This window comes from Nelumbo nucifera, chromosome 7 (assembly GCF_055504915.1).
Source record: "Nelumbo nucifera cultivar China Antique chromosome 7, China Antique-T2T, whole genome shotgun sequence".
In the NCBI taxonomy this organism is placed as follows: Eukaryota; Viridiplantae; Streptophyta; class Magnoliopsida; order Proteales; family Nelumbonaceae; genus Nelumbo; species Nelumbo nucifera.
In genome coordinates, this window is record NC_142655.1 from 24,228,490 (window position 1) to 24,350,385 (window position 121,896).

Consider the following 121,896-nt stretch of genomic DNA (forward strand, 5'->3'; position numbering starts at 1 on the left):
GTTTGGGGAGTGTTCCGAGTTGCCATGGGCCAGCTCGGGTCACGGCCTTTTGAGGCATAGGGCCTGAGAGTTCGGGCTCCTTGCAGGGAGCTCGAGTTCTTAGTAGGGAGCTCGGGCTCCTAGTAGGGAGCTCGAGCTTCCAGTAGTGACCTCGGGCTCTTAGTAGGGAGCTCGGACTCCTAGTAGTGACCTCGGGCTTCCAGTAGTGACCTCGGGCTCTTAGTAGGGAGCTCGGGCTTCCAGTAGTGACCTCGGGCTCTTAGTAGGGAGCTCGGGCTCCCAGTACTGACCTCGGGCTTCCAGTAGTGACCTCGGGCTCTTAGTAGGGAGCTCGGGCTCCTAGTAGTGACCTCGGGTTTCCAATAGTGACTTCGGGCTCTTAGTAGGGAGCTCAGGCTCCTAGTAGTGCCCCGAGCTGCTTGCTTTTGCCATGTGTCGAGCGATTGTGAGGTCGGGCCGAATTTCCCTTCATCATAGTCCATTCTAACAAAAAAAAAAGGCCAAAATCATTGAACATTCAAATGGTTCGGCTACCTAAATCAATGGTTTACTGACTAAATCAACGATTTTTTGCAAATTAATGATTTTAGGGTAAAACTGAACTGATCACCTGACCGTTTTTTCCAGTCCGACCGTCCCATCTGATCTGGTTTTGAAAACCATGATGTCATCTATGCGTACTTAATAATACCAGCGATAAACATTGAGATTATAGGAATCTAGACATTTTGATCCGGGAATAAAAGGTGCCTAGAAAGCTTTAAGGGCACGGTTGGGATGAGAAGGATAAATTTTAGAATTACCTTCACCATCATCGTCACCTTACTGTTTGAAAGGACACCCAGGGCTAAAGTTGCTGTCCAATCTGCCAAAGTGCCAATAAATAGCTCAACCAAAGAGTGAGAGCAACTACTTTAGCGACTGTACTCTTTCTGCTGCTTCCGAAGAATATGAGGAAGATTTGAATGGCGAGGCTGAGAAGAACCAATGCCCTCGGCTCCCATTCGTTCCATAATCACATTAATGGTTCTGGAAATACTTTCATTAATTGCCCCTCTTTGCCCTTCTTTGACCTGCAAACAGTAGCACCAATTGTATATAAGTGAAATCACACAAATCAGAAAATATACAGATAAATCTAAATAAATCAATTCGCTCAAATAGGTGAGCATAAATAAAGAGCTGGGTGCAAATGTATCGAAATGATTAAACGGGTGCAAATGGAATCATCCAAATCAAGCAAAGATATCAAAGGGAGTAAGAGTGACACTTAGGCCCCGTTTGGTTAGCAGGAATTAGGGTCTGGAATTGGAATTGGAATGGGCTATTTCGATTTCAATTCTTTGGTTGGATGGAATCGGAATCCCAATCCTATTTTTGCGGGAATGGCATTCCCTCATTTGAGGGAATGGCCATTCCCTACTCCTCCCTTAAGAATGAAATCCTATTCCTGCTGATTCTAATTCCCATTCCCATTCCTGTTTGAACCAAACAAACTATGGGAACGGGTCATTTTAGTTCCGATTCCAACTACGAAACAAATGGACCCTTAAAAGTAATTAAAGAAATGGAACATAGAAAATAAGTGTAGCTTAGAAATGATACTTACAGAAATAGCCAACTAGATGAAGATGCAAATAGAAGACATGCAAGCAGTAGGTGTAATTATATAAGAGGATTCACAAGCAGATTACAAGCAAAGCCAAAGATAAAAGAATATAATTATACAAATGGAAGGAAAAAAAAAATCTAAGGATCCGTTTGATTTGCAGGAAGAAAGTCCAACCATTTGGTTGGGTGGAACTGGAATCCCATTCCTATTCCTGGTGGAATGGTTATTCCCTCCCCTCTCTTGGGAATAAGAATCCATTCCAGCTGATTCTCGTTTGATTCTAATTCTTTTCCGAACCAAACAGGTGGAGGGAATGGACCATTTCAGTTCGGATTCCAACTGTGAATCAAACAGACCCTATGATAACAAAAATGCAACTGAACCAAGCCAAAAGGAACTATAATATATTAATACAAAGTCTAAAACAGAAATGAGATGATAATGAAATTAAAATGATGTGGGATTGATCTGCTTGAGAAATCACTCTACTGTAACAGCAGGCTAGAAATCAGAATGTTGCAAGCAAGTATAGCCAGATATGACATGAACTCACTAACAATCTAAAATATCAGCAATCTGAATAGTATGTAGAAAGTAGTAAAACAGATTTTGCATTCTACAGATCACGCTTCTGAATTTTTATATATTCTGCAATAATGGTGATGATGCGCAATTCGGACACTCCTAACTAGAAGTGACTTTGCTCCTAACCGGCAACGGGTGAGAAAGACCTACGTGAAGAGAGTTGAGGAATCCGGGGTTGTTCACCTGGCGAGGGCACTCCGATGCTTAAGTTAGTACTTGGTTGCGAGCTGGAAGATAAGGTTGCAAGGAAATGAGAGAGCTAGGAAGTGGAGATCACGCAATACCCTGGCCCCTAGGGGGGTTGGTGTCTTTATATACTGGCGCCCTAACAGGTTTGGTGGGGTTGATCCCAAATCCCTGCTGTGACAGGATCCGTTGTTAGGTAACGTCTCAGAGTGACTGACTGTTATCATCAGGACTGGGGAGCAGGTGGGCTAATGCGATCGTTGTAAGGTACGGTCCCGCCAGGCAGGGGACAACCTTCAGGGTTGGTAGTTACTGCGCCGCCAGGCGAGGGACATGAGTGTAGTCTTCAGGGTTGGTAGGTATGGTTCTGTCAGGCAGGAAGCTTTCTGCAAGACACCAGGCTACCTGATAACGAGCTGCCTTGTAGCGAGCTAATTGACGGCGAACTGCCTGGTGGCGAGCTACCTGTGATGAGCTGCTGGTGTAGTGCTGAGGTGATTTTGCCAGAGGCAGGTCGTCTTCGAGGTGGTCCATTTGCTTGGGTTCGGACTGGCGTGGACTTGGTGCTGTTGTCCAGTTTGCGAACTGGGATGATCTTAGCCCGAAGTAACTTCAACTCGGGATACCAGTGTACTCGAGCTCGCTCTATAGCAAGCTGATGCTTGCTGAGTTGTCACCTGTGTTAAGTAATGTCCACGTGCCGATCTGTTCATGTCAAGGTGTCATTTATATCAAGTCATGTACACGTGTCTCCCTATTATGAGGTCGGGCCAAATCACCCTTCATCAAATGGAAAAAGAGAAAATATTTGAGTTACTTTTCTAATTGTATATTCTGATGGCCAAAGAGCTATAGAACCAGAGTTAAGAATCCACGAAAACCTTGCAATGAAGACATTCAACTAAGTTTAAAAATCTAGTTAACAAGTGTCATCAGCAAACATCAAAGAAAGAAAAGGGTTTGAAGCTTTCTCTTGTCTGAAGATGAGTCCCAATCTTGATGTTTGATGGGAAAAGTCGAGAGAGATAAATATGGAAGGGGGAAGGGAGAAAAGGAAAACAACGAGAGAAAAAGGAAAAGAGAGGTGGGGTCGCAGGAGAAGTAGTAAACAGGAAAATAGAAAAATTAAATTTGAATTTTTGCATTTTGAAATGGGAACCACGCAATATAAGCACAGATTTGTTTTAGCCCATCTGGTCCCATGTTTGTATGCTGTTTGAATTATTGAATAAACTTTGTGAAAAGAAAAAGAAAGATGAGAAGGGACTTATCAAAGAAAAAGAAAGGTGGAAAGTGAATCATAAGCTGTACATATGTATTTTGTTTGGGGCCATCATTTTGGGCTTTTCATTTACTTTTGCTCCGTTTGGAAGGAGTACAAATACAAATATGTAAAGTATAAAACTTTATATTTTGTATATATTTATATTTTATTATTTGCTGGATAAGGTTTTGCTTTTGCTGGAAAGAGTATAAATACAAATACTTTTGCTCCGTTTGGAAGGCCATCATTTACTTTTGCTGGATAAGGTTTTGCTTTTGAGCGTTGGAATGTAGCCGGTAAGGCTGACAATGGACCAGATATTAATTGAATGTGATCCAATCCAATAGGATGAATAATTTGGATATTTCTGGACTGATCCAGTTCCATGTCTGAACCGTCCAAATTAGATTTGACCAATCCAATTCAATATATCTTATTGGTTCATGTAATTCGTTCATATTGATTTTGATTTGGCTAGGGTCCAACCTAAGCTTAGTCCCATTGATACCTAGGGTTGTAATTAGATTGGACTCAGATCGGATGCAGAACTGATCCCACTACTGATAGCATACATCAGAATCTGATCCAAATACCGATCGGATTTAAAGACTTGAACTTGAATCCGAATTCGAATCTTAACAGACTTGGATCGGATTCGGATTTAATCTGATTCTGCTATAAATTTTCTAAAATACCAGAAAAATTAAAAAAATATTTATTTTTTAACCTTTATATATAATAAATTAATATAAATATAAAACACTAAATTTATTATATATATAAAATTCACCTGTAATATAATATATAGAATATATTTTTATAATTTTAAATATAATTATATAAAACTATATATTAAAATTAATAAATATTATATTATAATCAGATTTGGATTTTAATTAGATCAGATGAGGTCAAATCCAAATCTGATCTGATTACATAAATACACTATCCAAATCTGAAATAATCGTATCGGATTTCGGATCAAGCCTTGGGTTTTCAGATAGACTATTGACACCCCTAACTGTAGGAAAAAAAATTGACAATAAGTGTTTTCAGCATTTGGTTAGAGATGTTGTCAAAAAACATACTAATCCAAAGCCAAAACTTTCAATGAAAAGAAATCTAAAGCTAAAACACTTTTAAATTCTAAGAGCTACACTTTCAAAGTAGTGTCGATCTATCAGGACACTTTCAAAGTTGTCCTCTATCCCTGATTTCCAATGAAGACGGGTTATATATATATATATAGATACGAGTGTGACTTGGGATGGACTGATCAACGAAAAATATATCAAATGCTCTATATTATTGGCTGTAAAACAACTTTTCTTAATTTATTAGGGGTTTATAGTTATTTTTGTCACTAAAAAAGGTTATGTTTCATCTAGAGTTGTCAATTGGTTTGTAATTGGGTTCCGATATATAGTATAAATTTTATTTTATATTAATGTATACTATAGATTTTAAATATATTACATTAAGTGATGAAAACCTGGCTGTTCTAGGCAATAATCCTTATCATAGGTGCTGGTATACAGTTCTAAACTTGATTATCTGGAAAAAAAAAAAGGTTTCAGAGAGTATTCAGACTGAATATCTAAGCATCAGCAATTGCTTATCAGTTATCACTAGGAGATTTATGGGTTTCATGGCATGAGAAAACAGGGGAGAGCATTCAGAGATTAGAGGATTTGTTGAATTTTTCGAAATGTTTGGTTGCATCTACCCATCCAGAGTTTTATCAATTTCTAAATTGAGATTTCCTACAGAACAGGAACAGCAAACAACCATAACGAAAAAAGATCTTACTACAGAGTTTTATCAATAAGCTTGCATCAGAACAACAAAACCAAAGATGAAATTAAACAGAAAAAAAAAAGGCAACTTCAAAACCATTCCAACTTGAGCTTGCGTTGTCTCACTGTTTTCTAGGACATGGTACGATTTTATAAAAAATCGGAGAATGAGAATTTGCATTAGTATTGCTTGTGCTGGCTTGGTCCAGTCCAATCCCATCTCCGGTTCCATTTTCTGCAAATGATTCGTCTATGTGACGACAGTTGAAAATCTCAACATATTTCAGGTGTGGATGGGAAATTCTCTCCAGGTCAGGCTTCACCATACTGAATTTCTGTAGAAATCTTAGACGGATTACCTCCACTTTGGACACCGCCTTACCTTCTATTCCATGTAGGCTGCTCAAGCTCCCACCCCTGAAGTAGAGTTTCTTCAAGCAATCCTCCGAAGCCGTTCCGTCCTCGACCCTACGCAGTTTTGGTGCATCAGGTTTTGGATAGCATCGGAGATCCAGCTTTGTAAGACTGGGAGGAAGGGATATCTCAAATGATGATATCGCTGTAGATTGTTTGGATGTCGTAGACTTCCTTGTTCTGGTGGACGTGGAACACTTCTGGTTCTGGTATTGTCCGTCATTCTTTTCCACCGGGGAGGAAGCTGCTCCCCAGGTTATTGTGAGAGATTTGAGGGGTTTAATATTTCCTAGAGCTTTCAGTTCTTCTTCTGAAGTCGTATATGCGGCTAAGCTTAGGCTAAGCTTCCGAAGTTTCACTAGTCTCGACAGATCGCTGAGTTTGCAGGCTTCTTTCCCTCTTAAACTGCTCACTACAAATCCACCCAGGAACTGAAGATCTGAAAGGGATCCGAGACCTTTGGGCATGTATTCCAGCAGGTAGCAGTACGACACATCAAAGTGGGTCAGCTTCTTTAGGGAGGCGATCCCCGCCGGCAGTTCCTCCAGATTATGACATGCTCTGAGATCCAAGACCATCAATTCCGTCAACTCTTGGATTGAGTCCGGCAGCTTTGTGATTCTTGAAATCCCTTGTAGCCCGAGAAATCTCAGGTTTTTGAGAAGACCCAAGTGATCCAAGAAGCTGGTGTTCATCACTTCAATATGATATTTGGGCTTGTCTTTCCACCGCCCCAGTTGCAGTGTCGTTAAGTTGGTCAGCTTCTTGAAATCTTCTTCTTTACATTCCAGGAAATGTACGTCTATGTTGAACAGAGACCGGAGTTCGCTTCCCTCCTGACCGAGATCAACCTTCTCCGGTCGTCTCTCCTTGGTCGTCGCTACACAGGCGCGTCGGGGGCATTGGCAAGGAGAGCCCGAGCTCGGTTTTCCATCAGAGTCGAAGTCGAAGAACATGGTTTCCTTGGCAATGTCAATTGCCATCCACCGAATCCATGGATGCAGCTTGCAGCCGTGAGGAAATCTACTGTGGCCACCGTAGATGGGTTCGAGCAGACCGCTCTCGCATAGCTTCTTGAAACATTCCTCGCCAATCTCCTCAACCTCTTTCCCACCTGAAGCCACCACGAAGTCTTCTCCTATCCACCAATAGACCAAAGATCTCTTCCTTATGATCTCATTCTCGGGGAATATGGACAAGCAAAGAAAGCAGAGTTTCAATTGCAGGTCAAGAAGTTCATACATGGCCCGAGCATCAGAAACAGCTGGATATTTCATTATCTCCTCTTTCTCGAGCCTTTGCCACTTGTTGGTTCGATCTGTTTTCTCGTCGATTTCAGGACGAGATAGAGTGGGCAGCCTCTGTAAGGGCTGCCCACCAAACTTGATTTTTCCAACCTCCCGAGCGATGCTTTTGATTTGTTTGGTGACGGGATTGTTCTGGGACTCGGCGATACTGCCGGCGGAAATGAGCAGCGTTTCTTCTTGAAGACGGTCGATGAAGTTGCCTATTGTGTTGTTGAGAGATTTGAACACTTCGTCCACAGAATTTCCCCATTTGTTAACTAACTCGAGTGATCTCTGTATATCTTTGAGATCATTGTCAATTCTCTTAATCTGTTCTTTCACCGTAGCGGAATGCTTTTCGCTCCCATTGATGGCTTCGGCCGCCTTTGACCATCGATCGTGGAAACGAATGAAGCCTTCCCGCCCAGATGCTTCACTCGACATCTCCTTTCAAGAAGAACAGTGATGACTCTGAGACTGAGGGTCTGGTTCCTGAAGAGACGCCGATACTGAGGAGTGAGGAGGACGACGACGACGACTTGAGAAGTCAAGTCAATGCGATACAACACGAATTCTTTATCATAGCTAAGTCCCTCAGGCCCCACCGAAATAAACAAAAGGAGTTCTTGACTGGGCTCTTCGTTGGCCACCTCGGATGGGAAGAAATCCGGCCAGAAGGAATCAAAGCAATTAATGTAAGTTTCATGGGGGCGTTGGACATGATACTGCTGACCAGTGTGGATTAAGTTTCTGTTGTTGCCGAAACTACCTCTAAGTTTGATAATTTCAGTCAGTCTCCCATAGACCCTCTCTATAGTTATGTAGTTATCTTTAACAAAAATGCTTATTTTCCAAGTTTTCTCTTCATATGAATCAGTTCCTCAAATTCTTCAAATATTTTTTTATGAAATTGATTTATTTTTAAATTTGTCCTTTCTTACAATTTTAAATTCTCTTTGATTTTTGTTGTTTATAAAGTTTATATTATTTTTTTCTGTAAGTATTTTGGCCATTTCATGTCTTAAGATACACCAAAGGGGGTTTACTTGCAAATTGCAACTGTATATAAAAGTTCAAGGGAGGTGATTGTAATTATTAAACTTCAAGCAGCAATAATCACCCGATGGGGAGATGGTGGAATATAGATGGAATGGATGGAGTCACCACCTAAACTTTTAAGAAATGGGAATTTAAGAAAACTTGGAAACTTTCACAAATGGAATAGAGATTCTTAGAGTTGGGGGACCAAGGTACGGTGTGAAAAGTTATTAGGCACCCTACAATCCCAGTTAAACTAGACCCTACTTCACCAATAAAAACAAGTTTTGGTAAAAATTTTAATGCTAAAACATGCCATCGTGTAGGTAAGGATGAACGTGACAATCGGATGAAACAATGCTGATGGCAATTATAATTCTTAAATGCAACAACTATTTTTGTTGTTTCCTTTTTATTTTTTATTATTTTTTAGCATCATTTCCGGGTTCTTGCCTCTCCTTGGCTGATTTCTTCACACATTGGTGAAAATCCCCTGTTATTGTCATTGACCTTTGTTGCATCAAGAGACTCTTCTAATGAAAGCAGTTTTTGTTGCTAACTCTCATCGGTATAGTATTGATTTCTTTTACATTTGGCAGCTTGCTTTCTTTGTCATCCAACACTGATTGGATTTTGATTCCCATTGACCAAAAAACCTAGTCTCTTCTTCTTGAGTTGGGTTAAAAGCACGGAATGTATTTGCACCGTCACCATATTCGAATAAAATATTTTCTATGGTAGCACCATGAATAGCGGCGCATAGAAGAGTAGCACCCAATACGCCTGTTAAGATAATTGTTTTCTACACGTTTATGTTTCTAGTTGTAGTCTCAGTTAATGAGTCATAGTCTTTAGGAGATTAGTTACGGTACTTGAATAATGAATTTGTTCAGAGTCCATAGTTAATTGTGCAGATAGAACGTGGGTTTGTTTGGAGTCCTATTTACATGCATTTTCTGTTATGAATTTGTCTATTTATTAGGTTCAAGACTTTTGAATAAATTAGTGAGAAAAATGCATTTCTCTCATCCTGGGTTCTCTGTTGTTTCAATTGCTTTTGTTAACAGTCTGCTCCTTTAATTTCTTTCATTAATAGGGCCTGGGTTTTCTGTGAAAAAGCTTTTGTTAACAGTTTGCTAATTTAATTTCAACCCCCAAGACTCATGTACACGCGATTATTTGTTCACTATCACTCTAGCATTCAAGTATTTAGCTCACATCCATAATACAATACTGACTTAAGCATTGGAGTGACATTGTCGGGTTAGCCACCCCGGGTTCTCTAATCCTCTATCTTACAGCTTGGTCCAGCTCACCACACGACTAGGGTCTAGGTCATCTTCCAACTAGGAGCTTCCAGATCACGCACTATCAGTTGGCATCGTTTGTGGGAAACCAACAAAAAGTCTAGTTTCTCTACCTTTATCTATTCTACACTTTTCAATGGCATCTTCTACCAACATTGGTAAGAACATTGAGATGAATGTCACTAGGGGGCAAGACCACTCGACGTCGCTCCCTCAAGGCCTCTCAGTGACTATTGGGTAGTTTACTATTCCCTTGATTGCTTCAGGGATCCCCACTCTGTTAGTACCTCAAACAACTTAGTGGATTAATGTCCCTTTTCCCCAAGCGGGCACCACCTTTTCAGAGCCTTTGGTGATCCCTCTTGGGGTCGGACATTCTCAGTTTGATGACCTCGTTTAGAGTGTCAAAGCAATGCAACTCCAAATGCAGCAGATGCATCAGTTTTCGCAATTCTAGCAGTATTACTTCTACCAACAACACTAGTAGCAGTTTCCACCATTACAACCAAACCAGCCAACAAGTCAGTATCAAGGACAGACCTAGAACCAGAATCAGCACTGGGATCATTAGAACGCCTGTCAATCTTCCCCTTGGGGGTGAGAGAACCTTGCAGGTACTGGTCCCTTTCAGGGATTGGACCCCACCTTGGGGCAGAGTAGATGAATACCACACTCCCCAAGTTTCTCAAAGGGGGAACTCAAAAGACAGGCCCGAGATCATCCAGCCTAGGAGGAACAGTCGACAACTTTTGCAACATGAGAACTATGATTGTTAGATCGAGGCCCGAGGTGCGGGCTCAAGACGAGACCCCTCGGTACCTCACGACAGCCAACACCGGTCTCACGACGAAGAAGAATTGAGAAGAAGGACCCTTGATTCACCTCGCCTCAACATTCAGAGCAAAATAGAAATACCTGACAACACCAAAGTCGGTAGCACACATGCAGACTTGTCATTCCTCAACCAAACATAGCTAGCCACAGGATCAGAGCAAGGGAAGGGAGGAGGTGAGCTCAGTGGCTACTCGACCGACTCCGGCACTATTGGTCCGATCTTCCCCTATCACCCAATGCCAAAAGACTTCAAAGTACCTCGACTAGACAAGTACGACGGATCCTACGACCCCAACGGCCATGTAGACGCGTTCCAATCATAAATGCATCTCGTCGGGGCAGATGAAGCATGCATGTGTGTGGCTTTCTCCACCACTTTCAAAGGATTAGCCTGGGCTTGGTACAGGAACCTCGTGCGAGGTTCCATCAGAAGTTGGACATAGTTTGTGGACATGTTCATGACCCACTTCATCACAAGTAAGAGGTGCCCAAAGTCACAAGACAACCTTCTGAATGTAGTGCAGAGGGAGGGCGAGTCGATCCCGAGCTACATCAAACGTTTCAATGAAACATGCTTACAGATACCAAAGCTCATCCCAATGGTATGCCTCACAACAGCTCGAAAAGGAGTCATGCACAAGGAGTTCAGGTGGTACATCGGAGTGAATAGGTCGAAGAACATTACAGAGTTTCTCACGTTGGCCGAAAGATTCATCAACACCGAAGAAGGACCCAGTCAGAAACCAGAGAACCAGCAAGGAGAGAAGAAGAAGGCACGGATAGCAACAAGTAGAAAAGGAAGAAGAGCAAGTCACCAAAGAGAAGAAGCAAGTCACCTCGCTTGAGGATTAAGTCCTCCTCCTGGAGCTACAAGTCGGGTTGGCAATCCAGGACCCCTTCTATAGAAAGAACCAATTACACCTCCCTCAACGCAAAGCAAGGTGAGATCCTGATGGCAATTAAGGACTCCTCCTTCGTCAAATGGCCACCCAGGCTTTAGGGAGATCCAACCACTAGGAACCTGAATGTATACTGTCACTTTCATCGGAACCATGGCCACAATACAGAGAATTGTCAGAATCTCCATGATGAAATTGAAGAGCACAATCGCCACAGATTCCTGAAGAACTACATTTTGTGTTAAGAGAAAGAATAGGGAGATCGGTAGGCAGATCGGAGGAGAGATGCTCAAGAGTTGAGAAGACAGAACGGGTAGCCAGCTCAATAGCTACTTGAAGAAAGACCGACTTGCGGGGTGACCTATATGACCACTAGTAGATCTATTGTAGTGAGGTGCACTACGTTGGTGAGGAAGACATTGGTCAGAGAGCTCGAGCATGAAGTAGAAAACCCACCGTAGCGACCTCGGGTGGAGGAGACGATATACTTCACTAAGAATGATGCGTGTGGGATATAGTACCCTCACGACGATTCTCTTGTAGTGAAGCTCATCTTAAATAACTTCGAGGTAAAGCAGATCTTAGTGGATTTAGGCAGCTTGGCAGACATCTTGTTCAAGAGAGCTTTCGACAAGTTGTAGATCAAGCAAAGGGACTTGAAGCCAACAAACACTCCCCTGGTGGGGTTCAATGACGAGGAAGTTATATCCCTTGGTCAGGTCATAATACTAGTGGAGGCAGGAACGTGGCCGTGCGATTCGAGCATACTTTCGTAGTGGTCGCGATTTCGTCCCCCTACAACACGATCATAGGTTTACCCATCCAGTGCGTCTTACGTGCAATAGTATTGACATACTATCTAGCGATGAAGTTTCCGAAAAATTATGGAGTAGGGGTTGTATGAGGTGATCAGCTCGAGTCTTGGAAGTGCTACGTCGCTACACTTAAAGGAAAAGGCAAAACTAACAAAAGATGTTGAGCTAGAGCAACCAACAGACTACATCGAAGAGCGAGCTGCCTCGATGGAGGAGATAGTTCACATACTTGGTTTCTGAGTCCGATCCGATGAAAACTCTCTAGATCGGTGCACTGATAAGAGAACCACTCCGAACAGAACCAAAATTTTACTAAGTCTACAAGGCCACCGAGCTGGTCGAAAGGATGTTGAATTGGAGAGAGGACTATAAGTCACTCCCAGATCCTAAGGGCTATGGTGTCGAGTTGAAAAAATACCTCGACACAATATAAGTCTCAGTTGCCTCTTCGACATGGGCAGATGAGTCCTAGTCACCTCCTCGGCATAGGTGTGCTAAGGCACAGTCGCCTCTTTGGCATGGGCAAACTAAGACGTAGTCGCTTCGGCATAGGCACACAAAAGCAGAATGGATCCCAACATCACAGACCGAAGATTTTGGGAACGTTTCAAGAGGCCTACGACATCTCAGCTATATAGGGGCATCAACCCCCAAGACTCTGGTATGCGCGATTAGTTGGTCACTAGCACTCAAGCATTCAGCTCGCGTCCATAATACAATATTGACTTAAGCATCGGAGTGACTTCGCCGAGTTAGCCTCCCCAGGTTCTTTGATCCTCTATCTTGCTGCTTGGTCCAGCTCACCGCATGACTAGGGTCCATCATCTTCTAGCTAGGAGCTTCTAGATCGCACACTATCACTGTCCTTTGAAATAACTAGAAAAGGTAATTTTTTTAATAGATAAATATCAAAGATTAGCTTACTTCAGCAAAACTCTGGCCGCAACCTTCAAAATCAAGTATGGACCCTAATCTTGAGGGTTCTTCCTTCTGACTCTTCCTGATTGCTGGTCATCCTCTGATGCTTCACCAACAATCTCCAAGATTCAGCCGATGATCCCTTTTGTAGGAAATTTTTGAACCCTAGGAAATTCTGGGACAATCGGCCATGTCAGATTATCATAAGATTTCCTAGGTTGGATCTAATACCATGTAGTCGTATGAGGCTACTAACAGCCCAAGCTATGGTGTATAATCAACATGAAATTAAGAAGATGAGAAGAGAGAATGAGAGGACAAAGAGAGAAGAAGAGAAGAAGAATTTGAAGGAAGTGTTTTAGAAAAGAAGAGGATGCTTAATCTTCCGCCCCCCTCTTTCTATTTATATTAATTTTGAAGTAAGGATAAGACTGCTTACATGGCAAAAATAAAATCCTAATAAAAGACTAATAACTAATTGTGGACTGACTTAAATAACTAATAGTTGTACATGAGTATAATAGAAAGAGGTGGGGACTACATCAGTGGTTTCTACATGGTCCATTGATAGAAGATAAGAATGTAGGTGTTAATGGACAAGGATTGGGTTGGAACCAATCTAAATTAAAACAAACATGAACAAATTGGGCAATCCAAACATTGAATTAGTCCACTCCAAAATGGTCCAAAGTATTCAAGGGATTGGATTGGACCAGGTCCATTTGTAATGGACTCATATTGGACCATATCAAATTAGACCAAATCTTTTCCAATTGCCCCCTAAATAAATCAATTATCATTGATTGAAATGTTTATTAATTTAGCATCAATTAAGTGTTCTATTATTGTATTAGAAATCTTACTTAGGGGGAGTTCTTTATTTGGATTTGGAGAAGGGGAAAAGTTGGTCAATGGGATTTTGGTTCCGAGTGACCAAGAATCCCATGTTTTTTTTCAACTTTATGTAGGGACCAGGGAAAGTTTATTTTCCTAGATATCAGTTATACAAGAAAGTGATACCCATCTGCTTTGTGGGTAAATAACTTTCCCACATAGGGGGAAAGTTTCCAACACTTGAACCGGAAAACTGTATTAAGAAGCATTGTCGTTTGGTGCTTAAAAGTGTTTTGACTCTTAGATTGTTATGTGTTTGACTATGATTCCGGAAAACATTGGAAAAAAAAAATTATAATCAAATCTTTCCTGTATCATTCCTTTAGGCTCAGTTTGGAAGGAGTATAAAAATACATAATCCTTGTATTTTATATTATTCTATATGTATTTGTACTATACATATTTGCATTGCATTTGTACTCCTTCCATACTGTGCCTCAGGCATTTCAAAATGCAAAAAATGTTTTGGGAAACATAATGGGATGCTTCTGTCTATACGATTGGTGGTACATGTCTTCACATTTCTGCACACAACACAAAGAGTTGAGTGTAGTCTCAAGTTCTGAATTGTTGCTCCTGTTAATTTACAGGTCCAAAGAAGAGCAAAGAGGGGCAATTAATAATGGAATTGTTTCCAGAACCGTTAAGGAGATTATGGAACAAATGGGAGCTGAGGACATTGGTTCTTCTCAGCCTCTCCATTCAAATCCTCCTCATACGCTTCGGAAGCAGCAGAAAGCGTACAGTGGCTAAATTTGTTGCTGTCAGTCTTTGGTTGGCCTATTTAATGGCGGATTGGACTGCAACATTAGCCCTGGGTGTCCTAGCTAACAGTCAAGGTGATGATTGTGATGGCAATTCATCCAAAGATCACCCTTCTGATCTAAACCGTGCCCTTGTAGCTTTTTGGGCACCTTTCCTTCTTCTACATCTGGGTGGACCTGACGCCATAACTGCCTTCTCTCTAGAGGATAATGAACTCTGGTTAAGACATTTGCTTGGACTTCTCTTCCAAGCTATAGTTGCAGGTTATGTCTTCATCAGATCATTCCCAGATAAAAAAGTGTGGATTCCTGCAATTCCAATGTTTATTGCTGGAATCATCAAGTACGTGGAGAGAATATGGGCTCTTATGCTTGCAAGCCGAGAAAATTTCAGAGAGTCCATGGTTACTGAACCAGATCCAGGGCCCAACTATGCCAAATTCATGGAGGAATTCACATCCAAGAAAAATGCAGGACTAAATGCAGAGATAATCTGGGAGAGAGAACCCGATATCCAGCTGCTTAATTTTCAAGATGATAATAGCCATGGTAATGGTAACAAGAAGGATGTTGAGGTTGATGTGGAGCTTCTGTCTGATGCCTATCGTTTCTTCAATACGTTCAAGCGTCTTATTGTAGATCTCATCCTGACATTTCATGATAGGAACGAGAGCCAATCCTACTTCCTGAAGCAAACTTGGTCCAGAGCTTACAAAGTTATTGAGGTTGAGCTTGGTTATGTGTACGATGTGCTCTACACCAAGGCAGCTGTGATCCATACTCTCCTAGGCTGCATTCTCCGCATGTTTAGTCTTTCATCCATCCTTTCTGCCTTCTTCATCTTCTCCTTCATGGAGAAACACTGGTTCTCGAAGATCGACATAGCCATCACCTACGTGTTGCTGGTAGGGGCAATTGCTCTAGAGATCTGGTCGCTCATTCGATTGCTTTTGTCAGATTGGACCATCGTTTGGATGAAGCAGCACTCCAAATCACTATCCGACTTTCTTCTCAACGCTTCTTCCATTTACAGAAAGCCTGATAGATCAAGATGGTCTAATTCAATGGCGCAGTACAACCTTATCAACTATTCCCTCAGAGAAGAAAAGCACCCAATTTTGAAAACAATCTTGAAATTCATCAAAATTGAAGACATGGTTGACAAGTATTGGTATAGAACCTACACAGAAGTCACCGATGGCCTTAAAAGGTTCATCTTTGATGACCTCAATAGGAAGTTGCATTCCATTTCTTCCACATCATACAAGCATTTTAATACTTGCAGAGGTGAATCGGCACTCGAAGAAGTAAATCAACTACCCAACTATGATAGGGTGTTTGCCAAGGAACTCAATAGGAGTATTGAGGTGGAATTCGACGAAAGCATTCTTCGTTGGCACATTGCCACTGATATTTGCTTTTACTTGGATGAGGAAAGTAGAAACAGCCATGAAGAAACTAATTCACCTTCAGCTAAAATTATCGGCAACAAGAAGAAAATGTGTAGGGAAGTATCGAATTATATGTTATATCTTTTGATATCACGTCCATTCATGTTGACTGCAGGAATTGGGCAGATCAAATTTGGGGACACGTGCTGAGGCCAAGAAATTTCTCCACAGACATGAGAAAGTAACCAAAGAAGCTACTGCATGCAAGAAGTTGGAGGCCGTGCCCATGGAAACTAGTGTTTCGCCCATGGACGTAAAAGGCGATAGAAGCAAATCTGCGTTGTTTGATGGATGTAGGCTTGCAAAGGCATTGCAGAAGTTGGGTGAAGAGCAGAGGTGGAAGACCGTGAGTCTGGTGTGGATGGAGATGTTGTATTATGCAGCAAGCCATTGTAGAGGATATTACCACGCCCAGAGACTTAGTGCAGGTGGAGAGCTTCTCACTGTCGTGTGGCTTTTGATGGCTCATCTCGGTATAGGAGAGCATTACCGAGTAGAAGCAGGCCATGCTCGAGCTAAGTTGATTGTTAAATTGTAATTATATATATTCCCATAAATTCCTATGGCTCTATAATGGCTGGCAAAGCTCGAGCTAAGTTGATTGTTGAACTATATCCCCCCCACCCCCAGTTGTGTAGCCCCATGGAGAAACATTTTTAAGCCTTCATTCCCTATATTTTAACCTAGGAAAGAGCATGGGTCGGTTTGGTTCGGTTTCATGGAAAAACCTGGAACTTATCATGTGAAGGTTTGTTCCAAGGTCTGTTCTGGCTTTGGCAGTTCTGGGGTCAATTCTAAGGTCTACCCATAGAACCTATTTTTTCTTTAGTCTCCCCCTTAAAAAAATGAAACATGTCCTTTGAAAAATTGATTTTCAATAATGAAATATATAGTTTAAATCTTATATTATCTTTGTTGATTAAATTGAGTAATTTAATGTACAGGTTATTATAATATTAAAATGAAAACATATTATTAAATCATTTAAGTAACTAAATTGTCAAGTGAGACCATGGCTTTTGTAATCACGAGTGCTTGGGTTCAAATATCCACATCCTTAAAAATATTTTGATGTTTATTTCAAAGCAAGTTTGGTTCCACCAAGTTCAACCAAGGCCAGTTCATTAGGTCGGTTCGAGTAAGGTAAACCCCTAGACCCTAGAACCAACTTGGGTGGGGGTCGGTTCCAAGAATTTGGAAACAAATCCTACCCTGTAACAGATTGGGTAAGGTCAGTCCAACGCTGATTCAAGATTGGTTCCGGGCAGAATTTACCCATTTGCTCACCCCTATTTTAACCTCTCCCAAAAAAAGAAAAATTCCTAATATCTTTCAAATTACTTGAGTTTTCCATGCATCGGGCGGGGCCCTACTAGTACTATATATATAAAGCAAGGTTGTTCATTCACCATGCCTCTCCTTGCTCCCAATAAGGAAATTGCCCATTAAGCCTATAAGGAAACAACATAGGCTAAATTATCTCTAATAATTCCTATTTATCTTTTAAATCATCTCTAATTCCTATTTATTATCTCCCCCACTTTTTATCTATAACTATCTAAAGAAAGTTTAAATTTAAAAATTTAATAATTATTTAAATATTATAATAAAATTATATAATAACTTTAAAATATTTATTAAAAACACAAAAAAATCAGTCAATCACCCTAGATTTAATAATATTCATACTATTAATATTATATTTTTATAAAATTAATCACGAAATTATGTACTAACAATATAATTTATAATTTTATAGATTATTCAATTTAAATGTTATTCAAATAATAAAAACATTAAAAAATAAAAAAGGAATACAAACATGGAATATTAATGGGGAGAGAGAGAGAGAGAAATGTTTAAGAATGGTTTTATTAGAGAGTAAATATGGATTTTATGAGAGACAATAAAGTCCCATTTGGGCTTTAATTTTGACTTTTATATTTGTAATGATTTATTTTAAAGAAAATATCCACATGTGTGAAAAAAAGAAAAGGAATAGGCAAGTGTGAAGTCTGTGGTGAGAGTACTGCTTACCTTCCCTCTTTCCTATATATTGCATTCTTCAATTCAGCGGTCTACTAGGCTCCAGTAAGACTAATCTCAACCGGTCTGGATATTTTTAACACGGTTCATTGATTGTTTAGTGTAGATATATCAACACTATATATCTTGTTAATGAATTTAGTAATCAACAAAATTAACAGAAAATATAAAATTAATAGTACATACTGTTAGTTTTCAACTATAAAGTTTAATTATCAGTAAATTATTAACAGAAAAATTAACAAATCAAAGTTATTTAAATTTATTAAATAATAACTTATTAACAGTAAATAAATTTAAATTTAATAAAATAAATTTTTTGATATTAAACAATAAATCTCAAATAATTAACAATAACTTTGATATTTAAATTTATTTACATTTATTAAGTTATCTTGATATTAATTAGCACTTTATCTTTTGCTAATTAATTTAGTATTACTACTATTTTACTTCAATAATTTTGTTTTAGGAAAGAAAACACTCTGATTCTCTTGTCATGAGTACGACCCAATAATACAATAAACTTCTTTTTTAATCACTTGCACCTTGAAAATAAAACCCCACACAATGGCCTTGAGGCCCAATCTTGCAAAAAACAGAACACTTGATCTGAAATATTTCATCAAAAGAGAAAAATACAAATACACTCACTGTAACTTGCAGCCATTAGTGGCCACTTAAGGGTGTGAGAGATGTATTTTTTATCATAAAAGGGGCGTTAGTTGCAACAGTTTGAGGGCTTCCAATTTTGATCTTAGTACAGCCGTCCCTTCCTTTTCAATTCCTTTGAGAAGCTGAAGGGGGGGAGTCTTTTTCTTATTCTCTCCTCTATTTATAAAGGATCATCCTTAGGTGATCCGCCTAGAAGATTTAAATTTAAATCAGAGGAGATTTGCTCGGCCAGCCATTTATTCCTTATATTTAAGTATACTGATCATTGACATGGAGTTTGATGTAGCGCGGTTTGGTCATTCCTATCTGGCAGGGGCTTCGATCCTATCTGGCAACGAACAGCACCTGAGAAGGAGAAGAAAATGGGGGATTCCTGGGGTGCTCACTCGGTGGGAACACTGCGATGCGTAAGTTAGAAATCTCAAGGAACTGTAGAAAATGCAGAGAGAGCTAAGAGTGCAGATAGCGCAAGATCAGTTCAAAATTATTACCCTTACTCCTTGGAAATCGGGGCATTTAAATACTGATGTCCTGTCAAATCGGGCGTAACCGCCTCTGGCCTTCTATCGTAGCCGTTATTCGCCAGGGCTGTGCAGGTAACCGTTGCAGGGTACTGCCCAATCAGATGAAAGACACAACCCGGAAAGGACAGGCACGCCACCATTTGTCGAGAGACATGGGCGCAGGCCGCTGGGCTGGCAGGGACAGTGCCGTTAGTCAGGAGACGTGGGTGCAGTCTGTCGGGTACAGTCTTGTCAGGTAAGAAACATCCTGAAAACACTGCATCGCTTAATAGCGAGCTGCCTTGTAGCGAACTATCCCATAGCGAGTTACTAGAGGCGTCCCGAGGTGATCCCGCCTGAGGTCTTCGAGTCGGCCCTCTTGCCTAAGGATCGGAGCGAGCTGATTGTCCTATCTTGCGAGCTGGGATAGACTTAGCTTGGAGTGTTCCCTTTCAGCATACCGGCGTGCTCGAGCTCGCGCTGTAGCGAGCTTGTTCCGCGGCGAGCTGTCATGTAGCGAGCTGACCCGCGAGGGCTTCAGCAAGCTCGTTGCACCGAGTAGCCAGGCTGTCACGCTGTGCTGTCACTTATGTTGAGTCATGTCCACGTGTCGCTTGCTCAAGAGGTTGGGTCAAATCACCCTCCATCAATTGCCCCCCACTCCTCGGGCTAAAGGCCTTACTCTTAGCGCGGGGAGTTCATGAAGTGACGGGAGGATTTGACCCGTAATTCAAACTAGGTTGACTGACCGCATTAAATACATACGCGGATGTCAGGCGATTTCTGGACTTTTTGGGTGCCAAAAAGCGCGCCAAGCGGCTTTTAGTTTCGGAAGATGTGCAGCCGACATTACTTCAGTCTTGGAAGACGTGCAGCCGGCATTACTTCAGTCCTGGAAGACGTGCAGCCAGATTGATTGTGAGTCGTCGGATTCGCCTTAATTGGAGTCGTTGGCTCTCGGGCACTATGTCTATAAATAGCCGGCATTACTTAAGCTTCTTGCAGTCAACAAAATGTGATGAGGCATTTCGAAGACGATTGTTAAGGCACCAAAATATGTTAGCTAACCAAAGATCTTATCCCTAGCATGTAGCCATGGGAAAACCCATGAAGGGACATAGCTAGCACATGTTATGCGAGAATCCTTGGAGAAAAGGAAACCTTGTTCTTAAAGGATTTCACTAGACACATGGTGAAACCCCAATGTAGTTTATCCGATGACAGATAAGAGAGTTAAGATTCCCTTATGGGAAAAAAGTCCTCTTTTGGATGATACTACTTATAGCCTCGAGATCTCCTCTATATAATGGACAAGAGACAAGTCGTAGGAGCCATTAGAACCCCAAGATCTTGTAGTCAGAATTCTTTAGTTTTGCTCTTGAAGAACCAAATCCATCCCAAACACCTTAACCACAACCCTAAGTCTATACAATCTCCGTTCATTAAGGAAACCATCCTTTATGGCCTCACCACCACACTTACACCTCCAACAACTAGAAAATGGTCATTTGTTCTTAAATCCTTTATAAATAGAGGATTTCAGCTTAATTCAAAATAAGAAGCAAAAGAAAGAAATCAAGTAAGAGAAACAACTTGTGCTTCCATTATATATTGTATAGTTGTTTTTCAAAGGGATCAAACTAGCAAGAGCTATTTTTGTTGAAGAGATTATTGAGCTTCAATAGTTTTGGAAGTGAGAAAAGATTAGAAGCCTTTGATCTTGTATACTCTCACCCCTATTGTAGATCTCTTGATCAAGTTGAACATCTTGACTAGAACTTTTGCGACTGAGATAGTTTGAGTTTTGTATTGTTATATCTACCTAACTAGTGGTCTCTTGTTGTAATATCATTGTGCTATATTTGTAATACCTTGAGTGCATGAAACTGTTCTAACTAAAACATCATTTAGGTCTTGCAGACACCCATAAGTCCTACTAGTTAGTAAAGGCTTTGTTGGTGATGAAGGGTGATTTGGCATGACCTAGCAAGAATGGGACACGTAGGTGCGATCTGATCAAGGGATGACAACTCAGCCCAGCGAACCCAGTTCACAACATTCGGAGCTTGGGCATTCAGCCACCTCGGCTCAAAAAACCACCTTGGTGTAGAGGCACCTTGACACCCAATCCAGTTCGGTACTAAAGAATTGAAGTGGCAGTTCGGGGCTAGAGAGTCGAAACGTCACATGTTTGACTCAAAAGACCTCCCCAATGGGCCCCGAATTTCTCGGGATCACGATAAGACTCGTTCTATCTCCGCCTGAATCGAAGGTAAAACGATAAACCTTATCAACATACTGCTCTCCTTCAAGAACGGAACAAACCTTATCTGCCTAGCTTGGAGATCTCGGAAATCTTTCGTAAGGCTCACGACTACTCCAATATATAAAGACATGAAACCTCAAGGAAAAAGTACACGTGATTATTCTACTCACTAGCAATAAAGCTCTCAAGCATTCAGTTTGCATTCATAGCATAAGTACTGACTTAAGCATCGGAGCGACCTTGCCGGGTTATCTACCCCGGGTTCTCTGATCCATCGTTTTGTAGATCAGTCCAGCTTGCTACCCAATTGGAGTTCGGATCGCCTTCCAGATAGGAGTAGTCAGATCGCACACCATTAGTTGTTATCCGAAAAGTCCAACTAGATAGTGAAAATCTTCAAGGGTGGCCTAGGGTAGAGGACATAGGTAGGGGTTTTTGCCAAACCTCTATAAATCTTTTGTTCCTTGTGTATTTGTGCTTTATTTTTTTTTTATTTTGGTTCAAGTTTTTTCAAGTTGTTTTGCTACTAACTTTACTAGTTTATTTAGTGACTACAAAAGTTTGAAGATATGTGCATCTTACAAATGTTGCATTTTATATTGTTGTTTATCTCTTGATATGCAAGCTACAACTTATTAGTATAGTTCTTGTGGTACTAACCTTACTAACTTTACTAACTGCACTAACTTGGGCTTTATTGCTTGCTAGCATTTTCCAACTGCTAGTTATTTATTCTAACTTCCTTGCATTTACATTTACATATATAGTTGTTTACTTTTATTTTTCATTTATTATTTAATTTTTATTGTTCATTTGTAGTTGGGCTTTATTGTTCATTTACATTTACATTTAGCCCCTGCTTCTATGTTTATGTATATGACAAGGATGTTACATGTTAGTAGAGAGAACCCTTTTAGATACATTTAGAGAGTAACATTTCACAAACACTTAAAGAGAAAATGCATTACTTTAGATCTCCCATGTATGATAAGAAAATGGTGAGATCAATCTTTCTCATTCCACTAGTTTTGGCCATTTTCACCAATTTAGAGGGTGTTATGTAGTGTAAATAAGAAATTAGGTGGTGTGTTTTCATCATTAATAAAATTAATTATTATTTATCTCACTTATTTTTGTTTAATATGATGATTATATGATTAGATATGTGCCCAAATTTTTATATATTTTTGTATTTTTATTTATTTTTAAAATTTTATTATTTAATTATGGCATAATGAATTAATCCATTTGACCTAATAGTTTAACCATTGTCTCACCACCCAAATGGGAAAAAGATTTTGCTTTTTCTCTAAATTTAAATTTTGTATTCCATTTCTAGTACTTCTTATTTGTCATATTTATATTTGTTCAATATGTTGAATATATGACAATAGAGATGTTTTTAGATGTTTCTTTTCATTTTTTTTTTACCTATAGTTTGTGTATTACTATCTATTTTTAACTTTTATTTAAGGGATATTATCTAAAATTCACCTTGACTTTTTCTCATTTATCTTAAACACACCCTGAGCTTTCAAAACCTCTAAAGAGCCCCCTGTCAATGAGCTTTTATTGTCCAAAACTGATCTTTCATCATATCACTATTAATGATCACTAATAGAAGTTGTTTGCCTAAGCACTTAAATAGTTCACATGACCAAATTAAACTATCCCTATAAATAATTATTTAAAAACGAAAACATGTAAATAATTGTTTAAAAATGTCTCAAAATATTGGTTGACGAGTCTAGAGCTCACTAGTTACAATTAGTTGTGGGTTTGCATCACAAACTTCAACAGTTCTACTCCCAACAAAAGTTGTGTCGGCCTTGGCGTTTATTTGTGTTTCAATGTAGATTTTAGGCCTTTTCTTCGCCCTTGAATATGGTAATAACTTGCATTCTTTGTATAATGTGTTTTTATATTTTCTTTGAGTAAGACTAATTTCTCCCTTTTTCTTGGGCAAATTGCATTTCAAAGATTACTAGGAGAAATGCCTATCTATCTATACTATATATAAATGTGTGGATGTAATGAAAACCTTTTCTAGACTAAAATTAGCCTCTATTTTTTTGTAGAGAAAGGGTATAAAAATCATTTTACTATAGCTTTAAAGCCTTTAATGACTACTAAAATGACCATATTTGTGTATTTAATCCATCTCTAATTGTAAGGGTTGAAAATGTAACTTCAATTATTTACTTTCCACCTCATTTAATCCCCTCTCATTGAATCATATTCTCAAAGTATTAAATCCCATTTTCTCTTATTAAATCCTATACCTTTAAATTATTTTTCACCAATAAATACTATTAATTAGATCAATGTCAATATCAATAACAATATAAACCCATATATTTTAAAACTGGCTCAAAAACAAAATCATTATTTACCCAAGTGGTGGCTAAGCAATTTGACTATCTGAATCAAATTGATCAATCTAAGAAGTTAAAGTTATGTAATAAAATTTTTAAAATAGAAATCAATATAGAAAATTAAAAAAAAATGTAGAAAAAAATTAGACACATATATGATATTTTTAATAATCAAATTGAAGAATAAGTGTAATAAACAAGAATTATTATTTTTTATAAAAAATGAAATATAAAAATTAATAATAAATAGTTCAAATTTTGGGGGTTAAATGTGTTGACCTTTAATGTCATAAATAAATAATAAAATTTAAAAATATAAGAATGAAAAAAATACATAAATTTAGAAAAAAAAAGCATTTAGACACATGTATAATATCATATATTTTTCATATTAAACAAAAAGTATGAATACTTCTATATTTACACTACTATTAAAAATATGAATGACATTGTGGAACTTTCTTTTGACTAAAATCAGGGTTTTAAAAACCAACCCGAAAATATAACCTCGTCTCGGCTTCTAGCTTTTGGGTCAGTGGTTCAACCATCCAGTTTGAGCGAGTCAAATTGGTAAAAGTCCACTATATATACATTATTATGAGAGGAGAGTGTAATATTTTGAGAATGAGGTAACTAGTTAAAGCTGAGAAGTGAGAAAGAAGAAGAAGAAGAAGAAGGAATCACTGGCGGTGGCTATCTCTCTCATCTCTTTAAATCTATCCTAGATCGTAGATCATTTGGTTCATTGGTGTACCTCAAATTTCTAATCTAAGATCGATGTTAAATCTCTCGTTTCTTGTATCGATTTTTCAATTTCTTCATTGGAGTTTCAATTTTTTTGTTGTTATAACTTAAAAAATCACAAAAATTATCAAAAAGCTCAAAATCAAAATGGAAAAAATTATAAAACCCTAACTAATTTTGGCCATTGAGAATAGTCGAATAAGATTATGAGATATGTAAGCTTCTCTTCTCAATTTTTTATTTTCTAATTTCTATTTTAAAATAAATAAAAAAATTGAAATCATTTTGAAAGCAACTCGAAAACCATAACCAGGTAAAAAATTTTAATGGTTAAACCATCCGAGTTAGTGGTTCTCTGTTCATTTCAATGGTTTTTTGAAAAATAGAAATTCATGACTAGATTGGAATCGATGACCTAACCAATTCCTAGGCTATAAAATTTCGATTGGTCTGGTTCGATTTTTAAAATAGTGACTAAAATACTCATTTTTGAATTCTCTATTTAATTGTAAATTGTAAATTGAATTACTACTTTTCACCTCATTCAATTTCCTCTATTTAAATCTTACATTTGTTTGATAAATGAACAAAAGAAAATAAATACACCAAAAAGATAATACACTACAAAAAAAAGAGTGTACACAAGTAGGTAGGCCTATCAATGATACTTGAAACTTCACAATTCGATTTGATTATCACATATATGGATGATGCGTTTATGTAATTAGATTTTGATTTTGCAATATGCATCTGATTAATAATAAAAAACAAAAAATAAAAAATACATAAAGTTTATAGAAAGTTTTGGATATATTATTACTATAATTATTATCATCTAGAATTACCATGTGCAAAGCATATCCACATTTACTAGTGTCAACGAAAGAAGAGCAATTCTGCACAAAAGAAGAGCAATTCCGCCCTCAAGGGGGCAGCCATAGACCATGAAATATGTCTTGACCCACATATTGTTTAAAGACTTGAAATTATGTATTAGGTGTTGAATTTAAGAATATTTTGAATTTTATGTGAAGAATAATTGATAGTTTATATGGTTTTTTTTTTCTAACAAAGATAGTTTATATGTTTTTTAAATGCTTTAATCAAATAATTGGAAATTTTGATGTTTAGTCATGTTACTTGTTTATTGCTTATATTTAATAGAAAATAATAGAAAATTAAGTGCATTTTCATGCATAGGGAGGGTTTGAATTTTAACCTGCTATGGAGTTTGGAGAGGGTACTGGTGGGAGGGTTTGAATTTTAACCTGCTATGGAGTTTTGAGAGGGTATGGGTTAGGAGGCCTAGAGAGGCAGATAGGGTCTGGAATTTACAAAACCGTCCCCAAACCCGTTCCATTGCCATACCTACTAAGTAGGGGCGCAAATGGATCGGATCATGATCCGATTTGATCCTATTTGGTCGAATTCAAATCACCCCCTATTTGGATCGATTGGATCGAATAATATGATCCAATCAGAAATCGGTTCGGATTTGGATCACCCCCTATCCAATCTGATGTATATTATATATTTATAAATATAAATATATATAATACATATATATGTTATTTATTTATTTATAAATATATGTATATATATTTTTATAAATTTGTTATAATATTTATTTTTTATAAAAAACATATATATATGATGAAAATAATTAAAAAATACTTGTATTTTTGCTTTTAATTTTTTTTATTTAAATTAGTATATTTTATTTTTCTTTTAATAATTTATTATTTAAAAAAAAAACAAGTCAGATCAAATCAGATCCAAAGATCCGAATTACTTTTATAATTTGAATTCAAATTTAGTCTTATCAGATCCGATCAGATCTTCAGATCTGATCGAATCCGACATGAACAATGTTGGATCGATTTCAAATATGTCCCGATTTAAATCCAATCTCATTTATTTAAATCCCTACAACTGATACGTCAACAAAAGTGGAGCTTACACCCCTAGGGGCAGTCACAGCCCATGAAATTTGTCTTCCCAAAGAGTGGTTGTATCATTAAAACTTATCATCATTAATTGTTAGGTCAATTCTGTATGTTATTGGTATCACACACACTGTCTCAGAAACAAGAACTGCACCTATTTTAGAGCTGCTAGGACTCCTCAAGGTCCTGGGAACAAAATTTGAACGCAGGGAGCATTTGCTCATTTCCGTGTCCTGTGACAGTAGGGAAGAGGCAAGAGGGAAAGAGGGAGAAAAAGGGGAAAGGAGACCCCTCAAGGTCCTGGGTTAAAATCATGGTGAGTTTTATGACATCGTGGATTGACCACAGTGGTATTTTAATGAAGAAAATGTCCCAAAATATGAGACCCCATTTGTATTTCTAATAGTAATATAGATATAAATAAAATAAAATTGTGCATTGGCATTTGGCAAACAATAAACTATATCGTCTGTAAAAGAAATCAGCAGCCTCTAATTGTAGAAATATAAATGACAACAAACATCAATCCCTCACAATATGCGGTACAACTCTAGATTAAGGAGGAGGAAAAAAGAAGAGAAAAGAAAACAACTGAACTGAACTTCAATTCCATCAAGTCTACGACTGAATTTGTTTTTCTCCCTATGAATTAGGCCTTCCACACTTATGAATCGGATGCCTGCTAGATCGACTTGATCATCACTTCTTTCCTTGCCCTGTTCTTCAATGCTCAAAACCATGCACAATACGGTTCTTATAATTCTCTCAGTACGAAAGTTTAAAACTTTGCCATTGATGAGCTCAACAGATGAATCAGTCCCATTATAATCCCAAATGGAGCTTGGTTTGCCTTCAAGTTATAAATCCACGCCTGGAATCAAATTTTCTCACATTTCTCATGCAGGAAAAAGTAAAAACTCAAAGAAATTCATTAATTAAGGATCTGCGAGAAAAATGGATCCAACACAAGTAAACATTGGAACAATGTTTTAAAATGTGGAGGCGTGAGGTGAGGTATTCCACTAAGGCACTACCTAGAGGCATTAGGCGTAGTTCAGAACATAAGAGGCGTAGTCTCCCCAACACAAGGAGGCAAAAGAGGAAGAAGAAAGAAGTGGGAGAACTTTTATTTTTATTTTTAATAAAATCTTTTATATTAAGAAAAATGGCGATGCATAGGTCCGGGGGCTTTCTTTCCCCTTTCCTTTCCTTTTTTTCCTTTTTCTTTTTCTTTTTTTCTCTCTTTTTCTGTCTTTTTACATGATGTGTGCATGAGTCATATACCTCTAGCATACCTCATGAAAAAAGCAAATGAGACTTATGTTTCAAGCACTGAAGTGTACGAGGTGTCAGTGCCTCGGGCATATGCCTCAGGGCGTTTTAGGGGTGTCTCGTCTGGAGGGGCGCCTTCCAGACATACCCCTCCCACGGCTTTCAAAACACTGCATTGGAATAAGGTATAGCCTCTTGTGCCTCTTGTTTCATTTAAATGCAAATGACAAAAAAGAGTGGAATTTAAACAGAAAATTGGTAAATATATTAATAGAAAACTGTACCTTGGGGGAGCCAATTTAGTTATAGTGTTGGATCTTTACATGGTCGATTTCAATATCAGCTATATGGGATAATGTCGACCTATCAATTTCCATTAGAAGTGGACAGCCAACGATACAGAGTCGATGAATCGTCATCTGATTTAGCTCTTCAGGCAATGATCTTAACTTGGGACAAAAGTGAATATCAAGTGAATTGAGTGCTTTGAGCTTGCACAAGCCCTCCGGGAAGCTCCTGAGGTCAGATGATAATGTAATTTTCAGTGATTTGAGCTCCGGAATGTTGGGCAAAGAACGCTGCTTATCATTCACCATGTAATCATTGTATTTCAGAACAAGGTGCTCCACTGATGGTAGAGGTGGATTAAGAGAAAGTGACTCGCAATTATAAATCTCTAGTTTATTCAGTTTTTTGTGGAACCTTGGAAGAGATATCAAGCTAGGACAGTCTCGGAGTATGAGTTCCTCAAATTTAGGCATATCTCCCACCTCCCTTGTGACTTCCCACCTCTCCAATTTACGCATTCTCTCAAAAACCAGGCTCAACAACTCTGGAAAGCATTCTGTGCTGTTACCCTCATCACAGAATTCATTGCCTATGCTTTTCACTTCATCCATTTCACATATGAGAAGGAATTTAAGCCTCTGCAGTTTACCAAGTTGTGGTAAATGCTCCGCCTTCAAGCACTTGACGAGCTTCAAAGAGGTAAGATTTGTGAGTGATGATGCATCTTTCATCCAAAAGGGGAATTCAGATCCGATGTAGTTCCATATTTCTAACTTTTTCAAATTGGAATGAGGTTTGATGCCTTCAAACACATCACGCATCCTTGTCATCTTCTCAATTTCATTGGATGAATTCAATTGGGTGTCCTCGTTATGGATATGGTCTAGCATAAGAGAAGCCAAATGCGTGCTGCGACCCAGTTTCCGCAAGCTGAAGTGTTTCTTAGCATCCAACACCAACCAATCTATTTGATCCTTGTTAGCAAGGTCTGCTTTTTGGGTGTCTTCAATGCTTTTAAGTCTACTCAAGTAACTAATGATTAGCTTTCCCTGGAGGAATCTTAGAGGTCGAAGTTCACAAAGCATACACCTACTTTCACCATCACTTACAATGAACTCACTCAACTTTTGGATTCTAGTTAACCTTTCTATCCCAACAGGCAAATAGTTTATAAGAGTACCTTCAATTTCCAGGTGCTTCAAGTTTACCAGCTTCCCTGTTTCTTTCGGCAATTCACCAAGTAATGTATATGAAAGCTTCAATGTCTGAAGAAACCAAAGGTCGCAAATTGATTCTGGCAGCCCTTTCACACTTGTATAAGACAAATTGAGGTATCTCAAGAGTTTCAATTTGTTAATGGAATGTGACAGTTCTTTAATGTTAGTCGAACTCAAATCTAATGCTCGAAGCAGATTCAAACGTGAGAAGAGACGATTTGGCAACTTACCATTTTTTGGATTTCCAAAACATAGCAGTGTGTGCAAATTACTGTTGGTGTTACCCAAAATCATTGTTGTATTCCCATTTTGATTTCCTGGATCTCCAAAACATAACAGTGTTTGCAAATTGCTGGCGCTAAGAGGTTTTGTACCACTCACAGTTGTAGCATCACCATCTCGCTTCTTCAGACCTCCAAAACACGAGAGTGTGGGAAAACAAAGATTTCTTCGATTCCTTGTTGAATCCACATCCCAATGCAATGACAAATGACGAGTCCTCCCAAGATGATTGAATCCTTCTTTTGCATCCTTAATTAATGTATATTCATCTCTTGAAAGTTCACGCACAAAATCATGGAATGGCTCATGGATCTTGCATCTAAAAATTTTCCCATCTTCATCTTTTTCAACATCCCTAAAGAAACAAGTTTGTGACACCAACTTTTCAAAGTAATCAATGCTGGTATCTTCCAACTCCCAACCTTTATCCTCACTTTGGGTGATACCCTCAGCCATCCATAACTGTATTAAGACATCCTTCTCAATCCAACAACCTTTGGGGAATAGCGAGCAGTACTTTAAGCACCTCTTTAGATCTCTGGGCAACCTAACATAACCCGATTTAAGTGATTGTAAAACATTTTTCCAGACATTCAACTGCGGATAAAGTTGCCACTGGCCAATCTTAGCAGCCTCCCATATCTCATTCTCAGAGAAACGCTGCCACTCTTTTTTTGTATCCCCCATAAGGAGAATGCTTCCCCACGCCTTAACAAATAGAGGAAATCCTCCACCTTTTTTAAAAATCTTCTTCCCGATATCTTCCAACGGCGAGCAATCAGGTTTTCTTCTTTCCCAGAAAGCTATACTCTCAAATAGTGACAAAGAGGCTTTATCTCCCAATGGCTGTAAATAGTACTGAAGGTGGGTCATGCTCATGCCCATTGACCGTGCAACTGCAACCTCGCTTCGAGTGGTGACCAAAACTCGGCTACCCCTTGCCCCGTTCTGTAGGAAACCCCACAGTTTTGACCAGATATCGATCCACATATCATCCAACACAATCAAAAAACGCTTCCTTCGCAAACGTTCTTTAAGTTGTTGCAAAGAATCGTGGGTGTTGTCCATATGTACCGAACTTCCAATTAATTATCGATTCTGCAATCTTACTTACATCTGAACTAAGATCATAATCACCCATAGGTACCCAACGCATGATCTCAAAGTGGGACTTCACCTTGTCATCGTCATAGACAATTTTAGCAAGGGCCGTTTTCCCAAGACCCCCGGCACCAATAATCGAAATCAAAATCACAGAATCGCGGTATTGTTCATCTTTCTCTAGCAATAGCTCGATTATTTCTTTCTTTTCGGATTCCCTGCCAAAGATCTCTACTTCCTCGGCGGATTGTTGTGGATCTATATCATCAGAACTAAAACCAGACGAAATAGAATCGCCAGATGACTGTCGACTTATATCACCAGATCTCCTAGTAGATTCACTAGAAGAAGAATTGGAATTTGTTCTTAAATCCTCAAGCCGCTTCTCAAATGAACTTATTTTTTGGCGAAGTAGGTGATTTAGGAAGAACTTGCGTACCTTGTTATGAATTCTTGGAGATCTCCCCCTCCTATGTTGAAGTTGGGAGTTGGGAGTTCCGATGTTAACTGTAGCAGCTCCATCTCTATCATTTTCCTTCCGTAATGCGAGAACTTTGGCGCTTTGCCTGTCCAAGAAGTCTTCTATGTCATAAAGCAAGGCTCTGGCATCCAAAAACCATTCAAGCATCCCCTTGGAGCCATCAGATGGGGTTACAATGAAATTGAGAGACTCCGCCTCAGCTTCCTGAACATCCGCTTGGATTCTTTGGAGTCTGATAGACAATTCCCTGAGAGCTTCATCACTACCTCTGAGCAGCTGCTCTCCTTCTTATGTAATAAATGTTTTTATAGACTTTAGTAGCTCTTTCAGTTCATCTAAAACCTTCTTCTGCATATCCATCTCCTTTCCCTCCATGGTGTGGTATGTATTAGCAGGTTGAAAGAACGAGTCTACAACCGAGCTCAAGCTGTGACAGAAAAAAGAATTGGAAGGGATTTTAGGAGAGCAATTTCTCAGACCACCCAGATCATCAACTGTGTCCTGTAAAATCTTCCCCTGCTGCTTGTGAATTAGAGCTAGCTGCGACCAAAAAAAGTCTACAAGGGAAGGGGGCTTTGACCTTCAAGTGGCGGAGATGGTTATGTTAATTTGGTGATAATTAATGCCCCCGCACCAACCATAAATCAAAGTGAGAAATTAGGTGGTTATGAGCCATATATATGCAATTTATGGGAGTGTTATTATCGGTTCCACAGACAATAACATAGCCATAAAGTTCAATTAAATGAATTAATCCATCTTTTAGAGAAGAGTAGATTGTTTGAACTTGATGGCTGTGCTTTATGTTATGTAGGGGTGTTTACGGTTTGGTTAACAGACCCGTTTTTCTTTAAATTGAATCAGTTCTATCGGTTTTTTCATACTCTCAAACTGAAATCGAACCGATACCATTACTTGATCGGTTTAATTCTTTGGTTTTTTTTTTGGCATCTTATGTTTATAACAATCTTATAAATAAATATATGATAAATAGTAATTGTAAATAATATATATATATATATATATATATATATATTATGCATTTAAGTACGTATATTGGCCGATTTGGATTACCGCCAGTTTTTTCTAGATTAACAAAAAACCAAACCAATTGATTTGATTAATCACATTTTTCGGTTTGGTTTGCTCGATTCAGTTCGATATTTTAGTTTTTCAATTTTTTATGAACACCCCTAATGCTATGGGCCGTACTGATAATAATGCATTAATGCCCCAATGCCATGTGGCATTATCATTGATCCCCACAGTTGTCATCAAATTTAACTAATTTAATTAATTGTCATCAAATCTGTTGATAAGGTCCCATACTTGGGTCCGTTTTACACACACGAAAAAAAAAAAAACTTGGCATTTCTCCTTAGAGAATGCTCCTCATGCCGAGCTTACCGTCACATCCCACCATTAATTTGGAACATCTCCCCATGATAATAAATACATGCACAAAAGATGTTCCTGATGTGCTGCCAAGACACACTATGAGATCAGTGTGAAAAGTACTTTGTGAGAACATCTCCCTTATCATTCATGGAAAATGTTCTTGATGTATAGTTTCGGTAACAGGTTGAGGTGTTGTTGGAACCATGTGTTGGCACTAGCTAGTCATGTGCCTGTATGTAAAAATGGAAAATCTTTTATAAAAGATAAAGAAAATTACAAAATTAAAAAGAACAAAAGAAATAATGACATGTCAAGATATATGCACTAAACTTCTAAGAATTTGTAAATATCTGGTACCATGTCTTTTCCGGCATCATAGGTTTTCCATATAATAAGATGCCATCCAAGATCCCAACTACTAACATTTTAGAAGATTCTACTAGAGTGGGTCTACTTGCAATTATATCAAAAAATTTAGAGGAGATGATTGCAGTTACCAAATTTCAAGGGACGTTTCAGCAATTTATCTTATAAAAAACTACTACTATTATCCCATATTTACATCATATCCAAGCCAACTACTCTTTTGTCTTCTTGTGAATTAAAAAGCTTAGCAATATGTTACTAAGACTTATCCCAACTACCAATATATAAAAAAAACTACTATAATGCATATCCAACGCCAAACTCTTTTGTCTTTTTCTTGCATAAATATTATTGGAAAGTTTTTCAACTATTAATATATATATATATGTGTGTGTGTTTGTGCGCGTAAATTTCTAAAACTTTGGGAAAGTTTTGGACCATTATTGAAATCTCTTTGAAGTTCCGTAATTGTAATCACCTCCCCTGAACCTTATTACATGGTTGTAAGTAGATCCCCTCCATTAGAATCATCTAACAAAAGATATGAAAAATGTCCAAAATACCCATACAATTATTACTGAGGCTCATTTTTTATGGAAAAAACAATACAAAATTTATAATCAACCAGAAAAAATAAAATTTAATGTGGTAGTTTTGCCTTTGAGTGATTGATATGAAGGGCAAATTTGAAAAATAAAATTAAATTCAGAAAAGAGATTGGAAGGGCTTGGGCTAGAAATTCATATGAAAAGAAAATTTGGAAAATAAACATTTTGGTCAAAAGTAGTTGCAAGAGTATTTTGGACATTTTATGCCTCGTTTTAGAGGATTCTAACAGAAGGGGTCTACTTTGCTGCTATGCCAAAAAGTTCAAGGAAGATAATTACAAAATACCAAACTTTAGTGGAGGTCACAACAATTTATCCTAAATAAAACAACTACTAATACTACTATTCAAGTTTGTTGTGTATGTCAATTCCTCTTTTGTCTTTTCCTTATGCATAATTATTAAATAAGGTGGCTTGAAAATTTTATCAATGCTTTTCCAAGACCACTCCCCTTTGCTTTGGATGGCATAGGGGATTACAACAGCCGGTTCCCATAAGGGAGTATTTTGTAACGTGGATGAGAAATTGGTAGGTGTGAATTGGTCTACATCACACTGTTGTGGCAAAGACCAATCCATATTACATCATAGTCCATAGTTGTTCTAAGTTGTGGGTAGATTATATGGAGTTATGGACTAATTCAATCTACGCACACACCTTTTGATTCCATGTATCTCATATATAATTTATGAATTGATCTACATAGTCGATCACAAGTGTTTAACTTGTATACTTTATATGACAAAATAGATTGAAATAGGCATCCATAAATTAATATTAACCAAAGTAATATTTATTTTAACAAAATGGTAATCAAATGATTTAAAAAATAAAAATATTATTTTATTGATAAAAACATTGAAAATTTAATATTAACATGAAAAAAATTATTATTATTTTATTAAAGAAGGAGCTTCCAACAATAAATGTAAGGAGGCAATGTACAATATCAAGTAGAAAGTAAAAAATCACCATGGACCAATTATTACCATGATATATATGTGTGTGTATGTGTGTTGAGGAGATTTTGAGGTGTGGACGGGGCCGGTCCATGATATATTGTAGACTAGTCTCATCCATACCAAATTGAATGTCATGGTCATCCTATGGCATGGACCGAAACAGGCCATCTACGAGATGACCATGGTTTTGAACACCACCTAAAATTTCTCATGGGTGAGCTAATAGCAAGCAAGATAAGAACACTAAATTTTTCCAAGGAAATCTCTTGGGCCATCTACGAGTGAGGGTTGTAGAAACTCAAAGGATTTGCTTGCAAACATAGATAGAAGCACTACCCATGCATGCTTAAGTTGTAGCTCTTGAAAGGTCGGTTTGTGAAGAAGAAATTATTATTGCTTTCAAGCAAATGACCCCCTCAAAAGCTTTGAGGCCCGATGGACTTCCAAAATTATTTTTTTTCAAAAATATAAGAATAGTGTTGGTCCTACGGTGGTAAAGTCATAAAGGAGTTTTTCTAAACAAGGGAGTTAAATGAAAAAATAAAGGGTTTCTAGCAGATAAGGGCAACTTTTTGCCCTTTATATCAATAAAAAATAATATTTTTATATAATAACTAAAATATGATAGCTTTTTTGGAAAAATATTAAGAAAGGGCACGGTTGCTCATTTTCCTCCTTTGCCTCTATATTCGTGGTAGGTTAAGTTTGTCGGTGACAACTATGACCGAAGTCCTCATGAGAAACCATGTTAGGTAAAATCATAAGTGGCATAGTGGAATGTCTTCTTGCTTTTTTAGTCAAAGTGACATCAACAACCTCAGGATCCCAGTCAACCTCAAACCAGAACTCTCTCTCTCTCTCTCTCTCTCTCTCTGAAACTTATTTCTACAACTATAATGGCTCCAATTGCTCCAGTGGAGACTGCAACGAAGCAAAAGGAATTCATTTACAGGTCAAGTGATCATGCTTCTACTGCCCAACTCGCTCGAATTCGTCTTCGTTTTCCTCGGTGCGTCTTACCATGGTGCCACCAACACAACAGCGAATCCCTTCTACACCTTGGCGAAGATTGCCAAACAAGCCAGAGACTTGAATGCGGCTGCCGATTTGCTTTATGGGATGTGAAGAGCATTTTTTGTTATAACTCAACCGGAATCTTATGATCCATTCGCATGAATACAGAGGAAGAGGAGGAAGACAAGCATTGGTGCCCTTTCTTGATATTTATCCAAAAAAGTTACATCCATTCGCATGAATACAGAGGAAGAGGAGGAAGACGAGCAACAATGCCCTTTCTTGATATTTTTCCAAAAAAGTTACTCTTTTTTAGTTATTATATAAAAATATTATTTTTTATTGATATTAAGGAAAAAAATTGCCCTTATCTGCTAAAACCCTAAAAATATATAGCACATTTATAATGTTAAATCCCAAGGTACCCAATCCTGAAAGTGTGGCCCAATTCAAACCCATCAACTTCAGTAACACCACTTATAAACTGATCACAAAAGTGTTAGTGAACCGAATAAAGTAGGTAATGGACCAACTGATCAGTCCTTTTCAAAGTGCTTCATGGCTGGTAGATTAATCTCTGATAATATTCTTGTAGCTAATGAGAACATGCACTTTATGAAAAGAAAGAGAAAATCCATATGGCTTTGAAGCTAGACATGATGAAAGCGTATGATAGAGTAATAGAATGGCATTTTCTAAAAAAATGATGCTAAAGATGGGTTTTGAATCCAAGTGGACGAGTTGGATAGTGGAATGTGTATCAACGGTGTTGTATAGGATTTTGATCAATGAGTCCCTTAGTCAACCTATTAAGCCAACGAGAGGTCTAAGACTGGGAGACCCCCTCTCCCCTTTCCTCTTCCTTGTTGTTTTAGAGGCCTTCTCAGCCAGTCTAAGTGCAGGAGAGAGAAATAAAAAATTCTGGGTATTAGAGGCTGTAGAAGAGCTCCATCTGTGAATAATCTACTCTTTCTAGAAAATAAAAATCTTCCTTACTATGCAAGTAAATCAGAGCAATCTGGTTTGGCTCTCCCCTTGGGCTTCGCTTGGATTCTAACTCCCCTAATCAACTTCGGGATTGGTTTCAATCTACGACTCTTGACCCAACCTCTGATAAACAGCTTAGAGCTCACTCTTGCTCTAATTTCATTGTTTTTCGTGGGTGCACTTGGATTAGAAGAAATACAAAGGTTTTCAAAGATTTACTGACAAATCCTGGCTTAACTATATCGTGCTCTCAAAATTATTCAGGAATTCTCTGCACCCAATCAAGGATCCAGTGGCAGTCTCTGAAGCCACAAAACAACACTCCTCAAACAAGTTTTGACCACATATGGACAGACAGCAGCTTTTGATCAAGGATAGCAGAGGATCTTTTTTGGCAGCTCAATCAGATTTAGGTCCCCCAAGATCAGCATTATTCTCATAATCCTTTGCCATCGTCATGGCAAGAAAATTGGTCTCACTTCGATTGCAGTTCATAGTGCCAGTCTGCTTTTGATTCAGGCACTCAAATCAAACTCAAGTTCGACCCATTCAGATATTTGGTTTATGTTTGATGACATTCTACAATTAGCTTCATCTTTTGTCTCAGTAAAATGGTGTTTTATTAAAAGGGATTTGAATGTAATAGCCCACTCTTTCTCTAGCACCAACTGTCCTAAAGGTTGTTGGGTTCACAACCCTCTTAATGTCTTTGAGTCGGAGGCAATGGCTGGTCCCAATGTCTTGTATTTGGATCTTGTTTCTTTCAATGAATGAATCTATCTTTTAACAAAAAAAAAAAAAAATTCTGGTCACATCCATAAATGTTTAGTGTTACTTTCTCTCTTAAAAGCTCAAATCATAATAAATTACTGTAATAAGTTGAAACCAACAATTTCCAATAGAAATTGCCACCACTCTCTACTTTTTCTAAAAAAAACTTTTCTACTTTTCATTTTTTATTTTATTTTATTATTATAGATAACTTGGTTGATTGTACATCGCAACTTGCCAAATAAAAAGGAGGATAATATTATTACAAACCCTTTCTTGTTATAATCAACTATCCTTATACTTTTTTTTAATTTACTCTTTAATCTAAACCTGGCAATTGGGTTGGGCGGGTCGGGTTCAAGTTGGGTCAAGAAACTTTGGGTTGGGTTGCCAAATGGTAGACCCTCACCCTAAATGTTCGGGTTAGGGTTGACCCATGGGTCAATTTGAGTTATCCAAAAAATAATTAAAATTTAAAAAATGAAGAATAAATATATGAAAATTGCCAAAATTAAAGGAAATAACCTTAAAAATTCAAATATAAAATGAAAAAACTTGAACATTTAACAATTCAAATAATAAAGACTAACTACTAAAAATTAAAGAGTGGAAACTTCTAACAATGCATAAATAGTCCCAATTAGACCTAGCAATCGGGTCAACGGCTTGACCATGACCCAACCCAGTTTTTTCCGGGTTGGGTTGGGTCATTCTCAAATTTAGGTAGTTCAATATGAGAACCTAAATTTAGATAGTTCAAAAGTAGCCGAGTTTCTTGGACAAAATCAAATTCACAAAATCTTGTTACCCGAAATCCCAGACTACACCTAGATCTTTCGACCGAGCAAAGCGATGCCAAGCACACCATCTATAAGGATGAGGGTTTGACTCAGACTTGACCCATCAAAAATTTTCACTGTCATTGCAGTTCGCAGCAGAAATCTGAAATTACAGCCCCCATAATCTATTAGCAATCCCTTCTATAAACCGCATCCTCCCCGTTTCAATTTCCAAACTAATTTTATTTACTTATCAATTTCCAAACTAATTTTATGGGATACTGAATAATAATCATCGAATGAATAGGAATGGGCTGCAACACAGCTTGGATTAAACACTTATTTGGGGATTATTCAACCAAAAACCAAATAAGTGCTTCCTGGTGTGGTTCTTAGCCTAGGTCAATTACAGGGGAGGTTTTTATTAAATATCAAAAGAGAGGTTTATATGATTGTCGGAAAATTTAAGGGTGATTTTTATATTCTACCCAGAACTCACAAAGCCGTTTGTCGTCCATTTAATATTGAAAAGTCTTGGCGTTGCCCAATGACGGTTTAGTCTAAAGCCCATTACTCAAACCTTTATTCTTCCATGGAAGTATAGAACCAGATTTCAACATCCTCTCTTTCGCTCAAAATCTTTGTCCATCGATCAATCTATCATGGCCTGTTTGGAAAATCCATCTGCTCTTTTACCCCCTTGCTTATTTCCAAGAAAGAAGACACTCGTACCCACTTCGGAATCTGGTGATGATCATGAGAAATTGCTGCCACCGGATTACCAGGAAATTCTCAAAAGGTCGGGTTCTCAGGTCAATTCTTGGACGAAGAAGGAGATCTACAGAAATCTATGCGATGGTATACTCATCGATGGCGATAGGAAGGTAAACCATTAACCCCCCCCCCCCTCTGCTTATTCGTTTTTTTTTTTTTTTCTTTGAAAGTTTCTCTTGAAAAATCAAATAATTTCATGTAATTCTTCATTCTCTGAAGAAGGAAAAGGGATTTTTTTCTTGATGATGCTCTTCGTTAAAGAAACTGCATCATACACTTGCAAAAAAACTTCGTAGAAAGCAATTTGATGTGGTTCCCACTTTATATGTAAAAGAATAGAGGTAGGAAGATTTTATTGTTAAGATAGGAGGAAGATGCTGCAATTTGTGCAATTTTTGCACCAATATCCAGTTGTAAATTGGATGATGCAATTAAGACAGGATTATTGGGGATGGATCATAGGATGGATATGTAGAGGAGTTGAGGGATGATATGGTCTGTTATTGCCTTTTCTCTAAGCACAACTATATCATTTAACTTGTACACTAGATCATTTTTGATATCTCTGTAATTATTCTTTTATGAGAAGACAGAATGGTTCTTTCATTCTTTTCTAGTATAAATACTGATTTTCCGGGTGATGTCTTCATTGCAGACACACTCATACAGATTCTCTTGTTTCTCTCTTCCACTTGCTTTAGGCTGCTAATTTTCTGGTTTTATTTTCTGTACGAAGAATCCTTTTCTTCTCTGTTTGCGGAGTGGTACTAGGGCTATTTTGATCAGCCCTAATCTGCTGATTTCTTGAAGCTGCGCAACCGGATTTTAGTTTTCCTGTTTCCTCTATCAATAGCAGTTAGTTCAAGTGAAAACTTGAATTTTAGATTGCCTGGACCCATTATTCATTCAGCTGTTATCCATTGCTGATTTGGATCTCGATCTGATTTGAGAGAGTTTTGATCTCTCTTTTGGGTTGCAACCTGTTACAGTTTCCATATATGGACAGGTTATGGATTCTTTCTTTGAAATCGTGGTCCCTTCATAGATATTCTAATTTGATTTACTGAGAGTTTTGGGGTTTGTTATACTTGTTTCTACAAGTCATTGCAGGAGTTAGTCATTTCTATTTTGGATATTTTTTTTCTAATTTCCTCATTGGACTGCCGACCCAAAATACCACCTCCAGCCACCACAAACCACAAACTGACGTCCATTAGGCTATGTTTGGTTTGAAGGAAAAAGTAGGGAAAAAAAGGGAAAGGTAGCAGTGCTTTAAAAATTGACCCAGAATCGGAACCGCTTTGGCCACCGGTTTCCAGTCAGCGGTTCGATTGTCTGGTCTGAACAGATGACCTATTCAAATTTTAATAAATAAAAAATATTAAAATAAAAACCGTTGTTTGGGTCTAACAAGTTGACGGTTTGACCATCCAGGTCAGCAGGTTGCTGATCAAGATAGCAGTTTTTAGCAAGATTTTTATTCAAGGGTGAAACGGAACTGGTTGACTAACAGTTTCTTGGCCAAGTGGTCTGATTGTCTGGGTCAATGATGGTTGGAAAACCATGATATGACCCAACTGAATTTTTTCTAACCTTAACCCTACCCATCACAGAAAATTCTGAAACCAACATCCAAGCACCTCACCTGATTGTATACATGGATTGGATCAACACATCATAGTTATATTCTTCCGCTGTTTAACATAATAAACATATCCCCTTACTCTTAGAGATTATTACGCCCTTATTAAACAAAACCTTTTAGTGTCCAAAAACCCCCTATGAAATCGCAATAGAAGCAATGTAAATCTATGTGGAATCTTAATGGAATGAATGGCTTTCAGCTGGATATCATGGCATAATCTTCCATATGGACATGGTTTTTCTACAAAGACATACAGCCAATTTATAGACTGTTTAGGACTAAAAATATATAATGGGGAGGTTGCTCTAACCTCCCTTCCCCATAACTGTCTCCCTCTATATAAGGGGGAGAGAAGAAAATTGGTGGTCGGCAGATTGGAAGATAGAGAAAAGAGAGGAGATAGAGAAAAGCGAGAAAAGAAAGAGAGAAAGGAAAGAATAGAAAAAAAATAGAGGAGGGGATTTGTTGATTGAAGAGGATAAATATACACAGGTGCAGATTTTATTTATTTACTTGTGTTATTTTATCTCTTATCTTCTATCCTTAAACTTTATCTACTCTCAATCCTTCTCTCTCTCTCTTTCTAGAGTTTTATTGAACTCCAACTCTTATCTCTCTTATCTCAATCGTTTTCTTATATATCCGGTGGATTCTATTCACCACAAAATGATGTATAAAATAAAAAAAAAAGGGATTAGTATTGGGGAGCCTATGATATCTCGATGGATCCTATCCATCCCGAACTAAAAATGGGACAGGTGTGCTGATCTGTAACAGTACTTTGCCACCTATTGCACATTACTGTCTTCCTAAAAATAGAACAGGTGTGCTGGTTTAGCAATTTGCCACCTGTTGCAAACCTGAAAAGGGGGACACATGTTACTGTGGCAACTTATATTGCCACTTGTAAATGGCAAGATACTGGGTCCCACTGTTAGTGGATCTTATCCACTTAAAAGGGGGACACAGCATGTGTTGTAGACCTGAGAAGGAGGACAAATGTACCGGTTTGCTATAGCTAATATTGCCATTTGTAAATGATAGACCCTTAGGACCCCACTGTTTCAGTTTGTTGCCTACTGTTATAAAGGGATCCACTGTCATATGAGGTGGATCTTATCCATTTTAAAAAGATGAATTACAATACCCCCTGAACTAGTTAAGATTCAATCACTGGTTCTTATCCACCTCAGTTATAAAAAATATATATCTAAATAGATAACTAAAATATAATATGAATTCCCTCTATATAAGGGGGAGAAAAGAAAATTGGTGGTCGACAGATTGGAAGATAGAGAAATGAGAGAAAAGAAAGAGAGAAAGGAAAGAACAGAAAAAATAGAGGAGGGGATTTGTTGATTGAAGAGGATAAATATACACAGGTACATATTTTATTTATTTATTTTTATTATTTTATCTCTTATCTTCTATCCTTAAACTTTATTTACTCTAATCCTTCTCTCTCTCTCTAGAGTTTTGTTGAATTCCAACTCTTATCTCTCTTATCTCAATTGTTTTCTTATATATCCGGTGGATTCTATTCACTATTCACCACAAAAGGATGTATAAAATAAAAAAAAAAAAGGATTAGTACTGGGGAGCCTCTGATATATTGGTGGATCCTATCCACCCCAAAGTATTTCAGTAGGTTAACACAGTGTTGTCAATACACATACAGTGGGACAGGTGTGCTGATCTGTAACAGCACATTGCCACCTGTTGCACACTACTATCTACCTAAAAATAGAACAGGTGTGCTGGTTTAGCACTTTGCCACCTGTTGCAGACCTAAAAAGGGGGACATATGTTACTGTGGCAGCCTATATTGCCACTTGTAAATGGCAGGCTGCTGGGTCCCACTGTCAATGGATCTTATCCACTTAAAAAGAGGGACACCACATGTGTTCCAGACCTGAGAAGGAGGATAGATATATTGGTTTGCTGCAGCCAATATTTCCATTTGTAAATGACAGACCCCTAGGATCCCACTGTTTCAGTTTGTCTCCAACTATTACAGAGGGACCCACTGTCATATGAGGTGGATCTTATCCACTTTAAGAAGATGAATTACATTACCCCATGAACTAGTTAAGATTCAACCGGTGGATCTTATCCACCTCGGTTATATAAAAATATATATCTAAATAGATAACTAAAATATAATTTGAATTCCCATTATCAAATCAAACTAGTGGGTCACACCTGTCAGCGGGACCCACTATCTATTTAAGTTTTAAATCTTAAAGTGGGTCATGCCAACTATCAAATTAAACTAGTGGGTCTCACTTGTCAGTGGGGCCCACTATCAAAATATTTAAGTTTAAAACCTTAAAGTGGGTCATGCCTACTATCAAATCAAACTAGTGGGTCCCACTTGTTAGCGGGGCCCATTGTCAAAATATTTAAGTTTAAAACCTTAAAGTGGATCGTGCCCACTATCAAATTAAACTAGTGGATCCCACCTGTTAGCAGGGCCCATTGTCAAAATATTTAAGTTTAAAAACTTAAAGTGAGTCATGCCCACTATCAAATCAAACTAGTGGGTCCCACTACCAAAATATTTAAGTTTAAAACCTTAAAGTGGGTCTGCCCACTATCAAATTAAACCTTTGGGTCCCACTTGTTAGTGGGGCCCATTGTCAAAATATTTAAGTTTAAAACCTTAATGCCCATTATCAAATCAAACAAGTGGGTCCCATTTGTCAGCGGGGCCCATTGCCAAAATATTTAATTTTAGAACCTTAAAGTGAGTCATGCCTACTATCAAGTCAAACTAGTGGGTCTCACTTGTTAGCGGGGCCCACTGTCAAAATATTTAAGCTTAAAATCTTAAAGTGGGTCATGCCCACTATCAAATCAAACTAGTGGGTCTCATCTGTCAGTAGGGCCCACTATCAAAATATTTAAGTTCAAATGGGTCATGTCCATCATCAAATCAAACTAGTGGGTCTCACCTGTCAATGGGGCCCATTGCCAAAATATTTAAATTTAAAATATTAAAGTGGGTCATGCCCATCACTAAATCAATATAGTGGGTCCCACTTTTTACTGATTAACGGGACTCACTGTTAAGATGTATAAGTTTAAATACATAAATACCCAATGGTATATGAGTCCCATGATTTATCTACCAATTGTGGGGGCCCATTCATTGCTATAACCCACTAAGAGTCCAAGTTGATGGGACTGCTTATACCTGTTATTAGGTTTAACCCTTACAAAGTAGCTCTTTGACATAAAATCAAAATCAAAGGGTATTCCCTTTAAGGAATATAATTAAGGGGTTTTAGCAGACATAGTGCATACTTACACACCTGAATAGGAAAACCCTAATTCTACTCAAGTTTTTTTTTTTATGAATTATGATCAAAAGATAGACATACTTTGATTGCTTTTAATGTTGGTCCATTACCTATGTCTCAGTTTGGAAAGACTACAAATACAAATTTATATATACATGCAAAATAATACAAAATAAAAGGTTTTACTCTCTACAAATTTGTATTTTATTCCTTCCAAACTGAGCCTAAGAAGTTTATGGTCAGCTAATACATGATTAATGGATTGGATTGGATTTGGATGTTACAGATTGGGCTGTTGTTGCTTTCAGATTGAATTTAACCAAATCCTGTCCATTTTGAAGGTTACAGGCAACATCCAAGATATGAGTTTGGCACAACTGTTCATTGTTGATTGCATGTATAGCAACATCTATAGCATCCCAATACATAGGTCATTATCATCATCCAAGCCTTGTCCCAATCGTATGGGGTTGGCTATATGAATTCTCTTTCGACATTCCGTTCTGTTCATTGTCATATTAATTGTTAAACTATTGATGCTTAAATCATTTCTTGCTTACTCGTAGCCCTTTTAACCCCTTTAACTTGCAATAAATCACAGAGGATAGAATACGTAAGTCTTAAAAAGAGAAAAATGAATAAATATTTGCTTCTATGGGAACAAGTTCATAAAAGAAAGCCAATTAAATACATTTTTCTTTTCTAATGGCAGTTCTTTTCACTGGAAAAATCAACCGGTAAGAAATGCTGCCTGCTGAGTGCAAGAGAGCTTGAGATTATATGGGAAAATGACAACAGGTATTGGGATTGGATACCATCAACAGAATCAAGGTTAGTTTTTCTTTCCAATCCTCTGAAAAATGAGAAATGTTTTTTTATCCATCCATCTTCCTTTCCAAGGTAAAACGGTCCAGATCTGTTGTACTTACACTTTGCTAGTCGTACACTGACCAATGGGAATTCATCAAAATTCACAGTGGTGGATCCATTGGTCAAATTCTAGTATCATACCTTTCTTTCATATTTGAGAATTTGAGCAATCAAAACTACCCCATGAATTTTGATGAATTCCAATTAGTTAATTACAACTTATCATAAAAGTGTAAGCTTAAGTGTAAGAGATTTGGACTGAACAAAAGGGTGCATTGTGTTTCCATGCAATGTTTATCAAAGAATAGGACTGTAAACAGGTTGGGCTGTGATTAAACTGACTTGGATTCAAATCTGATTCCATTGTCTGAACCCCTAATCTGTGATTGAGCAAGAGTCCAATTGAATCTTACAACAAGTAAATCTGAATTCTATCCAACCATGTAGATTCAATTCAACTAAGTTTCGTTTCACGGACTAGAGAATTAGTTTTGTCACTTTGTGAATAGCCCTCACTAACGAAAGGGCTATTCACAGGTCAGATTAGGTTAGAATCGTGGCCCCATAAGATTGACTCAGGTTTGATAATCGTATTCTATTTCGTCATGTTGGGTCATTTTCAATTAGACCTGTTTGATCGCGGGAATAGGGATCTGGAATCGGAATCAGAATGGGCTATTCCAATTCCATTTGATTGGCTGGACGGGATTGGAGTCCCATTCCCATTCCCATTCCTTCTGAAATAACACTCCCCCATTTGAAGGACTGGCCCTTCCCTGCCCTCCCTCTCCCTTGGGAATAAAATTTCATTCCTGCTGATTTTCATTCCCATTCCCATTCCTGTCAGAACCAAGTAGACCATGGGAATAGAACATTCCAATCTGGTTCTGAAGGATTTCGATTCCGATTGTAAACCAAACGGGCCCTTAATGTCTTGGGCCAAACCAAAGCTATTGACAAACCTATGTTGATGGGCCAAACAAAAGAACTATAATTAAACATAATTACCAGTGTTCTCTTTAACTCTGTCAGCGTGCACTTGTGTTGCACCACCCATCCCAAGCCTGGGTTAAGGAGGGTTATGTTAGGTTAGCAATCAGGCACTATAACTATTTTCCATACTCATGATCAAGGATCCAATTCATGGTTCAAAGTATTCATACATCTTTGTATTTTGACACAGGTGTATTGGTACTTTAAACCATGTTATTTTATTTTTTTTAGTTTTTTTTTCAAGTTTCGATTTTAAACATGTATAAATAGGTGTATCGGGGACCAAAAGATATGATATGATACGTTTGATACGGGGCATATCATATTGATACTTTGAACCTTAGATGAAATGGCTGAAGTACTAAACACATTCAAGAGGAGGTCCTATGGTGTATTGGCTGATTGTTTTAATTGGTGAAGCAAATGAATCATTAAAGGAGAAAGGATGGAACACTTCCATAGACTTTAATCAGTGTATTGCTTTATTCATGATGCAACCCTTCAAGGCCCGGATGCTCCTTTCCTTCTCGTGGAATATTCTATTATTCCTTACTTTCCAAGCTGTCCAAATCAAAACTGCTCTTGCACACCTCCACATACTTCTTCCTCTTTTCTGGGGCCAAGATAAGGTAGACGGGTTGAACAGCAAGTTTATTTCTGATGGTGTCTCTCACATGCACCAAAATAAGGAGAAAAGCCAAACCCAAAGCTCTACAGTGACATCACAAGAAAGAAATAAATGATAACAGTCCTCACTATGAGATTTGCAAAGAGTGCACTAGTTTGGAGAGATATAGAGAAAGGGTCTTCTCTTTTATAAGTTATCCAAGGTATTAACTTTCCCATGGCACACATCCAAACAAAAAACCATTACCTTAGGGGGGAACCGGCCTAAACTAGACTTCTTTAGCAGGGAAGGCCTGTTGAGAGGAGGTGTTGCAAAGTGACTTTGAAAAGGAACCATAAGAAAAGAACCCTTTGGGGTAAGGGGTCCAGATTCTTTAATATGACAACGAGGGATCCAATCACACTTTATCAAGGAGGCAAAGCAAGTTAGACATACAATTAAAATTTCCACCCCTTTACCCTCTATGAAAACCGAAGTCCCAAGACAAAGCCAACAGGTTTAAAGGAGAAGGAAGGAATTTTGAGATCACCTCACTTTTATACAATGAAATAGGAAACAATGAGAGAAAAAAAATCTTAAAGCCAGCTCAAATGTCTTACCAAAAACGAACAGAAGTACTAAAACAAATATCATACCTGACACAATTGAGGAATTATGGTAGGATTCTGTTGATTACCTTCCAAGGTGTTGCCGAGTTAGCTCTCCTTGATGCACTAGTATCATTTCCATTTTTTGAGCAACTATGAATACTTTTCACTACTTCATGCCAAAGTCTTTTTCACTCCAAGGCGACTCCCACAACCACTTCCCTAGCATAGCCACATTCTTTTTTATCACATTCCTTAATCCTAAACCTCCTTCCTCTTTTCTTCTACCAACAATCTCCTATCTAACCAAATGATGTTTTTTTTTCATTTTCCCAGTTCCCAAAGAAAGTCTCTCATCAACTTCTCTAGCTTCTTCACTTCCCTAGGCAGTATCCTAAAGACAAAGAAGTAGTAAGTAGGTAAGTTTCTATGATTGGAGTCCAGAACCTATTCTCCCTAGGATTTGCTCCTAAGGAAAGCCCTAAGTAGGATATAGGCCAAGAAGAAGTAGAGCAAACAAGACAAAGTGCAATAGCCTTAATGTGTTTGTCCATAAACTTCTGCAGACTTTGAAGAATTTTATACACTTTATACACTACAACTACTTCTACATCAATCAACAATAGGAACAGGATGCACCCCAACCTCCAAAAACGTCATCTAACAAACCCACGATCACCCATGCAGTCATAGCTAATTCCCCCTTCAATGAATCATTCGAATTCTCAATCCTATTACGTTCAACTCATTCATGATTCAACTACAAATTTATTTATTTATTTTGGGTAATGATTCAACCACTGACATAGAAAACCTCTACATTGCCACAAAATGAAGCACTTAGATTAAGTATGTGTTTGGAACGGTGGGCGTTTATTCACTAAACGTTTGCACTTGATTTGTTTACAAAACCGAGAAAAGCACTAATGAACCTGTTTATTGACACTTAGGTGCCACTATGCACCATTATGCACCACATCAGTAAAACAATGAATAAATGCCTACCCGCCCCAACGGTAGGCATGCACATAAATCAATGCCTACTTTTACAAGTCTCTATGTGTATGGATCCGCATAATGGGGGAAATGTTGAAGTGGCACCTATGTGGCAGTGTTTATTCAGTAAATGCCCACAGTTCAAAACACGCTAAGAAATTGGTGCAAGCAACCTCCAAAATAGTGTTCTGTAGCCATTCTACCAACAAGCCGAATGCAACCATGTCTGGCCAATAGCCAAGGCTCAACCCAGATGAGCAAAGTGGCAATACCTTGTGGTTGGTGTTGTTGGTGAGAGGTAGTTTGTGGATTGTAGATGCTAGTGGTTGTTAGTGGTTGGGTGGTACGTGGAGTGCAAACCTCTATCACGTTTTTTGAGTATGCGGCACATTAACACATTGAGAACTGAGCAATGGACAATAATGGACAGAATTGGATTTTGGGCTCAGTTTGGAATGAGTACAAATACAAATATGTAAAATGCAAATACATACAAAATAATACAACATGTAAGGTTTTACACTCTACGTCAAGGTTTTTAAAACCCAACCGGTGATTGAACAGGTCAAGGGTTCGGTTACTGGTTTGAACAGTCCGATCATTCGGCCTGTTTTGATAAAAAAATAAAAAATAAATAAAATTTTGAAAAACGGTCAAAACTGTTCGAATAGTTAATCGGTCGGTTTAACGGTTTTCTTACCAAAATCAACGGTTTTGGGGAAAAACAAAACGATCATGTGATCGGTGACCGGTTTTCTAGTCTGACCATCCGGTCCGATTTTGAAAACAGTGCTCTACGTATTTGTATTTGTATTTTTTTCAAACTGAGACTTAGGCTGCGTTTGTTTCCAATGCAAACGCAAATATGTACCTTGCATATTTGCCTTCATCTTGGTTCATGAATGCAATGTTGGTTCATAGCTTAGTCTGTTTTTTGTACTCTTCTCATTTGTTTGGAATTGAGGTAAATGTGCATACAAATTTGCTAGCGTTTGGTTGACATCGATGCAATCTATGAAAGCAAACATAAATGCTCTAACTACCTATTCTCCATTGTGTTGAACTTTTGGTCAAATAACCATCAGACCAGCTTCGATCAAATTTGGACCGTCCATTCTAACCAAGATCACATCATAAGAGGATCGTGTGCTCCTTTTCGAAACTCCTCTTCTTCTCTCTTTCTTCTTTCTTCTTCTTATTCTTCTTCCTTCCTCTCTGATCAATCAATTCGGTGCTCTCTCTCTCTCTCTCTCTCTCTCTTTGAATGTTAAATAAATGGAAGCTGGGAGCTTGGGACTCTAGTGTTATTCCAACCTAGGACCTGCAAAACACTACATTTCTTTATTCAATGACTTGATCTGGCTTATATTTAATCGGTGCCTACCGTTTTCATTGTTGTTGCTGATGGCATTTGATCAGAGCTCCACCTAAAAAGACCTCCGACAGTTAGATGTCACTCGAACGACTATTTTTGTTCGGTCGAACAACACCACAAATATATACTCTATTTACATCGTTAGTCAAAGAGAGTAAGTTTGCATCTAAAAAATCGATGCAGTAATGCACTCTTCCAAACAAACACTCACAAACGTAAAAATACCTCGATTCAGCGTTTGTATCGCAAAGAAAAGAAAGGCAGCCTTAAAAAAAGAAAAAAAAAAAAAACTCCCAAAACTCCCATATAATGTCAAATGCTAATGGATTTGGACGAAATGCAGGCGTTTGGTTGATGTCTTTTTTTGTCTTGTCTCTCCATCTCACTTAAGAGACCATCCTAAAAGCGTCAATTTCACACACATTTATCAAGAATTAAAGTTTCGTTAGTTCGTTACGGGCATGGATGTTTGACGCGTGTCGAGTTGTTATTCGTGGAATAGATTCGCTTTACCCCATGCTCGCAAGCTCCCACTATTGTCACTCTGTCATTTGTAATCATTGTTGCAGTTGCTTGTTTTTCAAGTTTTATCTTTTGTGAACATTATCCACGGTTTCACCTTTTAGTGAATTTGTGAGCGTACAGCAAGGTTTTTAAAATCGGATTGAATATGGAACTATTCTGGGTCCGGTTCCCATTCGAATGGTCCGACCATCCAGTCTGAATGGATAATTTGCTCAAATAAAAAATAAATTAAAATTTTAAAAACAAAAAAATGGCCAAAAACTGTTTTTGGGTTAAACAGTTTGATGATTCGACCACCTAAGTCAGTAGTTTACTAATCAAATCAATGGTTTTTTAGCTAAAAAACAATTTTGGGGTTAAACAGATGTAACCAGTTGTTGATTTTTTGATCTGACCATCTAATCCGGTCCAATTTTGAAAGCATTGAAGCACAGGTATAGTAGTGCTCAATACAGTAGCGCTTATGGACTGATCATTCCAATAATTTGTAATAAAAAGATTAGCCCTTCGGGGTATCAATTTAGGATCCCACAATTGATTTTGGAATACAATAGCATTGCACGCAAGCCATAAGTACAATAGGACAACAAAGAATTTGGTGATGGCCATAGCTGCCTAGAGACTGCAATCCAATGGTATGGATTGCAAAGTGGATTATTTCCAGCACAGCCCAGAAGCCCAACCTGTTATTTCCAGCACAGCCCTGAGCCCGTATAGCTCAAGGTTCGTCAGGCCGGGCTGGGGCCGTGCCAAAAAGAACATGAATTAGCATTGAAGAAGTAAGCTTTTCAGCTAATAACAAAGATTTCATAGATGAAAATCAGTGTTTGTCTATACTTGGTGCAGCAAGCATTTTATGGTATCAAGTAATCCCCAGATAAGAGAGTACTTTGAAATGTGGTTGTGCATTTCTACTTAAGGGAGTGTTTTTTTTTCGGATTTTGAGAGGGGGGAAAGTTAGTCAATGAGTTTTTGGTTTCTATTGATCAAAAATCTCATGTTCTTTTTTCAGATTTATGTGGGGATCTGAAAAGTTTATTTTCTTGGATACTATTTATTCGGATAATTGATATCCATCTCCTAGGTAGGTAATTAATTTTCCCACTAGGGGAAAAGTTGCCGGCACTTGAATGGGACAAAAATGCCTTTTTCAATAAATGGATTTTTATGGCCATTGCCTTATTTACATGAAAAATAAAAGAATATGGTACTCAGATAACTTACCGAAACGAATGTGCCTAAGTCAAATAGGTTATTTTGAGTAAAAATGTAGAATCCCCAAAATAACAATTTTGATGTATCGTACAGGTTCAAAGAGGTGGTTCACCTAAAAGAGGTATGGTGGATGGATATCACTGCAGCGATTCCTTCTCGCATGTTATCCCCGGAAACAAATTATGTTGCTTGTCTCGTCGTGAATTTTGATAGAGGAGCGTATGGGCTAGATAGAGAACCGTGGGAGATCAAAGTTTCTTACAGAGGAAAGATATTATCTCAGTCTCGTCAGAATATAGCTTGTAATGTGAAGGAAGGTGTCGATCCCAGAGTGGCTCTTCAAATAAAGCGCCTCCATTTTCTGCACCGTATAAAGATGTTGCCTAATCCGCCGTCTGAACCTGATATCAAGTATCCGTGCAGAAGAGATGGTAGTCAGTGGTTGGAGATCGAGTTGGGGGAATTTACTACCGAGGGAGATGATGGGGAGGTGGTGATAAATGTGAAGGAAACAAGTAACTATAATCGCAAAACAGGGATTACCATTGAAGGAGTTGAGTTTAGACCACAGCATGGACACACACATTGAACCGTGAGTATCTCTGGTTTGTAGTTATTTTTATCATGTTTATTCTCTGCAGATTGGTTGACTTGAGCTGCACCCAACTGGGCAAAATCCTTCCATGATCAATGAAAAACATTTTATTTACATTTTTCATTATTTTAAAAAGTTTAATTCAATTTTGCTTGTTTGTCATGCCTTTAGTTATAATCTCTTTGCAAGTAATCACAGTGGTGAATCTATTTAATTATAAAAGGCATGGTATTTAAAAATGGACAGAGTAATGTTAGGAAATGGTCATCTTCATATATAAGCATATTTGATCTGAGCACCCATTAACTTCTATTTTTATCATGTTGGGTCGTTTTCAGTTAGGGGCTCCTCAGTTCAGGTCAAGGTTCAAGTTGAGCCAAACCCAGATCAGTGACAAACCTACATCTGATTAAAATAATCTTGAATTTGATCTAAATCCAATCCATTTACAGCCTTAGGTGGACCGTAGTCCATGTCAGTGATGGTTTGCTGTTCATGAATGGCGTTTGCAGCTATGGGAGAAGAACTTTCAATTTTGGATTGACGTTTGTTAATGGCGGATTTCTTCTTCCTAAATCTAGCCCCTCTCCCTTATTCTCTGATCTCAATCAAGGTTCTAAATATGGATATGGGGCATATTGGACAGTACCGGTCTTTTTTTTATTTTTTTCAAAATCAGTTCAGGGGGGCCAGTTTAAGGCTCTTTTACTCTCTGAATTGGTCAAAACCTCGATACACCCTCTGTAGGGGCATATCGGAGTACTTCCGATACGGTACATATCGACCGATACAGGTCAATACGTGTTGTTACTTTGAACCTTAATGTCAATTGGATAGACCCCCTTATTCTCTCTCTCTAATGTCATTTGACATGGAGGTATTTGGAAGATAAAACGTCTCCTAACGAAAGTTGTATATTCTTTGAGAAAAATGAAAATAAAATATAAAAAAAAATGGAAAAGGATTTTGAAGGAGGTAGAGAGGATGAAGAGAGCTTCTGACATCAATGACATTGCTTCATTATATCACTGTTTCCAAAATCGGACCGGATTGGACGGACGGACAGGAAAAGCCAGGAACCAGTCATTTGACCGGTCCCATTTTCCTTCAAAACTGCTTTTTCCCCCAAAACCATTGATTTTGGTCAGCAAGCTGCTGAATCGGTTGATTAACCGTTCGAACGGTTTGACTGTTTTGCAATTTTTTAATTTTTTTTATTTTTTTATCAAAACAGGCCAGCCGTTCGAATCAGTAACCGGACCCCTGACCTGTTCAATCACTGATTCGTTTTTAAAAACCATGCATTATATAGATATATAAACGTTTTTTGAAGCAACTCTTACTATATTATCAAAATACTTTTTGACTCGATTTTGTTTTTCACTGCCCAAAGTAGCAAAGCTCGAGAGCAAAAGCTTATGCAAACATAAATTCTCTTGCTAAATAAGCATAGTAATATACATATATGCATACCTACATCTTTTAATTAAGACCCATCTATTGACCATTGGTGCCAGAATCAAAAGAAAAATAGCAATAATCAAAGGGTAAAATGTGCAAGCTCAAAGCCTTCTCCTTAAAAGATCTTATCGCGTTGGTTTGTCAATGAAATGATTATATAAAATAGGATTAGAAGTTAAGATCTCCCTCTCACCATATGGGAGTCTCCCTCTCGCCGTATGTGTGAGTTCCACCTCCCCCCTCAATCTTTACTATCTTCTACAATCAATTACCACAGTTATCCATTTGGTTCAGAATGGTTAGATAACACTTCTGGTATTGTTCTCATAAATTGGATTGAAGAACATCGGGTCCATTTGGTTAACAGTCAAAATTGAAATTGGAATCGAAATCAAAATCCATCAGAATCAAGTCGAATGATTTATTCCCCATAATCTATTTAGTTAAGACATGAATCAAAATGGGAAATGGAATCAGTTGGGGGGGAGGGAGAGGAAATGGCTATTCTCTTAAATGGAGGAATGTCATTTCATCAAGAATGAGAATGGGAATAAAATTTCGATTCCACCAAACCAAACAGTTGGAATTGGAAAGAATGATCCATTCTAATTCCAATTCCATACTCTTATTCCTATGAACCAAACAGGTCCTAAGTTCCCAACCAATATGCTCTGCAACTAAGGAAAGAGATACAGCCGATATTCAAGATTGTGACAGGATTCTCATCTTTTGGATTCTCTCTGATGAGCCTTATTGCCTGAAAGTGGTGAGAGAAGCCTTGTTGAAAAGCCGGGGTCTAAGAGATGAGAATGAATTCAGATCTCCTGCCTACGAGAATGCTACCCATATGACACTACAATTGTACATTAGGAACATGGATGTCTCCATAAATGGTAACATTCGAATACAGGAGATATTCTTAATGTACAGCTATAATGAGGCATGGGTAGGTGTGGGTAAGAGACCTGAACTGGATAAGAATGTAGTCTCTAATTGATTTTTATGATGATTTCTACCATGTTAAATTTCCTAGTAAAACAAAACGAGATGATGTGTACATAAGACGCCCGCTGATCTTCAATGATGATTATGTCATTGTGAAGAGGGCTAAACTAAAATAAACAGCCTCATTATTCTTACAAGCTTGATAGGATTGACCTTTGGATCCACATCCTTGGTCTCTGATCAGTGAGCCATGTGAAGCGACCAACAAGGAAGTTGAAGGATGGAGCGAATTTATCAGCTGACTCGAGATTAATTTCTGTACAGAGATTCGATTTTTAGTGAAGGACGTAAAGTACACCGTTGAACAACTAGGTGATTATGATCAATTTTCAATATGACTATGAATACTTAGCATGTTTTCGATGAGTCCGGATTTCTTGTCCACGTTTATCACAGTCATACATGGAGAACATCTCATCCTCTGCATAATATTATACAGGGAGAGATGTTTCCAATTCACGGGGAATAGTGTGTTGTGAATAGACGTGGGCAGGAGATCTAGACTCGTTTTCGATAGGGGAAACTTGGAGGAATTGATGCCGATACAAAAGGGGGCTAGTGATGCTTAGGTGGGATGTTGGAAGTTTTGAATTGTTGTAGGCGCATGGTGGAAGTTTTCCCTTTTTATTATTTATGTGGGGGATTGGTCCATGTTTACGAGATGTGTTCGATCAAAGAACTAGAACAATCAATCCGAGAATCACAAAATGATGAAGAGAAGTAGAAAGCTCTGACGCCTAATATAAACAAGGACTCTGTCCGGAAAGGAAAGACATCGTCATCTTTATCACTAGTTATCAGTGGTGGCCATAATGGCATTTCAACGGAGCCAATGGTTCAATGGGCCAGCAATAAGTGATCAGCAGATCCTAACTCATCCCAACATCGGTAGCCAATGGGCCCATACCTGAGGATTCCCAGCCCATGGACTTCTATGAACAAATACTAGTTTCAAAGAGGAGAAAAGCTTACACTTGATGTGGACGAACATATGGGCCTATCTGCGCATGATGATATCCAGATTACTACACATCTATCTGGTTATTCTAATTTCAAGAGTTAGAAATTTAGAATGTTAGATCTCCTGCCAACAAAACACGTTCCAACACCCTACCAACCTAATAAGACACCTCACATTTTATATAAGACTGGGACCCACCATAAAAGTGGGGCATATATCATGTATGAGTTGTGTGGTGTCGGATCATGTATGTTGGTAGGGTATTGGAACGTATTTTCTAGGCAGATGATCCAGATTCAAAGAAAAGAGCATCTCCAAGTAACAAAGCTTAATGAACGTAAATCTACTAAAATCGTTTGTCAATTTTTCTCAGTATGATTTTGATATTGTTAGCTCTAATGGACGAATAGATTGGCTGGCTGTGGCTCCCTCATCTAATTGTGTGGTCTCTTACCAATGATCCGGGTGCAGGGTCTTCTATATTCTCTAGTTCTAATAAAAATGGTGGGAGAACTTAAAAAGATCGTACTGGATCTAATTTGAGAACTCTTGGATATGGCCCTCTGTACTCCTGATCTTGGTTTTTTAATCATTATTGTCCCAGAAAGACAGACCGTTCAGCCCCAAAACCGTCCAAGAAACCGGTCTCGTTTCACCCCTGAATTGCTCCTTTACCAAAAAAATATTGGCTTGATTAACTACATGCTCACCAAATCTATTGAACGGTCAATCCATTCAACCTGCACAACGATTTTTGGATTTTTATTTTTATTATTTTAAATTGAAATGTACCATTCATTTGGATTAGATGATTTTTAAAGCATTGCTCAATATGTTAACTCGAAAGCCGTTGCTCGGCTGCGCTACCGTGCAACAGCTTTTGCACATCAACGCTCAATCCGTTGCTTGTTGCATCCAACTTTCTTGCTGCTTCGGCTTTGCAGTGCTTGCGGCGCCCGCTGCCGAAGCAACCTTGAGCGTTGACGCACGGCACATCAGCACAGTCATTTTCTTGCTTAAATCTTTTGAAGCTTCAAGGCGCTCTCGAAAATAGAAACAGTTAGTTTCTTCTGGATTAACAGATCGTCCAACTGGAATAGAGTGTCAAATGAACATTGGAGACCATATCCATCACTCGATAGAGCAGCGGCAGTAGGTGTTGATTCCGATGGAATTCCAGCAGAACAATTCAATCCAATTGCAGATTCTATGTCTCTTAGGAGCTGGCCAGCCCTAGCCCTTCGATAGATATATTCATTTCCAAAGCATATTCATATCCATATCCGGCTTGCCCAATACAATACCCGATATCAATACTTTGATCATTATTATAAACAACTGCATGTTCTTTTCCGACAATTCTCTAGATTTCTACCCTCACCGGTAAAGAGCTTTTCGTTGGACTCGTTTCTACTTCTTTACAGGGATTAGAGTGAGCAACAGTGATACTCAGGTCCAAGACTATCCAACTTCTTATCAACGCTGTTTTGGTTGTTTTCAGTTTTTCAATTTTGATAATTTAAAAATGAGCATTTTGGTAACTTTACCATATACCATAGTGTGAATTAACAAAAATAGACCCAAATGTCTATTTTTGATAAGTCTGAGAGTTCAAGGTACTCAAGTGTAAATTGAAAGTTCAAGGTACCTATCAATACCCCCAAACTACAAGGTACCAATATGTAATTTACCCAAAAACACTCGTTTTAACACGTTCAATCATCACAACAGATTTTCCAAAAAAGCACCTTGCATGAATTTTAAGTACATTTGTGCTCCTCTTCGGTATGTAACTTATTTCCACTGTAACCTGTTATCCAACAAAACAAAGACGAGGGAAATTAGATTGAACCATGAAAGGTTTACTCAAGTCAGAATAGAGGTAAGATGCTCGAATTGAAAAACATCAAGAGAATGAAATGGCCAAAATCTTAAATTTTTTTTTTGTTTATTTATTTATAGAGATTCCATTGGGTCTAGTATACATGATTCATTATTGCAGCCTGACACAATGTGTTGGATATACAGATCACGCAAGTATCGATATAATATGCGGTGTATGATATCAGCTTCAAAGGCCACCGGCACACAAAATACGGAGAGTTTGGGGTTTTGAATACTTCAGATGATGAAAGTCCTCATCAGCCTATCTTTCAATTATCAGGCTGAAAAACTTGAAAAAAAAAGTATATTATCCAATCGATACGCACGGTACCCAATTTTTTGGTGTCATACATGTCGGTATTTTGAACCTTGAGATCTGAACCTACCATTGAATAGGCCCCATCTAATAACAGATTAACAGGTCCGCCACCAAAAATTGGCACTGTTGAGATTTCAAGCATCTGTTTATGCTATTTTATCCATCAAAATAAATAAAAAAGAGCCTCTGTTTATGCATTATTTCCCAGGCATCATCAACTCCACCAAACATAATGAGCAGAAGACTTGTAAGCTAATTTTCACCCTGTTACACTTCAGCACAAATTTGGGGGGAGAATGGTTTGGGTTTAGGTGCTTGTAACATGGCAAAAAAAAATGGTATGCCATGAATGGGAATTCACAATGCACATGTCAAGAAAAGAGAAGACAAAAATAAACAAGCTGTCAATGCAAATTTACCAAGATATGTGAACATATGACCAAGACCCAGAAATTGAACACATATATATATGCTGAAGGAATGAATATAATTAGAATGTAATTGAAACAAACCTTGAAAACTTGTCACATTGAAAGACTTCAAAGACAACCATGACTACCCCCAGTTATATTACCACAAAGATTTCAAATCTAAAAACAAATTGAATCAGGAACTTCAGCTAATGAGATCTTCGATAAAAGTAATAGATTTTTGAAAGGTAAAAGATATAATTGTATTGATAATGGGAGAAGCTCCTGCTAGGTGCAAAAAACCCCTCAAGAGAGAAAGATGATCAACAGGTAGGAGATGGTCAAGCAATATATGCTATACAGTAGGAGATGGTCAAAAAGATATAATTATCTTCTTGAAAGCTAAAAGATAATGAAGTACGAGATGGTCAAGCAATATATGCTATACAGTAAAGATGATCAATATGATCAATATAGATCATATACAAGAAGTTCTCAAAACAGAGGAAGCCCAACTATTTGTCTCCAATGATCACAAACAAGAGAATAAGAGAGGCCTTGGAACTATTTGATGGACATCACTTGCATCAGTCCTTCCACTCTATCAATCACTGCTTCCACATGAGGCCTTCCCCCTGAAAATCTGACTGCCCCCCACCCCCCAAGTTTCCAACAGGTACAGGCCAAGCAGAAAACAAGGATTGGATATCATTAGGAATGACCTATTCCTTGCTCATACGCTGCAGAAAAACCACACGGCAAGGGAGAAGGGGGCAATGAAGTAGGAGATGGTTAACAGGTTCTCAACTAGCCTTGCAAAGGCAGAAACGATTGACCAAGTCCTCTGGCTATCAGATAAGCAATAGTTTGTATCTTATTCAAGATAGCAGGCCAAACAAACATTGGAAGGGACACCCGTTTCCCAAAATCCACTTCCAGGAAATTTCAGGAATTTGATGAGATGAAAGTGAGAAAGATTTTACCGTGAAGACCCCAGCAGTATTTCCAAGTCATGATCTTCTGTCACTCTCATTTGGATTTGGAGAAATAGAAGTGAGTTGCTGAAAGAATAAGCTCAACTCCTCAAGCTCCCAATCCCGAACATTTCTTCCAAGGCTTGGACTCCAAACCACCTGACCACCCAAAAACTCGTAGCATCTCAAAAACTGTGGCATCTTAATCACTGACCAGCTGATAAATGTGTGGGGAAACAGAAGCCAAGGGTGAGGGACCACACCAAACATCTTTCCATAAATGGATCTTATCACCAATGCCAACTTTAAAAGAACACCACTGAGAAAAAGACTCAAGACTTTGTCCTTCCAGCAACTTGTCCCATAGGGGTTCAGAGACGGGATTTGTAATCCGATTCAGTTCTTCCTTCCCATATTTACTTTGTATAACTGCATCCACAAAGCTCCCCTTTCCAAGCCAAAACGCCATATCCACTTGGCCAACAATGCAAAATTCATGTAATAGGGGAGAGGCTTAAACCAATACACCCCTTTAGATTTGGGAAGACATGCTTTGTAGTTGGTCCCATGCTACAAAATGTAGCTAAAACCTCCGCCGGAGGACAAAAGGAGAAGAAATAGTAAATTGGGAGGTTTGATAAGGCATTATGAATCAAAATAAGCTTACTGCCTTTGGAGAGGAGATGGCCCTTCCATAACCAGCCAAGCTTCCTGTTCATATGTTCTAAATGGGGGTCCAGATGTCCTTGGAGCTGTAGTTTGCATTCAATGGCAACTCGAGAGATTTGGTTGGAAGAGACCATGTTCTACAACTAAAGTGGCTGCCAATTCTGAAATATTTGGAACCTCACAAATCGGCAACAACTCAAACTTCTATAAATCTATTTTAAAATAGCCTCAAAACAGATGAGAGACCGTAAAAACAGCAGATCTCTGTGATTTGGCTTAAGAGAAGAGAATCATCTGCAAACTGGAGCAACATAATGGACTATGATAATAAATAAGGGAGACGGGATCTCGCTAGCAAAGACCCCTCCAAGCTTCAAAGAGACCCTTCGAAGAGCGATTTATAAGTATCAAAAAGAAGAGGTTAAGTATGCACTCCTTCATCCAACTATGCCATTTCACTCATTCGCTTGGAACCAGAGAGTTCTTGACCATTGTCCCCAAGTGATCTCTTCCATGTAAGCCAGTGGCCATATTTGTCTCTAACTATTTCCTTCTGTTGTTTCTCCTCAAATGAAAAAGCTAATTCTTCCTCTTTTGCATCAAGGTCTCTAATCGTTTTTGCAAAGATCCAAATTCCTCCTTACTCCAAAGTTCAATATGATATTTAGATGCTTCAGTTTCCGGTAGAATTTTTGGAACGGGTCTCCTTGTGAACTGAAAGATTGCCAACATTCTTCTAGCTTCTCAGAAAGCCCCTCACCTCAAAATACATCATGTCTAACCTAAATAGCACAGCCTTTGCTTGTAATTCTCCCACCTTCAACAGCAGAGGTTTGTGAGAAGAAACAAATCAAACAATAACTGATACAAATGAGGAAAAGAATGGGGGAAGATAAGTCCACAGCAAGAGAAGAAAGGAAGTAGAAGAGGGAGATGGAGAAGGGAGTTAATCAATCCTCTCCAGTCCCCTAATTATCTTTTATTAGTTCTAATCTCAATTAGAGGGATAATTACAAAGATACCCTTCATAGAGCAACTAACTCAAAACATAAAGAATAAATAATAGTTTGCCCATATCAGTGAGGCCCACTAAGCTAGAAATGGATCTGATAAAAAGAAAGAAAACAAAGGCCCATTCAACCTAATATCTCTACACTCCCTCTCAAGCTAAGTATAGATGCCAATTCTACCCAGCTTGCTTACATAGTGTTGTTGATTGCCTTTGGAACACCATTAGTTATGATATCTGCTAATTGTTCTTTTGATGCAGGAGCTGAAGAGTCAAAATTGGAATTTTATGCAACTTTGTGTATTTCTGTATTTTTGGACAGTAGGGTTATTTTTGTCACTTTGAAATTTTCTATGGGGTCCAATGATAAGGTTTAATTTGTCTAGTTATAGTTTATTTATGTTTAAAATTTCAGAGTCATTGCATAAGTGGGATTAGAGTTATCGAGTCTTCTTTGAATTGAAATAGGATATGACAGCTTAGTTTGAATCCTACTAGAAATATTGAGTCTAACAATTTGACTCCTAAGACTATTATGAGTCTAACAGTTTGACTCATAGGATTATTATGAGTTTAGAGTCTATAAATATGTATGAACGTTTTACACAAAGGCAATGAAGTTTATTTAATTTTCATCAGCTAATGCTAACTATGGTGGTGATTCCCAAGCCCTAGAGTGATTCTACACACCCTGTGAATAATTCTAGGTATTTTCTCTCTTCTCTCTCCCTATTATCTCTCTTATTCCTTCAACATGCCATTACAGCCACCAAAGAGCCATAAAATTCTGATCAAAGAACACCATTCAACATTCTCTAAGGACTAGAACTGCGCTGGTCCTACTTCAGTTTGGTATCAGAGTTAATTTTTATTCACTATGTTCTAACAAAGTGACCGATTCTTTGGTTGACTTATTTGAGAAGATGGTGGGAAGAAAACAGATTTAATAGTGTTAGCTACAGGAGTAATGTTTCCAAACATGTTAGAAGAGAAAGGGAAATACCAGATTTCAAAGGAGATGAATGATCCACAAGCATTCTTTGATTGGGTTGCTGAACTAGAAGAATATTTTGATTGGCATGATATGTTTGACAAATAAAGGATTATATTTGTGTGCATGAAGATGACAGGTCATGCTAAAAGTTTGTGGAGAACTCTTGAGCAAGGACTAGAAAATAGAGGCAATGATCCAATTAGTACATGGGCTGAGATGAAGAGGTGTTTGCAAGAAAAGTACATCCCACTAGATTTCCATGATACATATATGGAGTTAACTAATTTCAAGCAAAAGAAGAAATAGCAAGTTACAACAAAGAACTTGAAGTCAATGGGAAGAAGATACAGAGTTGAAAAGAAAGTAGATGGTTCCGTGAATGTTGATGCCTATCCTAGAGATAAAGTTGTGGATGAAGAGAAGTAAGAAGAATATCAAGCTATAGAAGTTGTAGATATTAAAAATCAAGAGGATGCAGGTCAAAAACAAACAGAAACTGCTAAAGTTTCCAACACCCATGATCAGCTTGAGGTTAATGATCAAGAAGAAATAGAAGTGGAGCAAGTTAAAAAAATTCAGGTGCAAGATACAAATGTGCTGATTGTAGCAGATCCTAGTAAGGAAGGAAGTGACTTTACCTTACAAGTTCAACTAGAACTAATTCAAGAATTACAACCAGCAATAGCACAAGTTCTAACAACATCAACAATGGAAGGAGTCCAAGAGTTTGTTGAAGAACCAAGGATAGAAGAACACATAGAGATGGTGATTCCTAATCTAGAGGTTGAAGGAAAAGTTCCAAATGTTGCAGTTGAGCGTTTGGATAAGCAAGGGGAAGATTCATCACAATGGCTGGTTGATGAATTAAATGTTCAAGAAACTAATGTTATTGATTATTTAACAAAGATGGTTATGGAAAGCAGTGTTTCAAAAATACATTTCTTTCAAAATCCTTTTTAGTTCTGTGTGGCTTCTACTCTATAGTCCAAGCATGTAGTTGTGGGAAGTCCTACTCCTTTTGCAATTGAGGAAATATCAACTTTTCATCCTCAAGTTCTTCAAAACTCGAGGACGATTTTTTTAACCATGGGAGAATGTATTTCTATATTTTTGGACAGTAGGGGTATTTTTGTCATTTTGCATTTTTCTATGGGGTGACAGCTTAATTTAAGTCCTACTAGGATTATTGAATCTAACAGTTTGACCCCTAAGACTATGAGTCTAACAGTTTGACTCGTAGGATTATTATGAGTTTAGAGTGTATAAATATGTATGGACGTTTTACACAAAGACAATGAAGTTTATTGAGTTTTCTTCAGCTAATGCTAACTAAGGTGAGTAATTCTCATGCCCTAGAGTGATTCTAGGCACCCTGTGAGTGATTCCAGGTATTTTCTCTCTTCTTTCTCTCCCTATATCTCTCTTATTTCTTCAAGAAGCCATTACAGCCACCAAACAGCCATAAAATTCTGATCAAAGAAAACCATTCAACATTCTCTAAGGACTAGAACTGAGTTGGTTCTATACGATAAAGCCACTCTTTATCGTATAGAATGTCTATCCACCTCAATGTGCTTTATCCTATCATGTTGAACTTGATTATGAGTAATGTTGATGGCCGCTTGATTATCACAATCATGGTTCAAAGTATCGATACGATACGCGCTACGCCCGGGTGTATCGTATCGTATCTTTTGAAAAAGATACGGTGTGAAATGCTTGTTCCCAAGTGTTTCGAACCCCCAACTTTTTTTGATAATAAAAAACATCTAATAAGCTTCCCAAAAATACAAACTTAAAAAAAAGTGTGTATCGGCCGTTTCTAAGTACCGATATGATACGGCCTAAATGCGTATCATATCGATACTTTGAACCTTGATCACAATTTAACACCAAGGGCTTATTATAAGTCACACCCAACTCCTCAAGAAGAGATCTAAGCCACAACTTTAAAATGCTATGGGCCATAGCCCTGAAATCTACCTCTACTAAAGATCTAACTATTATTGATTGTTTCTTACTTCTCCAAGTAGCAATATTCCCAACACCATAGCATAGTAACATGATGTAGAGAACACCCTTCCTAGGTGTTCCCTTTAAGTAACATAACACCATTTATGTTGCAGGCTTGCAGCCATATGTGCCTCTAGGAGCATGCATAAACTGATTACACTTGCAGCATAGGAGATGTCGGGTTGTGCCATACAAAAGTATAATAGCTTCCCAAGTCTGGAACACTCCCTTGCCATCAACTAATTCACCAACACTAGTTGAGACTTTGTGGTTCAAGCCTATAGGAGTAGAATTCGGTTTGAGCACAAGTTTTCCAATTACAATGACAAGATCAAGGACATACTTGCTCCAGGAAATGAAGTTAACTTCTTTTGATCTAACCACTTCAATGCCCAAAAAAATATCTCAACTCTCCAAAGCCCTTAATCTAGGCTATGAACTTCTTGTGGAGCACTACCAATAACCACAATATCACCAACATACATAACAAGGAATAGCCAAAGAACTTCTCCTCTTAAAACAAAGAGGGTGTGATCAGATTGAGTCTGTGTAACCAAAACCCAAGAGCACAGAATCTCTCAACCCATGCTCTAAGGGACTGTTTGATTTTGTAAAGGGAGTTCATCAATTTGCATACTCAGCCTTGCATTTCCTTACCAAGGGGAAGAGACATATACACTTCTTCATTCAGGTCTCCATTTAGGAATGCATTCTTGACATTAAGCTATTAAAGAGCCAATCAAAATGTCACCAAGGACAAATGAACCCTAACCAAAATCATTTTAGCCATGGGATGTACTGTTTTTATGTCTCAATTCTCATTGCACCTCTCCACTCTATTTAGATAAAGCTTCTAATATAGATTTGGGGATGGGTTGTGAGGAATGGAGGACAAAAAGGAGTAATAGGATGGGGAAATAAGGCTATAGGACAGGTGTTTGGAAATGTAATGAGCAATGCATTTCCTCTTACCTTTCCTTGCAGTAATAGATAGATTAAGGTTTGGGAAGGTGGGTGTAGGAACACGGATTTGATGAGATATTGTCAATCAGTAAAAAACAGAGATGAGTATGAGTAGGAAGAGATACTGTAGAAGATCATGGTAGGGTTGGCAAGAGTTTAGGTCTATTTTTCCAGGGTGAAAGGGAGTTTACTAGAAGAGTTTTTGAAGCTTTTGAAATGAGTAGAAAGATAGACTGTAGAAGATGGTAGGGGAAGGAAGAGGCATTGGATGAAGAAGGAAACAAGCAAGAAGTGTTTAAGGAGATGACTAACGATGCTATCAAGCAAGGGAGGCTTCATTTGTTTTTTTCTTTATGAATCAAAACATAGAAACTGTATAAAGCATAAGATTTATGAATCAAATCATAGGATCTAAACAAAAATTGTAGGACTTTTGTAGAAAAGGATTCAAGCATAAGATTTGAGCCCAAACCCTTGGGATTCATGATTCAAATCATGAATTGTATAGTAAATCATAAGATTTTAACAACATAGAATCAAACCTACTAATCTACATTCTACATTTAAACCAAGATTATATATTCATATTTTAATTTACATTTAATAACAAGATCAGCTGTAGTTTGGACCATTTGGGAAGAAAGAAATCAAAAAAAAAAATCACTGAGAAGAGTAGATCTAAGGAGGGATCTGCACACTGGGTAAAAACAGTAGATATCTTCAAAAATATTTCAACAAATGACATAATAAGAAAATGGAAGAAAGTGGCACAAATGAAAATGCATAAAGAAATTACCAAGATGGATTGGAAACCTCTAAAGCCAAATAAATTGAAGCTGAACTTCGATGGTAGCTCCTTTGGGAACCCAAGGAAGGCTAGAATAGGGAGAGTTTTCAGAAATCATCATGAAGAAATTGTAGTGTTGTTCTCAGGACCAATTGGGTATGGAGACTCGGTTCATGCAGAGATAATGGCATTCCTACAAGGCTTGAAATTAGCAGTGCAATTAGAAGCTAGAGAGTTGGAAGTGGAAGGGGACTCACTATTGGTCATCTCTTGGGCTAAGCAAGTAAAGTCAGCACCATGGAAGTATAGATTTGCATTCAGGGAGATTGACTTACTGGCTAAGAGCTTTGTTTTAATAAAGTCGAAGTACACTCAAAGAAACAAAGAAACCAACACAAAGAACTAACTAGACAACAAAGCCCACCTAAACTATTCTGGAGGTTACCCCCCCACTAGCATCAGCTAAACAAATTGAAGAGAAAGAGAAAGGAAGGTTCATCTTCATATGCAATGCTTGATCTTTACGATAACCTGCAGCAGCCATCAGCAGCTTGATTTGCTTTTCGATACACATGGTTGTATTGACCATTCAGCCTCCATTCTTCACAAATGTTGTAGCACTCTTCAATTATTGTTTTTACATTCCATGGGATAAGCGTCCTACCTTTGAGGCAGTCAATGACTAACTTTGAGTCTCCTTCGATTACAATGTTTTGATTACTAAAGGATTTTGCAATTCTGTGCACTTCTAAGGCTGCCATGCTTCTGCAACGTTAATTGTGCTCTGGCCCAGTTGCTTACTTCAAAAATTGAGAATTTCTCCCTTGTTATTTCGCGCTGCACACCCTATTGCAGTTAGCCCGTCACTTTTCCTAGAGGCATCGAAATTTGTTTTAATGATTGCTTCATTTAGGCTGAACCATTTGACCCATATACTCTTCTTTTCCTTTGTTTGTTCCTCCATTGTGGTAAGGATCTTGAGTTCCTCTTTATCATCCACTGCCTTACTAAAAAGAATAGCAGGAGGTATAATGTTATTTTGAAAGATCTTCTCGTTCCTATTCTTCCAGATTCTCCATAGTAGAAACACTAGGAATTCCTGGAATTCTATTTTCATGGCTTTCGATGTTCTAATGTTCTACCACCAACATCTTACACTCTCTCTTGTGTGGTCCAGCCTTGCTTCTTCCCAGTGGAGAAGATTCCATACCTGTTTGGAATAATCACAGTCGAAAAATATGTGGGGGTTATCCTCTACTTCCCCACAAATACTGGCATTCTTCTTCTACACTGATTCCTCTTTTTCTCAATAAGCTCTTAGAGGGTATCCTATTTTTTAGTAGGAGGTACATGAAGTATTTCAGTTTTGGTGGGCATTTCAAATGCCAGATTCTCGCTCCATTTTGGTTGTTATTCTCAATGTCTCCAGTCAACATGTTGTAAGTTGATTTGACTGTGAACTTCCCTCTTGGGTTCAGATACCATATCATGTAGCCTTCCTTCTCTCTGGAGGGGATAATTATCGTTTTGAACTTTTGATTCTATTCCACAGTGTTGGTCCAAGGAGGTCACAGATCTTTTTCTCATCCCAGTGTTTCCCCGATTCATCCATGAGGTCCCTTACTATCCTATAATTGTTTGACTCTTCATTGCCATCCTCTTGATTCAGGCTTGGGTGACCCACTATTCAATTATCCGTCCATATATTAATCATTCTCCCATTACCTACTATCCAATAAATTCCTTGTTTTGGTATGTCTCGGTTGCTTAGTATCCCTTTCCAAGCCCATGAGCTTCCTTTCACCTTGACTTCCCAAAAATCTTTTCTTTTTAGATATTTGGCTCTTATTAATTGAACCCATAGATTTGTGTGTTCTGTTAAGATTTTCCACTCTAGCTTGGTTTGACATGCAGCATTCATCCATGAGGCTTTCTTAATACCCCAACCACCACAGGTTTTTAGCTTACAAATTGTCTTCCATACCACTAAATGAATTGGTTGTTTACCACCTTTTCCCCATATGAATTTTCGTTGGGCCTTATCTACATTTGGGTGGACTAAAAGGATAGCAAATGGATTGGTAGACACGCTAGAAAAACAGGGAGTTGATAGACCTTCTCTATTTTGGGCAAAACTATAGCTGGCTGTGTTAAAACAGAGGGTTGATGGGGTGGGGGGGGGGGGAGTATGGTAAAGAGGAACTGCATTAATCGTTAAATTAAAAAACACACACTTGGAGCAGAAGCAATTTAGACAGAGAAAGAGAGAGTAAATAAAAGAAGGAAAAGGGAAAAAACAAATTAATTTAGCAGAAAAATTAGTACAATAAAATCAAATCAAAATGTCAGTAGAGGGAAATATGTCCGAGACTGAGAGATGTAGTACCTAGCGTCCGAAGTAAGGCGGCAAGGAACCTACAGACCCAAGACCAGATTGAGACCTCGTTGCCGCTGCAGAGGATTGGCCTAAATGTGCACTTTGGTAAGCACCCAGCCCCTGCAAAGCTGCCTGAGAGCCATAACTACCAATTACACTAGGGCTTATGCTATTTATCCCTGCTTGCCCACCATACGCTGAACTTAATCCCAACGGAGGAGTCGCCCCACTCCGGTTCACAGAAGGTGATAATCCACCAGCAACGGAAGGTGACAACCCCGTCTGAGTCAGGGACGTTCCCACGGCCGGATTCAAAATCCCAATTCCTGGATTTTGAGCCACCAGTAGATTCGGATTGACCATCCCTGGATTCAATCCCATTGCATAAGTGAGAGCAAGATCGTTTGGGGGCAAAGCAGCACCTGTCCCAGCAACAACTCCCACCTGATTTTTAATACTATTAGCCCGTAGACCTTCCACTGCCCTCTGACACTGCAATTTGCAACCCTCAAATACCTTCACTGGTTCTTCCAAAGCTTTCTTACATCCCTCCGTTGTCTTATAAACAAATATGGCAAAACCCTTAAGCTTCCCAGTAACACGGTCATACCCCAATGGCCCTTCCTCAATCTCCCCAAACTTCGAAAAGAAAGCACGCAGCTTCTCCGGATTCACATGAGGTCCAACATTTGCGATGAATATCTTCCGTCCCGTCGCATCAGGAGCCGGGTGGCTCGGGATCGGCCCAAACGAAGCAAGCTGGCAGGCCGTCATACGGTTCCCAATCTTCTTCTGTGGCTGCTGAAGGGCTTTGCGGGCACCAGCACGGGTCTTGAAGAGGACGAACCCATAGCCCTTGGACTTCCCGGTGAGTTTGTCGGTGACAACGTTGCATTCCTCGATCTGACCGTACTGCTTAAAAACGGAAACTAGGGTTTCGGTGGTGGCGTCCCAGCCGAGGCCGTGGACGAAGATTTTGCGGTGGACGGGGCCGGACTCGGCGGCCTGGGTGATACGAGAGATAATGGACCGGTCCCTGAGAGCAGCTTCCTTGAGGATTTCGATTAGCTGGTCTTTCCCGAAGGGCTCAAGAAGCGTCCGCACAGATTCTCTTTTTGAGCCCTCATCTTCTTCGTCCTCTTCTTCTTCGCTGTCATCTTCTTTTTTTTCCTCCTCCTCCTCTTCTTCTTCTTCAGATGAAGAATTGGCGCCTTCTACTTTTTCATCACCATCTCCTCCTCCTTCTTCCTCCTCTTCCTCTTCTTCATCTTCTTCCTGTGAAGGTTCATTTTCTTCTACATTCATCTGTTCTTCATCTTCGGATGAGACTTGCTCTTCTACCGCAACGGGCTTTCTCTTCGCCATTGGAGAAGAAACAGTGGAAAACTAAAACGGTACAAAAATATCTCGCCGCAGGATTTTAGGGTTTTGAGAAGGCTTGGTTAAAGTTGTAGTATATTTGCCAAGTTGGGCGAGTTCACATCGTTCGGCACACAGCCACCGCTTATAATTTGGAAAGCATTTAATCTTTCATGGTGAATCACAATGTCGATCCTAATCTTTATTTAAATAAATTTAATTAAAAAATAAAAATAAAAATATTATTTTTGCCCCTAATAAAAAATGGGCAACCATTTTATTAGTGATATTTTATCAATTTTATTTTTTGTATAAAAAAATTTAAGAGTATTTCTTGAATAAAAATCATGGGTATAATGACAAAACAAACACTATTTAGTAAAAGGTTGATTAAGTAAATAAATTAAAAAACCTTTTATAGTTTCATGGATTTACTAAAATCTACCATATAGTTCAAATTTTACTAAAACACCACTTATAATTTGCAATAGATTTAATCAATCTTCCATTAGATGACATTGAAAAATGACAGTGTTGACCCTAATGTTCATTTAAATAAATTTAATTAAAAGAATATAAAATTAAAAATGTCATTTTTGCCCTTTATAAGACACGGGCAACCACTTTATTGGCTATATTCGGTTAATTTTGTTTGTTGTAAAAAAAAGTGTTAATGGTATTTTTGGAATAAAAAAATCATGGCCTAATGGCAAAACAAACACTACTTAATGAAAAGTTGATTAAGTAAATAAATTGTAAAATATATGGATGTTTTAATAAAATGAAAACTATAAAGTAGGTTTAAGTAAATATGTAAAACTATAAGATTTGTTATAATAAATGACCCTAATAGAATCAAATAAGAGTATACAATTGTTTTATATTTTCAACTTTTAAAATAATTAATAATTATTCATATTTTATATACTACTTTTAATAATTTTTTTATATTACAAAAATAACAATAATTAATTTCAGTTAGGTTTATTCATCAAACTAATGAAGCTCGGTTTTCTAGTATTTTAGGTTAGCTTTGGTTCAAATTTTTCTTAATTTGACCAAGTTGGATCAATTTCACTTTGACCATTTGTAAACCAACCAAAATTGAACAACCGAACCATGGATATATATTAATATTTTATATTTTAAATATAATTTTTAATTTGGAAAAGTGGAAAATTTCCTATATTTCTTAGTCTAAAATGTTTTATATAATAATTTTTAAAACCAGCATGTTCAATGGTTTTGAGGGACATCTTTTTCTTGACAATTCTAGAAGAAATAAGGCCCGAACATATTCCTCTTTTTAGAATGAAAATCAATTCCAGTCAATTCCAATTCTGGTCCGAACCAAATAGACAGGAGGAATAGACTTATTTCAATAACGATCCTGGTTCCAATGTAAAATTTAACTCCTCTAGAGAAAACTGATCAAAGAAATCTCGCCAGTGAAAGGCCTTGCTTATGGCTATTATATTAATAATCTTCCTAGCTTTCACCACTTATCTTGAACTACTCTTTCCAACAATATCATAATGAGCAGAAAAGAAAATTACCAAATGGGACCATAGATAAGTATCCTTTGCATAAAAAAGTTAGAGTTCTCCATAGGATTGTAAGGAGGATTTCTACATTCCAAACAATGAATTCTCTACTCTCAAACATTGAATCACAAGGACTAAGGAGCTTTAAATATAAAATAGCTTATTCTCCTTTAGTGAAAGCATTTCATTTTATCCTGAATAATGTCAAGACTACCACTTTGGAGAAGATATATGGTATATGTTTGGCATCGATGCTGCAGATGCAAAGAAAATGGTGCTACTAATGTGTGGGTTGGAAGTACCACTTTCTCAAAAAATGGTGCATTTTTTTTGTTTGGAATCGTTGCTTCCAGGTAGGACGTTTCCTGGAGCAACAACTTTTTTTGTTTGATACCAAACAGATGACTGTTTCCTGGAACACCATTTTTTCCTACATAACGCTGATGTGGTGCTATTTTCTGGAGCAACAACAACGATGCTAAACAGATGCAAGATATAAGAAGCACATATATAACATACTAAAACAACTTCTCTACCAATGGTTGCTAATTCGGAGCAACCACAATGTAGGCAATGGAACTCAAGTTGGGTCGTGCAAAAGCTCCAACATGGAACAAATTAACTAGTTCGAGGAGTTGAGATCTTTTGCCAACAAAATGCCTTCCAACCCTCTACCAACATCATCTAATACTGCACACCTCACCATGGGACTGAGACCCTCTATGTACGAGATGTGCGGTGTGAGATCATGTTGGTAGAGGGTTGGAATGTTCGAACCTATATAGTTGGGTTCACTTGTCAAAACAGAGCTTGTATAACTAGGACCGATTAAAGCGAGTGGGTAATATCTAACGATATGGCTGCAATTTTATCCATTAGATTAAGATAGATGGGTTTTGTCAAAAGAATTTGAGGCAAAATGAGGTAGGTGTGTAGCTTGGATGGGCCCGCCCAACTTGAGCCAGCTCTAGATTAACCAAAGCTTTTGCGTAAGTTGGGTTTGTGTTTTTGTATTTCAAGTTGGGCTTAGGCCAAAAAATTCAAACCTAACTTAAACTCAGGTTATGCTTGGGTTGAGGCTCCTATATATATGTATATACACACACACACGCGTACATTCTGCTTAGAAATTAGGCTATAAAGCTCAACACGCCCAAGCCCAACCCAAGATGTTGGGTTAAGCTTGGGTTGGCAAACTCGAACTTAATCTTGGATTGGTAAACTTGGGACTGGGTTAGTTAATTATTTGTAATTATTGTCATCCTATTTTTATTATTTATTAGTAAATTATTAGTAATTATTAAAAATTACTAGTAATTTTCCTCTTACCAACCTAGGCCCAACCTGGCATAATTTTATGCTATTTATGTTATTTGTGTTTTTGAATATTTTCTACTATTTTATGATAATTTGTGCTAATTTCTATAAATTTATACTATACTATGGTGATTTTTTATAATTATTGGTAATTTGTGATAAATAATGGTATAATTTATTTTGGTTATGTTGTTTGATAATTTCAAGTCATTTCTGGTAATTTAAGATAATTTATCAATAATTAGTGGTAATTTTATGCTAGGTCTTGGTAGTTTATTAATAATTTCAAGACATATCTACTATTTTGGGGTAACTACTGTTATTAATTACAATAACTACTGTTATTAATTACTGTTATAAATTACTGTAATCACTGCTATTTAAATTACTATTATTATTATAATAGTTATTAATTACTGTTATTAATTACTATTATAAGTAACAGTAATTACTGATTAATACAATAATTAATTACTGTAATTTAATAATTACTTATTGTTACAGTAATTTTATAAATATATAATTAGTGATTATAATTAATAATTGCTATTATTATAAATATTGTTAATAGCTAGATATTTACTTTAATTTTATTTTAAATTAAAATTATAAATACTGTTCATAAATTTAGTAATTATTGTTATATTCAAAATAATTAAAAATGTTATTAAAAGTATTGTTATTGATTATTTAATAAAATATTATAATTACTATTACTAATAAATACTATTAATTTAATTTAATTTTGGTAATTATTAATTGAATGAGTATTGTTAATAAATCCTATTCATAAATTTAATATTTACTTTTATATGAAAAAATAACTAAATTATATTATTAAAACTATCATTAATGATTATTTAATTAAATAATATAATTACTTACTATTATTGATAAATGTTGTTATAACATTCTGACAACCGACGGTTCAACCGTCCAATTTGAACGGATGGTCCGTTCTCACAACAAAAATTACAAGAAAAAAAATTATAGAACCATTAAGGCCACCAATTTTTGGGTTGACGATTCGATCATCCGGTTCGAATGGATGGTCCGTTCTGACAACAAAAATTATAGGCAAAAAATTGAGTTTGTGAGGTCCATTAAATAGTATCATATGTGTTATGTCATTCGAGTGTGTGACTCATACGACCCGAAAACGGAACCGTTCTGGCCACTGGTTTTTGGGTCGACGGTTCGACTGTTTGGTTCGAACAGGCGGCCCGTTCTGACAACAAAAAATTACATAACCATTATGGCCACCGATTTTCGGGTCGACAGTTCAACCGTCTGATTTCAACAAACAACCCTTTCTAACAACAAAAATTACAGGCAAAAAATTGAGTGTGTGAGGTCCATTAAGTATTACCATACGTGTTATGTCATTCGAGCGTATGACTCATACGACCCGAAAATGGAACCATTCTGGCCATCAGTTTTTAGGTTGATGGTTCGATCGTCCGGTTTGAGCAGATGGCCTATTTTGACAACAAAAAAGAAATAAAAAATGGTCAAAAACCATTGAATGGGTCAACAGGTTAATGGTTTGACCACTTGGGTCAATGGGTCATTGACTGATTCAACGGTTTTTGGTCAGGGACCAGGAATGGGGTAAAACGGAACTGGTTGCCTGGATGGTATCCAATTAAAAAAAAAACGGACGACCTGTTCTGACAAAAATAAAATAAAATAAAATTACTGGCAAAAAATTGAGTGTCTGAGGTCCATTAAGCAGTACCATACATGTTATGTCATTCAAGCATGTGACTCATACGACCTGAAGATGGAACTGTTCTGGCAACCGGTTTTCTAGTTGACGGTTCGACTGTTTGGTTTGAACGGATGGCCTGTTCTGACAAAAAAAAAAGACCAAAAACCATTGAACGAGTCAATGGTTCAACCGCTTGGGTCAATGGGTTGTTGATCGATTCAACGATTTTTGGCTAGGGATCGAGATTAGGATAAAACGGAACCAGTTGTTCGAATGGTTCCCAATGAAAAAAATAAAAAAAAAATGACAAAAAAATATTGAACGAGTCAACTGGTCGACGATTCAACCGTTCGAGTCAATAGATCATTAACCAATTCAACAGTTTTTGGCCAAAGATTAGGTCAACGGATCAACGGGTCAACGGTTACATTCCAGCCCCTGTGAAGCAGGGCCCCTCTTCTAGTTCTTATATTAATAGAATTCTTAACAATGCATGGAGAATTCAGATTCTCCTAAAACTTAATGCATGCTTTTCTTTTATTTGGTATTAAACTTTAAGTTACCTACAAAAAAATTCTTATCAACAAGGGATGTAATATTAACAGATCTTGCAACCACTATGGGAAGGGTGGAAGACCTCAACCATATTTTTAACTACTGTTTTGTGAAATTGATTTGGATGGTTGTTGGGTCAAATTAATTACCTAGTTTGGTTGGATGATGGTGTGATTCTTCTGTTAGGAATTGGTGGACTCCTCTTTCTTAGCTTAATAGTGTGACATTGGATCCTCTTGTTAATGAAAAAAGTGTTATCTTCTGATTCCTATGATAATGATGGGGTGGCTGATGTCCATAAATTGTGGAAACCAATAGTGTGGTTTCAGCCTATTAAGATCAATTTTGATGATTCCTGCAAGTATGATGGTTGGTGCTTTATTGCGTGTATTGCTAAGTGTTATCTCAAGATAGTTCATAGACCTTCGATTGGTTTCTTTACTATTATTTTAGCTGAAGTGTGGATTGCTGGGAATCTCTTGACACTACAATCAACTTTAGAGACTATCCTATTATCCTTGAAGGAGAGTGACTCAAAGCTAGCCTTGATTGATTGTGGTGTCACCTTTCATCATGCTTTCCATGTAATTGTTGGGTGTCTGCCTTAGTCTCTTAATTATATTTGTTTTAGTGATTGTTTGGGGACGCCCTACTCCCTCTCCTCTTTTTGTACATGTGTAGCTCCTATTTTAATCAAAAAGAAAAGAAGAAGAAGAAGAAGAAGAAATAAAGTAATTATTTAGTTTAGATATACAACCCATTCTAGCTAGTTTAGATATATAAGGTTGTATTTGGAAACGATGCAAATGGAGTGTAAATCCCAGTTTAGGGTGGTAAATTTGTACTCTAGTTCACTTTTTTCAGTGTTTGGCAATATTACATTTTTGCATTGATAAATGACAGATCAATGCATATTTGCATTGATAATAAGATGTAAATATACATCAATAAAAAAGAAATAAATTTGCATTCAAGTGGGCTTTCGATAAAAAATAAAAAATGGCAAAGTAAGGAATGACCCAATGCAGATTTCTGATTTCTACTGCAAAGCTATAAACATTCAAAATGTCAACAACCCACACTCCATGGGCGCCCGCCCATGAATTGGCATCAACTCTAAGTTGGCACCTACCCCAACATTACTTTGGGCCTACAAATTTGGACCCTGGGCTGAACCGTCATTCTCCATAAAAAAGCATTTGTTTTATCTGAATATGTATTTGCACCCATTACAGCTAAAAGTATGTTTAGTAAAAAGGTAAATTTATTAATACAAAACTAACCCAACTTTGCAATTTATATGAACCCTTTTACACTCTATATATTATTTGCATCGTTTCCAAATGCAACCTAAAGGAATTATATATCTAAAAGCAAAGCATAATTATAATTACCAATCTGCGACAACCGATAACTTAGCCCGAGCATGACCAGCTTCTACTTTGTACTGATCTCCTATACCAAGATGGGCCATCAAAAGCCAGACCAGAGTGAGAAGCTCTCCACCTGTACTAAGTCTCTGGGCATGGTAATTTCCTCTACAATGGCTTGCCGCATAATACAACATCTCCATCCACACCAGACTCATGGTCTTCCACCTCTGCTCATCGTCCAATTTCCTCAACGCCTTTGCAAGCTTGACTCCGTCGAACAACACAGATTTGCTTCTATCCCCTTTCACGTCCATGGGTGCAACATCAGTTTCCACGTCCACCAACCTCTTGCAAACTGTAAGACTATCAAGGCTGATGATGGTTTCTTTATCGTAGTCCTCATTTCCATGGAAAAAATTGCTGGCCTCAGCACATGTGTCCCCATATCTGACCTGTCCAATTCCTGCAGTTAATATGAAAGGACGCGATACCAAAATATACAGTAGATAATTGGATACATTCTCACAAATAGTTATCATCTTTTCAATATCCGGCCGGTTCTTAATTACGTTGTCGTCTGAATCCAACTTCCAGCAAACATCGGTAGCAATGTGCCAACGAATAATGGTTTCATCAAACTCCACCTCAATACTCCTGTCAAGCTCCTTAACATACTCCCTATCATAATTGGGCAGCTGATGCACCTCTTCAAGCGCTAATTCACCTCTCAAAGTACTAAAATGCCTGTAAGATGCGGAAGAAATGCTCTGCCACTTGCTCTTGAGGTCATTAAACATGAACTCTTTAAGCTCAGGACTGACATCAACATACCTTCTGTACCAATACTTGTCAAACTTGTCCTTCATTTTGATGAGTTTCAGGAATTTTTTCCAACGAGAGGGGCGATCTTTGAGGCAAAAGTCGATAAGGTTGTACTGCGCCATTTTGTTAGACCACAAATTATCATACCTTCGGCAAGCGTAAATGACACGGAGAAGAAAGGCGGATAGCTTCGCCGATATGGGGTGCTTGTCCTTCAGCCAAACTATGGTCCAATCTGACAGAAGAAATCGAACCAGCGACCACATCTCTAGAGCAATTGCACCTCCCAACAACCCGTAAGTGATGGCGATGTCGATCCTGAAGAAGCCGTGTTTATCTAGGAAGAATGATGGAGGACCATCTCACCAGCTGGCGACAGCTCACGTCTCTCACGTCTAGAGACCTTATGTGATCCAACAACCATAGGATAATGGTGACAGTTCCATGCATTGATAAACATTGGAAGATGGTGGCTATCGGACGGTGGATATCAAAGGCAGATTTCGAAGATTTCTAGAAGTCCAGTTCCTAGTTGTTTTAGTTGTTTTAGTTCTTTTACAATTTCAACTTTCCTAGTTATTTTACAAATCTACCAAATGTATTATAAATACTGTTATTCTGAGTTAATAGAAAAACACACAGAATTTCTTTATTCACTTCTCTCTCTTCCAAGGCATACGCCTAGTTATCACAGGCTTTACGACGAAGGCTTGTGTTCGTCCGGTGCTTGCATAGCCAGCCCGGTTTATTGCTTCCACGCTACGTTAGGTGGTATCAGAGCAGGGAATTCACCCAATCAGATGGCCAACCAAGACGGTAGCAGTCGCAACCCATGTTGTAGAGGGCCGAAGAACTGATAAAGAAGGATGAACTCATATTCATGCTTGTTGAAACTGGCAGATCGGGCAAGAATAAGAGGAAGGCTAAGAGAAAGCCCCAGAAGAAGGCTATCAAGTCTAAGAGGCAGAAGAAGGACAGTGCATCAAATGCTTGTCACTTCTACAAGCAGATCGACCATTGGAAGAGGAACTATCCTCAGTACCTGAAATCCAAGAAACAAGGTAATTTTGAATACTTTGTCATAGAAACCAATTTATTGGTAATTTCAGCTTCCTGGTGTATTGACTCTAGGGCTTTGACTCATGCGTGTAACTCACTGCAGGGGTTCAGGACAAGCAGAAGACTGGGTGACGGAGAAGTAACTCTTTACTTGGGGACTTTTGCAAATGTTGCAGCTACGACTATAGGAACCGTAGAGTTATTTTTCAGAGAATGATCAATTGTACTAAAAGATTGTCTTTATGTATAGAATTTGAGAAAAAAATTGATTTCTGTTTCAAAATTGTGTGCGGATGGATATTCTATTGTTTTTGGTAATACGATTACTATTAAAAGAAATAACAAATTCATCGCATATGGAGAACTTGAGAATTGTCTCTATGTTCTCCATTCTTCTCTAGAAACTAACATAACCGAAACTACGTCGGATGATATCCCTAAGAAAAGACTCCATGATACAGTTAATCCCACGTGCCTGTGGCATTACCGACTTGGCCATATTAATATAGATCGTATTACAAGGTTGGTAAAATATGGTCCTTTGGATTTTCTAACTGTAGAAGATCTTCCCACCTATGAACCTTGCCTTCAGGGTAAGATGATGAAATGTCGTTTAACGGTAAGCCTGAAAGATGTAAAGGTACGCTTGACCTTATACATACTAATGTATGTGGTCTCTTGAGTATTAGGACATGTAACCAGCATGTTTATTTTATAACATTCACCGATGATTTCTCTCGGTATGGTTACGTGTACCTAATGAGACATAAGTTTGAAATCTTTGAAAAGTTTAAGGAGTTCAAACAAGAGGTCGAGAAACAGTTAGGGAGAGAAATTAAGACCCTTCGATCTAATCGAGGTGGCGAGTATCTCTCTGACGAATTAAGGGACTAGTTGAAGGTCAATGGGATAGTATTAGAGTTAGCTCCTCCTACTACACCACAACTTAACGGTGTTTCAGAGATGAGGAATAAGAACTTATTGGATATGGTTCGGTCACTTCTCATGCACTCAGAGTTACCCACATCCTTTTGGGATTACGCATTAGAGATTGCGATTTACGTGTTGAACCGGGTTCCAACCAAATCAATTCCGAATAGGCCTGGAAACCAAGTGTGAAACACTTAATGATTTAGGGTTGTCGCGTTAAAAGAATGAGTCCAGACAAATTGGAACCCAAGGCCAGTCGTTGCCTATTTGTAGACTACCCCAAAGGCTCTATGGGTTACCTATTCTATGACCTAGGAGAATAGAAGGTGTTCTGTAGCCGAAATGCTCATTTCTTGAAGGATGATTATATCCTGAACAATCATTGTCAGGAAATTGTTCTTGATGGGGAGGGCTTAAGGATAGTGGGAGGTGTTCCACAAGTTCTAGGTAATGACCAACCTATAAGATCTACTTGGGTTTCCAGGCCTCTAGTTCGTCTCGGCTATGACTACGATAGTTACTAGGTGGAAGCTATGACAAGTGAGGAGGATCCTGTGACTTATACGGAAGCTATGTTGGACATAGATTCATTGAAGTGGGTAGATGCCATGAGAGTTGAGATGGACTCAATGGAGACCAATGAAGTCTAGACTCTAGTAGATCCACCCCTTGGGGTAAAAGCAATTGGTTGCAAATGGATCTATAAGAGGAAGAAAGGCCTCGATGGTAAGATTGAGACCTACAAAGCTCGTCTGGTGGTGAAAGGGTATACTCAGAAAGAGGGCATCGATTATGAGAAAACCTTTTCGCCGGTGGCCATGCTTAAATCCATTAGGATCCTGCTAACTGTAGCAACATACCATGACCTAATTGTTACCCTAATTGAAGTCTCTATAGATTCCACCGGTATTTCCTTGCAACATTTGTTACCCTAATTACCCAACAAAAGCTATAAGGGGTGTTCAGTTTTCTACAACATGAATGCTTTCATTTTTATTTATTTTTTAAATTGCCACATCAGCAATAAAACAGAAGCACTTTCTTGAACTTCATATGTGTTTTGAAAAGCAAAAGCAAGTTGTCTTTGTTTCATAAAATAATTCATGTTTTTAAAACAAAAATACAAATTTGCTATATAGATATTGTATTTGATTTATGGTGAAAAAGTGTTCTTTAAACCAGAAATTCAAAACGATTTTTTTCGTTTCAACAAGTAAAAAACACATATACAACTATATAAATATGTTTTCTAGCTGTGTTTTTTATTGTAATAACCAACTTCTTTTCAATCTTGATGTTTTTGTTTTTGGAATTATTCACGATAAGAAAAACAATTCAGCATATTAAACACCCTCCTTATAGCTATCTCAAAAGGATTTATTTATAAATTTATAAGATAATCATTAAATCGAATAATTGTAAACAGTCTCTACAAATTAATACTCTCTTTCAGTCCCCATGTATTACTCATTGGCTTGAACCATTGAAAAAGTTGAGATATTACATATATTATATACTTATTTAACATTTTTAGCGTCGATCTTTAACATGGACCGATGCACACCCGGTATTTTCTACTCACTTTTCCTACCTACCGTGAATTGGAGCCATAGAGATGTGTGGCTCCAACGGCGGATAGAGAGTGAGTAGGAAATTTGGGCTCACCAATGCAAAAATAAATACACATGCACGTAAGTTCAAAAATGTGATTTCAGGCTGTAGTTTCTGCATTGTAGTCACAATCTTGTTTAGAACAGAGTCTGTAATTGTATGCTCGAAGGAGCATTTCCTATTGGGAATCCAGCAAAGCATATATAGGAATGCAAGCTCGAATCTTGCAAGCAAAAGCTTCGCACATATAGCATCCAATCAGACATTATTAAAAATATTTTCTCTGTGTGTATAAATATATAGATATGTGTGTATTAAATTCATGGGAAGATATTTTTAATGTGCGGCTGGATTCCGAAACTTATAGTGTACAGAATATTTTTGCTTGCATGGAAATCCCATACCAAGCAGCATAAAGTAATACAAATTTTAGAAAACTGTTGGATCTCTTTCATTTTATATGCAACCAAACAGACCTTGTATTAAGAAAGTAGCTATATTGAGAATTGAATTAATATAAAGTTGTGACATATGATGATATATATTCTCATTTCTTTGCAGGAAATTTAGAGTGAATATGAGAGTGCAAACAGGTTCAAGGACCAATCTCAGTTCTCACTTGTCAATAGGAAAGAACATATGTCTAGAGACATAACTGACAATTGCAAGGTGCCAACCAGCTGATTTGTAAGGTTTCTTGCTGGTCAGAGGAGAGTGAAGCCCTTCAGAAGATTAAAAAAAAAAAAAACTGACAATCCATAGATTGCTGACAAGAACTTTCTGTCTTTTTTGTCATTTTTGAGAAAATGTTTATATATGGCACTGTCATTGCCATTTTTTGAGAAAATGGCACCACGTAGGAGCCACATCAGCCACCGTACCGAAAAAAGCTTTGAGAAAAAAATTTTCAAAATGATATTTTCTAAGATTGGCTGTTTTTTGAAAAAAAAGGCAAAATATTATTTTGCCAATAATTTTTTTTGTCATTTCTTCCAAATCGGATATGACTCCAATCTAACATCATTTTATTATCAGAAAATTGGAATGAAACCAAACACCACCAATATAATTCTCATTCTCCAGCATATAAAAAATCAGAGATTTCTAAAAAATACAAATAATGGAGAACACTGCCACTTACTTGTCGTCGGCACCGGAGACAGCTGATACAGTCGAACCTTGCAGAAGTTAGTTTATTTGCTTACTAAGAAAACCGTGAAAGTCATTATATAGCGGTAGATGCAGCACTGCACAGCAAAATAAGAGAGAGGTGAAAAGTATAAATAAACAAATATTCTCTCTATGATAGAATAAAGGGTTATCGTCGTACTCCCTTTCACTTTTCTTAACATTAATTCTCTGAAGATAGCTTACCTCTTGAGTCTTGATACCTTCATAGAGTTTTCTGATAAACACTTTTATCTTTACAATATATATTACCTTCCTTCAAGTCAAGGTTAGTGATCATATATAGAAAGAAGTGGTCCATATGTGTCATTTTTATTTTCTTATTACAAAATTAATCTTAACCAATTAGATCTATCTTATTAATTAATTTTTATATAGCAAAAATACTCTTGGATCTATCAAAATATCAGCTAGCTGGGTAAGTTGTAGTCAGAAAAGTGGAGGGGAGTTTTAGATGATAACCCTAGACTATTGTCTTACCTTGTCAAACAAACACATATATAACTTTCACTGTTTTAGAGCGCTTAATAAGAAATAATTCGAAAAAGTATGGACAAATCCACCGTAGACCTACAACAATTCAAAATGTCAATTATCTCCACTTTATGCACCAATGCCTGCCTGTGAATTAACATCAATTCTGAACTGGCACTTACCCCAATTGTATGTTGGACCTATGAATTTTGATGCTGGGCTGAACCATCATTCACCCAAAGTAATATTTTTAAAACCAACCCGGGAATAGATTGCCTCGTGATGTTAACTGTTTGGAAATCCCCACGGACCCCGGTTCTATTTATCCCATGGGTCAGATTGTTAGTCTGATATTTCTCTTACATCCTAAGAAGTTGTTAATTTAATAGACTAGGTTGATAGGATTTTAGGACTAGTAGAGAAAGAGAGAGAAAGAAAGAGAGGTGAAGTGAGTGTTAAAGTGAAAGGTCTCTGATCATGTTGTTTTGGTGTAAGCCCCTCTCAGGTGGAATCTTTTCAATGTTCAAATGTTGATCTTTTCAGGTAGGAGTCTCATCTCATGGCTTCACACTCAAGAAGACAAAAAAGCAAAAGGTGAAATGACCTTAAATCCTATGTTCCAACCAGATATCGGGCCAACATAATCATGTAACAGATTCACATGTGAAGCCCCCACGATGTGTTTGGATCAAGGCAGTGTATTATAATTGTCTTATGAGTAGAATTGTGAGAGGATTTATCCTCTCCCTTCAGTCATACGATAATTGAACAATCCTTTATTTTATTTTATTCTTTTTTTTACTCTTTTGCTTTGGAATGGGCAACGGTGGAAATCTGTACTCACACTGTTCGTGCAACCTTATACAGTCTTGCATTGGGAATATTGTCTTTCCATGAAAAAAACATACAACTATGGAGATATTCCCAATGCAAAGCTATAAATTAAAGGCTGTGAAGATGGTGTGAGCACGGTATTTTGAGCACCGAAGCCGATCTTGCACCAATGCTTGTTAAATTTATTATTTTTGTCATAGGCCTCACTTATTTTGAATAGTCTTAGTGGGTGTTTGGCATTGATGCCGTTTTCTGAGAAAATGGTGCCATGTAGCTACTACATTAGCGAAAACGGTGCTTCAAATAATGTCCTCTTGTTTGGTACCGTTTTTCCAGAAAAAATGTTGCTCTAGACCATGCTTTGGAAATTAATCAGGAAATTATGGTATGAAGCAACACCAAATTCGAGACCAAATCAGCCTCCCACTAGATTTCCCCCCACAATATCCCAGAGCATATCCCCGTCATATTTTGAATAATTTCCTAATTAACAATTAATAAATCAATTAAATAACTAATTAGATCTAAAAATGAAACAAAAGAAAAAAATAATCCTAAAAAAATATAGCCGAATCTATTAAGAAATAAAAATAAATAACCAAAGATTCGAAAACACTAATCTACCAAGATAAATTCGAAAATAAAAAGAAAAATCAGAAATAAGTTGGGACAACCACACTTGAATCGCTACCCAATATTTTTCTTTTTTTTGTGTGCAGTTCGACAGTGTTCCGGCACCCCGCCTTCGGCTGCTATGTCCTGTGAAAACAAAGAAGAATTATGAGAGTTTTATTTCTAAAGATAAAAAACTAACGAAGTAAAAAAATGTAAATGAATCTGAAACAAAGAAATAAAAATTTTAAGTCCGTTGCTTCCCTGGCAACGGCGCCAAAAGCGTGGTGCACCCGGGATGCATCGCCAAACACCCGGGACACCAGTTTAATAATTTATATTTTTCCAATCCTCAAAACTAAATAAAGAATGTAGTTTAGTGGTAAGGATGGTGTCGAATCCTCAGGGAAACAAGGTTAAAAATTATTATTTTGTTCCGAACAAATAAGAAAAGAACAGATTTGGGATTTGCAAAAAAATAAGAAAATAGAATTTATAAAAGCTGAAATTAAATATTCAGAATTGAAAAAGACAAGAAATAAAATTCAGAAATTAAATAAAACTGGAATTTACAAGAAAATAAATAAAAATATGCTGAAATACAGATCTAGTGGTCGTAGCTCCAGGGGCGGCAGTTGCAGGTTTGATGAACTGCTTGCAGGAACCCCTGTTGACAAGAACTGGGCATCCTCTTTTTTGTAACCCTTGAACCCCTCAAGAAGCCTTGGCCTTGTGAATTGGGCTAACCAACCCCTTCTCCAGGGTCCTTGGGGTCCTTTTTATAGAGAAGGGTGGACAAAACTCGAATTAGAGAGAAAGAGAGGGGCGACTAGTGGGTTTATGTAGAAAATGGGCGCCCCTACGGTTTAGGAATGGAGGGTTTGGATTAAACTAGAGGGATCCTATGGCTAGAGTGAAAAGGAGAGGGTGCCTATAAGTATGGAGAGCTGGGATTTAAGCTCCTAGGACTTAATGGTGAAGATTTGGGCGCCTATGGTTGAAAGGCTAAGATAGAGAGTGAAATAAAGGGCTAAGATCTACTGGCAAAAGGCTTAATGGTGGGGATTAAGAATTAGGTGGCGGCTAGGGTTTGTTAGAGGTGAAAAGAATGAGTGGGGAGGTGCCTTCGAGTTTGCTAAGGAGAGGGGAGTATGCTAATATAGTAGGAGGGGTGCTTTTCTGGGTTTAGCCGATAGGAGGCGCTCTCCTGTGCTAGTTTTTCACATAAACACCCCCTCTCTCAGTTGGAATTCTCACCAGCTTCCCAAAATTTGCAAAAAACTCTATAGATTTCCCAGTTTTACCAAGAATTTGCACAGGGACTCTCAAAGGTCACAACATTGAATTTAACCGAAAAAAAGGTATAGATTAGTTAGTCTAAGGTCTAAAATACCCCTAAAATGGTGACCTTAAGGCATTAAAATACAGGACGATTAGCATCGCCTCCGATGGCCATGCCTTCTATTTTTCTCTTATCTGCCTCTACTATGACGAGATCTAAGAGTCAGATCTAAAAAACACAAATATGTTAGATCTACATCACTAAATTCATCAGATGGAAAAAATGGTGGCATAAAATGGTATAACCTTCGTCAGTGATGAAGAAGGTGATGGTCGGAGCTATGACCATTGAAGGTGTGAAACTTGGATGGGGAAGAACGAAAATGAGTCCAAAATGAGAAAAAAATACAAAAAAAAGTGGCATAAAGAGAAGAGAAAGGAGAAGAAAAAAGTGTTTAGATGACCTACCTTTGTCGAAAATGATGATGGAGACGGTGGAGTTGTGATCATTGGGGTGTCTGAAACTCGGTTGAGAAGGTGAGGAATTATCACCTTCGATAAAATTTTCCCACTTGGTTCTCACTGTTTTCGTTTCTCAGTGGGGTCACACTTACTTGGTGAGACCCTGCATCCCTATTTTTGTGAATTCATTTATCATCGCGTCTCACTGTTTCTCCCAAATCAAACACAAAAAAGGAAGAACCTAAAGAGAATAATCTTTCTTTCTCATCCTTGTCGTGGCAACCAAACGGATTGTAGGAGATCCCAACTCTCTCTAGAGGTGTCAAAAAGTTGGGGTAAATTTAAGACAAATAAAGGGAAGTGATAAGAAGGTTCAGATAGGGGTGGGTGGGCCAGGTTAGACTTTTGGCAAAATTTTAATGGGCCGGGTTTGGCCTGAAGCAGTGTAAAATGCTAATTGTGTCAACAACATTCTCTTCAACTCAAGGTGTTCTTTTTTTTTTATGGAAAAAGGTGGACTACACAAGCCTGGGTAGCTCTTCCCCTTACATCCGCTTCACAAATAAAATTAAAATCACATGTACTAAACTCATTACTACCCTCTCGATTATTAAGAGCTTTATGAGCTAACCAATCAGCCAACTGATTCGCTTCTCGATGCATATGCTTGAATATGATATTAAGGTTAAAAAATTCAACAAGGTTTCAACATTCCCTAATGATACTAGCCAATCTCCACAGGGGTGCTCGACCATTGAGACAATCTATAACTAGTTTAGAGTCTCATTCGATGGTGATTTGCTGGTCCCTAAAGTTAATCACGATGTTGATAGCTTCCCATTCAGCCCATGCTTCCGCAAGGTTGATCGTCGTGATACCAATCCCAATCACTTTGGTCTCGAGGACATAACCTTGATGGTTCCTAGCAACACACCCAATGGCACAATTGCCATTAATTGAACAAGAAGCATCAAAGTTGATTTTGATGCAATCGGTTTTGGGCTTATAGCACTTAACAAGATTTAAACTTTGCCAATGATATTCTCTACATTACTAAAAGCTCCATTAAAATATTTTTATTTATATTCTTCCAAATGAACCAAGAAACATAAGTAAATTTTTCTCTCAGGAAATTCTCCCTGGAATAACCATTTGGCTTGTTAGGTAAAGACCACTACTGCTTGATCAACGAGAAAGAGTTCTCGGGAATTGGAAATTCCTCATCACATCTCCTCCAAATTTGTTTAGATTTTTCACATCTAATAAACTAGTGATCAAAGTCATCTACCTCCCCACAAAAGACACAAGCTGGATCAATCCTTAGACCCCTGGTGTTAGCACCCAATTTTTGCTCGGTCCCCTTCACACTACTTCTTTGCACTTCCCTTTTGCACTCCAAAAACTTGAAACACAACCAGATCAACTTGAGACTTTCCAAATATGAAAAAAATCCTCCTTTGACACAATCCACATGACAAACAAGAACTTTAATCAAGCATCATCCCCAGACTTAAAAAACTATAACTTAGTTACACATCAATTCTCATGACTAAACTCTAAAGATCCACCGTTCATCACGCCAACTTCCTTTCTAACAGTCCCGATCTATGCGATATTCAAATTCCAACTCCTCCAAAATCAAATCCAATATATCCATCACCCAAGATCACTAGGAGATAATCAACTAGTGAATCCCACCATGAGTCTTCAACAACCAACCACAAAAACATTAAGATCCCATTCGGATGGCCCTAAATAATTACCAAGATTGACTATATATTTCTTAGACTAGAACCATCCACTTGACTCCTCACCCTAATCCATGCCTACCTACCAAATTGTAGCTCAAAATTCCTTCGTTTAACCCCTCATCAAGCCTAGACCCTATTTTAACAAATCTTAGTAATTAGAGCCTACCATCCATCATCCCAACTTCACTTGACAAATCAGACCTTACCACTGTGTTCGGAGACCCAAAAAACCCTAGCAAGTTAAGTCTCACGACCAAACACGTCCGTTTGACGGTTGAAAAAGTAAGATTCCTTTTCGAACCCTCTCGTTGATTGAAAAACCATAAGCTAAGACCATGATCTGAACTAAATCAATCAATTTACACCTCTGATCAAAGATCCATCACTTCCATTAGATTCATGATGGTCAAAAGTGCCAATCCACCAAATTTCATCCCAAAATTCCCCGTTTGACCCTTTATCAAATAAAGATTTTGTTTCAGCAATTATTGTTGATTCGAACTTGTCAACCATAGATCTCAATCATCCCGACCCATTTGTCTGATCAGACCTCACCACTATGTTTAGAGACCCAAAAAACCCCAGGACGCCAAATTTCATGACCAAACTCATTCATTTGACCATTAATCTAGAAAGATACCATTTCGACGTACCATATTAAATTGCCACATCATCTGGCCCAACCTGAAGCCTTCAAAGGGTGATGGCTGATGTCAAACCCATTCTTGACCCATTAGAACACTTTGACCAATCAAACAAAGACCAAGAAAAGACAAAATAGCTTTAAAAAGTTCATCAAATTTATATTTTCTACCACTATCAGCCCCAAATACGTGGCTGCAACATCTGGTACGCCCCAAGCTCCCATTGGATGCACAAAACCCATGAAAACCACCCCCAAATCGAAGAAAGAGTTTCAACAAACAGGAAAGCTTGACTAGGCATCATTTTCTTTGAAGAATCTTTGCCTATTTGTGTGTAAAACCTCTGTTAAATCCCAGACACTGTAGCTGAAAGAATTCAAACCTGACCCCCTCCCTTTTTCTATAAATACTGATCTAATCCAAGATCAAAGGGGGGGACTGGAAGAGAGGAAATTTAAGAGAAGTTCCTAGAGAAAGAAAGAAAGAGAAGATGGGAGTTTTCCAACTCCTGTAACACACCCAATTTTTTTGAAACCACAAAATCCTTGAAGCCAAGCTCAAGCCTCATCCCCTGTTTTCCAATTTCAACACCAGAAATGCCCAGCTTAGCTCCTGCCTTGCTCAAGTTTCATTGGAAGTTCTTTCAGTTGCTGGAAAGTTTGTGTCAAGGTCGTACATTTGAGGTAAGCCTCTCATTCCACCATATCTTTGCTTTTAGTGTAGTTTCAAGTTGCTTAAAGCCCTGAAATCTTGGGAAACTTGCATTCCTAACTTCCTCCAATTGAGAAAAAGAGGTAGAAAGGCGAGGATCTTAGGGAAACTAGTACCTAAGACCCGATAACATCACCTCAAATCAATTATGGGCGAAGTTTGAAACATTTTCACTAGATTTCAGGAGCTTTGAGCAATCGTGTTAGTTCGTGTCTTGTTGGAATTTAAGCCTAAATAACTCCAGTTTTGAGCTACTACAGTAACTTGAAGAGAAGGGTGCCTAATACCTTCCATCTCCCAATCCTTAGAACCCTAAATCTCTTGGTTGTGTGCCTTTCCCATGGAAAACGGAATCACTATCAAAGGCCTAACTCGAGATTTCCATACTTGAAAATGAGGACCCATTTCCTCTAAAAAATGGGTGGTGACTCCAAATCTTTGAGTCAACCATGAGCTTTTCGGAGCTCACACCTGGCTATAAGATTATTTTTTTTTGTGAGAAGTCTATTATTTAATAAGAGATAGAGAAAATTTTAAATTTTTGGGGGGAGCATGAGCTTCCAAAAATTAATTTGATAGTTGGCAGTAAAACACTCACCACTATTAAACCGACACTCCTCTTCATAAGCTGTTTTAACCGATAAGTTACCATCCAGGGTGAATTTCCAAACTTTCATCTTCATAGTCCCCATGAGGAATTAATATAGGCTGGATACACTACCAAGCCTGGTAAGTGGCAATAGGCTTAATAAGATCCTCTTTCCACACTCTCCTTTCAAGGTCCATTACCAGCCCATGAATCCAACTAGAAATTTACATTTTTTTCCATTGTCGATGCTCCACATAGAACCCCTTTTAATAAGCTCTCTTGAAGTTAAAATGTCTTTCCAAGCTCAAGAAGAGCTATTCTTTTTTTGTATCCCATAAATTGTTGTTATTAAGGTATTTATTAGTCATAACCTCGACCCAAAGATTGTCATGGCAATTTAAAATTTTCCACCCCATTTTTTGGGAGAGCAAACCCTACTCTACCTGACAAGATGAATGAGGTTTTGACTCTTTTCATTCGATCAAATAAAGTTCCTTTGGTCTTTTTCTAAATCAGCGACCACACTACTTGGAATTTTAAAAGCTTGCATAAAAAATTGAGGAATCATTGAGGCAGAAGAATTAATTAAAGTTAATCTCCCATCTAGAGAGAGAATATTTTTCCAACCTGCTAGTTTATTATTCATTTTTTCTTTCAAGAGTTTGAAAGCATCCTTTCTCACTCTACCCTCAATAATGGGAGCACCAAGATAGGTTGTATTCCTATTCCCAATTGGGATTTTAAGAATTCTGGCCATAATTTTCTAATGCCTATTGGGGATGTTTTGGAAAAGGAAATGGTCGATTTAAAATGATTGGGAAATTGACTAGATGCTTTTGCAAACTTGTCCAAGATTTCACTGATTTTAATACGAGCATTAATAGAGGCTTTAGCAAAAATGTTACAATCATCCGCAAACTGAAGAATTGGAATTTTCGAACCTCCCTTAGAGGCTTTACAACCAATATCACTCTTGCCACCCACAACCTCATTATGAAAATTACTTGCAAGGGATTTAGCACAAAGGACAAAAATATACGGGGAGAGGGGATCACCCTGCCAAATACCCCTACTAGCCCTAATGGTACGAGTAGGAGATCCATTTAAGAGAATCTAAAGAGAAATTGAAGTGATGCACTCCATCACCCACCATTCAGACACATGGCATTTTTTGAGAAGTTGCTATTAAAGCCCACAACCCACTACCACCATTAAGACAAGTGGCCTTATCATTTTCTAGAAAGCTAGACACGTGGCAATTTTTGAAAAATCTCTACTAAAGCCAACAACCCACTACCAGGTTATTGCTCCTCACCATTCAGACACATGGCCTTTTCATTTTTTTGGAAAGCTAGACATGTGACATTTTCTGAGAAGTTGCTGTTAAAGCCCACAACCCACCCATTACCACAATTTTCAATCCATTCCTAAAAAATGCAGAAAATACAAAAGTGGTTATCCACAACCACTTCTGCCTACATTCTATCAATATCAGTTAATCATTAACCATTTGCGTATCATAACAAAAGCAAACTATCCATATTCTAATAATTATTGAAAAACTATTTTTTGAAATAAATATTTCATGAAGTTTTAATAATTATTTAAAATATTAATTGATATAAATTTAACAGTATTGATTCCATAATATAAATTTAACATTATTGATTCCCCATACTTAATATGTGGTCATTCACTAGTTTTCAACAGCACTTGTACCTAGACATTTAGTGTCTCTAATAATTGATGTCTGATGTATTCCCACCATCGCCATTCCCCACCACTAATAATGAGATTTTAGAAACCAAGTGATATAAAATTATATTGTCATAATATGAAATATTGGAAAAAAACTGATGACTGATGAATAAACTTGTATTTCAAATTAAAGAGACAAAATGAGGGAAAAAAATTGTGTCACTCTCTTTTTTTATGATATCTTCTAAAGGGCTACACAACGGGGTAACCCATCACCCAAACCCATAACTCCCAACCCAGGTGCAAATGGGATTTGATCCCAAATCTCTGCTAGGAGACCTTACCAACCAACTGGTTGGCACATTGCAAACAAAATATACTAGTTAAAAGTTAAAATGTCCTTATATTGATATATACGGGCGCCTTAAATAAATAATAAAATATATTTTTTGGTGGGTATGAGGAATTCTGAAATGAAGAGTGAAGACTCGAGATGCACTGTTGGTACATTGTTTAGTTTGGTTTGTAAGAAAAGAAAGAGCTTCCCTTTCATCTCACAATTTTGGCTGCGTTTGAAACGATGCAAATGGAGTGTAAATCCCGGTTCAGGGTAAATTTGCACTTTGGTTCACTTTGACTTTGTCTGGCAACATTACATTTATGCATTGGCAAATGACAAAAAACACATTTTCCAATGCATATTTACATTGATAATTAAACGTAAAAGTACATCAATAAAAAAGAAGTAAATTTACATTCAAGTGGGCTTTTGATAAAAAAAGGCATGTTTTATTCAGAATTCGTGTTTGCATCGAGTGCAGCTAAAGTATGTTAGATAAGAAGGTAAATTTGTCAATGCAAAACTAACCCAACTTTGTAATTTATATTGGACCGTTTTATACTCTTTTCCAAACACAGCCTTTCTTTTCATCCATTCCATACAATCTCTGAAAAATTTGCACTTGGGCTTTTAGGAAAATGATGTCATGTCTTTGAACAAGCATTAACTTTCATCTCTTGGCATCTTGGAGGAATCAGATTCTTTAGAGTATCCAATTTTTCTGAAGTCTGAAATACCCATTTGTACTCATCCTCCATTAGTAACATTTCTCAAACAGTTCTGAGCTCCTTAGAGATAGATGACTATGTTAACAACATTTCTCATTCTTCCTTTGAATTGCTGGCTTTTCATCCTTTCAACAAAGGGAAGAGTAATAAAGAACCAAGTATCCTGTAAATACGATGGCATCGATTCTCCAAACAATTGGTAATTTGGTATATCTAAACCAGTGACAGTTAAAACTTAAAACAGTAACTAAAAATGGTCCAGATTAGAGTAACTTAAAAACCAAAGTTCTATAAGATGATCAAGTGCCGCTGCAGTGTTGAGTGCTCGAGCTCTGCTTCAGCATTGCCCTTGAACATCTTCTATCCCTTTTTTTATTCCTTTTTCCTCCTTTTATTTCTATTCTTCCCTTTCATCTTTTCTTCCCTTCATTGATCATATAATCATCTTTTACGTAAGGGCAAATATGGCAATTTATCATTTAAGGCTCCTTGTGTCTCGATAATTGATTTACCTGGATAAATGCACTTATCTGGTCAAATATTTCTTGATAAATACTTTTTTACGAATAAGAGCACTTAGTGGTAAAATAACCAATTTATCCAAAAAAGTGACTATTGAAGAACAATATTATTCCATCACGTATTAACCATTTTTGGCACATATATTAATAAGTAATTTATCCAAATCCAAGGAGAGTATTACATTACTTCCTTAGATAAATTAGTTGTTTGAGAATCATTCTTGATGGAGGACGATTTGACCTGACTTATGAAACGGTGACACGTAGACACTGACTCAACACGAGCGACAGCTCAGCATTGTAGCCTAGTGCGACCAAGTGATGGGCCCATAAAATAGCTCGCTACATTGTAGCTCACAAAAGGAGCAGCTCGCCACAACGCGAGCTCCGGGTTCCCCTAGCTACCTTTGAAGGGACACTCCGAGGCAGCTTTAGCTAGCGAGCTGGGGGAATTAGCTCGCCCGAGCTCCCAAGCAGACAAGTCATCCCAAGGACCAATTCTATTAAGGGTAATCCTGAAGTATTCCGAGCTCGCTACAAAGTAGCTCGCGAATGAGCCGCGTGAGCACTCCTCCGGAAGCTCCTATCTGACAGGCCGTACCAATCAGACTGCGCCACGTCCCTTACTGACGGCGTAGTCCCTGTCCTTTCGACAGTCCACGTCTACGTCTCTCAGCAGGTGGAGGCGTGCCTGCCATTTTGGAGACGTGTCACTCACCCGGGCGAGGCATACGCCACAACGGCCACCTGCGCAGCCCTGGCAGGTAATGGCTGTGGCAGGAGCCCAGTGGGTTATGCCCGACCTGACGTGAATGCCCCTATAAAAGCCCTCAGGGCAGAAGAGAAACTTCTAATCTCTCGAGTATAGTGGTATCTTCCAGGAGCCACGTGAGTGCCAGTTAGGAGTGACCGGATCGCGCTACATCAATTCTTATCTGCAAAACCCTCTAATATTAGATCAGAAAACAAACCTAAATTTATTTCTTTTCCGTGAAACCTACTAATTATCCAATGCCTAAAACTTAACAATGATAGTGATGTTTGGCATCGATGCTCTTTTATGAGAAAACGGCGCCATGTAGGTGCCACATCAGAGAAAGTGGTGCTTCAAACAACACCCTCTTGTTTGGTACCGTTTTTCCAAAAAAAAAAAAACGTTGCTCTATACCATGCTTTAGAAATTGGGAAAGTATGATTTGGAGCAATGCTAAATTCAATATTTTCTGAGAAAATGATGCATTACTGCTAGTAGTGCAATAGTGTGGCATCTTCCTAAACTTTGGATAATATAGATAAATGTTAAAAATATTACTAGTAGCATTATTATCAAACAAAACCAATACTATTTTATTAAAAAATGCGTATATGGCAACACCAATTACAAACAAAAAATACAATTCCATATGACTAACACCTACGATGTCAATTTCCAAAGGTGAGTTGTCCATTTCTTAAAAGTTAAAACTTATTATTAGGGTACTTTAGGGAGTTCCTCTTTTGTAATTTTAATTTTTAACCTGGCCAAATCGAAGTAGATATTTTTTTTTTTTTTTTTTTGTCTTTGGTTAGATAATGCTTCCCCCACCTCCGGTCCGCGCTCCTCCCACGGTGAGCTTTTGTAGTTCGAACTTCGAACACTATTCATACCATGAGACTTTCAACCTCACGCAGAGGTCGAAAAGTAAAATATGGAGACCCTCTCAAGAGTTTTGTCCTTTAACAGCATTAACTCTGCAGAGCTAACCAATTCAATTCCATTCCTCATTCGAAGAACACCTCCGTTTCATCGTGTTCGTACCCGTTCAAGCAGAACTTCAGGAACTCTAGCTTTTAGAAGCTCTCTCCGAGGTATTTCTTAACTTCCATTACCGGTTTTGAAACAATAAGGAAATTGGGTTCATCTTATTCTGTATGAGCTTCGTTTTCCGTAATTCGAGTTCAGGAACTCTTCTTCTACCGTTGCCAAATTTGGATTTTCTTATTGATTGGATGAAGAACTCATTGTGTAGTTAAATCGACATTGTACTGTTTCATAACTTTAAGATCACATGCGTGATGGGACGGGGTCTCCGTTCTTTTAAAGCAAATGAAAAGCACTCAAATTCTTCAGGAAATGCAGAATTCCAATTCCCAATTCGGTATTCGGCTTATTTTCCCCCCTATGTGCATGTATTTAGTTATAATTGCTATAATTTGAACAGTGAAGTGGATGAAGAATTTGGAAATGTATAAGGTTTTTCTCCGATCACTATTGTAGTTATAAGTTGTTTATCTGTGTACAACTTAATGGCTGTTCGGTAATATACAAGATTTTGTTTTCTTAAAACAAAAACAAAAGCAACATCTAAAAAAAACAATTGTTTTTATGAAACAACAATTGTATTTGTTTTTATTTTTTCCTGTAAATCATAGAAGATAGAACACCCCCTTAATTTGGGTAGTCTTTCGAAAACATGATGTCTTCTTTGTTTGCACTCCACAAACAAGAGGATCTTGAGTCCTGCTTGCTTTGGTCCTAAAATAGATTTTAGTTTACTTGCTGTTTTTTTTTTTTGTACAGATTTGATTTGTTACTTTTTCTTTCACTTTCCTTTGAAACATGAAGCTTGGGAGCTTAAGCTCAGGGTTTTTAAAGGGCCTATGCCAATTATTATCCACCGAAATAATTACACTCGACAATATTTATCACCACCATGGTTCACAATTTTGATATCAGTGGACATTTCACCATGAAGAGATGACAAAATTTCGCCAGTTTCGCTAAGATATTTGGAAAATCTAAAAAATTTAGGTAAAATTTCTAGAAACATGGAATTAATTATTAAACCTTCAAGGAATCATTAGGATAAATATAATTGCACATTTAACTTTTTTTTTTTGGTATTGAATCACAACCTTGTGCCCTACTGTTTAGAAGTTGACTCAAAGTACCCCAAGTTTTCTGAGAATTGACTAAATCCTCCTACTGTTAGCTCCATTAATGGAAAGATGAAAAGAAGACTACTTTACCTTATTCTCAAAAAAAAAAAGAAAAAGAATAGTAGTACAAGCTGAATGGAAAAATCGAGAATTCATTTCTCACATCTCTCTCAATGTCCATCGTCTCCTTGAGTTCTTCATCCAATTCAGTTTTGCTGCAACAAAGCATGGAGATGGAGAGAGAAGTAATTCATTAATATCAAAAGCCAAAATACAAATGAGCCTCTGTACAATGAGAAACTGTACAGCAGGAAAGCCGATATCCACAAATTTCCAGTCTTCCAAAAACAAAAAAGACTAGATTCCTTACAAATAGGAAGTCTGAATCAAAAAAGGACATATGCCTATTTTTGAATAGGTGATTAACTGCCAACCAGGAGTGTATCATCCCCAAAATTCTGTTAAAAACTTCTTCTTTCGGAGTTTGTCTTCCTTCAAATAACCTGTTATTTCATTCACCCCATACTGCCCAAAAAGCTGCAGCAGGAAGGATACTCCAAGCTACCTTTCCAGCCCTGGGTAAACCTTCAAGTGTCCAAGCTGCTATAAATCCCTTCACATCACCAGAGAAGCACATCTTAACCCCAAACAAATTCAGCACCTTCATCCAAATCCAATGGGTAAAGTCACAGTGAATCAGCAAATAACTAGAAGATTCCACATTTGCCCCACATAAGATGCAGCCCAAATCCTCCACCTCTAAACCTCTTCTAACTAAAATATCTTTTGTTAAAATCTTGTTCAACACTGCTGAGTGTTGACCAAACAAAGAAAGCCAATTTAGAGGGAACAGATCTGCTCCAGATTTTGTCACTTGGGGAGTCACAAGGCTCCTCCCTAGACAAGCTATGGGAGAAGGATTTCACAGAGAAGGTGCCAGATTTCTCAAAGAGCCATTTCCTCTTGTCCTCTCCTACTCCCTTTATCTTTGCTTCTTCCAATACTTGAAATAACCTTACCAAAGAAACCTACTCCCAATCATTTAGATTCCTCCTGAATTGAGGGTTCCAGATACATTGACCATTGTCTTTCCAAGCAATCAGCCACAAGTGCATCCTTGTTTACTGAGATCTGAAATAGATCAGGAAACATATTCATTAAGGGACCCTCACCACACCAGAAATCCTCCCAAAACAGCACCCTGAGGCCATTTCCAACTTCATATTTGATTCCTTTCATAAACTGATGTTGGACTTTTTGAATTGCCTTCCATATAGAGAACCCATAGGATGTTCTGACTTCTTCCGTATCCCACTCTCTTCTCCTCGACCCATATTTGGCCACTATTAATCTTCTCCATAGACTATTTGATTGTTCATTAAATCTCTATAACCACTTCCCCCGCATGGGTGTGCTGATATTTTTCACAGGCCTGATCCCTAAATCCCCATTCTTATTGGAACTGCAGATCCTTCCCCAGTTGACTAGATGACATTTTGGCTCTTCCTTCCAACCCCTCCAGAGAAAATCCCTCATATTCTTTTCTAACACAGCTGCCCACCTGGCCGGAATTGGAAATAGAGACAAGTAGAAAACAGGCAGGGACGATAATACACTTCTGATTAGAGTTACTTTGCCCCCTTTGGATAAATATTTAGTTTTCCACAAAGCCATTTTTCTGTTCACTTTCTCTATGATTGGGTCCCAAATAGCTTGTACTACTATTCTGACATTAACTGCATTCGTGATTCCTTCAGCTCTCACCATTTCTTCCCCTCACTTGTACTGGAAACAGAAAGAAAAAATAGCAATACAAAGATAAAACTACAAACATCAAAGCATGGCTGTTAAATTGCATGGCTTCTCTTGAAATTCCTCATTTGTCTCTTTTCTGTTTGCTGTGTTTCCTGATTTCCTCCGTGTTCTTTTGTTTCTTTTTCCCTTGACATTGCTTGTCTTCCCTTTTGTTTTTCTTAATTGTGATGATATATCTTTTCCATTAAAGAATCAAATACTGAATCTTCACGAAATTTGAGAAACATACATGTAATTCTAGGGTTTGACTTGTTCTTCAAACAAATTGTTATTGCCTTCAGAGGTGTCCTAAAAGAGTTTTCTTTGGGTTTGTGCACTTACCATGCAAGCAGGTGTCTTCGAAGATTATAGAAATTTCTGTTCACTTCAAGTTAGATTACTATGAATGACAGTTTGCTTCAGGTTAGAGTCATGTGCTGGTATAAATATCCAAAAAATTCCTTCTTGGGCATCGGGGGAGGGGGGGTCCTCCTTTAGAGCATTAGAATTAGCTACTTGCCATAGGGTATTACTAGATCTTCTTCTGAGAATATCATTTTAAAAGAATTCATTGTTATCTGTGTTTGTCTGCATCGATATGATTCTTGGGATGAGACCTTTTTGTTTGTTTGCAACAAAGCACAAAGTTGAGACTTTGAAAATTTGAAGAATAATGGAGGGCAAAATTGGCCACAAAAGGGTAATATTGGGTTTTAAAAAAAATCTATACGTCATGTGGTGTCACATATGAATGGATTATGATGGAACACTAACGAATGCTAATGGCAGGGGAGGATTTAGTCAATTGTCAAAAGAAGAAAAACAACCTTTTGAAAAGAAATGATTGTTTAGAAAGTTGCAAAAATTCAAAAGAAAGTAGCAGAAATCAGATTTCAAGAGGAAAGAAGAAGAAGAAGAAGGTGGCGACAACTAGGTTTCAGAGAGAGAGAGAATTTCAAACATAATCTCCTCTCTTACTCCCTTAATTCTATTTCATTAAGTTAAATTTTAGTAATTTACAGAGAGGCCCCTAGTTGGGCAGAAAATAAAAAAAAATATAACATAAGAAAGAATAAAGCCCAGATTAAGGCCCATTACAGCAAAGAACATAAAAGATAAAAAAGATAAACAGCCTATGGGCCATTCGGCCCATCTTCTCTACTCTCCCCCTCAAGTTGAGCATAGATGTCAATCATGCCAAGCTTGCCAGTATCATGCTGAAGTTTAGCCTTGGGAATGCCCTTGGTGAGGAAATTAGCTAACTGGCCTTCAAAGGTGATGAAAGGTGGACGCAGTTCTCCAGAAGCCACTATTTCTCGAATGAAGTGTCTGTCAACTTCAATAGGCTTAGTTCTGTCATGTTGCACTGGGTTGTGAGCAATGTTGATGGCGGCCTGATTATCACAGTATAACATCATTGGCTTATCATGCTCAATACCCAGTTCCTCCATCAAGGATTTAAGCCACAGTAGTTCAGAAACTCCATGAGCCATGACTCTGTATTCTGCTTCGGCTGAAGATCAAGCAACAACTGATTGTTTCTTGCTTCTCCAAGAGACAATATTACCTGCCACCAAGCTACAGTACCCAGAGGTAGATCTTCTGTCATCAATGTTTTTGGCCCAATCAGCATCTGTATAGGCTTCAAGTTTCATATGGCCATGCTTAGCAAATAGCACTCCCTTTCCAGGGGAACCCTTCAAATAACACAGAATCCGCTCTGCTACTGCCATGTGAGTATCCCTGTGAGCATGCATGAACTGACTGATGCAATTGACAGCATATGCAATGTCTGACCGAGTCATGCATAGATAGAGAAGTTTCCAAGTAGTCTCTGGAAGACTCCCTTATGTTTTAACAATATTCCATCTGAAGCAGAGAGTTTATGGCTCATATCGATAGGAGTAGCAACTGGTCTAGCACCCATCTTCCCTATTTCAGAGAGCAAATCAAGAACATACTTTCTCTGAGAGATAAGGATCCCATCCTTGGATCTAGCAACTTCTATGCCAAGAAAGTATCTCAATTCCCGCAGATCTTTGATCTCAAACTCTGTATGAAGGAAAGATTTGAAATTATTAATCCCTGATATATCGTTACCAGTCACAACAATATCATCAACATACACAATCAGGTAAATGACCAAGGATCCTCTCCTCTTCACAAAGAGGGTATGATCAGACTGTGTCTATACATAGCCAAAGCTAACAAGGGCAGCCCTAAACCTTCCAAACCATGCTCTAGGGGACTGTTTAAGTCCATAATGAGATTTCTTCAGCCTACAGACCTTTCCTTTCATATCTGTTTCATACATCCCTAGAGGAAGAGACATATAGACCTCCTCATGTAACTCTCCATTCAGAAATGCATTCTTTACATCCAACTGATAAAGTGACTAGTCTGAGTGTGTAGTCAGAGATAGTAGAGCTATCACAGAAGTCATCTTGGCAACAGGGGCAAAGGTCTCCAGATAATCAATCCCATATGTCTCTGGACATTGGGATTTTGGTTCAAATTTATGTCTCTGGACATTTGGGATATGTACATAACAAGTGCAACCAAAGACACGAAGAGGAATAGGAAAAAGATCCTTATCCGGATAAAGAAGATTGAAGGGAGACTTAAACCCCAAAACCCTGGATGGCATACGGTTAATAAGGTAGGTAGCAGTGAGAACAGCATCACCCCAAAATTTTGTAGGGACGTGAGGCAAATAGAATACTTCTTGCGACTTCAACAATTTTCTTTCAACAACTCCATTCTGTTCTGGGGTCCTAACACAGGAGCCTTGGTGAATAACCCCCAAATCAGTGAGATAGCAAGTCAGGTTTTTCTCAAAATATTCTTTTGCATTGTCGGATCTGAAAATTTTAATTTTGGTATCAAACTGGGTTAGGACAAATTCATGGAATTGCCTCACAAGTCTGGGAACTTCATCACGGGACTTCATCAAAAATATCCAAGTGAACCGAGAAAAGTCATCAATGAACAAGATAAAATATTTGTAGCCACCCATAGAAGGTAAGTGGTAAGGCCCCCATACAGAAGAGTGCACAATATGAAAAGGAGAAGAAGATCTTTTATTACTTAGAGGATATTTGTTTTTACAATGTTTTGACAGTTCACACGACTCACAATGAAGATTGGACAAACTAATTCCCTTAAACAGTTTTGGGAATAAATGACTTAATGCAGAAAAAGACAAATGACCCAAACAAAAATGACAAAACATGACTCGACTGATGGACTCTGTAGATGTAGACCCAAAAGCAGTTTTTCCAGGTTGTTCATGGCACTGTCTAGGAGTATCCAACAGATATATTCCATTCGCCTCATGGCCACTCCCAATCACCTTCTGAGACTCTAGATCCTAAAAGACATAGTAGGAAGGAAAGAAGATTACATAGCAGTTTAATGACTTAGTTAGGCTACTTACAGATAACAAGTTTGTATTTAGCCTGGGTACATGAAGAGCAGAAAGAAGAACCAAGGAATCTGTAGCCTTGATAGTTCCCTTGCCGGAGATAAGGGCAAGAGAGCCATCGGCTAGGGTGATTTTGTCACGTCCAGGAAGTAAATCATATGAAACAAACAAAGTGGAAAGATTGGTCATATGATCAGAAGTACCAGAATCAATAATCCAAGGGATCCTACGATTACCTGAAATGGTTGCATGATTGGCAGAAACCTGTATACCTGAATGAGCAAATGCAGAAGAGGTTGAATTTCCTGGAGGGTTGGAAGAAGAGGTCACACCCTCTAGGTGACTAATCATCCTCCCAAACTTCTCATATTCTGCCTTCATAACTGCTAACTGCTCACTCGCCGTCATCTCTTCAGTTTGGTATCTGTCACTATCTGGACCAACAGCAACATTGGCACTCCCTGCCTTCATATTATCAGACTTCTTTTGAAACCGAAGAGGAAGAAGCTCAGGATGCAATTTCCAACACTTGTTTTTAGTGTGTTTTGGCTTTTTATAGTACTCACATATAATCTCTTTCTTCCCTGAGCTACTTGGAGTCCCTGCAACTCCCTTGGGTTTCACTCCCATATTAGCAAAGTGATCACTTAGACCAGCCCCTTGGACCTAGACAAGTCTTTTGCTTTCTTCACTACTTACCAAGGCATAGGCTTGAGACAGTGAAACACTATCCTTGGATAAAATATTTTGCTTTGTGATGTCATACTCTGGATTCAGCCCTGTCAAGAACTCAAACACCCTATTTCTCTCAACTAGTTTCCTGTAGGTCTCGGCATCATTAGTGGTGTCCTAGGCTACAGCTTCTATCAAATCTATTTCTTGCCATAAAGACTTCAGTGTTGAGAAGTATACAACTAATGGTTTCTCCCCCTGTCTCAAATTCTTCACATCACTTCTCAACTTGTAAACCCTGGCCACATTTAATTTCTGGGAATAGGTTTTAGCAACACTATCCCACATTTCCTTTGCTGAATTCATCCACAAATAGTGCTGACTAATTTGTGGTTGCATTGAGTTCACAAGCCATCCAATAACAGTATAATTTTCTTGCATCCACTTTTCATATGATGGATCATCTTCCGAAGGAGCCTTTCTGCTCCCGAAGATAAAACTCCATTTGCCTTTACTACAGATATGAATTTTTACTGATTGTAACCAAGCTAGATAATTAGTTCCATCCAGCTTGACTGTGGTCACAGCCAATAGAGAGTCTATAGAGGCTCCCGGAACCTGACTGGATTCAGCAACATGCTTGTTTTCAAATTCTGAAGAGTTCATCTTCTTAAATACTTCGAAAATGACTTCTAACAACTTCGAATAATAACAAATGAAGTCAGAAGAAAAACTGTGTTGTGAGCCAACCTCTATGCAGCCGTACCAGCAACCTGCGTCACACCCGGAAGCCGGGAGAAACAGAGAAAACTCAGCCGCTCCTTGTAGACTTCACAGAACACCAATCCACTTGATTCGATCTTCAAGATGAAGGATGAGAAGGCCTTCAGTCACTAAGCACCCAGGTCAAACTCCCTATGGAGCCCGCAATCAGATTTCTCCAGAAAATTAGAGTTTCGGGCAACACACTTGAATCTGCCAAGAGGACGACAAAACTAGTCCCCTTCTCTCCAGAAACCACTAACAACTGGGCTGAAATAGGTTTTCTTTAACTATTCATACGATTTAGTTCTCCATACACACTGTGTATGGGAAAAAGAGGTGAAAAGAGGGAAAAACAAGCCTGCTCTGATTCCAGAAAAACAGCCTTTTGAAAGGAAAGGACTGTTTAGAAAGTTGCAAAAATTCAAAAGAAAGTAGCAGAAATTAGATTTCAGGAGGAGAGAAGAAGAAGAAGAAGGTGGCGGCAACTAGGGTTCAGAAAGAGAGAGTTTCAAACATAATCTCCTCTCTTACTCCCTTAATTCTATTTCATTAAGTTAAACTTTAGTAATTTACAGAGAGGCCCCTAGTTGGGCAGAAAATAAAAAAAAACATAACATAAGAAAGAATAAAGCCCAGATTAAGGTCCATTACAGCAAAGAACAAAAAAGATAAAAAAGATAAACAGCCTATGGGCCATTCAGCCCATCTTCTCTACATAAAAAAAACTTGGGGAGTACTTTAAGTCAATTTCTAAACAATAGGGGTGAATAAGTCAATTTCCTAAAACTTAGGGGGTACTTTAAGAGATTTTCCCTTCTCTTTATCTTCCTTTTAGTCTTTTAGCCATCTTCTCTTCATTAAATATGTCAATTACTTGTCGTTTTGACTTTTTTCTTTTGTTACTATATTTTTTATGAATTTGAGAATACTCTTTTGTAGTTATATGCATTTTACCTTTTCTTTTGAGTTATAGTGACTTAGTAAGTGAATAATATCAAAATAGTAAGCCTATTGTCCAATCACCAATTCCTTGCAGTTTTTTAGGAAAATATTTTAAAAATTGTAACGATTTTAATGAAATATTGAAAAGTTTTTAATAATATTTTAAAATTTTAAACCTTAAATATATAGTCTATCAATGAAATCTGAAATATCACCAAATATGGTTCTTTTAGGAAAATATGTTTAAAAATTATAATCTTTAATGAAATATCTAAAAGTTTTTAATAACATTCTAAAATTTTACACCTTAAATATATAATCTATCAATGAAATTTGAAATATCATCAACATTATCAGCCAAATATCGGAGATAATTGAAAAAAAAAAGATTATCAAAAAATTTTGTATCACCACTAAATTTATCCCTCAAAGTAAAAGATGCAGATGTCCTTCCATAACAGAGAAAGGAATCGAAAACATCATTGTCTTGATTAACTCCTTGCCAGAAAATGCTTGATATCCCAATTTTCTGAGAAGACCCTTAAAGCTCCAGCTTCTGTAATCAAAGATTCTGTTGGTGTTGATGTTCAATCATATTAGTACAAAATGTGATTTATGTTATATAATTACAGAAAAGAAGGCCAAGTGTTGCTTGTGGATGATGACCGATCTAGATAAGGAAATCCCATATTAGAATACCATTACAAAGAACCCATGCTATACAGGATTTCTTTAGTCCTTCTGGGCACAAGTTTTTTTTTTTTTTTTTGAAAGGTAAGATAAGAATTTATTAATTAAGAAAGAAAAGGGTACAACAACTTCCCCCACCGCACTGGAGAAAGAGGGGAGAACTCATTACAGACTCCAAACTGACTGAGAGTAAAGCATCTGAAATACATTTTGATGCTTAAACTCAGGTCTAACTGACAACCAAGATGCAAGCTTACAAACAGATATCTGTATCAAGTCATCCATACTTTTTACTCTGCTACAGAAAATGCGACTGTTTCTTTCAGATCAAATGGTCACAAGAATAGCTGTAGGTATGGTCCTCCAGATCAGCTTCCCCTTTCTCTTCAGGCAAGTCAGCTTCCAGCAGCAGAACAGGTCCTTGACAGAACTAGGCATGACCCAGTCAACCCCAGCAGCTTTAAGAAAGTGTACCCAAATCTTCATAGCAAAGTGGCAGCAGAACAGGTCCTTCTGGGCACAAGTTCTTAAGATGTATGAGTAACTTAGATACTGAAGAAAAAATTGTTGGTCCTAGCTATCTGGAGTCTTGGGAGGGGGATTGGATATGGTCCTAAGGATCTAACCTTTGGCATTTTTTTGCACAAAGTAGCCCGCTCTCAGACTTGTTTCAAATTTTTGAAAAAACAAAAAAATTAAACGTGGGGCTATTTAAACTCACCAACAACCAATTCAGTTTCCATTTTTTTCAGGAAACTGAATCTAATCACTCCTTTATAGAATTTGGGCATCTTTAACACCAATCTGTTCATCACATGGGTCTCTTGTAGTTAACCAAGATGTTTTGATCCTTAAATTATAAACTACATATAGCATACCAAGGATTCCTCATCATCTTTTCTTTTTGTTCTTCTGTTTGTACCAGATAATGAAATTGCAAGAGAAGAGGATGTTCTACAAATATTCTTGAAGGAAAGACAGTTGAGTGGAGATTTTATATCAAAAGCTTCTGACATACTCTTGAGAAGTGATATCTTGAATTTTGTTGATTCAGATTCTAGTGTGTTGGAAGAGAATCCTCAACAGTTGGACAAGGTTTGATGTGCATTATGATCTTCATTAAGTTGAGTTGTTTTTTTAAGTTTTTCTGGTATGTGTTGACTATATTAACACTTCCACTCACAAAGATGTATTTTAATCTAGATTGCAACACTTTCACTCTTAAAGCCATTTTTTTCTAGAATGTTATATATGGCATCTTATTCCTGTGTAAGCTATACAAACATTATGACCTATTTGAAAAATGATAGAGATTTTTGAAATAGTATACAGAAGTTTCTTCGGAAGACCAATAATATAGAAATGCCATAGTAAGCCTAATAGAGCCTCTTTCCATTGCATTCTGGGTAATTTGCTATGTGTTGCCTACTTTGTGCTCAAGACTTGCCATTATATGTGTACTATCTAGCAAACTAAAAGAATGACAACTGTTTAACCATCTGATATCAATTTTTTCCAGAGCCATCTAGGAGTTGTAAACTGGTAATATTCAACCATTTTCAATTTCCAAACATATATGACAAAACCAAAGCACCATATTTCAAGTTGCTTTTGCCCAGTGTTTTACATGTGTGCCTAGGCTCATGGGTAAGTCTCATTTTTTTGGGTGCTTCTTACCTCAACAGAAGTGTGCCTTGCCTGGGCTGACATGCAATACTCATTTTGTTAGGTATTTCTCACCTCAAACCAAGTATGCATTTCCTGGGTTTGATTTGCATGTTCTTTGATTGTTTGCTTGTTTTTTCCAAATTAGTATGTTGCTTCTTTTAGGCAGCACTTTGCTCCTCAGGCTCTGGGAATACCTCATGCATTAGTTGCGCTTCTTGCTCTCTATGGTGGCATTCACTCAATAATGACCCCAGTTATCTGAATATAGCAGAGTTAATATATGTGGTAGATTCTGTAGCTCCAGATCTATGTTTTTTCCTTTTCTGAAATTAAGCATCCTGACAGTACTTCAGTTAAGTCTTTGGACAGTTAAATGTAATTTCCAACTTCTATCTTAATGAGCCCTGCTTTTCAACCTTCTAGAAGTATATATTCAGTGGTTCATAATGACAATCAATATAATCCCATGGCGAAAATCCTATTAACTGTAACTATTTGCAATTTCAAAATTTATGCAAAACATTCTGACTTCGTAACTTTCCATGCTTAAAATTTCAGTTGGTATTAGTATTGCTTTTACTAATTTAGTGGTGTACAGGGACTTTGATTACTTTGGATTTTATGTAGTGTTTCTGTTATCCTTATGAACCTTTTAAATTGATATATGGATGATTTTGCAAAATTTGACTAAGATTTTGGCACCTTATGTTGCAAAATTTAACTAATGCACTAGATTTGTGTGAAAGAAAAGTATCATCTACTTGCCGATACTATTTTTATGTCTTCAAAACTTTGTAGGTCATGGAAAATAAAAATGATGGTGGTTTTCTGAAACTGACCAAAACCCAAGAGTGGGTGTCGGGAGACACTAGTGCACCGATAAATAAGAAAGCCATGGCCAAGGTTTGCTATTAGGTGGATTGCAATTTCCTTTATTAATCATATATAGCCTTGCTTTTTTGCCTAACACTGATGCTGTCCAAGAAAGAAACTTTGAATATGTAACTTTTTGATATATTCAATGACAGGATTTGCGTAATGATAGCGAAAGAAGGAAAAAGCTAAACCTTCTCAGATATGAAGCTGTATGATTTTTCTTTCTGATTCAGTATTTCATTCATTTCTAAAATCTATTGCCTTTGATTTTCTACTTTTCTTTATTTTTTGTTGGCTCTTAGTAACTTCTATGGCACGTCTTCCAATTGAAGAAAAGGCCATTCAAAGCAATGTCTGGTGCTTCTACAATGATAAACTTTCCTTCTTCATTCTTGTATATTTGCATAATGTGATGCTTACAGGTTGTGGATATTGCGTTGGATTTAGAATTTGATTTCATTGGTTAAGCATCTCAAGTCATTGGTTTTGGGTTCTCATTTTTTTTATTTGTATTAACTTATTAGGTATAACTGATATTTTCCTACAAAAATCTGTCATTTCAAGAATAGCCCAGAAGCATCATAAGGATATAAGCATTGTTGGGAAAATACGAGGATTGACTTTCACTTGCCTCACCTTTGAAAGAGTCGCTTCCCTTTGTGAGTGAACTCACGAACATGTATTTTAAAAATTATTTTATAATTTCTAAAACATAAAAGAAAAATAGGAAAAAAATCACGTGACAAAGAAAAATAGTAATGAGTTCAAAACAAACATAAACTTTTATTGGGCTACAGATGCAAAGAAGAATAAACAAATAAGAAATTCCAAAAATTGTTTCAAATTGTAGATTATACTATGAATTAAACCAAAAAGCAAATTATGTTTTCCTGTCATAGATCATAAATGACAGTCATTATGTTCATCATATGTATCTCAGACTCAATGTAGATACTTTATATGAGCCAATCCACAAGCACATAATGTGTTAAAACCCAAAATTGCACACCTGGGTGTCAATAACATGGATTCTAAGCAATTAAACAACAATAAAAAATCAGAGAAGCCTCTTTCAGTGTACAGAAAGATAGTCTATTAAGTTAGACTTTCAATTAGTAGCAGTTGAGTAAAGCATATAAAATGCCAGAAGGGAATTCAGCTTCCTTTGCAAGAGCTGAACTTCTCGCTGCCTTGTAAAGAAAGATGTCTTTAGTAAGCAAGGTTTAAAATGTCATTTCAGTGGAAATGTCAGTCATCCAAAAATAGGAAACATGTCAGAAATGTCGGAAATATTGTATGGAGATATTGTAAAAATTATAAACATGGTGGAAACATTATGAAAGATGCAAAATTATAGAATGATGTTTTATTAAATGATAAAAGAAGTATAGGCACACCTTAAATTATTATCTTGTTCCAAATGATTAAACAAAGCTAATGAACTAATGTTATAAACAAAATAGTACATTGTGAAGTTGTCTTGTAAACCTTAAGAGTCAAAACTACAAGATAAAATGAGTTCAAGCAAAACTTAAACGCATGAAAAAATGGAATTAATTCTAATAGATCAACCAAATAATCTACTACACAAAAAAAAAACTAATATTTGACTTCATTTTTGAAAAGAATATTGAGACTTACTCATATGATGATATCAGAAGAAAGTGGGGGGAAGTGGCTGCATCATCATCAAGGAAGAGTAAAAATGTAAAATACAACAAGAATCAGAGCCACCTGAAGGTAATTTTATAAATATAAATTTTAATGCGAGTAGCTTTGGTAATCCAGGCCCCTCAGTGTAGGAGGGGTTTTTAGGGACAAGAAAGGTAATATAGCTCTGTTTTTGGGTCTGGTTGGCTTAGGGGACTCTACAAGAGATGAACTTCTCGTTGTTTTGTTTGATCTACAAAAGGCAAAAGAGATAAGACTAGAGAGGGTAATTATTTAAGGGGACTCGTAGGTAGTGGAATGCTGGATTAAAGTTTAAAGATGAGAAGAAAACAATTTGGATAAATAAAATTAAGTGGTTAACAAGGGACATGGTGATAAGAACTTGTAGAGATGATGGACTGAATTGGCCATAGTTTCTTTTTTTTTTGTTTATGCTTTATATCTGTGATTAGTGGGCCTTAATTATGGACCTGTTTTATTTCTTTTATTATTGCTTTTAGTGCTGGCTGTCCTACTAAGGGCATTCATGTAATTGTATTCTTTTTACAATTAATGCATAAAATATAGTTGTGGGGGATTGGATAGGTGTTCAATTGACTCTCTTCCTTTCTTCCTTTTCTTCCATCTTCTTCCTCTATAATTTCTCTCTTCATCTTCTTCAATCTTCCTCTTCTTTTCTACTTTATTTCAAATATTTTACAGGTGGGATTTACATCTTGGTATCAGAGTAGAGTTCCTACTTTCTTCCTTCTTCCTTCTTCCTTCTTCCTTCTTCCTTCTTCCTTCTTCCCTTTTTTAATCCCATGCGCAGGTTGTATGGAGAGTTGATTGGTTGATTAATTAGCAATTATTCAGCCCAGTTAGAGGAGGTTTTTGGAGAAGATTGCAGTGCTTGTTTGAGGCCCAAGGCAAGTTCTTGGAGAGTTTCCTGTTAACCCTAGTTAACTGGAGAGCTTTTAGATTAAGGGGTATAGAGGGAGTTTGGAAGTTGCGCTTGGGCCTAGAATAGAAGTTTTCTAAGTATCTTTGAGAATGATCCAAGTTGGAGATATTTTTGGAGCCTTTGGTAGGAGCAGTTAGACTTTCTCTGTCTTCTTCTGAGTACCGAGTTGTAGGGTCCAGTAAAATCCTATTTTTGGCTGTTTGAAGAGCAGTTTTGGCCTTAGGGTAGTGAATCTTGACTAGTAACATTTTTTTGGAAAATGGTAAAGTATTTTATTCAGCATATTGAAGAGAGATACAACAGGACCCAGACCACTAGATCTGTCTGGGCACAATGCAAATTACATGCTCATCCAAGATTTAGAGCAAAACAAAAGGGATACATTCTGGTTTTTAAATTCCTCATTCACTGACACCCAGGATCATAGCTTCCCTACTACTCTCTGCACAATTTCATCCAGGCTTTTAAATTTACCACAGAAGATTCTGTTATTCCTTTCAGTCCAAATGGACCAAAACACAGCTGCCAGGATGGAACTCCAAACAATCTTTCCTTTCTTGCTGAGATCCTCAACTCTCCAACCCATCAGCAGCTCCTTCACAGATTTTGGCATGGTCTAGCTAATCTCCAAAACCTTAAGAAAATGCCCCCAGATCAAAGAAGAAACCGGACAGTGGATGCACAAGCGCTCTATAGTTTCTACACTCTTTCCACATAAACCACAAGAGAGATCCAGGAGCTGAATACCTTGTCTCTCCACATTAGTCTTGGTCAGACATTTATCAAGGGCCATAGTCCAGACCAGAAAATTGATCTTGGAGGGACTAGTTGGATTCCAAACCTGTCTAACAGGGAAATTCTCATGACCTGAACCACACTTCAGAAATAGGGATTTGACTGAAAAGCTACCATCTGCATTCCACTTCCAAACCCATTCATCCTATGAGTTCGAATCAATCATCTGATTTTGGAGCAGCCCCAACAACTCCCCATACTCTTCCACCTCCCAGTAAAACAAATTTCTCCTACAAAGAGGAGTCCAAATGATAGAATCACCTGAAATGCTAAAATTTTCAGCAACTGAAGAATCTTGATTCACAGAAATTTGGAAAAGAAGGGGAAAAAATCAGCCAGTGGACCCACTAAACACCAGGGATCCTTCCAAAATTTGATTCTATCCCCCTTACCAGCTTTAAATCTGATCCCATCCAGAAAGAAAGGAGTGCTCTTCAAGATACCTGCCCAGAGGGATCTTCCCCCATTAAGATTATGTTCCTTACATCTCCACTCACCCCATTCCACACCATACTTTGCCGCAATAAGGCTTCTCCACCATGCATTCCTCTCAGAAGCAAATCTCCATAACCATTTGCTAAGAAGGGCAGAATTAAATTTCTTCAGCTTTCTTATTCCCAACCCACAAGCTTCCTTAGGGAGACAAACTTGATCCCACTTTACAATGTGAATCTTCTTTTCATCCTCCCAACCCCTCCACAAGAAATTCCTTTGGAGTTGCTCCATTCTATTTGCAATTTTGTTTGGGATGGGGAAAAGAGAAAGGAAATAAGTAGGTAGGTTGGAGAGAGTACTCGTAATCAAAGTAACCCTCCCCCCAAATGATAGATATTTTGCCTTCCACAAGGCCAGTTTCTTCTCCATTCTCTCAATAATTGAGCACCAGATTGAAGAAAAAGAAAATTTAGCCCCGAGAGGCAGTTCTAAATATTTTACCGGGAGGGGATCAATTTGACAAGCCATCACATTTGCACATTCTTCTAAATTTGAAACATGGCCCACTGGGATGATCTGGCTTTTATTTAGATTAACTTTAAGACCAGACACCACTTCAAACCAACTCAGAATCCCAAGCACTGATTCCAATTGAGTCACAGAGGCATCAACAAAACATAAGGTATCATCTGCAAATTGCAGGATATTTACCTTTTCCTTTCCAGGGGAGATTGCAAACCCATTCCATAAACCAAATTCTGCAGCCTTTTTACTAAAAAGGGTGAGAATTTCCATGACACAAATGAACAACAAAGGGGACAGAGGGTTTCCCTGCCTCAAACCCCTAGAGCTACCAAAGAAACCCGTAGATTGACCATTAATTAGGAGTGAGAATTTTGGTGTCTTAATACAAACTCTGATCCAATTTCTCCATTTCTGACCAAAGTTCATTCTGTCCAGCACACGATCCAGACAATTCCAGTTGATGAAGTCATATGCTTTCTCAATATCAAGTTTACAAATCACACCCGGAGTTCCCTCTCTTCTTCTAGAATCAATTAGCTCATTAGCAATTAGAATTGAGTCCACCATCTGACTAGTAACATCATATTTTATTTTTGTTTGTTTTCGTTTGGCCAATGGAGCAAACTAGAGGTGAGATAAAACAACCTATAGAATATAGACTTAGGGTAGTGAATCTTGACTAGTAACACCCTATTTTATTTTTGTTTGTTTCCATTTGGACAATGGAGCGAACTGGAGGTGAGATGAAACAACCTATAGACGTTGGGTTTGGCCTAGGATGGTTTGTGGAGACTCTATTGGGGGCAGTAGCCTCAGTGAAGTTAGATGGGACTAATTCATCTAGCATGGTCTCAAGTAAATAAGATCTATGTTTGTAGTAGAGGGGAATGGGGGTGCATCACTAGGAGTAAGAAGCAACTTTAGAAGGATAACCCTGCTTATGAAAGGTGGATGCATGAAAACTACAATTGTAGGCTAGCTAGTAAATTCCATTCAGCCTCATATCAACCAACATTATTTGTGGACAGATATTGCAAAGGAGGTGTGGGGCAGTGCCACAGAAGCTTATTCCTAGAACTTGAATGTTGTTAGGGATTACAAGCTAAAGAATGATGTGAATAATCTAAGATAGGGGGAGAAGCCTTTAGTTGTTTACTTCTCTATGTTGAAATTTCTTTAGCAGGAGATTGACTTGATGGGGACTGTTGTGTGGCTAAGGATGCTAAGACTCATAGGAAGTTAGTGGAGAGGAATCAAGTTTTTGAGGAGAGTAGGAGACAAGTGCAGGTTGTAGAAATCTCAATTGATCACTTTGCCCATGTTGGAATGAAACCAAGGGCTACCACTAAAAGGAAAGATGTAGTTTATGCGTATGCAAGAAACCTAAGCACACGATGGATACCTGCTGGAAGCTACATCCAAAGCTTATACCTCTTAGATTCAAGAACAATAATAATGGTAAGAAGAATGGGAGTGGGAAAGGTGGCAATGCCAATGTAGCCACTAGCCACCTCTTCTAAGGATGAGAAAGGTTTCAGTGATGAAAAATCAATGGGGGAATAGCTTGCAGCCACCATAGCAGATTATGAGAAGTATGGCTGATTCATTAACCACTTAGAATCTATTGATGCAGCTACTACCTCCTTAGGAAATGATTTTCTCTCAGCCTATACCCAAGTCAGTTATAGAGGCCTTGTCTAAGCCAAAATGGAGGGAGGCTATGAGAACTGGAATAGAAGCACTTCAAAATAATACTTGAGATAATGTAGATTTCCCTCACGGGAAGGAACCAATGGGATGTAAGTGGGTGTTCACCATCAAGTATCATGCTGACGGTACTATTGAGAGGTATAAGGCCTGACTAGTTGCCAAGGGTTATAATGGAGTTGATTATATGAATACTTTCTCCTCAATTGCCAAAATGACCTCAATGAGAGTTTTTTTGTCTTTGGTAGTGAGTTATGACTGGCCGTTACACCAGTTTGATGTTTAAGAATGCCTTCTTAAACAACCTTTTTAAATGGCCGTCATATGTCACTTTCTCCAGGCATGCATGCTAAGGAAATGCGGGGCAAAGTGTGCAAATTGAAGAAATCCTTTTATGGCCTCAAGCAATCCCCTCCAGCTTGGTTTGATAGATTCCAGGCTACACTTGTTGAGTTAGGTTACACTTAGACATAGTCTGACCATACCCTATTTGTTAAGAGGAGAGGTACTTGGGTTACCTTCCTTATTGTTTATGTTGATGATATTGTGGTTACAGGCAGTGATATGGAGGGAGTTCAAGCACCCAAGAGCTTCCTTAATTCAGAATTTAAAATTAAGGATTTAGGGGAGTTGAGGTATTTCTTAGGAATTGAAGTTGCAACATCTAAAGATGGTATTTTCATCTCTCAATGGAAGTATGCGTTAGATCTTACTGAGGAAACTTGGTACCAAACCTGCCTCTACATGTTATGTTTATGTATTTCAATTTGAGATAATAGGTTTTTTAAAACATTTAATTTAAAGCCTAAGCTTATATTTTAATTAATATTGTGTTTATATTTTCCATTTTTTGAAAATTTTGGCACTTTTTGTTTTTTTTTTGGGCATTTTTGTGCCTTGCTTCAAAAGGGCATGTGCCTTGCCTTGCGTTTCACACCTTAGCCACAAGTGGCCCTTGCGCTGTTTTTTGCGCCTTGCACTTTTAAATCCATGATCCCATTAGCCTTCCATTAATATATTCTAAGATAGATAAATTACAATATAACCTTTGGCTAGAACAAAGACTAAGATGCCCTTACAGATTAGCTGTCAATGTTGTACATAGATAAATTTACCTTTCTTGATTGGACAGAAAATAATGAACTTGTTTTTGGCTGCACAAAATGCAACAGTATTCTAATTGTTTCTTCGACAAGTTTTAATATGAAGAACCCTGCAGAATAAGGAGGAAATAAAAAAGAGGGAAAAAGAACAAAAGAATGGAAGAAAGAACAGATTATAGAATTCAATTGACTGATCACATTGACCTCAAAGGTGGTGGTTGTCGTGGTTTATAATGAACAACTTAAAGAAATACAAAAAGATACCAATACCTCTAATTAGTGATTTGTCTTAAACTAAAAGGTTTACCCCTGTTACACACTATTAACATAAAATACAAAACATGAAACAGGAAGCTTGGAACTCCTAAGAAAGTATGATGTTATTCTGTGATAAAATTAATTTCACTTTGTTTAAGATTCAATGATGCACTCAATGGTGTTACTTTAATATGTTCTTTATCTTCACTTAAATTATATTATGCTGCCTATCCATGTCATCAAACTTAAAGAGGATAGAATTATGAGATGATTTGAGTTTGCCGATAATGAACTTTCTTTATCTGTTGTCTTTCAGCTTAAAAGGGAATTGGTGGTTCTAACATCTGGAATTGGAATAGCATGCAGTGGATATTGTCTTGTAGTATTTTCTGTCCAGGTGAGATGTTCAGAAACAAAAGACAAGCTTCAGTCGTTGAAGCATTTTGTACTATGATATATATATTTTTTGATAAATGACATTTTGCTATATGTATTGGCATTCAAAGTAACATAATTTTCATGGTTATTACCTTCCACTCTATATTTGTTTTTTTTTCCAATTGAGATATGTTATGTTGATGGTATTTTTTAGGTGAACAATAGAAATGGTGTAGCGATAATAATAGATAAGGATTTAAAAACTGAATTTGTAAATGTTAAAAGAATTGGGGATATAATAATTTTAATTAGCTTGTTTTAGGTGAGTATGCACCTCAAGTGGGTTAGAAGAAACTATTAAAAGACAATTTTGGGAAAACTTAGAAAGATTAATCCAGGAGATTCCAGATGAAGAGAAGGTTTTTATAGGAGGAGACTTAAATGGGCATGTAGGGAAAAGAAGTGTAGACAAGTTGATAATGGAAGGGAATTGAAATGTAGATGGAAAGATTAATGGTATTTAGCTTGAAATGGCAAACAATATAAAGAAAGTAGCAAAGGAGGTCTTAAGAGAATTTAAAGGGAAATGGAAAACTAATAAAGAAACTTGGTGGTGGAATGAAAGGGGTTTAAAATATAATCAGATTAAACTGAGCATGTTACAAAGAATGGCAGAAAGTTCAAAATGAAAAAAAAAATGGGAAAAATACACAACCATAGGAAGGGAAGTTAAAAAGAAGTGAATGAAGCTAAATGTAGGGCTTATGATGAACTTTACCATAAATTAGGCACTAAAGAGGGAGAAAAAGGAATGTATAAACTAGCAAAGCTAAGCGAAAGGGAAAGCAAAGATTTAAACCATGTTAGGTGCATTAAAGATGAAGATCAAAGAGTCTTGGTAAACTACGAAGAAATCAAACAAATATAGAAAAACTATTTTGAAAAATTATTAAATGAACAACAAAGAGAGGGTGCTAACGAAGGAAAAAGCTAGCAATAGTAATAGTGTTAAAAATAATACATACCTTAATAGAGTTAGACTTATTGAAGTAAAAGAGGCAATAAATAAGATGAAGAAGGGAAAGGCATTAGGACTTTATGGGATTCAAATAGATGTGTGGAAAGGTGTGGGAGAAGTAGGCATGCTATGGCTAACTAAGCTATTTAATAAGAGGGTAAAAGAAAATAGGATGCCTAATGATTGGAGAAACAATAGTATGGTGCTGATATTTAAGAAAAAAGGTGATATACAAAGTTGTAATAACTATTGAGGGAATAGGGATTAAACTCATGAGCTACACTATGAAACTTTGGAGACCAAGAGATAACTCAATGTGACCACTTCTAGTACCTTGGTTCAATAATTCAAAACAAGGGAGAGATTGAGGAGGATGTCACCTAGAGAATTAGAGCAAGTTGGGCAAAATGGAGGGGTGTGTAGGTATATGTTGATCACCATAACCGTGATAGCACAGAGGGTGCCAAACTTGTGCCACAAAGGCAACCACGACGAGTCCAGGCAAAGTTGTCAAGGCGACGCCTAGGCAGGTGCCTAGGCGACAAAGCGCCCTTTGAGGCTCGCCTCGCCTAATCGCCTAATAGTTTTCTACTTCCTACTATAAAATACTTTTTTATTCATTCTTTTTTGAGATTATAATTATAAAATAGACACTATTAAACTAAAGTAATCATTTTTTGTGTTTATATACTAATTTTTTTTATTATTTTCTTATTTATTAGGGTTTAATCAACACAAACATTGCTAAATGCTGTATTGAACCATCAAAGACTTGAAAACCTGAACCAATAAGGAAGAACTAAAAATTTTATCTAATCATCACATTTTCCTCTTTCATATCTTCTTCTTTCACATTTTCCTCTTTCTACTACTACTACTACTACTACTACTTTAATATGAAATTTATACTTTTCTTATTTTCTTTCTTCCTTTTCTTCTCATGAATATGTTGATTTTCTATACTTTAATATGAAATTTATACTTTTCTTATGAAAATCATGAATAATTATTAAAGAAATATGGTTATGGTACCTAGGGAACTACCCTACGATCTATGTTTTTAACATAAAAACTAATGGGAATCAAACACTTTTAGCTCCTTTTCGGGATCTCTTGATCTCTCCCTATAAATAGAGGTCCAACTCATAACGAGATCATCATTCTATCACTCTATTCGCCCTAGCCTTTAGCCTACCCCCTGCTCTCGGCTTTCCTTTGTCCTTCAAGGAGACCCCCATACATAGCCTAACCACCACACTCACAGGGTACATCTGGACTTTTGTGTGATAGGAGAATATCATTTAGATTAAAAGGAAAATTCTATAAAACAGTTGTAAAGCCAGTTATGTTGTATGGTATAGAGTGTTGGGCAGTCAATAAACGACATGCTTAGAAAAAGTGTGTTAGAAATGTAGATAATTCTATGGGCAACATCCCCCTCAATCTCTTCCTTGTTATGGATTACCGAACTACAATAAGAAAAGAGGTCATATTGAGATATCTCTTGGTCTCCAATCCTAAGTTTACCCTGATTTCCACTTCTATTATTCTTAAATTGACACTGCATATTTACATTCAAACATCAAAACACACAATCTAAACCTCAAAAATCAGAACAGTAGAGGCCCTTATGTCTTCATAGAAAAGGTTCGACTAATCACCTTACAAAAATGAAAAATAAATCCTGGTGTGGCCAAGCACTAGAGGATTCATTTTTATAATCTAATAAGAGCAAGAAAAAAGAAAGGTATGGAAGGATTGATATGATCTAAAGGCAGGGAGACCCAACAGGTGCCAGTTCTCGAGATATGGGCCAAATCTCATATTGAATTCCACCTAGAACCTCAGATTCTACAATTTCAGGTTTTCTTCACAAATCATAGTTTTTTGTATTTGTAGCTACTTGCTAGATGTTCCGAACCATTAAGATGAAGGTAAGTCAATAGATGGTTGTGTCTTGTGCAGAGATGATTAATGACTGTACTAGTGAGAAGTGACTTAGTGCAAGTAGAAAGCTATAAAAAGCAAAGAGAATAAAGGATGTGGTTTGAAGTGGTGGAAAATGATCTGAATGCTTACAATTTGACAGAGAACATGGCTCTTGATAGAAAATCCGAAATGGGTAGGAGCAAAGATGAATTGAGTCGACATACCAGTCCTTCGCCCCCCCCCCCCCCCCCCCCCCCCCTATTGTGGATGCTTTAGTTGGAAAGGAATACAGCCGCAGACAACAGCAATAATGGGCGTTAGATTCAGTGTTCCTATCTTATCTTATCTAGATTTAGTGTTCCTATCTTATCTCTTAGCTAGATTCAGTGTTCCTATCGTATCTCTTAGCTAGATTCAGTGTTCCTATTAATTAGGCAGTAGCATTATTATTTCCTAGGTCTTTTAGAAAGTTTCTTAATGTTTCTTTTAGAAAGTTTCCTAATGTTTTTAGAAAGTCTCTTTTTAGAAAGTCTCTTAATGTTTTTTAGAAAGTTTCCTTAAGAAGGACTCTTGTAATTCCTATTTAAGGAGCAGATGTTATTCAATAAATCCATCCAAAATTTCAGTCAAGAAAGAGCAGAGGAGAGTTGGTGATCTCTTTAACAAATCACCATAAAGGCGCTAAAGATAGGTTCCTCGAAAAAAGGGAGAAACAAGGGAAAACAAGAAGTTTTACCCGTTAACCGACCTGTGACGAGATCCTATTCGCGGGCCCTTAACAATTTGGTATTAGAGCAGGGCGTCATGGGTGACTTTGAGCAATTGAAGAATAGGGTTCATGATCTGGAGCACAAACTCGTGGAAAATAGCAAGGAGGCGCGCGAGATCAAGGACGACGTCCGAGAATTGAGGCGCTTGATGGAGTTATATTTTTCCAGCAAGGAAAAGAGTTCAGAAGGGGCTGCAACCACAGACGGTCGCTGACCAGACATGGAAGAATCGTCTGGCGAGCAGCAGGTCGTTGCCCAGGGAACCGCGGTCGTTCCCAAATACAGCAGGCTGGAATTTCCTTCCTATAATGGAACTAGAGATCCTTTGGGATGGCTGTACAGATGTGAGCAGTTCTTCCGCAACCAACGGACAGAGGACAGGGACAAGGTAGGCTTAGCCGCATTCCACATGACAGAGGAGGCACAACTCTGGTTTTATATATTGGAGCAGGAGGAACCTGAGCTCAGTTGGATCCAATTCAAATCCTACTGCCTTCTCAGATTCGGGCCCCCATTAACAAGCAATCCATTAGGCGAACTAATCAACCTCAAACAGACTGGAACTGTGGCTGAGTATCAGCGCCAGTTTCAGACCCTCCTTACAAGAGCATCTTCGGTACGACCAGACCAACAGGTTGACATGTTCACCGCCGGGTTAGCGGAAACTTTGAGGGTGGATGTGGAGATACAAAATCCCCCCAATCTGGTTACTGCTATGAATTTGGCTCGCGCTTTTGAACGCAAATTGCAACTCAACCGCGGAAGTATCAGTATAGGGCGGCCTCAAACAACATGAGCAGCCCCGAAACCACTCGGAATGGCTCCATCTTCAGCAGCCAGCCAAGAACAGAAACCACAGAGGAGCAACAATTCCAAATCGGCATCCAATGTGGGAAGCAGCGTTGTTGCACCCCCTATTAAGCGCTTGTCCAGGGCTGAGATGGCGGAACGCAGGGTGAGGGGACAGTGTTTTAATTGTGATGAACTTTACTCAGCAGGGCACAAGTGCAAGAGACTTTTCTGCCTCCTGGTGGAACAAGAGGAAGATGAGGATGAACCCTCTTCATTGGAACCCGATCCAGGAGGGCAAAATCATTCCACCTATCCTGGATTCCTTTGATTGTGTTTCAAGACACCTATCCTGAATTCGAGCTTGAGGACAAGCTCTTAGTCCAGGAGGGGAGTAATATTGTGGATGCTTTAGTTGGAAAGGAATACAGCCGCAGACAACTTTAATAATGGGCGTTAGATTCAGTGTTCCTTTCTTATCTTATCTAGATTCAGTGTTCCTATCTTATCTCTTAGCTAGATTCAGTGTTCCTATCTTATCTCTTAGCTAGATTCAGTGTTCCTATTAATTAGGCAGTAGCATTATTATTTCCTAGGTCTTTTAGAAAGTTTCTTAATGTTTCTTTTAGAAAGTTTCCTAATGTTTTTAGAAAGCCTCTTAATGTTTTTTAGAAGTTTCCTTAAGAAGGACTCTTGTAATTCCTATTTAAGGAGCAGATGTTATTCAATAAATCCATCCAGAATTTCAGTCAAGAAAGAGCAGAGGAGAGTTGGTGATCTCTTTAACAAATCACCATAAAGGCGCTAAAGATAGGTTCCTCGAAAAAAGGGAGAAACAAGGGAAAACAAGAAGTTTTCCCCGTTAACCGACCTGTGACGAGATCCTATTCGCGGGCCCTTAACACCCCCCCCCCAAAAAAAAATAAAAAAAAAAAAGAAGAAGAAGAAGAAGAAAGAAAGGAATTTGGAAAAAGAAAAATAAAATAAAGCAAATTACAACTGCATCAGCTAGTGTCAAGAATGATAACCACTAGCCAAAATGCAGGTCATAATTGAACAAGGTGAAATTTGCATTTCCTTCTATATTACTTGATTTGCTGCATATTTTTCACAATGGAGAAAGTAAAGCAGTTCTAGTGATATATCACTCCCTGTAAAATTTAATTATTTGAACATTATGGACAACTAACCTGTGTCTTCTTGGGGTTGTCTAGGCTGCTGTAAGTTATGCTGCAGGAGTTCTTCTAAGGTTAGTTGGGAAACTTGTTTTCACAAATATATCTGGATGTTCTGTTACCATTAATCAAAATAGGTTGAAAATGAAAAAAAAAACTGACTTTTGAAAAATTTTAGTTGTCAATAACAAATCCTTTTGATATCATATATTGCAAATTAAAGCAGGGCTTGCTTTTTAAGCTTCTTTTCCTTAGAATTATTTTAAGATTGGCCAATTCATCTAAAATAGTTAAGTGCTAACAGAAATTTGTAGTACAGTTGTTTGTATCTCCAGCTATTGTATCATCACACTGACAACATGTCCAAGGAAAACATTCCTCAGATTTTTATGCAGAAGAAATCAAAGAAGTAAGGCCCACAAAAAATTAATCTTTTGAGCTTATGCAACTGAACCTCTCTAATTTGGTTCTGTTTATATCACATTGAGGTGTTTTGACATTGGTTTTCTTTCTTGAACCAGAATAGGAATAAGAAGTGAGGACCTAAAGAATCTGTTAGAGAGATCAATCAAAGGCAGTGCCATTGCTCTTTCATCACCAAGGCTCATGATCCCTGTAGCAATTTATGGATTTTGGACCCTGTCTCAGCATTTGACAAATGATTTCTTTGATTTCCAGGTGGTTAATTTTTCATTTCTTTTTCCTCTTCTTTATATATTGAGGATTTATTTTCTTTTTTTTTTCAATTTATTTTATACTCTGTAGCACTTAGCCCTTATTTATTTGCACTGATCATAGATGAATTTACTAAACATATTCAGGAGGGCTTTTGTTTGTGCTTGTTGTTTGCTGATGACATTGTGATGAAATTAATGAAGACATGCAAGTTTGTGGACAAATACCTTAGAAGCAAGAGGTTTTAAAACAAGTAGCACTAAAATAGAATATATGCTATATGCTAATTTAATAATAATAGGAGTATAAACCAGGGTACACTTGTGATTGGGGACCAAGAGATAATCTGACCTTTTCCAGTACCTTGTTTTGATCACTTATAATAAGGGAGAGATTGGGAAGGATGCTGCCCATAGAATTAGAGCAGAATGGACAATATGGAGGGGTACATCCAGAGTCTTATGTGATAGATGAATACCACTTAAATAAAGGAAAATTCTATTAAATAGTTGTAAGGCCATATATGTTGTATGGAGCATAATGTTGGACGGTCAAGAAGCAACATATCCAAAAGTTGAGTGTGGCAGAAATGCATATGCTGAGATGGATGAGTATAAAAACTAGAAAGTATAGGGTCAGAGATGAAATCATTTGAACAAACTTAGGAGCAACTCTGATAGGTAATAAAATGAGTTTAAGTAGACTAGGATGGTTTGGTCATGTGCATAGACAACCACTTACAGTGCCCATAAGAAGCACTCTGCAACAAGGTTGAAGGGGCTAGAAGGGCTAGGGGAAGACCAAAAAGGACATAGATTGAAATAGTAAGAAATGATTTAAGTGCTCATAATTTTAACAATAGATATGGCATTAAACAGAACCGAATGGAAAAGCAGGATTTCATGTAGCTAACCCCATATAGTTGGGTCAAGGGCTTAGATAATGATGACATTGCAGCAATACTTTGAAACGAAATAGCTGCTGAACCACCAAGCTCGAGATAAAAATTGGGAAAAAAATGAAAAGTATACTAAAAGAAGGCAAACCAATTACTAAGTAAATAAATATAAATGTTAGAGATTCAGGAGTGCCATGCATGTTAAGCATATCTTTTGGTAGAAAATAGGGGGGGGGGTGTTTGCCAAAGCATTAAGCAGGGACACAGGGGTTGTTCTAAATTGATTTAGAGACTCCCATACACAGACAGACTCTGTATTTTCAATAATCTTGGATTGCTACCTGCAATTTAACGTCAATTTCAGGTTTAATGACCTGGTCTATTTGTATTACCGGTTGGAACTGTTTGACAATTTTTATTTCTCCTCTTTTCGTCTACAGCTTGTTCCAGCAATGTTTGGGATGTTTGCATACAAGGCTGCTGCACTGGTTCAAGTTTATAGGGACAATGAAGATCTGAGATTTATCTTTCCAGAGAGTGAAGATGGCTCAAGTGACTTTGAATAATGGCTCCACTTCTAGAACTATGAAGAGCTCAGAGTACGGTTTCACCATTTCATCTTACGAAAAGAACTTGATATCATTCAAGTGTTGAACTTAAAGATGTATCTAGAATGTGGCTTCCTGAAAACCACAATTACAGATCTCAGCAGACACCAAAAAGCACCTTGACATAATCAGAGAAGGGAATATCCAGAGTTTGAGAAGCATAATTGCCACAAATCTCAAATTTGTGTTGCTTAAAAGTTTTTTTTTTTCTTTTTTTGGGTAGGAAAATGGCTAGACAACAGGGGGCAGCCCTCCCCGAAATATTCAGATTTCACCAAAATAAAAAATAAAGTGATTGTCTGAAGTTCGAATTCTTACCCATGACCACCATGGGAATGCAAAAAAAACTGGCTCCTGCAGGTCCATTCAAAATTCTTTGGCTCTAGTATTGTGAGTTTGCGACTACATGAGCCTCTCACTTTTCCTCTTATTCTTTGTCTTTTTGATATCTGAGAAAGATCCAAGTTTGTTTTTTCTTTGGTAAGCATGAACTTATACTGATGCAGCCGGAAGATCATATAATTCGAGTTTGAATTATAAATATTTGAAATAACATTTGAAAGATCAAAAGGGGTATGTTTATCTAAGCCCTATTTCCCAGGAAAGCAGCAGTAAGTCAAATAAAAAGCACCACCATTAGAGGTTCTTGCTATCCGGTGTCAGTGGATGCTAGCAACTCTCATCAATTCAAAGCCAAATGTCCACAATCAATGACCTGACTTCCAACAGTGATTTAGGTGACTTGCCCTGCAGTAAATTAATAGTAACCAATTTGTCTGAACAAATACAAAATTCATTTAGATTCAACTTCTTGGCCATTCTAATACCCAAGAACATAGAAAAGACTTGGGAAGTGAGAGCTGATCTGGGGACATCACTG

General features: G+C 37.6%; 6 protein-coding genes and 1 pseudogene across 11 annotated transcripts; 3 read left to right on the forward strand and 4 right to left on the reverse strand.

The window, feature by feature from the left end:
• Nucleotides 1-914: 914 nt before the first annotated feature.
• On the reverse strand, nucleotides 915-7,587 carry LOC148790278 (uncharacterized). Its single transcript, XM_088892251.1, has 2 exons — nucleotides 5,803-7,587; nucleotides 915-1,073 (listed from the first exon to the last, which is right to left on the reverse strand). Exons 1-2 carry the CDS (start codon nucleotides 7,585-7,587, stop codon nucleotides 915-917), a joined length of 1,944 nt encoding a protein of 647 aa, XP_088748377.1.
• A 115-nt stretch (nucleotides 7,588-7,702) lies between these two features.
• On the forward strand, nucleotides 7,703-16,919 carry LOC104593692 (uncharacterized). The gene is made up of 2 exons (XM_019197066.2): nucleotides 7,703-7,838; nucleotides 14,439-16,919. Exon 2 carries the CDS (start codon nucleotides 14,471-14,473, stop codon nucleotides 16,211-16,213), a length of 1,743 nt encoding a protein of 580 aa, XP_019052611.2. The 5' UTR covers nucleotides 7,703-7,838; nucleotides 14,439-14,470; the 3' UTR covers nucleotides 16,214-16,919.
• Nucleotides 16,920-27,035: 10,116 nt separating this feature from the next.
• LOC104593499 (putative disease resistance RPP13-like protein 1) lies at nucleotides 27,036-31,892 on the reverse strand. Of its 2 annotated transcripts, none has more exons than XM_088890970.1 (2): nucleotides 28,175-31,892; nucleotides 27,036-27,468 (listed from the first exon to the last, which is right to left on the reverse strand). In XM_088890970.1, the coding sequence occupies exon 1, from the start codon at nucleotides 30,743-30,745 to the stop codon at nucleotides 28,190-28,192; it is 2,556 nt and encodes an 851-aa protein (XP_088747096.1). In that variant the 5' UTR covers nucleotides 30,746-31,892; the 3' UTR covers nucleotides 27,036-27,468; nucleotides 28,175-28,189. The 2 variants fall into 2 exon arrangements, with proteins under 2 accessions (XP_088747096.1, XP_010251676.2); XM_010253374.3 differs by having other exon boundaries at nucleotides 27,036-27,489; nucleotides 28,175-31,891.
• A 6,629-nt stretch (nucleotides 31,893-38,521) lies between these two features.
• LOC104593498 (F-box protein PP2-B15-like) lies at nucleotides 38,522-51,808 on the forward strand. Its single transcript, XM_010253373.3, has 3 exons — nucleotides 38,522-39,028; nucleotides 44,578-44,696; nucleotides 51,148-51,808. The coding sequence occupies exons 1-3, from the start codon at nucleotides 38,807-38,809 to the stop codon at nucleotides 51,641-51,643; spliced, it is 837 nt and encodes a 278-aa protein (XP_010251675.1). The 5' UTR covers nucleotides 38,522-38,806; the 3' UTR covers nucleotides 51,644-51,808.
• A 4,800-nt stretch (nucleotides 51,809-56,608) lies between these two features.
• Nucleotides 56,609-69,012, reverse strand: LOC104593496 (UBP1-associated protein 2B pseudogene; annotated as a pseudogene). 4 transcript variants are annotated; one of them, XR_016078571.1, is made up of 2 exons: nucleotides 67,485-69,012; nucleotides 56,609-56,886 (listed from the first exon to the last, which is right to left on the reverse strand). The product of XR_016078571.1 is annotated as a UBP1-associated protein 2B pseudogene, transcript variant X1 (transcript). The 4 variants fall into 4 exon arrangements; XR_016078572.1 differs by lacking the exon at nucleotides 56,609-56,886 and adding an exon at nucleotides 56,997-57,551 and having other exon boundaries at nucleotides 67,485-69,009; XR_016078574.1 differs by lacking the exon at nucleotides 56,609-56,886 and adding an exon at nucleotides 56,997-57,543 and having other exon boundaries at nucleotides 67,485-69,003.
• Nucleotides 69,013-75,351: 6,339 nt separating this feature from the next.
• LOC104593691 (uncharacterized) lies at nucleotides 75,352-76,278 on the reverse strand. Its single transcript, XM_010253656.1, has one exon. It carries the CDS (start codon nucleotides 76,276-76,278, stop codon nucleotides 75,352-75,354), a length of 927 nt encoding a protein of 308 aa, XP_010251958.1.
• Nucleotides 76,279-93,173: 16,895 nt separating this feature from the next.
• LOC104593495 (NF-kappa-B inhibitor-like protein) lies at nucleotides 93,174-121,421 on the forward strand. Its single transcript, XM_010253369.3, has 9 exons — nucleotides 93,174-93,437; nucleotides 103,721-103,890; nucleotides 105,262-105,366; nucleotides 105,492-105,548; nucleotides 113,093-113,173; nucleotides 118,875-118,909; nucleotides 119,155-119,244; nucleotides 119,357-119,513; nucleotides 120,849-121,421. The coding sequence occupies exons 1-9, from the start codon at nucleotides 93,278-93,280 to the stop codon at nucleotides 120,972-120,974; spliced, it is 981 nt and encodes a 326-aa protein (XP_010251671.1). The 5' UTR covers nucleotides 93,174-93,277; the 3' UTR covers nucleotides 120,975-121,421.
• Nucleotides 121,422-121,896: the final 475 nt, after the last annotated feature.

What these genes read in the sequence shown, in the direction of transcription:
- LOC148790278 (XM_088892251.1), bottom strand. Translation starts at nt 7,587, where the DNA reads ATGTCGAGTGAAGCATCTGGGCGGGAAGGCTTCATTCGTTTCCACGAT. An exon ending in AGGCGGTGTCCAAAGTGGAG is followed by an intron (nt 1,074 to 5,802) that starts GTAATCCGTCTA and finishes TACTGTTTGCAG; the next exon opens with GTCAAAGAAGGGCAAAGAGG.
- LOC104593692 (XM_019197066.2), top strand. Translation starts at nt 14,471, where the DNA reads ATGGAATTGTTTCCAGAACCGTTAAGGAGATTATGGAACAAATGGGAG.
- LOC104593499 (XM_088890970.1), bottom strand. Translation starts at nt 30,745, where the DNA reads ATGGACAACACCCACGATTCTTTGCAACAACTTAAAGAACGTTTGCGA.
- LOC104593498 (XM_010253373.3), top strand. Translation starts at nt 38,807, where the DNA reads ATGGCCTGTTTGGAAAATCCATCTGCTCTTTTACCCCCTTGCTTATTT. An exon ending in TCATCGATGGCGATAGGAAG is followed by an intron (nt 39,029 to 44,577) that starts GTAAACCATTAA and finishes TTCTAATGGCAG; the next exon opens with TTCTTTTCACTGGAAAAATC. An exon ending in ATACCATCAACAGAATCAAG is followed by an intron (nt 44,697 to 51,147) that starts GTTAGTTTTTCT and finishes TGTATCGTACAG; the next exon opens with GTTCAAAGAGGTGGTTCACC.
- LOC104593691 (XM_010253656.1), bottom strand. Translation starts at nt 76,278, where the DNA reads ATGGCGCAGTACAACCTTATCGACTTTTGCCTCAAAGATCGCCCCTCT.
- LOC104593495 (XM_010253369.3), top strand. Translation starts at nt 93,278, where the DNA reads ATGGAGACCCTCTCAAGAGTTTTGTCCTTTAACAGCATTAACTCTGCA. An exon ending in ACCTTCTCAGATATGAAGCT is followed by an intron (nt 105,549 to 113,092) that starts GTATGATTTTTC and finishes GTTGTCTTTCAG; the next exon opens with CTTAAAAGGGAATTGGTGGT. An exon ending in ATGATTTCTTTGATTTCCAG is followed by an intron (nt 119,514 to 120,848) that starts GTGGTTAATTTT and finishes TTTCGTCTACAG; the next exon opens with CTTGTTCCAGCAATGTTTGG.